At 30.2% G+C, this 144,179-nt stretch overlaps 6 protein-coding genes and 2 long non-coding RNA genes across 58 annotated transcripts in view; 3 read left to right on the forward strand and 5 right to left on the reverse strand.

Annotated features, from left to right (window-relative positions):
• The first annotated feature begins 21,760 nt into the window (after positions 1 to 21,760).
• Positions 21,761 to 30,820, forward strand: LOC148235894 (putative inorganic phosphate cotransporter). Its single transcript, XM_088184714.1, has 11 exons — positions 21,761 to 22,090; positions 24,838 to 24,974; positions 27,164 to 27,343; positions 27,734 to 27,872; positions 29,316 to 29,536; positions 29,622 to 29,771; positions 29,859 to 29,991; positions 30,068 to 30,192; positions 30,269 to 30,388; positions 30,464 to 30,599; positions 30,668 to 30,820. The coding sequence occupies exons 1-11, from the start codon at positions 22,036 to 22,038 to the stop codon at positions 30,739 to 30,741; spliced, it is 1,470 nt and encodes a 489-aa protein (XP_088040840.1). The 5' UTR covers positions 21,761 to 22,035; the 3' UTR covers positions 30,742 to 30,820.
• Positions 30,821 to 35,738: 4,918 nt separating this feature from the next.
• Positions 35,739 to 51,868, forward strand: LOC148235895 (putative inorganic phosphate cotransporter). Its single transcript, XM_088184664.1, has 11 exons — positions 35,739 to 36,133; positions 46,707 to 46,843; positions 47,098 to 47,277; positions 47,347 to 47,485; positions 48,983 to 49,203; positions 49,268 to 49,417; positions 50,447 to 50,579; positions 51,008 to 51,129; positions 51,205 to 51,324; positions 51,405 to 51,552; positions 51,627 to 51,868. The coding sequence occupies exons 1-11, from the start codon at positions 36,061 to 36,063 to the stop codon at positions 51,671 to 51,673; spliced, it is 1,470 nt and encodes a 489-aa protein (XP_088040790.1). The 5' UTR covers positions 35,739 to 36,060; the 3' UTR covers positions 51,674 to 51,868.
• A 4,452-nt stretch (positions 51,869 to 56,320) lies between these two features.
• Positions 56,321 to 59,867, reverse strand: LOC148235896 (GPI alpha-1,4-mannosyltransferase I, stabilizing subunit-like). The gene is made up of 5 exons (XM_088184450.1): positions 59,584 to 59,867; positions 59,363 to 59,510; positions 59,142 to 59,296; positions 56,825 to 56,975; positions 56,321 to 56,755 (listed from the first exon to the last, which is right to left on the reverse strand). Exons 1-5 carry the CDS (start codon positions 59,709 to 59,711, stop codon positions 56,570 to 56,572), a joined length of 768 nt encoding a protein of 255 aa, XP_088040576.1. The 5' UTR covers positions 59,712 to 59,867; the 3' UTR covers positions 56,321 to 56,569.
• Positions 59,868 to 61,841: 1,974 nt separating this feature from the next.
• Positions 61,842 to 66,561, forward strand: LOC148235897 (uncharacterized). 2 transcript variants are annotated; one of them, XR_015809342.1, is made up of 3 exons: positions 61,842 to 62,774; positions 62,835 to 63,039; positions 66,061 to 66,561. It is a non-coding gene; the product is annotated as an uncharacterized LOC148235897 (long non-coding RNA). The 2 variants fall into 2 exon arrangements; XR_015809341.1 differs by lacking the exon at positions 66,061 to 66,561 and having other exon boundaries at positions 62,835 to 63,869.
• Positions 61,846 to 68,115, reverse strand: LOC148235898 (uncharacterized). The gene is made up of 2 exons (XR_015809343.1): positions 67,396 to 68,115; positions 61,846 to 63,946 (listed from the first exon to the last, which is right to left on the reverse strand). It is a non-coding gene; the product is annotated as an uncharacterized LOC148235898 (long non-coding RNA).
• Positions 68,116 to 68,361: 246 nt separating this feature from the next.
• Mhc (myosin heavy chain) lies at positions 68,362 to 88,942 on the reverse strand. 50 transcript variants are annotated; one of them, XM_088184504.1, is made up of 27 exons: positions 88,904 to 88,942; positions 88,548 to 88,813; positions 87,670 to 87,813; positions 86,320 to 86,504; positions 86,046 to 86,241; positions 85,909 to 85,972; positions 85,745 to 85,843; positions 84,093 to 84,196; positions 83,510 to 83,647; positions 83,165 to 83,434; positions 82,063 to 82,233; positions 80,487 to 80,666; positions 80,261 to 80,417; positions 79,541 to 79,593; positions 78,738 to 78,825; positions 78,547 to 78,664; positions 77,838 to 77,955; positions 76,859 to 76,995; positions 76,660 to 76,786; positions 73,885 to 74,094; positions 72,433 to 73,319; positions 71,965 to 72,043; positions 71,317 to 71,562; positions 70,320 to 71,249; positions 69,344 to 70,249; positions 69,220 to 69,261; positions 68,362 to 68,940 (listed from the first exon to the last, which is right to left on the reverse strand). In XM_088184504.1, exons 2-26 carry the CDS (start codon positions 88,752 to 88,754, stop codon positions 69,232 to 69,234), a joined length of 5,844 nt encoding a protein of 1,947 aa, XP_088040630.1. In that variant the 5' UTR covers positions 88,755 to 88,813; positions 88,904 to 88,942; the 3' UTR covers positions 68,362 to 68,940; positions 69,220 to 69,231. The 50 variants fall into 50 exon arrangements, with proteins under 50 accessions (XP_088040630.1, XP_088040617.1, XP_088040627.1 ...); XM_088184491.1 differs by having other exon boundaries at positions 69,338 to 70,249; XM_088184501.1 differs by lacking the exon at positions 71,965 to 72,043 and adding an exon at positions 72,279 to 72,357.
• Positions 88,943 to 136,405: 47,463 nt separating this feature from the next.
• On the reverse strand, positions 136,406 to 140,936 carry LOC148235900 (uncharacterized). The gene is made up of 4 exons (XM_088184839.1): positions 140,836 to 140,936; positions 136,785 to 140,658; positions 136,654 to 136,703; positions 136,406 to 136,580 (listed from the first exon to the last, which is right to left on the reverse strand). The coding sequence occupies exons 2-4, from the start codon at positions 140,616 to 140,618 to the stop codon at positions 136,571 to 136,573; spliced, it is 3,894 nt and encodes a 1,297-aa protein (XP_088040965.1). The 5' UTR covers positions 140,619 to 140,658; positions 140,836 to 140,936; the 3' UTR covers positions 136,406 to 136,570.
• A 2,611-nt stretch (positions 140,937 to 143,547) lies between these two features.
• Positions 143,548 to 144,179, reverse strand: part of ppk17 (amiloride-sensitive sodium channel pickpocket 17) — a 2,699-nt gene continuing 2,067 nt past the window's right edge. The window contains exons 8-9 of the mRNA XM_088184841.1: positions 144,065 to 144,160; positions 143,548 to 143,997 (exon numbers count right to left, since the gene is read on the reverse strand). Coding sequence (XP_088040967.1) covers positions 143,794 to 143,997; positions 144,065 to 144,160 — 300 coding nt within the window. The 3' untranslated portion in view covers positions 143,548 to 143,793. The remainder of the gene's footprint in view (positions 143,998 to 144,064; positions 144,161 to 144,179) is intronic.

Here is a 144,179-nt window from a genome sequence, read left to right on the forward strand (position 1 = left end):
TCTAAGCCGTAACTTCCGGACGCGCGTAACTTAAAATGAAACATTCTCCGTTTAATTCTTTATTCTGTAAATCGTATCGCTTTGTATGAACTGTGTGTAATAAATATTATACGTAAACAGAGGAAATATATTTAATTATAATAATAAATAAAAATTGAATTTGCTCCGATTCATTTTCGAGAAGCCGGTAATGCATTCCATTGTTTCGACCAATGAAAAACAAGCGTTCAAATATAAAACAAGATGGCCGACATCAACATGACAACAGCCTTAAATAATTATTATTTATAAATAAAATTTTGATATGCGACAATAATTTTCATTAATTCGTCATGTGCGTTGTTAGGTTTGAGTGAATATAAATAATCAGATTGCAAATTAACTAGTATATCTTGAATGTCTCTTTTTATTCCGATTTTATATATGATATTTAGAGTGGTGAAGTGATTCATTTAAGGTTTCTTTAATCAATTCTCTCCCTTGTGCCATTAGATTGCTTTATTTATTACCATTGAAAATATCTTTTGTTGCATAATTAATGCAGATTTTAGTTTTTGCAACTACTTTTCCTAATTATAAAATTAATAGAAAGGTTAGATTAAAATTTTATCATTGTGAAAGGACGCGTGCTAGACCATAGATTTTACCATTTGCTTATCATATGTACCGTTTCCCTTTGAAGGTATGAACACATTTTGTGTGTCAATAAAAAGCGATGCAATTGGCTCACAAACATCCTCATCTGCGACACTTGGTAGCAGAGGAGAGAGTCGCAGAAGGAAGACGCCGTGGAGAGACTCTACAGAGTCACGGATTATCACAAAAAGGCATCTCGACAACTCCCAGCTGCTTGACCGAAATAATACTACACAGCCGACAATAATACAACTCGACACGTAAGTGCACAATCTGAATATGAAGATGACTTTAAGGAATTTTCATTATTTTTTAAATAGTTATTTTGTGCTGTTTATGTGTAATGACTTTGGCACGGGTTTTGAAAATCGAAATTTCGGTGATTTGGATTGATCGAAATTCTCTTTGATGAGTCATATTTAATTATCTTTGTCGGATCACCGCGCAAGTGAAATTTTCTACCTGTATAAGATATATGGCCGTCATAAATCTTTTAATTAATCTGTGATAATTCACCGTCTGAAACCCTAAAATTTAGAAGCCTCTGGTTGTATAATATAAAAAATATAATTTTTTTTACTTATTTTTAAGCAAACATATATTTTAAATTTAATTAGTAATCATAAAGTCATTTTAAATTTAATTTTTGATATATCTTAATTTGATTTTTTCTGTGAATAATATGTAAAATGACTTGACAAAATCCAGATAAAAACTAGTGGGGTAATTTAAGCAACCACACTCCATACATATTCTGATGATTTGTTTTTAACATGAACTTTATAGGATTTTGTTACTTAATAGAAAATAAATGATCTCAGCATGTATTGTAGATTAATTATATGTTAAAAATATATTATATACAATATATTAATATAAATAAAAATTAGTCATACCACTTCAGGTTTAATATATTTACACAACTAAATAAAATAAATGTCAACTCTTATGTTTTACTTGCATGCTATACAACCGGTATTATAATATTTTTATTTTATTTCATTTTTTTAGTCGATTAACTCAATTTATTGTACTATGAATATTCTGAGCTTGGACTTACACCTATTAAAACACTTCTTAATTAATTTTTCAATGTAGTTTTAGAACACTTCTTAATTTTTTTATCATAGTCAGCATTTATTGAGTCTGGAAACAAGTATTTTAATTTCTACGTCTCGTGCCTATTTTTTTCCAATATCGCTAAAAAAATAGAGCAACTTTTTATAAAAGCTTCAATTTTCTTTAATACATTAATTACGGATTTATTCCGGCCTTGCAAATTTACATTTTGTTGTTAAAATATGCTTGATAAAAAATAAATCATCATTTATCAACAAGAGGTATGGAATAAATTTGTTGTTTTCTATTTAGTTTCAAAAGAAGTCAAGACATATTTTTAGTGCAGTTTTACAGTTTTATATTTTTAAAACTAGAAAATCCTGCCTAATTTTGCAAAGAGAAGACAATTATTTACAAATAAAAGTCGTTAAAAAAAGTCCAAAATTAATAATGAAATTATGTTAAAAGTCCTAAAATGCGGGACTGTTGCTTCTAAAAATATTTTTGCGTCATGCAAGTCTAAACCGAATAAATAAAGGATAATATAGAAAAGAAAATACTGGTTATTAAATCGTGTTCTATATTAGTAATGCAGATGTATTCTTTTTATTATATTACCATTTATTTGTACAGAATTTTTCTACAATATTATACAAAATGTGTTACATTGTGATTCCAATCTGTGAGTTTGAAGCTAATTTATTTAATTATATAAATAAAATAATGAGTTTTGTAACATTTCTGATTCTGAGAATAAAAACAGCAGTTATGAAATATCTAGATTAGAGTTATAAAAAGCTATAATTTTATTTTTGACTGTATTTATTTAAGATAATATGTTTCATGGAGAACATTCGCTCGATATATTGTAGTAGTAGTAGTAGTAGTAGCGATCAATTGCTTCCGTATTTTATTAAATATTAATAAATATATATGATGTTACAGGATAAATATCAGCGCATATAATGATAGCCAATGAAAGAATTTCAAGGCAAAAAATGGAAGAATGTCAAGAGTCAATCTATCTATATTGTTTTCCTTTAATAAATATAATCAGCATTTGAAAGTAATTAAAGTACTACATTTATAGCATATTTATTAATGTGAATTGGATTATTTTAAGATTTTGGTTGTTACATTAAAATTATCTTAGCGAGAAACTTCATCATATATTAATAATCTCGAAATGAATTTCGTTTTTTAATGATACAAAAAATTTTTTTATTTTTATTTAAATGATTTAAAAAACAATTTTCTTCTTTTACCTCTTTGGAATCATTGATTTTTAATATTCTGATAGCCTTCTATTTATACCGTTTAAATTTTGAGATTTTTTTCCGTCTAAAAAGTGCTGCATAGATTGAAATAAACGATAGTCGGAAGGAGCAGGAATATGGTGGATCAAGTAAAACCTTCCAGCCAAGTTCCTTGGTTTTATCGAATCAATTTTACGATATGGGGACGCGCATTGTCGTGTTGTAAAACGATTCTACTTCTGTTGACAAGTATTTTTATTTCCTCGTATAAATTATACAGCTGATATTTTTTTTTAGTATTGTTTGTTAGTTTTGTTTGGCAAATTTAAGAGTTTCGTAATGCATAAGACCTTTGCAATCCCACAATACTTTTTTACAGTGAGTTTGGGCTTCTATGTAATTTTTTATACATGCACTTTGAATAACCACTGTCTTTTATGACTATTTTTATCGTACAACACACTTTTCTTATATCCGGTTGTCAAATGATCGAAAAATGGCGATTCAGCTACAAGATTTACAAGCTCTTGGAATATGCGGCTTCGTGGCGACTGGTTTTCTTCGCTTAATTCACGTGGAATCAATACACCTCGTCTGCAAGCTTTTCCAATCTTCTAAATGTGAGCATTCACTGTTGAATCAGACTGGTTTAATGCCACGTCTAGCTGATGGATAGTTTGAATAGAATTTGCTTCCATTTCTGAGTTTCTCACATTCAGGACTATTCTTTATATCGTGTTTTTCAATTTTTTTTACATTTACGAACATCTAATGAATCACTAACTACTCCACAAATGTTTTTTAGTGGCAATAAAAAAATTTAAAATAAATTTTTAATTGGTAAAAAATCTGCTGTCGTTAATTTTGAGGTCCAATTTTTTTTAATATCACAATGTGGAGTTCAGCTGTACACCAATATATATTATAAGTAATAATAGCCAACGTACGATTGACTTATAAAACTTAAATTAAAAAACATTTATTTTTGGAGTAACAATATAATCAAAATGATTTGACGAAATTTAAAATTTAAGTTTCGCAAATAATACATTTTTAATTGATAAGTTGTCTTTCTTACTTTTATCAAAAAATTAATGCAGATTTTCTTACACAATGGATAAATAAATTCATAGTTGTTATTTGCATTTTAATTCTACAAATTGTTTATAATGCGTTGAGCACCATTATTGTGTGAGAATTGCTAAGTGATTTTTAAGTGAAATATACATAATAATGATTGGAGCATTGTATTTGTTTTGGATGGTTTTGGCAAGTACTACTAAACACCTGTTTTGCTACAAATAGTACCCAAAATTAAAAGTAATGTGATAATTAAATTTTATTGTCAAAGGTATGTGCACACTTATTTGCACTTTTAAAGCACAATTAAATTCCATAAGGTAAATATGATTTAAAAGTTGGTATTTCTCTGAATTCAATAATTTCCATTTATTATAAGTTTTCAATTGTGTCAAAGTCAAATCGATTTGTAATTTTAAATTGCTTGCTTTACGATACTTCGAACCAAACTTTCAGTTTTATTTTGATTGAGATTTTAAAACTACATATTGAAAAAGCAAATTAAATTAATTTAATGTATTTTAGAATGGATATAATATTTATTTAATTAAAAAAATGTATATACAATCCTTTTCTTTCACTGATACTGTTTTTTTTAATAAATAAACACTTATCAAGTAAGACAGTATTCCATGGTTTCTCAAAACACAATGAAAGTTTCATAAAATTAGATTCATTGTCATATATTTGATAATAGGAAGAGCAAATTTTAAAAGATTTTGCTGTGCGATCGATTGGCAATATATATATTATATTTATTCTACATCAACAATGTATAATAATTAAATGCCATATCGAAAGTTATTAAAAAATATCACTCAATATACACAATGCTCGAGTCGGCGTAGGTTAAGAACATCCTCAAGGCAATCAAGAACCACACTACAACTTCCAGCTTTTTATCTCGCGATTATTGGTCCATTGGGTGATGTTTCCGAGTTTATAAACAAACATATTTAAAATTAGTCATTTGAAATTTTAAAAATATTAAAATATCATACCTTTTGCGCTAATCATATTATCTGGAAAATAGTGACAAACCACAATCGTGGGTTTATTCTAATTCGATGCCAGCGCACGCAATATATTTATAACACGTGCCTTATGAGATTTTCCTTTACAGTTTATTTATAGAACTTCATTCTTATACTGTTACGATATTGTGAATAATTTCGCAAGTTAGCCACTTCGGAAATACCCCGATCTGTGGAGCTCGAACCTCAGACCTGTCTGGTGCGAAACGTTACAACTTTGACGTCACGAGACGCGCAGGTGAACAACGTCACGTTTGACTTTCTTTCGCTTCGATATTGAACTGTAAAAAATATTTAAAATAATAGAGAACTATTGTGAATACTTTGAGAAGGATACCAGTACCCTACGTGACTTTTGTCAGAGGCAAAGTAACACAAAGACAACGAAGGCCGTAATACCTTCAAGAGAATCGCGCAATTGAGGCAAAGTTCTTTCTAGTTGATTTTTATCGCAAACTATTACAATGAGTTCAAGCCATGCTAAAATCAAGATTGGTTATGTATTGTGAAATGTTCATTTAGGCAGTATACTGTTTTTTTTTCTTTAAAAAAACAAGATGTTTTATGATAAAAACAATAATTATAATTTACTGCTTATCAGATTTTCATTTCAGCGTAGAATCTAATTTTGAAGATATAACATGATGTTGAATTGCAGATGAATCAACGGATAATAAAATAATAAACTGTTGGGTTATGCAATTGTATTATTAATTCATTAGAGACATTTACAAAATAAAAATAAAAGTCTAAAGTTTTCAATAGACTAGTATTTTGGTAACCGATCAAAAATACACATTAATCACAAAGTTCATTGATCATTAAAACCCAATCTAAACGGTTTTTTCTTAATTTTTTTAATGAGTTTCTCAGTGATACTAGTGACCATTCCCTCCATCCTTCACATATACGAAATATAGCAAAAAAATTAACGACTAATAATTTTTTTAATAAAAAGTATTTTTTTAATATTTTTTTTTAATAACAATATAACATTTTTCAAAGTAGTTTTTATTATGTATAATGTAGTTATACAATCATTTTGTCCAAGTCACAAAATATATGTGGATTGGGCAAAGCAAAAAGGTTTTTCTAACATTTTATTCTGTTCAACGAACAAATTCTGTGAATTTCGGTCAAAATAGATACATCGAAAACATTTTTTTTGTTGAGAACAAGCGTCTCATTGTCTCGTATTTTGAAACAAAATAAAGACGCATAAAAATTATGGATTTTGGAGCGGCACTAGTCACTCAGGTATATTGAGAGAAAAAACGACTACCTGTGTTACTCACGAATACTAAGATTTTTTCAAATTTTTCATTAGAGATGGTAAAAACGACTTTTGAGAAGCAACCACAACAGTTTAGTTCATAGAGGGCCACTTATGAGACATGCAAATGCTTCTAGAGGCATTATTCTGTGAGAAATTATATGAAAGGCTTGACAATTTCTTACTGAAGGACAGATTATAGAAGGCAGATACAACATATTTATTGCAGACTAATATATCTCGAACCCGCTACCTTTTTGGTCAAGCTGAAGTCCTTTGCATTCAACACCGCCGCCCGATACTGACACCTAATTTACATCAGTATATTTGTTTAACATGTATCGAACAGATATATAAGTCACACAACTCGAAGTCAAAACTCGAAACTTTCTCCAACATTTCCACCACTTCACAGTTGAGTGCTTCGAATCCGCCCAAATATGCGCCCTTACATTAAATAGAGAAAATTCAAAATTAAATTACAAAAAATAGTTTTTATCCTAATTATTTATTTATATATTTTTTCTTTGATTTTATTCCAAATATATTAAAAACTGTCGGACGACATTATTATTAAATTACTCACAATATAAGTTTATTTTCATTTTTAATAATATTACTAAATAACTATGATCATAAAATATAAGACATTTCCAGGTCCATTATTTATATTTTTCAATTAAAATGTCTTTATTATTTCATTTGTAATAAACATATTATTGCTTTGAAAGGCTACAATAAAAACTATTGACCCTCAAATTTGAGAAAAGTGACGTCATACACAAGATTGTACTATAGAAATAAATTTTATTCGATATTATACATAAACAATATAATGAGGTTATGTATGTGAGATATGTGAATATGCGTGTGGTATTTATAAGTCTAGTACGTACGCTACTTTCTGCTAGATTCTCAAAAGATGAGATTTTTTAATAAGATAATCGACCATAGATTGAGGTACTTACTTGCTTTAACGCATTTATTTAGGGAACATCTAGACAGCATCTATCACAAAACTCTAAAATCATCTTAATGATATTGGCTCAACGTAATTGGTTCAAACCTCATATATACTAATGTTTATATCACTGAGTAGGTTTTCCTAGATTTTCATAATCTCACGAATAAACATCATGATTTTTTTATATCGATTATTTATCATTATAAATAATATAAATAAAATCGACTAGATTGTGCAAAGTAACACCTGCTGAATATTAGTATTTAATTAATAAAATATATGTCACTGATTTACAAGCTTTGATTTCAGTCTGGTGTCTCGCTACTTACTTAGTAGTACTTATTAGTAGTTGTTGATTATATTTGTTGTAACGCAATATGTTGCAACGGAAGATTTATTGTTGCTACGGAAGATATACAATAAATACATTTAATGTAACTATGTTCTAAATTAGATTAAATAAGCTTCTAAATCAAATCACTTGTAGGTTAGGTTATCTTTCCGGTGATAGTATATATAATATAAAATTTGTGTATTGCCTTCCATGGTCAGAATTTCGGAATACGTGATGTCATTTCATAAACATAAAGTTAACCTTATATATATCACATAATGATGTAGATATTTAGCTTATTGCAATACATGTTTTTAAATAAACATATTTATCTGAATTGAAACAATAATAAAGATTTTAAAATAGTATTAATAGTATATATATGTATTTAAGTAAAATAGTTTGATAAACAGTGGTTTAGCATGAATTTACGATTAAAAGTAGAATGTTTATGTACGTTCACTTGAGCTTAAAAATATATGTATAATACATACATTACTGTCTAGACTTTTTTAATAACTAGACATATAATAATATCACTACAACTTTGAGGATTTTTTTGATTTATGATTTAAATCTACAAATTTTTAGAGAAATAATTGTGTAGAAGTTTATAAGCTGAGATGACGTATAAGGTTGCCAAAGTTGTAGTATGTCAAAAATTTCACATAATAACTATTAATTACAGATAAAAAACAATAATCGAAATTATACATTTCCAAGAAGGTTTCGAAACTATCTGAAAAAAATGGCAATATATAATAATATTTTCCTTGAATTATTATTCAATTTTTTCATGCATTTATCTAAAGATTTGTTTTAAGATATCGTTACGAAAGTAATTGCAGTCGATTAGTATACTATATAATATATTGAATTATATTTATAAAAGAAAAATGTCATATAAAAAGTTTATTACTCACACGGATATATTTTAGGATATACTAAAACGGATACGTTGTTTTTGTGACCATGGAAAGTAACAAATAAAGATTAAACGCCAATTTGTCTAGAACAGGTGAGTCGTGAAACAATGCCTACAATTAGAAAAGAATTTATTAAAAGTCCTTCGATTTTTCACGATCGAAAATACAACTCGAATTTCCTATACATAGATCGGAAACTTGTGATTTAAGCTTGATTAATAAAAACGTTTATTTATGTGTTAAAAGATGATTCGCACTGCTAAACAGGAAATGTTTTGAAGTTCAGAGATTGTATCACGGAAAAATCCCAAACCGCAGAAATCACTTCATGTAAGATTTAGATTTTTTTATATGACGCTATATAAATTCTCGTTTAAGATATCAGTAACTGTTGATTTGACACCGTGTAATTAAATATATACTAAAAACATAATTTTGAATATTTCTTCTTAGAACTTATCTTGTATCCACAAAAGTCTTCGACCATTGAATATAAACAATAACAAGAGTATAAAACCATACACTCAAAATGATTAGTTGTAATTATATTGCTATCTAAGTAAATACATGTTATTGTTTATGTTAATAACTGACGGGAAATACTTCAAAGTACTTTATATCAAAGTACAATAATTTCCAAAAATTTTAAATACTCCCAGAAGGTCAATTTATGTATATACATATATCTCGGTTCATTAATCGCGGAAGGTTTACAAGTACGATAAATTAGCATAAAACGGAAGAAAATTATTACATTTATTGATTGCTTTAATTTTGAAAGTAGCTTAAGAAAAAAAAATACACAACAAGGCCCTAAACAGAACCTTCGCACGCTAAATGTTGTGAAACAGTTTAATGCCCTTCAAGGTCCAAAACTTGAACGATCTAATTATTACGTACACAAAATATAATATATATTAAAAAAATGGTTATGAACTTCTGGAAGCTGCTTCCGATTTGAAAGTTGAAAAAAATAAATTTCAAGGGTTTTCCCGTTCGGGTTCACCTACCTGCCGGACTCTTTCCTCAATCATCAAAAAATGCAGTATAAGATCGTTTCAAAATCACAAGGCAACACATGTGTTAGAAAGCTTGTAAATATTAAATTAAACAATACATTACAATAATCGGGGATTTCCCAGATAACCTAAGATTATGGGTAAATAAAGCTTATCGAAATACATTGTGCAAAGAACGTGTTTATCTATTGTTATATTTAATTACGAAAACCTAGAATCTCTATGCAAATGAATTACGAGTAAGATGACTCAAAATTTATTTGCCGGTTAATCTAACTATTGTAAGACATACTTTGATTCTTAGTGAATGAAAATGTATTCTTGCTATTGAAGAGTTTTTGCAATATCGTGAATTTCTCAATAAAAGATTCAATATTTTTCGTGCGTATTATAAAAGTTTTTAATTGATAGTATTCTTAAGAAAAATCTCAAACTAATTCCTAGTAAACCACTCGTGATTTTGCAAGAGTTTATGTGTTCTTTACCTGTTGAACTACGTCAGAGCTAAATTGCAATTTAAAAATACAATAAGTACCATAGTAATGTTCTAAAAGGGAATACCTGAACGGAATTTTCAATGTAAATGAGTGAGGAAAAGCGATTTTCACGTAGTAAAACGTTTGTAACATTATCTCTTTAAAAATTGCGTAATACGTAATAACATGTATTAATTTGCATTATGATACTTAATACATATTTACGATAACATAAAATTATAGACGCATCTATTTCAATACATTACGCACAATATTCGCTATGACGCAATTATCTTGTCCATATACCGTAATTTTTCTGGAAATTTTATCGTCATACTGTAATGTTGATATAATTTAAAATTTCATTATCATGATGTGAATAATTATAAGATTATTTAAACACCGCTCTGGTGAATACCCTTGCATTACTAAAGATCTACAAGGAAAGTAAATTCAATCGCATTGTTTTCTGAGTTGAGTAAGATTTATTATTTACATAAGAAGTCAAAAGTTTTCGTAAAATTGTGTATCATATTATGATGGGCTATGTAAAGAAAAGTTAAACATTTAGTTCAAATGCAATCGGTTTATTTGCACGTGCGTAAATTGCACTGTTTGATCGATGTCGTACATGTTATGAATATCTTATGAACTTACACATTTGCCAAATGTGTTTCTCAATTTTGTATATAAACATAGATCTGACTAATGTACATTAATGGTAAGAATTCAGTGTGGGGTGATCTGAGTGATCATTCGTAATAATATGGATGAATTAGATAATAGAATGTAAAGGATAGAACCACACAAAAGCCCTCGTTACGTCTAGAAAAAAGGGTTCACATACGCAATTATTCTCCGATGCATTGAATTATATTTTAATAATATGCATATTTATTAATATTTCTTTGCTACGAAACGGTCACGGGAAACAATATATCACCTGAAGACCTTATCTGTCTCCCCCCCCCCCTTCAATGAAATCAATAAAATCGTGCCGTCGCAGTAGAAACGCTCGGTTATCTACTGTTCACAATAAGATTTTTATTACACACGTGGGAAGCAAATAAAGAATATCTAAACTGAATTTTGACCAACATGAGAGCGCAAAAAACAATTATCACTTCTCAAAAGTCAAAAATCCACGTCAAAAGCAATAAAATCGTGCCGTCGCCGTCGCAATGGGAACGCTCGTAACCGAGCCTTCGTTGCATATTGTAATTTGTGATGTCTTTTATTATTTGCATTACTATTACTGTAACTCACTAACGGTATTTTCAAAAGTTTGTTCCGTGACTTTTTAATATCGACACATATAGAATCCCAACTCTCTGCTTCCATGTAGCAACAGTCCCTTAAATTAATCAAATTGTAAAAATTGATTCTTCATTATTTTTGAAGATCTGTTTTTGATATTAGCGCATTAATGTTTCTATTACTCCCTGATCCATTGGTTGTATTACAGACGTGACATTTGGTCAACATTTTTTTATCGAAAACATTTCGTTAATCTTTTTTAAATCGCATAAAAATAATACGCCTTTTATCTATAAAATTTTGATTTTTTTACTTCTGGAATGAACTGTTCGTACCAGCGTTTTAAAATTAAAAAAATATTAAATTTAATTCGGATAATCGAGGTTTTACTGTGCAATATATATTGATATCGTCGAAATAATAAGTGTTGTTTCACTTGGCAAGTAGTTCATTTCCTTCAAACTTTTTTTTACTGCAATGGTTTCGTTAATAGAGGGCAGCGCGGGACACAAAATAATTAGAGAGGCGGATTTTGACTCGCTAAGTAAGTTATTTTAATTTATCCAAGCTTGTATGAGGGACCATATGAAATGGTTGACACTAGCTCACTTAAGACAGAGAGAAAAGAGGCGCTCAAAGACTTCTACTTTTACTACTACTTATTTTAGACTAGACTGCCTTATAAAATTGGAGCGCATTAACCACTGACGCCCGGTACTGACAACTGAATTTTCACATATATTTATATAAATATTATTATTTTAAATAAATAACAAAATCACACAACTCAGCTGCAAAACACGATGAATTGAAAAATTGGTATAAGATGCTATTGTAGCATAATAACACAATATATTATAAGTTTTATTCAATAAATATATATTTATGTATAATATTATGTAAGTCTCTTTGATATTTTCGTCATAATTATATAATAAAAATGTCTTTGATATGATATAATTATTCGTAAAGAGGAATTTACAATCTAACACTTATTGCTACGCTGTTATAACGTTATAGATCTATCTTATGGTATTCCCGATGTTGAAGTAGTAAATAAATTAATTACTATGCTAAACACTGATAAATAAACAGTTTTATTATCATTTGAGAAGAAATATTTGTATAATATGGAATAAAGGTATGCGTTTTACAATATAATGCGTATCTAAGATCAATTAATATATTATGCAAAAATCTACGATGTATTATTTGTAATAATCTCATAAATATGTATTCTTGTATTATGTATGAGCCACTTTGATGATATTGTATTTGTAGACTCATACATTTTAATAATGTTATATTGCAAAAATAATCAATAATAATAGGCTTAAAGCATATTATTTTAGAGTAGTAGGTTTCGAAGAATAAAAGACACTTACCATCACATTGTTTGCTGCAACATTATAGATATGTATGTTTTTTTAAGGTTATGGTAGTAGTGTATATTATTCATATAATTTGGCAAAAATAAATTAATTTTTACATTTTTATAAACACTATAACAAAATAGTATACAATACTTTATTAAGCATTTCATACACTACAAAATAAAATATCAGAAAACAATGTGATTATTCAATTTAATTCTCTTATAAATACATATGATCCAATAGCAAAAAAATAGTGTATGTGCACTACTATGTTTTATAATTGATTGTAAATTTTTGATACACAAATAAATCATTTCTTATAGTATTTTAAAATAATATCTCAGTGAGCAAAGTAACTGAACTAGACTGCATAGCAAATTTATGTGTCGTTTGCATTCGCATGTAAATAAAATAATACACATGCTGTGTAACCTTCGAGCGCGAGAATATCAATAAAATGGATGCGATTAAAATTTAGAATGGATGGAAGAACTATCCAAGGATCCTTGACTTATTTATGGGAAAATTGGCCAGATCGCACATTGTATGTGTGTTTGTTCAGTTGCAATATTATGGTATGATGGTGCGTGATGTGCGAGTTCTTTGTCTCGGACGCTAATTACCATACAGTTTACCTGCCGTTGATATTACGTGATAAAGCCACCGGGCAATGTCATCGTCTGCCGAGACGATTGTTCTCTAGGCAGGATAGTATTATAAAAATCATAAATAATCAATTAACTCGTGGTTTGACGCCTCTGGCTGCGTGAGCGTCGAAAATTTCGCGCTTATCGTGTAATATTGCATCTAGACACGACAAACAGGTTTTTTATAACATGGTCTAAGCCCTAGAATTAAATCAATTTTATAATAAAACATGCAATCAGATTTGACTTTGCAAACTTGGTTTGAAAGACAGATACCTGGGAAATCAATTTTGAGGTATGGTCGTTTTTATTTTTATTTTTATGGGTGTATCTTAGTTTTGTAAACTGCTAAATATTGGTCTATTATGAAACAAAAAACTCACACAAAATTAAATTTTGTAGAATGTATATATTTTATTATTTATTTTTTCATATATAAATATGAAAAAAAAAATAAAAAAAAATTGTTGAAGGTAAATATGGAATAAATATGAAAATAAATATAAATATGAAAAAATAAATAATAAATATGAAAAAATATATGAAATAATCTATTTAATTATTATTTATGGATCGTACAAGAAATTGTGGAAGGTAAGTCGTACAATCCCAAGCAGTTTTTGACATATACATTTATAAGAAAATAAACCAAACTCATCATTAAATATCGCCTATTTGCTCTAACATAATAATGTTGAATATTGAATTAAAATAATATAAATAATAATTAATAACAATTAATAATTAAAAATAATAATAATAATATCCTCAATTTCCCAACAACGACGGCGGTACACAAGAACGCCAGGAACGCATAGATTGTATTGTGGTAAAAAGTACAGATCTAGATACAATAAATAGCACTGTGCTATATAAATTTTATATGCTACAATGATCGTCTGTCGTTTGTATCGGTAAATAGAAGCATACCTACCAATAGTATAGATAGGAACAGTTTTCTGGTCCCACAGAAAACACTAAAAACACTAAAGTTTTTATGTTATCTACCAAATGGCACTGACACAACAATCTACAATCCGTTTGTTGCTGCTGAAAAAACGATCCGTATTATACAATTAAAAAAACGCATTTAGTTTTATATGCGGATTTCAATTGAGGTGCTTTTAATAAGTACCTCTGCGATTTATGCGACTCAAGAGAAAATTTGCTTCTGAATCCACAAGCTTAAATAAATAAGTTTACTATCTATTAGGGTTCGAATGAAACTAAATGAGGTGTCGTGAGTAAATCAGTAAATTTTTCACTATATTGAAATGGGTCAAGAACCTATCCCTGGAGACACAAGAGAAACGCCTTTATTTTTAAAATACTTAATAAGAGAAAAACAGATGATAATAATTATTATTATTTAAACATACTAGTGGTAAATTCTTGGTAAGTCAGTAAATGACACTTTTTTATATGATATTTACTAGTATTAACTGTATTATTAACTCATTAGGTTAGTTGTATTTAGCTAGATCTATTTCAATTACTGTTATATTTGTTATATTAACATTTTACGTTGTCAAACGACGACGATAGTTGGCGTGCATAAGTTTCGCCGATCATTAAGAGCACGTTTTATTTAACATAAAAGCAATTTTATATAATTTTACCTCTAAGTTATTTTTCTTTATAGCTCACTTCATTTATAATAAATGTATTCACAGAAAATCCTTTAATTATGCACTAAAACAGCATAATTAATGTAACGAAGTTGAAATTACATGTTGGATGACTAACCAGAATTAATACATATGCCAATACTCAATTATTTTTTCGCCAAAAACAGTAACCATCTCTAATCAAATAAATTTAAAGCATTACTATTTAAAGAGGGTCTAGCTAAATTACACGAATAACCAAAATGGAAAACTGACTTTCTCTGGATATTGACGGTGTCAATTCAGTATAAGCTCCACTGGTGACAAGCTCAAGGATGAACTTTCGTGTCTCACGTATTGTGAAATGAAAAGTAATTTTATTAAAGAATCCAATAACAATCCAATTTACATCAATCATTTGTGATAAAAACGATTCATATTATAAATTATATATGATTTATAAAATAAAAATGTATTTTATTATAAAAATTAAATTTCCTAAATTCTGTAATAAAAAAAGTTTTTGTTTATTAAAACACTGTACTGCTTTATATATCTGTTACGTCTCTTGTTATTCGATCAATATATTTCTGGTAGCAGGATTAAATAATTTGGATTTTTCATTTATTAGATTTTTGGCGAAACATTATTTTCGAGTTTATTTTGTTATTTATGATTAATTAAAATCTCTCTAAATATTATGGTTAAGGTATATTTATAAAATCTTAACATAATCATTCATACATAAAAATAATTATTAGACAAAAACTTATTCATGGAAAATTATGTGAAAAGAGAAGTTGATTATGAAAGGATGTTAGAGTAACATCGCAAATCATGATTAATTGTTATTTATCTTATTTTAAAATAAAAACTTATGTAAAATCATTAGCATAATATTATTATGAATTAATGTTTATTCAATCACTAATATTAAAGTCATTCATTCAACTATAGTTACTAATAAATTGCCCTAATTTTAATTGTGTAATATATATTTAAGTATTGTCTTTTAATGGTGTCATATAAATATTATATTTAAAAATTTAACAATAAGAGGAAAATATATGATAAAAATATAAAATAAATATCAACAAAAAGTTGCAAGATACTTAATCTAATTTTAATTAATTCTGTATATATTCTAAGAAGTAATAAATTTACTAAGTTTCACCATTACAGAGGTTTGAGGTCAAATGTTTATATTGTTTTGGGTTAAAAATGTATATTAATAAATAAAAATGAAACGATGTGCTATGTCATATATTAATTTATAGCTGCTATTATTTTTCAGTTACTATCAATTATTTTATGCTTAAATTTACATTTTAACTAATTGCTTTAATTGCTATTTAATGTATTATATGTAATTACAAATGATACACACGTGGATTTGCATAAAAATTTTCTTCGCAAATAAATATTAATTAATTCCAGAACGATTAACTATATGAATGAGTACATTATAATAAGAATAATATATGATAATTGATTTAATCTATAATATATATTTATTGTACATATATTAAGTATTTAAAAGGAATGCAATCACAGAAAATTTATATAAAATATGACGTACAGTGATGTTTTTCAAATTAATAATATGATTATTTATTTTAATTAATAATCGTGATGAAAGGTTATCAAGTTATTTTCACATTATTTTTGTTAAGCTCTAACTAAAAGTATTTTTTTTTAATAAACAAGGTAAAATGTCAGTTTTTTAATATATATATATTTTCTTTATTAATTTAACTAAAAGGATTTTAAAATTAATTAATTAAAATCACAATGCAGTACTAGTTTTATTAAGTATTTATTATTTACTTAATTATTTAATAGCAGTACGTATCAACTATGTATTTATACGAAAAAAGGCATTTAAAAAATAATAAACATGAAGGTGTAATGATTCCAACTGCTTAGCCATAGTTCCGTAAAAAACAATTAAACACCGATTAGAAACTGAGACCTTTTTTATGTCCGAGGTTGTCAAAATGCTGATTTAATGTTGATATCCTAGATTCATTTTGTTTCTGATAATTACTTCTTACAAACAATAATACAAAACTATACTGTTTTAAATAAATTAGTAATTTAAACTAAATATAAGGCTACAATTCTATTTATAATGATTGTTAGTGTCTTATCTGATTAACAATGATCTATAAAACATAAATACTCGAGATTAAGCTATTATTAGTTATCCAAGTTGTTGATGCTATAATATACATATAGTATGTATATTTAAAAGGATAATGTGGGAGTGTATTTACCAGATTTGCTTTAATAATATTTAATTAGCAAGGAAAATATGATATGAAAACAAATCGATTTATTATTAATGAAGATGTGTGATTTGCACGTTTCTTCTAATTGCTTGAACACATTGAATAATTTATCATAGATACTATTTATCTAACGATAAAAAAATTGCATAATGTAAAGGATAAGGACGTTTATAGGTTAAGAAAATATTGATTTTGTTTGTAATAATAACATGTCGAGAATAATTTAATATATTTACGAATAGAATAGTTCTATACAAGATTATTTATTCATTACTTTTATAAACAACATAAAAATTTAAATTTTTTAGGGAGTACAGGTAAGTTGTTAAATATAATAAAACTAAATATATAATAATATAAAATATGAAATTGATAACTTATTATTTTAACTTTTAAGAATATATAAAATAAGGTTAAAATAAATACTTAGTGTTCTAGTTTATATCATATCTAAGAGATATAAATTACTGATTGGTATAACATCAGAACTCAAACCATCTTAACAGTTTGGGTTTTCCTAGTTTTTACCGATCCTTGAGCTATACAATTATTTAAATTTTTTTATTGTCATGCTTCTCGCTGTATCACCTTTTTTAAAAATACATTCAATAAAATTTATCTAGATAAATTTCAAATTAAAAAAAAATATGATCTTCTGGTAGATTTATGTTTAAAAACTAATTTTAGGATAAACAAAACTTATTTAGCAAATTAAAAAAATAACCATGTATTAAGCAATTTATTTATTAACTAATTCTCGTCAAAATGTATTACGTTAAGCACCAAATGTTAATTATAATATTAAAATAGAAAATTAAATAGGATTACTTTCAAATTATTTAAAATATTATATAATTTTTTCCAGCTCCTCATAACTATCGCCAAAAACATCATTGTATTTGGCAAGCTCATTGAAAAGCTGAATGAGTTGTGAATGTGAAGTTCTCTTAAGCATCCTGGCCGCAACAGGTAAGAATAAGGAACGCGATCGCGACTCTAGGGCACTCTAAATATCGTCACATTTTGTGTCTTGCTTCACACATTCATAAAAAAATGCAATTTTTAGGAAGTATCTAAAAATTCCGTATTTCTAAATAAATTCTAAAACAACGATAAATCTAGAAAAATATTGTAATTATCGGACGGTAACCTTGAAACGAGCTTTCACTTAAGGAGAAGATTTTTGACAGCGGAGTTAAAAAACACTAAGATTAGTTTTACGTTATCTCTCATTCATCAAAGCTTTCTCAAATTACTATCAAAAGTATGTTACACTACGTCTTATAAGCAATCAAGACAGAAATCACTCATCACCAAACATAACTGACTGAAAAGTCGCACTATTAGGTCATCAATCTCGAAAGCCCAATATCTTTGAGTATAGTTTTTTCTCATTATTATGGTTTCAAAGAAAATATTTACAATACTTTAAAAAAATATTTTCTACTTTTATAATATTATTACCAATCTTACGTTACACTGGCAATTATATTTAAGCTCTTAAAACAAAGTTTAAGTAACCATTAAATTTATTGCATCTATATTTGCATTTGTACAATGTCTGGGACATATTGAGCCTCTCATTTTTATTGCATAAAAACTTCATGGAACAATAAAAAATTAATGAAGAGATGATGTGCTTGTTTATTGTACATTTTTCCCATCACTAATACTAATGTTTCGACCTTCGATGTTATGGTCATCTCATTTGACGCAAAATTTTTAGCTGCATCATTTTAATTTTAAACTTGCGATATAATCGAATCTATTTTTTTAGATTATTATTAAATAATTTAACATCTTTTCTTCACCTTAATCTTAAATTAAATTAATTCAAATAAGAGACAGTTTGTCAGTTAGTTGTTTATGAATCAATAAATTTAGAATATGGTTAAGTGTTTTTTTTTAATTTGGGGCGTTCTTACTAACATTAAGACCGTTATCTTTGAAGCAATTAATGTGATTTCGAAAATATTGTATAATGCATTTCCTTAATGTAAGATCTAATAGTTCAAGAACTACGAGCTTTGGTTTTACATGACCATGACAAAAACAAATTAAAAGTGAAATGTATTTATAATATATACTTTAAAATAAATAGCAAATGCTTAAATGTCTCAGCAATTTTTAATGTAATGCCTTCTTTATAAATATTTTCTACGCACTACATAATGTTGTTTTGAATACAATGAAATAATAAAACTAAGCACAAGAATTGTTGGAAGATCGATGCTTATCCTTTAAATGATATATGATTAAAAAAAATGTTTATAAATATTGAAAAAATGTATTTTTAATAATACTGTTCTAAATGATGTCGAATACAATTGTTTAATGGGCTGCAGGTTAAACAACCCTATGTTTTTTTCTAAGTCGGTGAACATTGTACGTAATCGTAGTATCGTCAGCATATAAATAGTTATTATCTTTTAATGAAACATTTGTACAGAGGAGTTCTCAACTACTAATAAAAAAATGATGATGTCGGGTCCACCTTTTTTATTGCCGCTGTTAAAAAAAAATCGTTATTTTTCAGAAGATATTCAATAAATGGTTTCCATTTACAGTATTAAAGCATTTGTAATCAGTTATAGTATTAAAACACTTGTAATCATTATTACGTTTTCCTAGATTTACAGTATTAAAGCACAAGTTTTCCTAGATTTTTCTTATGTTACGAATGAATAATGTATTAAATAATTAAAAATAAAAAGGTACCAAGTCGTGCATAGTGATTTATTAACTATACCCTTAAGTTACTTATTTAATAGTTGTTGATTGTTTTTATCCTGATATAGTGCATTGATCTAACGCTTGTCATGTTGCAACGAAAGATTTGCAATTAAATAAATAAATAACAAGTGACGAATCACGGGAGTATAATTATGATTTCGACCCAAAAGTCCATTCGACAGAAGCGCCAAGATTAAAAAAGCACGTGTAGTTCGATCAAATGTCAAAGATCTTTTTACTATTTTTTTTATATTAAACAATAACAGTATATTCCTACCATCAGATCGTACAATCTGCAATAATGATTTACGATTTTTGCGTTGAAAATTTAAGAACTGCATTTATAATCAGATTTGCTTGAGAATCGGCCGATTGCAAAAATATATGAGAGCTTTTTATAAAGTATTTTAAAGGATTGCCAATACCACTTTAGATAAAATGTGCTTGTAAGAAGTTATTTTAAAAATAGTGTGTGATCATGTACATACTAATATATTTTATTAAATGATAAATATTTTACCATTCTTCAAGTTTTTTTTTATTTTAATTACTATGAATAATATAATTACCATTCTTAAATATAGCTAAAAAAATATTGCAATAGGAAAAAACAATGAAGATATTATATATAAGGTATATTCAATAATATACTGTGTTATTATAATTACTATATATATTTTTTATTTATCAAAAGAAAAACGAAAAGTAAAAATGGGAATTCTTATTTATTAGTTTTAAAACTTTCATTAGGTTAGGTTTGGGTTTGAACAGCAAATAGACGTTTCGCAACTGTCAAATTGAGTTTCATAGACATTTTAGCGCAGCATATTAGCCCCAATCAGTTTTATTATATTTTCGCTAGTAGAAATATATATCTACTGGTGAAAATATATTAAGACTTAACTAGTGAAAATATAATTTTACAAAAAATACATCGGGTGTAAATAAATATTGATAAGTATGTAAATATATGTATTAATATTACATATAGAAACATTGAAATGATATCATTATAATAGCACCTACTAGATAATTTATATTTTCACCGCTAAAAATATATATTTACTAGTGAAAATGTATTCCAATATGATTTTACTAAAATGACATATTTTCGAGATAGATTCAAGACTGTTTTTTCTAGATTTTCTTTTAGGAATAAGCTCATGAAACATTAATCAAATTACCTATAATACATACAATAATGTTTTTATAAGATTTTATTAGTTTTACTGTTATTTAGTCCATTATTGCGGCTATATTGTGCTTTAATTTATTTTAATATTTATTAATTTCTTTGGTATTATTATAAAAAAATTGATTTGAAGCATATTCTTCTATATTATGAAGTATTTGTAAAATTCATTTGCTTTGCTTTTAAGCTCAATTGGTTAATTGTCTTAAATCAACAAAACTGGCAGATCATTAGACTTTGATTCAACATTGAATCTATGATAAATTCCATGACGTCCTTGAGACATACTTTTTTGATGGATTTATATCACAGCTCGATCATTTCAAAATCCATCATCTACGGCTCGGTTCCAATCGTCGGATCTTTTCAGAGCGCTCTACCGAAAACCGGTTCTCCGGCGATAGCAGTTCGGAGCAGCCGCAAGATGATGAATCACTATGATTTTCCGTGTTTCCTCCGGGGCTGGCCGGGGTATCGTCCGTATCGGTTTTGCGTCAATCGGTCCCCTATATGTACACCCACCGAGTGTGCCACCGAGGACAGTCACTCCAAGGTGCCACGATCGGTGAGACGACTCGCGCTCGTGAAGTGCCAAACGGTCACAACATCTCGGACAGTACACTAGTCGACACTACAAGCAGTACACGACAAAAATAATACTATCAAACATTAACTAAGTGAAAAAGAATCTGTGAAAAAGCAGTGATTACGCAAAACTTTGCGTATGAACCTATAAATAAAATTGTGACAATCATACATCTTTTGCTGTTGTCAAATAAAATTAATTTGTAATAATCAGTGTTCATGTGTGTGATCATATGATCATAATAATAATCATTTAATATTTTTTTGTAATAATATCAAATATTGTAAAAATGCATCCTAAAAAGAGGGACTGCGAGTACAATGTGATCGGTGCTGGTATGCAAGGTAATTTATTATCGTATTATAACACTATATATAAAACTGCTGCTTTTGTAATGATTTATCGATTGTCAAATACGACTGTGACATAATTTCAGAGTGTGTAAATGTGCGTTTGCTTATATTTCCGAATTGAGATTAACAAATTATAGAAATCGCTTATGCACATGTAGTTTAAAAGTTAAGCTTATAAACATCAGTTACGTTTAATTGAGGGTTTATCTTTAAATATTTTTTTAATTATCTCATATAGTACTTCAAAAGAATTACAGATACATCTACCAAATTATTTTAGCAATGTAACCACATGTGTTATAAAATTAAATATCTTATAAGCATTCGAGTTTCTTAGTATAATATATGCAGTTGAGAAATGCATGTTATTGTTAAAATACCGAATTACAGTTTTAAAGGTAGATAAGTATAAAAATTGATTTTTGTACCACTAATTATTAATTTTTTACAAAATATCAATTTAAAAATTGATATTTTGTAACCTTCAAAATTATGTTAATACCTATCAAAACTTAGGTCAATAGAACCACAAAGACATTAGAGGTATTTAAAAAAAAACCACAAGAGCATAAATACCTTGATTTTTGGACCATTTATTATTGAATAAATTGTTTAAGTGCCTTTTTACCTACATGTATTTATGATTATTGCACTTAATAATTAACTTCTTTTACATACTGCAATGTCATTTTGAAATTAAGCAATTTACCTTTTTTTTAACGATTCACATCAATGGAAGAATGTTTTTATGAATACGTGGTGAGATAATGCAGCATATGTAGCACAAAATTTTATAGTGAAACTTTTGCGATTGCAAGAGGTCAATATTGTTTATAAAAAAATTTAACAACAACGTCATATAAATAGCAATCATATACATTATAAAATATGATAAACTTACTATCAAAATCTATATATTTTTTTTATAAAAAAAAGCAATAGGAAATTAGATTTAATTTGTTTTTAATTTAATGTTTCTTATTTTAATTTCACATACCAACAATGCTTTATAACTATAATTAACATTATAAATAATTGCAAATTCCAATAAATGCCTTTACTAAGGGAGATGAACTACGAAGGTTAACCTGTTCGCATTCACCCGGAAGATTAACATTGTATGATCACATAGCTTCATCCCCGATGACTCGTTTAAAAAGTTGTTTTGATCTAAATGTACACATGCATATAACTTATCAATTTATTGATAAAATTACAAAGAAAATAAACAATTTGCATAGATTATATGAAACAGAACGACCGGTTATGACAATGGTTTTATTACATATACTACTTTTTTGCTGTATACAAAAACTATTGTGGTTTCGTTCATTCATCACATTCCAACAGCAAATGTTTATGTTGTAATATTAACTCATCAAATATGTTTTAATATATTATAATAAATCTAAGGTGTGTAATTAAGATAAACATAGTAGCAATACTTATAATGCATTTTCATATCATCTTATCATTCAAAACTAATTACTGAATTAATTAAAAACTAGTTTAAGATTACTATTAAATGTTAAACTTCAAGTTTATATCAATAACATATTTATATTAATTGTAGAATAATTTAAAAATTACAATTATAACAAAATACTTAATTTTCAATCAGATTCATCTGTATATAAATATATACCTGATAATTTGTGACCATGGCTGTAGCATCGCAGACGAAATATATAAATATAATAAGCGAAAATCGCGATGAATCCCGAGATTCCAAAAATATAACGCGTGTTTTAACATAGTATGAAAAATATTAGTACCTTAATAAAAATATATTTATAGATCTATTAAATTTATTGTTGAATTATTTAATATATACAAATTGTATTAATCATCATACTCTCTTAATTTGTTTTGTTAATTAATCGGTCGATTACTGAATCACGTTTAACCGCATTCTGTTAAAATTTGCTGCAATAAATTAACAATAACGTCGTTTCATAACGCGTTTTCGTCTCATTATGAAACAAGCCTCGTTTTATACGGTTTTGAACTTGAAATTTACAAAGGCCGAGCACAAAGAAAGTTGCTCAACAAGTCGCTCGAGTCGAGGTAGTTGACTGATAGTATTACAATTTTTTTTATATATACTCACATCAATCTATCAAAACGCACTGATAACGATTGTGCAATTCAACTAAAATAGCAATAAAATATTCACATACACATTACAAAATTAGATTCTGAATAAAACCGTTAAATAACAATTGCTTATCAGAATCCAATCATGAGATTTGCATTATTTATTTTTTCTATGCGGGTTTTGCATTTAAATCGTTTGTTCAATCTTAACCAATTAACGTCATGTTTTAAATCTTATAGTTGTGCACTCGAGAAGAATTGCATAAAGAAAATGTTGAGAAACAATCGATTGTCTTGCGATTTAATCAGGTTTTTATTTTTAGCACAATTTAAATGTTTGCCTAGCACGTTGATGTTTATCTTTAAACAAGTAGTAGAATGTATGATACTACAACGTTGAATCATCGTACTAATATATTTACTTTTACATGTATTAAAATAATATTATCATTCTTAATGAATGGACATACCGATAACTCACAAGCCTAGTATTTATATTGTGTAAATTAGAATGTAAATCTACATTATCAATATTTATTTAGAATATTTATTTTTAGACATTCGCGTTTCTACTGAGAGATGACTTAATAATATCTCCCTTAAATATATAGCAATGTTCTAAAATGTATATTATTTTACAGATCTTGGACTTGGAACCAGACACGTCCAAGCATTTCTACTCTTCATCGGTCTCGCTATAAGTGAAGCTTCTGGTGTAGCTTTGAGCGTTGGAATAGTAGCTATGACTGATATTTACAACACAAATGCAAACGTAGAGGTAAGCACAATATCACACTGTCTCATTAAAAACTAATCTAGTTACAACTCGTGCAAGGAAGAACAACTCCACATTAGTCTATATACATATTCTAATAAGTAACACGGATGTGTGGAGCTCATATGCTATTAATTGAAGATCAAATCGTGATTATTGTATAAATAAATCATTATGGTACATGCTTCATAAGGTTGCCACAGTTTTTTTTATTTAAGGTCAATGTAAAAAGCAAGGAAATTTCTGATATCAAATCCTTGAATGTATCGATATGCATTGAATGATTTATAACCGCATTCTAATTGGCTATTGAAAAATATGAAATTTCTTAATAGTTATATAATTATTGAGCGTGTGTACATAACAAGATAGTTTGCGGTTTATTTTAAATGGCGGTTTGCTTCATTATAAATATATCGATAGCATACGAGTTGCAAAACTGCGTTTAATTTGAAAGGTTAACTCGTCATCATCTCGCATTCTTCCGGCTATTAAATCAATTTATTATATTTTAATATAATATAATTTGCTGCGTCAAATACACGTTTTTATAATGATTATCCTTAGAAGTGTTTTATAATAAAAATATTACATAAAAATTATCTTAAATAAAATACATATATTTTTTCTATATTTATTGCCCATGGAAACTTTATTTATAATATATAATTTAATTGAAATATGTATTAACCATTTGAATATGCTTCGCTTCAATATACAATTTAAATATATTATTATATTTTGCCATATATATATGTAGACATCAGTGAACTCAGGGATTTACAAACGCGTATTTTAATTTTACCAAAATACACATTTCATAATACAGTAGCATATTAATTGCTACTCTTTAGTTACAAAAAAATATCTGAAGTTGCTTAAAGTTATTGATTGATATCTAAAATACCCTATTTGGACCCCAGTGTTTTTGAAAATCAACGTGTTTGAGATTCAAATTATTTATATAAATGATAATTTTGATCAATTATTACAGATTAGGTTTTCCTAGATTTTCATAATCTCACGCATGAATGATGATAATGAATCTTTAAAATGTATTGCATAAGTTATACATATATAGCACTGATTTACACTACTTATTTAGTATCTCTTTCGTTGTAACGCCTAATATGTTGCTAATATTCAACTAAAAAATAATATAATCAACTGTCCAAAAAGTGTTAAATATTAAAAAATAACAGCAATATATAATCTACCAAAAACAAGTTAGCACTGTGCATTTTTTGTTTTTGTGTTATATGTGTACATGTTGATAAATAATAATTAGCTATAACTACATTTACGTATGTATAATTATAGAGTATGGTACATTATTGCTCATATTAAATTTAATTATTTATAGCGACTGTGAAAGTTTAGCTTTCTCTCTTATGATTTTTAAGTAAATAAATGATTAGGCGATGAACATTTTTTTTTTTGGAACTCCGTGATATACGACTGCATATATAAATTTTACTGCGTTGGGAAAACCCTGTACACTTAATACACATTAGGTAATTATTTTCACATTATTGTAGTGACATAAATAGAGATTGTGGAAACACAGCTTTCCATAATGTATATTACATTAAGAGATGAACATCATTTTTTGACAAACACCGGTTTTAATAAATGCTTATATAAATTTTACTGCGTTGAATAATTTACGATTTAGCTAAATTTAGTTTCTCTATCATATGTAAATCAATATTTTGACTGAATAAATAGTTCCAAATATGTAATAAATCCATTGAAAAGAGAAAAATGCAACTGTTTAAAACATTTGAAGGTGTTGAAGAGTGAATAAATAGCAGCAAGATTTGATATATTTTGTTAAAAATGCAAAAATACAGAATTTTTTGCTATAACAAAATACAATACGTATTGATTTAATCATTCATACTTATATGTAATGGATTTGTATTAATAATGCTAACTTTATATATATATACATTATTTTATTGCTTTAAAACTTTCTTACCATTACAATTTTGTCACTCACTGATGGAAAATATTAAAAGAAAAAGTAAGTGGGGTGCAAAATATAATAAACATCAGCTCGTAAACCTGTTTATTCAAGAAAATATCATGAGATCTTCCATTCAAAAACTCACACTGGTTCATGCCACAAATATTATGAATATCGCTGTTAACGAATACATTTCATTTTTAACGTGTTTTTTTAATTACAGATATACCAATGGGACAAACAAATCCAAGACATAACCCTAAGCTCCGTACTATGGGGCTTCACGTTGATGCAGCTTCCAGCTGGTCAACTGGCCCACGCCTACGGAGGCAAGACTCTTCTCGTAATGGCCACTATAGTCAGCGGGCTGGCGTCGACCCTCACACCTTGGGCAGCTCATGTCGTAAGTTTATCTAATTTTCATCTTTAGCGTGATACGGGCGACCTTACTAAACAACAAATTTTGATAGCTATTAAGATAAATCTTAATGATTATTCATATACACATACATTCCATCTATAAAACAAACTTCCTGAGTCGTTGAACTGGAAGTGATTTGATATCGACCTTACGATAACAAAGGGCAACACCTTTCAAACCCTAAAACTTTCAAGGAAACTGTAAAGTACATATTTGTTTTGAAATACTTGTTATAAATAAATATTTCTGTTTATACTATTCTAGATCAAGTACCTTGACCCTTATACAATGATACATGATATAATAAACCTAGAGACATTTAAAACACTATTTATATGCAATGAATATTTTAATAATAATATTTATTCATAGGGAGGATGGCAAGCAGTCTGTGCGTTCAGAGTAGTACAAGGACTATCACAAGGAGCGTTCTTACCTGCTCTTCACACTTCACTTGGAAAATGGGCTCCGGTCAATGAACGTGGTAGATTTGGAGCTTATGTATACGGAGGTAGATATATTATTTTAATATTAGATTAAAGAAGCGTGGCGAATTCTAAAAATATTTCTGAAAAATCTGAATATGCAATTAAGCAATAATATTAACATTTCAAATTGGCAATAGATGTCACTAAAAATCTATACCTGGTATATAAATATAATACAACAAAAAATATTAAAATTTAGTTATATACTCTTTTATTTAGTAGTTACTTAAAAAAAATATAGTTAGAACCAAATTTTTATATAGAAGTAACTGTAATATTAATTTATATTCAATAATATTATTTAAAAAACACAAATAAATTAGTGAATAAAATTTATTACAATTGGTTTAAGAGTTGGCTAAAAAATAAAATAATGAAAAATCATATCTGAATTAGGTTAAATACTTATTTTATAAAATATGAAGCGTTAAGGTAGTATTGTCTATTAATTACATTTGCGATTAACTTATTTTTGTGTTTCTTATAAAATAAATAAATAGTTTTATGTCATTGTCTAATTTTATTTAATTAATAATGGTTTGAAAGTTGGCTAGAACATAAATAAACATAAGGCATATCTGAATTAGGTTCAATACTAAAATATACTGAATGAATAAAATATGTAATAAAATAAAATATTTTCAGATGAAATAAGACGTATGTGAACTAAAAAATAAAATAATTAGACATTCAATTTAGCCAATTTTAAAAACAATAATAAAATATTTATTCTTTCACTTGCTATATTATTATTTGAGTTATTATAAGTAATAAATATAAATGTGAATAATAAAAGTCAAAAAATATTGTCAGCAGATCAATAAATAAATTAATATTAATCAATAAATTGTATTTCTCATTGATAAATGTAAGAAAATATCAAGAAACATCTGTATATAAATATTTATAGAATAATTTACAAATAATCTAAAATAAATCAATATTAAATATAGATTGATAATCTCATACTATAAATATTATCTAAAATTTTCTGAGAATAATCATTTAAACATTTCGCTTTTATAATTAGTATTGCAGAAATTTTAATTTTATGCAAAATCCTCATAAGTTTGTCTTTAAAAATTAAATATTTTTTTTTTTAAATATTGTGACAAAGTTACATTAGAGTTTCTCAAGTAAATAAATATGTATATATAATTGTCCGTTTTTGATATAAATATTTTATTAATTACTAATTATATTTTATAGCGTTTCGAAGCTAAAAAGATTATCCAAAATGCAGATATTTATTTAGTATTATGATTTTTGAGGTTTTTCGGCTTTTATTAAATAACACGAATCAGTTGTAAAACTATTTATGTATTTAATGAAACTTCCTGATACTTCCCTCTTTAAGGAACAACAAAAAAAATTATATTATTTTAATAAATTACTTATCGAATATGCAAGATTACAAATTTAATTGAAAAAGAGATCGCTCAATAATTATTATTATTAATTTTCAGGTGCTCAATTCGGAACCATGATATCGATGGTATCGGGCGGCTTCTTAGCAAACAGTGCAATGGGATGGCCTGCAATTTTCTATACTTTAGGTTTAGTTAGTATAATCTACGCAGCCTTCTTACAATTGTTCTTAGCCGATAGTCCAGCTCAACACAAATCGATCTCGATCGAAGAAAAACTATACATTCAGACGTCTTTAGGTCAAATTGAAACTAGAGAGGTATTAAAAAAATATAAATTAAAGTACATTATAAACACAATCAAATAAATATACACAAATAAAATAAATCTTATCTAATTTTCAGTCTGCAAGAGTACCGTGGAAAGCTATATTGACTTGCATGCCAGTTTGGGCTATTATCTTCACACACGTTGGATTCTTCTGGGGATATGTTACAAATTTAGCTGAAATTCCATCTTACATAAACAAAGTATTCGGAGCTGATATTCAACAGGTATATATATTATCAATACATATTCAAGTTTTAACTTGGATTTAATAGTTAGTCAAGTTACAAACCTAATATTACTGTTTTTTTTAGAATGGAATACTTTCAGCTATACCATATTTAGCTATGTGGATTATGGGATTCGTATTCAGTTATGTATCAGACTTGTTAATCAATAAAGAAATTATTAATGTTACGACTGCTAGAAAGTTGGCTAATACAATTGGTATGTATATTTATTAATTAAATTTATGTGACACATTGAATGAATATTAAAATTTATATCATTGTTTATTTTATAGGAACGTGGTTTCCAGCTCTTGGTTTCGTTATATTATCTTACATTCCCAGTACTAATTTGCCACTTGCTGTTACACTCTTAGTGTTTATAAATTCTTCTTTAGCCGGAACATTTGTCGGATTTAGTGTAAGTGTGATATATACAATAATATATATAAATATTGAATTGAATAATCATAAACCTAATTTATTTAATTAAACAGGTTAACATGATCGATCTTGCTCCAAATTTCGCTGGTACTTTGATGAGTATAAGTTGTTTCTTTGCTAACATGATTGTTATAACAACGCCGATTTTAGCCGGTTACATCTTAAGTGATGATGTAAGTATTATATATGTAATAAATCTTTACATTGTAATCAAGTGTTAATTATAAATCGTTTATTTCTGATTTCAGACTGATCCATCTCAATGGAAAATTGTATTCATGATAGCTGCTGGAATTTTATTCTTCACAAATTTGTTCTTCATCGTATTCGGATCCGCAGAATTAAAACCATGGAATGAACCAGAATATCTGAGGAGAAGAAATGGTGAATAATTTGCTTTATTACATATTTATTTGAAGTGGAATTGTTTATTGATTGATTGATTATTTTAGCTGATGAGCATTCAGTAGAACAATGTGAAAATGCTGCAGTCGGAGTAGAAGATGACGATGAAGAAAGTCCGTGAAGATTATCAAATACTTAATGGAAACAATTTGTGATATATCGACAATTAAACGATTCCAAATAACAGTATTATTGTTAAATGTAGATAGATTATTATTTGGAAGAATGTTTATTGCAAGGCTGTGTTATTAAATTATTAATTTATACGTTATTATAATGTAGGTAGTTATTGAATAGAAAGTCATATTAGTCGAATCAACGAATAGATTTGAACTTTGGATGTAATATTGTTATGTTCTAATATAAACAATCATTGTGATTTGTAAATATTCCTTTTGTATACATAAATGCAGTTATTCTTAAATATTTTTTTATATAAAATTAATGTTTAATTATCAAATTAATAATTAATTATTCAATTAATATACAGTTTATATTTCCTAATTAATTGCTGATATTTTAGACATTTAATAAAGTATATAGTAAGAATAAATCGTGTATAATAAATATGTAAATTGTGTAATATAAAATATATAAAGAATCTGTGATAAACAGTCTTACTAATATATTGAAAACAAATTTAAATTTAGGAATAAATAGAAAATTCACATTTTTAAAAGAAAGTATATCTTGATCAATCTAAACATTTTTCTTTAACACTGATATAATAACTGATAACCCAAATATTGATTACTATAAGTACCAGATTATAAAATTACAAATTACATCATTTTGTAGACATAATAAAGTAAAATTGGAAATAAATAGAGACTATTTTTAGGAAAATACTCATTAATAAAGTTTTTATAGTTCCTATATAGGAATATCTAAAAAAAATATTTTATATTCATAAAATAATATTTATATTGACTGGTTCAATTTTAACCATAATATGTAATTGTACTTACTATTTTACTTTAAATATGATTGAATAACAAATATACGATTTTATTGTATGTTTAATAATTTTTCAATAATAATATTTTATTTAAATATGATTCTTTAATGAACTATTGAGAAATTAAAATTTTTTGGACCCAGATAATCAATAATAATATGTCATTTGATAAACATATTGAGTGGCAATACAATTTTTCTAATTTGTCACAATTCAATAATCTTAAATCAGATAAAATTACTCTGTAGACAATAAGATTGTCTACTTGAGTGAAGAGTGTTTTGATTAACGAATAAGATCTTATAAACACGATATGAATGTTTTCTTAATAAATACACAAATACAGTTTTGTTCTCTCTGACGCATATAGAGCTAACTATATTAACATTTTTATAAATATCTTAAAAATTCATAATAATGATTTTTATATCAAATCTATATTCAACTCAATCATTTTTTATGTTCAATCAAAGATTTTTTTAATCTCCCTAGAACACATATGTAAAATATAATATTACAATAAATTGTATTTCAATTGATGTGATAAAAGTGACTTATCATTATAACAGAGTCAGGGTTAAGAGATACTTAAGATATTTTTTTTAATAATCTTTTGAATGAAATACGTACATTTTTAAATTTTATGGCAGTTGTGATTCGTGATACAGATTCGATTAATGTATGATATTGTCATATATTACTTTGGTCATGGTGTTGTTTATAAAACAAAATATACACGAAAACAAATGTAGAGACATAAAATGATTTTATGATATTATTCAATAAATATATTACATTATCTACTGTATCCAAGAGCACTGAATGTCATCGACCTAATCATGTCATGGAAAATTTAGACTAATTATTATAACATTTGTAATGTCTTTACAGGATGTTTAAATACACCTGTTTTTTAATAGTATCTGGAAAACTAATAAAGTTGTGGATATGCAAAAATACTTAATAAAAAATATTAACTGTATTTAACATTATTAAAAAATCCATCTGTAAAATTGAGTTCTTAATAAATATTTTTTTAATGATGCATTTTTTAATATAATTATTAATATCAAAATTATTATAATATAACATATTTATTAAATTAATTTATTTTCTTTTAATCAAATAATGCAAAATATAAGCTTATTTTTATTCAAAGAGTCGATTTTTATGTATAATTGCATTCAGATTTAACTTGTATCACATTTTTTTCGAATAAAAACTCGTTTTACCACTTGAATACGACTAAAGTCTATTGTTTTAAAACACTTATTAGAAACTATTGACGAATACCGTTTTATAGACATTTGTGCGGATGTGCATAACCACTCTTTGTTTGTTTTGCCGGCAAAAACTACGATTCCTTTTAAATTAGAGGAACAGGAGAACAGTAATAAGTAGAATGTACTATTTGGTATAGTATTCGTCTTACTTAGCAACTTTGTCTTTATCTTCTTTATGGTCGCAAAACGTTGCCCTTTCAATATATTTTTGATCTGTGAGAGCAATAAAAAGTCGTAGAAAGCCACATTTTGTTAATACGGATTATTTTGCCTCGGCATCAGGACAAGTCACTTTATCTCATCTTTTCTAGAGAGCATTATTCACTTCATATGCCGTTAAAAATGTCGGTCATATACGACCTTCTTAGAACCGCTATTACCACTCATAAGTCCATCATTTGAACATAGTATTTTAAGGTTTGGGAATTCTAGGGGGGGATGACTTCGTAGCCAGTGAGACTCAGGGTGTATATGTTTATATGTTGCGAAAGACGATAAATGGCGAGATGTTTTCTCCGAGCGGTGGTGGAGAAGCTGGCGGAGAGATGATGTCAGTGGACGATCCGTAGAATTCTAATTGGTGTGGCAACGACAATATATTCTCCAAGCGGTGGTGGAGAAGCTGGCAGTGAGATGTGTGAGTCCATAATCGTATGTTGTCCGCGGACAGCGGGCTTCTGCTAGTTTCTTCGAGTGTCTTCGCAGGCGTGCTGGTGACTGCCTTCTCCTCGTCCAGACTTAAGTATCTAGGGTTTCAAAGCTTGCTGACCAATTGCAATTATGCAGCGATCATCCAGCCAATCGCTGCAGTCGCTTCTTAAAACGGCGAAATAGGTATACACCTATAGAAAAGACGTTCGCTTGATGGGCATTGTCCAAGGCCATATTGCATTGCAACTGGAATCTTGTGGATCCGATGATTTATTATATCCATGACCGTTTTGCAACAAAGAAATATTCTCTCAATCACGGAAAATATTTTATGTAAGAACAAAACTCGTGCTATTTATGCGATTTTTTCTGGTCGTAACGAGCGCGTTTGTGTGTAGTAAATTCTTTACGCTATTGTCTTGTTTCCTTGTTGATGGATAATCATTTTGGTCACCGTCAATTCACACAAGTTTTGAGTATAAGACCCTTTCAAACGTAGGTGTGTATGGTTGTTACAGTATCCTCCATTTTTTTTTATTTTGTATTATTATAAATAAATAAATTCAAAACAAAAATCTAAAATCATTTATTAAAATGAGACGTGAGAACTAAACGTCTTGCGCGTTAAAAGCGCCATAAAGCAATCCGTCAATTTTTATAATTTAAATAAGTTTTGCCATTGTTGTGTATTTTGTAACTACCGATAATAAGTTTTGAGGGATTAAAGAAAGTAAATAAACAATATATTAGAAATGCCTATACAAATATGAGTTTCATTGTCTTTCTTATGAGTGTCGATCAAAAATTTGAAGGGACTAAGCAAAGCATATATTTAACGGCCCGTTCAAATAACGCGCTTGTTCAAAATATTTAATGGTCGCGCAATACAAAAGATAAACAAATAATATTACACCCCAATAGTCGTTGCAGCATCAAGTTGGCTAACATTAAACATGTGCATAAAAATGGATAGCCAGAGTCATTTTTATTCAAGACTCGCCCACACCTATTTCTTATTACTTCTAACAAATTCAGCAGGAACTTTAATCTGACTCTCTGACTTAGACAAACGAGAATTAATATGATTTTTAATTAAGTGGGGCCGTTGACTATCTACAGACGGAGAAGATAGAAAAGGCAGCCGCTTCCCTATTCACGTCAAATCGCTTCGGAGACGATTGTATACATACACCTAATTATGCATATTTGACATATATAAATTATAAACTAAATAATCCCTGACACAAATGTAGATCAAGACGGCGTCGTCAATACTTATTGCTTTTTGGTGTAAAACACAAACTACGCATCTAATATAGTTGACAATCGACAAACGCTGAGGTGCGGAAGTGAAAAAAATTGAGCTTAACCGAGATTATAAAAAATAAATAATGATTTGAGTGAATATTAAAAATTTAATTTATTTTAATTTTAATAAATTTTATTTCAAGTGTAATGACCTTTTACTCCTCAAGTCAAATGATAGTTATATTCAGCCTTATATTTAAGTTAACAATTAGTATATCACAAAGTTGCTTTAATTGAAAAGTAAATGTTTGCACATATAAATATTTTTAATATTTACCAAACGCAACTTTTAAAATCAACTTTCTCAAGTGTTATTAACATCTTTCATAAAAATGACCTAAATAGGTCTAAATATATTTTAAATTATCACACTTTTCACGTTATAATTATTCTATTAGATACATATATATGTATATATAGTGCGATTCAATGACACATTTCATTTGATAAACAGATCAAAATTTTCCATATACCACATACATTTTTTTATTCACTCTGACTAATGTAATCAGTTTCGTTTAATTTTGTAATATTTTTAAGAAAGTCTATTTGTTTTAGACCAAAATTTTCTTCAACAAAATCTATATTACTAGATAGTTATTTTTATCTACCTGTATACATGTTTTTAATACAAATTTAGCAATGTTATTATTATAGCCAATAGCATGCGTAAACATGCACAGACACGTTTATAGCTTCACCCACTAAAATTACATAATCTTCTATCTCTCCTTGGAATTTTCTTCACATGTGCGTCTAGCAAATTAACCCTTAATTTTCTCAAATCACAGACTATACATAACCATATAATTTTATCTCTCGCTAGCGATCCAAAACCATTACAATCCTCAGATAGATTGACTGCACTGTGTCGATGTACCGACTCTATATATTACACTGTGAGGACATATGCCCGCCACTATAGGACCGATCGGTCGATAGAGCGGACGTCTATCTGACCATAATAGCTATATTTTATTAGACATGTATATGTCAAAATATTGTCTTAAAGCATATACATATATGTAGTGAATTTCCATAATCAAAAATCTAAGTTTAACGTTTAATTTAACCGCACGAATATAAACTTATGTTAGAGCAATGCAGCTATAATTACGACTTGTGTGCAAGCTCTCTTCTAGTCGGATGTGTGTATTATTTTTATTCTTCACGTGTTAAAGCGACCATTGTTCTGAATACTTTAACATAGAAACAATCAAGTGGATTAAGAAAAGACAACATGACTGTGAAAACTACAGAAGGCATTGAGACCATCGAGGCCAAAATGAAGGCTGACGAAGTGCCAAAATATGGTGAGTTTAAATTTTGATTGCTTATCGGTTAGTCATTAATACGCATTTGCATTTTTGATGTTGAATTATATATATACATAGTATAATATAAGGTATTAAATATTCCGGCTGAATAAATAATTCGGTGAAAGATACTCTGCACTTAGTATTTATAAAAACAATTTTAAAAAGTTAGTGAGATTCTAGGAAAATGTAATAATTTTTACTCAAACTCTATGAATAATTTATTACTATTCAATCTAAGAAAGAAATTATTTAATAGCAATATATCAGCTAGTTAATTCAGTGTTTTATTTCCTTAAGCAGAGCTATCAGTTAATAGACATCAGAAGTTAAATGACAATATTTTATTCATTAACTACAATTTTTAATTAAAAAAGCATATATTTTTTATCTTCAAATAACGTTAATCTTTCTTCAAAAAAATATTTTAATACTGTATATTTTATTGTTTTAAGTTATCATCCTTTATTAAAAATATCTTATCATTATTTTAATATGGAAATTTTCTAATAAAAATTATAAAATTTCATTAATAATTAACTTTTCTTACAAGGCTACAAAACCTTGATAAAATTTAGAATAAATAATAGATTTGACATAATTTATTTAATTATAATTATACCATATCTTTTTGTAAACATGTTCCGGTTCAATTTTATTGCCAGCTTTTTGGATATCACAGCTTTTAACTGGTTTAAAGAAGCCCAAGCAATATATAAATGTTTAATCGTGTCTGCTATTGATGCCACATTATTTGCATTAACATAAATATCCGATATATGTCAATCAATTTATTATTTTTGTTATTAGAAAATTGTAGATAATATATCGTGTACTCAAAAATATAACATATAAAAACATGGTAAATACTAGAACATTTTAAATATTAGTTCATCTTTAATATGATTTAAAACAATTATTTTTTTACGAGATACCAATACGTAGAATATTAATAAAGTAAAATACGCACTTCTCTAAAATATGCAATGGCTATCTATCAAGGAATTTTGTTCCGCAAAATAATTATCACTACCTAATAATTATTAACGTATACATCTTAACTTGAATGTTTAGATAAGAAATAACTTAGGTTAAAATCGTGAAATATTTTTTTAAGTAATTATGTTGTAATGAATTTCACACGATTTGTCAAACTTATTAAATTATCATATATGTACATTATTTCGCATTTTATACTAAAATTGCAATCTATATATTTTGATTTTCATCGATAAGATTATCCAATAACCAGTTGAGTTTAATAGCATCTTTATTTCATAATCTATAGCAAATTATTATGATAATTTTAATAACAATAACCAAAAAACCAAAGTTGCATTTATATATTAATATCAAATTATGAAAGATATTGGTTAATTAATAAAAATATTTTTATATCATAGTATTTTCACTATATTAATATTTTTAATTATAATGTACATTAAATATAATATATGTATGTAACTATCATAAAATGCAGATCGACAGCACTAATCAGTATTTGTGTATCTTATCGCATTTATGTATGATGTAATTTTTTCAACATCGGTCGTTTATATTATTTAAGTCAGACTCTTATTTGCGACTCAAATATTTAAAGTAAAGAAAATAAAGGTAGATTTTCTGAATCGTTTTCCTAATTTGCTCCGAATAATTATAGTTTAACTGCCAGTTATTAACGACACTGGTAGTGGAATTTTACATTAAGTTAATCTAAACAAAAAAACATAAAAATACATTTAAGAGTTTGTAACGAATATATTATATATAATTTTAATTAAATATATAAATTTAATTAACTGAAACTATCTAAATTTAAGATGAATAGAGAAAAAATATAAATGAAACTGCCTAAAGACATATAATGTCTCGCAGTGAGAGCTGCCGGTTTTCCATATCAATAGCCGAGCAGGTGTGAAATCTCTCTTAGTAACTTAAGAGATTTGTGGATATCAATATAAGTCCCAATAGAACAACTGTTGCTCTTTTCGATCATATTCATAATACCTTGGTGAAATTTGGATTTACAGAAAAATTAATTGATCATACTTATGACGGAGCTGCTGGGGAGCACAATGGAGTACAACAAATTTCGAGATATTTGTCCTAGCTCCATATTTGTAATAATTTGAAAAAAAACTTTTTCAAAGTTTTCATTTCTTAATCACTTGACTCAATTTTTGTTTATTTAAAAAAAAAATAATTAAACGAATTATTTACATTTTTTTTAATCGTTAAAGATTATTGTATTAACTTAACTTATCAATAAAAGTTGAACTAAATATATTTTATTGACTTGAAATAATCTTTAATACAGAATTGTGTAATACATAGTATATCAAAATTTCAGTTTAATCAGCATTAATTTTCAGTTTATATAGCTTATTCTAACTTATCATATTCAGTACTAATCGATATGATAGTGATATTACGTAATACTGTGATAATCTCAATTGTGTGTAATTTAATGCATCTGGGGCGTCCTTCAATACCGTTCATACTAATGTAATATTTATGACAAATTTGAGGTAAAGCATGATAGGCAGTTAAGTGGTTGTCTATATTTTTTCTTGATTTTTTTATCACTTCAATGAATGATTGTTTAAATCGTGTATTATTTTAATAAGTTTATTAGTATTTTTTTGGATAATTACTTAACTATTCGACACTTTGACATATCGATAACAATAGATTCATCTTTCTCATAAAAAACTGATAAATTTGCGGTGGGAATCGCATTCTTTTTAATGTGTCGCATCGGAAACAATCAAATTCACATTTAATCTAGATTGTAAATCAATCTAAATCAAATGCCAATTAAATCACCAATAATTCTTGTATCTGAATTTTAAAATGTAGATAAACATTTTATAAAGGCATAGTATTAAGAGTATGTTTGATTAAAATTTAATGTGTTATGTACAATTTCCATGGCAAACATTATGGAAAATTTTGATTATTTTTGATATGTGTCTAGTAAGCCTGGGTTGAAAGATATTTTAATAACTATCTAAAGCACGTATCCTTGCATAAAAAATAGAATGTATTTTACCTTCGATTGAGAATATTTCATATTCATATAAATTATCATATTCTAGAATCGACAACTTATTAAGTTAATATTCGCACGCCTCATTTGTAGGCGTGTATTATACAATATAAAATAATTAAATGTGTATAAACATATTATATAAACAATTAAGATTATAACTTTTAGTTAAATTTAGTATCAGAAAAAAAAAATGTTTTGACCTCGCTCATTGGGACTCATAATAATGATATCATAAAAACCACCCATAAAATATATTCTTAAATTGACACTATTTCTTGATTGATATTTTTTTATATTTTTTACTGTTTTGCTTAGTAACTTAGTATACTACATAATACATATGTATACATAGAAAATTTTTTGATAGTTATGTGACAAAGTGTACTTTTTATAAATGTCTATTACTAGAAATGTTCATACAGAAAATATATTAAATTTAGATGATATTTCAAAAGCGTTTTATTTTGCAATTGACATATCTTTAGAACAAGCTCATACTTTTTCAACGAATTCATCTCTGATTTTAATGCGCTTGGTGAGGCTCCTTCTCAGGCATCAACAGTTAAAATTCTCGCACCCGCTCTCTTTTTCGGCACCCAAGAGGCGCAGAAATTCAGTTAGCGCTGTTAAGGACCGGGAGGAGGAATCGGCTGGACGAACGATTTGTACACTTTTGTATTGGCTCTGACCGTCACTCTCTCTCTCTCTCTCCGAGTTCAAGATCAAGTGCTGTCTCTTTACGCATTTCTTTATGACACATTCCTTAAGGTAACAAGTACACCATCGATTCGGAAAACCAGCGATAAAACATATGACGCATTTCCCTGTGACAAAGTTAACAAGTACAGTACTGTTTTCGGTATCGAGTATACTATAGATTCATTGCTTCGTTCAAACGAATGATACTGATAAATTGCTTCATTATAAACAAACGTTCATATAACTCGATTTTAGGAGATTAACAAATTACGTCGCAGCATAGCAATTGCGTCTCAATCTTATTGAATTATATAATATTAGGAATACATATATTATAAATCAGAGTATATTACACCGCTATTAAGCATATACTTCAATTAATGTTTGTAAATCTATAAATCATAGTGTGTTACATTAAGCAAAACATATTCACATATGTAAAGCATGTGTCTATTGAAATAATATAAGTATTTAGCGAAAAATTGATTAGATACACATTGAAACATAATACTGCAACTTTCAATGAGTTATAAGTATATTTTTAGCATAACTAGAAATGAACAAATAAGATCACGTTCTAAACTTACGTAAAATTCTATTGAATAGCAACAGTACATTTTAGCAATAGCAGCTTTTACGGATGTTATGTAAAAATAAGCATATTTTCGCAAATTTGCTATTGTCGCGACAGTCGTTCCCCTGGCTAGATTTGTTTACAAATTTCACACCGAAAACGTTTAGAACCTTTCAATTGTTCCTAAATAGTGTGCGTTACAGAAAATATATTTATGACCGAAAAATACGCAACTAACCAGTTTTTTTCGGATAATTAATTTTTATTTTGCTCATTGGATGAAAATTGTATCCGTTTGGTAATTTAAGGCTTAAACCGCGAAGTTTAATATTACCTTTTTGTACTGCCTATATGAAGAACGAAAATTGAAGTAGATATTATTGTGTTAATGTTATTATTATTTAATGAGATGTGCTATTTATTTAGCTTTGACACTTATCAAGGTTACACGGGTATATAATAATCCAAAATATAACATAATATATATAAAAAATACAGTAACATTATATAATAGTATATTATTATATAATATTAGCTCTGTATACATGATTGCTGAATATTTTCATTTAATACATAAATTATAAATATATCGAAATATACGATTGTAACACAGTGTAGTGAGAAATGTTTAGTGATACATACGCGCTTATAATATCGCGCTACAAGCTCGTAAAGAGGCACCTTTATTAAAATAGTTTTAAACATACATACATAAATTACAATTTACGTTAAATAATTAATGAGTTGCAATATTTCAAATTTTTAGAAGTAACAGTAAATATTTGAGATAAATTTACTATGGATATTGGGGAGATAATAGTACAAAGCTAGTAAATATTAAAGCGATTTTTTACTTGGTTGCAAATATTGCAGTTAACTATGTAATAATTATTTGAACAGACTAATAAAAATAGCTCTTTGATCGAAAAGAAGGAGGGCTGAAACCCAGATCCGTTGCCAATTCCAATTCAAGATTTTTTCATGTCATTTAGAGTATCTATATATTTTTAATCCCCATAAACCACATTAAATGGGCTTCTTATTGTTAATCCTGAATGAATTATAGAATAAGTAGCTTACATAAAATATATATAATGGTTAAAAGATCTAGAGTCCAGCCTTTTAACCATTAAACATACTTGATTTAAGCTACATTTTGAATGAATATATTTAATTACATATATTCATTCAAAATGGCTTGCACTTAGGGCAACACTTACTAAAAAAAAATGGACTTCAAAGGGTTAATCATAATAATTTATTTTACAAAATCCTGTTATTGTAATAAATTTATTTTTTATTGATATACAATTGCTGTTTCATTAGTCTATGTACATATGTATGTGAGCACACACACTTCATATTTTGTACATTTGGCAGTAATTAAATTTATTAACAATTATTTGCTTATTAAAATAAAAAAATACACGTGCTAGAATAATAATAATATATATTTACAATAAATCGAGCTATCTTATCTCTGATACAAAATATTCTTAAACTATTTTACTATATTTCAGACTACATGTATATTTTTATTAAAGATAGTTATTTATGAATCAAGTTAAAATTTACATTTTTTGCAAATGATTCGATCTTGGCGTTTTTTATTACCTTAAATTTTATATAACCTAAATAAATTTATTAGCCCTTGAATATGTTTTATACGTCACATTTTTATAAATTTAAGAAAAAATAAGAGATCTTTTAGTGTTAAAAAACTCATTGCCAACTTTATTAACTTAATCAAAAATATGTTATTGTTGTAAATGTTGATTATTAAAAGTTTTGTAGTGGCAAATAAATATGTTTTGTATGTAAGAAGAAAAAAATATTCTTTAGCTTTCCACGCATCTATCCCATATAAAGAAATCAATATATATTGACCTATGCGTATTGAAAACATATAATCAGTTGATGAAAGCGCTCGTGTATAAATTATTATTTTCCACAGTGCATCGATTAAATGTTATTGATAAGAAAAAAGTTCATATACGTATGTTTGTCTTAATGGGTTATCAAGAATCCATTGATAAATAAAACTTCAACAACACGAGAAGATTTCCAAATATCACTCGATATTTGAGAACATCCAATTATTTTCTTTCGCTTTGAATCAATCCAATTAAATTTAATTTAATATTATATTGCAATCATCTATCAAATTTAATACGTCATAAAAAAGAGGAAATTGACGATAATATTATTAACGATTATTGTTTCGATTGTATTTATTAAATTCCGATGCTCAAACACGCAAATGTAATTATTATAAACCGTAATAAAAATGTTAGGCACGTTTATTGTCGGTCAATGGTTATATGTTCTCTGGAGGTCAGTGTCAACAATCAGTTATTCATGACTATAGTTGAGTACGACAGCATACACGTATTTTGATTTAACGTAGATGTTTCCGTAGCCTTAATCAGTTAATTTTATTTTACCTATGCATCTCAATAATTTAAGTTATATTTCATGTATTATATTTATTTTACTGTTTAAAATGCCAGTAATTTAATTATCAATATATAATTTTTAATTAAAGTAGACATTAAAAATAAATAATATCAAACGTCCGTTAACGATGTTTCAAGTCAGTCGTGTTACATGATTCACGTTAAAAATACATAAATATTACAATGGATTCAGTATATGGTAATTTGTATTAATTATTTTTTTAAATTGTATAACACAATATTAAGTATGTACCTACATTACTATTCGTACATAATGTAGTTTTTTTGCAAATTGCTTTTGAACTGGATAAAACTGGTTATGATTAACTCATTTTTTATTCGCATCAAATTTTTTACGGTGAACCTTGTATTAATGCATTGAATGATTTGACATTCGCAAAATAATCCTTCGCATAGCTAAAAACATACTTTCAATATCAACCAGATATATGAATTTAATATATGTGATGATCTTACAAATTAGTATACACTTATTAGCATAATTAACATTTTAAAATCAACGAAGAGTTAACGTAACTGAAAATAAACAATTGGGCTTAGGTAAATACTTTACAGCTTACCTAACCAATAATTCAGTTATGATAAACCAATTATATCAAATATAGTATGTTGAGTGACATTTTTAAGCTTAAATTTGATATAAGAATCAGCTAAATTCACGTATAGCACATGAAGTTAGTCGCAAGTTAAATAATACAAGACCGTTTGATCCCGTGGTGCATTTTTTTAATGCAATTTTTAGAAAATGTTGCGTCTTATTAGGTTTCGCAACTATTATTTTTAAGAACTACAATTTTAATTTTAATAAAATCAAGTACATGTTAATCATAGACTGCTATTTATTAGTCAATACTATTTTAGCCTTTAACGTACATAACAAAAAAAGTGTGAGTGGGGTACAAATTAACCAGGCGCGTACGATGAGATACATTCCGTTTCACTAGCTCGCATGTTAAGTGACGAGAGTGAATGAGAGATACGGGACTGCGTTACTTCTGCGGCACTTCTCACTCACTCTCGTCACTTAACACGTGAGCGAACGAAAGGGAATGTGTCGCATCGAACGCGCTTGAAATTAACACCATTAAAATTTTCGTACTATTAAAATATATTAGTCCACATATTGTTCTTAACGACTTATATAAAAATTATATTTTTAACTTTAAACAAATTAAATCAAAACAATTTTTTATTAGAATGTAACATTAATTGATAATATATGTCAATATTTTTTTAACGATATTTGCCATTTATAAGAATATTTATGTTACGAATAATATTTCAATATTATTTTGAAAAATTCATATTTAATAGAATTTTAGATATTTTATCACAATATTTTTCTGCATAAGTAGTTAAAAAACCCTGTAATGACAATTAGCAATCGATAAAATGATTGTATCCGCTATAATATATTCGCGCGTTGGGTGTCGAAAAAAAAAGTAGGCGTGAGACTTTGATCACGTTAGTTTTGTAACTCAAACACAAACTCGCCAAATACATTGGGTCTATGCTAAAACATAAATAAAGCAATATAATAATCTTTTATAAATATTTTTCGTACTTGAGTATCTTTACTATTCGAATGTACAGTAATATACTGAATGTTTACATAAAATGCAAAAATAATATTATCTCGCGTCATAAGCTGGTAAAAATATAATATTTCAAATTTTCTGTTTTTGTTTAGAATATATATATGAGAATATATTTATAATAAAATACAACCTTTTTTCTAAGATATATTTACGTTTATTGAATTATGTATATTTTCCATAGACCTAAAAAGTAACGATGTACAAAATACTGCAACTAAAAAAATATTGAATAATTATGACCGGCAATACACATACCTATTTATATAAGAGGTTTGTATAATTAAGGGATATTTATGTTTTGAGCAGGGTCTTAAAGACTACGCAAATAAATATGTTACCTGATTAAAGCCTAGATAATAAACATATACACACATATAAGATTTAACAAGTAACATAAAATAAATAACTATAATATATGAAGGGCTCACATTTTTTCTAACGGCTCACAATATGTCACTTTTATAGAAAGATACATTTAAACATAAATGCAGCGTGCTAATTTTATCTTTACAGTATTTTTCCTATGCACAGTTTTACCAATTATATACATAGTATATAACAAGTTTTACGATTGTGACGTAACTAGTATAATATTAAATATTTATTAGGTACATTGAATACACCTTTACACTTGCCATCTTAGAAAGCTTGTAATTTATACTAATTATATTAAATTTACGTTGATACTTAACTAGCAATATTTTTTAAGTAACATAAAATGATCAGATAAGAGTTAATTTATAAAATAGTATAATTTGTATAAACATATATATGAACATATATCTAATAAATATTATTAATTACACTGATTGCTGGCAAAAACAGATTATGTTTTTTATTATCATTTCGTGTATTATTTTATATTTTTATTACACCTATAAAACGGGCAAAAGTCAAACAGGAAAAGAGAAAATACGACACTGTCTGTTGTATTTTTGAGCCTCCTATATACGCTTCGTGATATTTCGTAAATAAATAAAAAAAAACTGTATGTATGTACAATTTTTAATTTAATAGTAAAAAACACATTAGTATACAAATGCAATTTTCATCAAGGTTATTTCTAATATTATTACTTCATAATATAATATCGACGTAATTTGCAAAAATTGTTTGGATTCTAAAATTGAAAGGGTAAAAAAGTTTATTGTATATACATTCAAGGTTATATATGAGAGTAGTTAAATGGACATCTTTAAAATGAAATAAAAATTCAAAACACTGCTCTACTGCCATGAGGAGTGATTCGACAGTACAAAAGTGACACGTAACCTCAAGAAACAGCAGTAGCTTAAAATAACCGCCGCACTTGGAACATACACCAAAATCCAATTTTTTTTGCAGTTTAAGAAAGTGACTGTCAAGAAGATTACATATTAGCTAACTACAAAATTAAAATTCAAACTTATTGTTTCCTGACAGGAACCAGCAACATTGTTGTGAAGAAAAAGTGCTGCTTGATATGAATTTTAATTTGCTACCTATATTTATGCGATACTATCGTACCGAAACTGCGCAAAAATTACAATGACACTTTTTTATGTCAAGCAATATTACTGGTATGGCATACGCAGATATCATCAATAATTAGCTTTATTTACCAATGAAACCACAATGGTTTAGCATATAAAGAGCCACCCGAAAAAAATAATCTTGCTTCTTTATAAGAACTGGTGTGGGTTTAACAGTACTATTTTTAACAGTACTCTCATTAGAACTCAGAGTACCACTCAATTCAACTCAGGATTCAACCAGCGTCACGAGTTGACCATGAGAAACTTCACAAAAGTTTCCCTAAGAGGACTACTACTTTACATTGATCATATCGTACTTTTGAGTACACGTATTCCCACCTCTCCTGTATTTTATTGCCTCTTTGGATCGCTCAAAGAGGCAATAAAAGAAAAGCGGTTCAGTTCCAAAGAAGATGTGCAGCAGGTGGTGCACAAGATTTTTTTTCTAGGGGTTTCTATATATAGAAAATATGTTATTTGTACCTTCTTAGTTTAATAAATAACAATATAAAAAATATTAAGCATTTCAACTGACTTACACTACAATTTTAATATTTTTAATATTAATATATATTTAATGCTATGTTATTTACTTAAAATTATACTTATATTGAGCTTTGTTTTTTTGTATTTTAATTTAGTATTTTTAATTTCAGATGGAGTAATAGGAATACGGCATTTACAAATACTCCTTATATTCTTAGGATTAGTCGTAGCTTATGGAATTCGAGTTAGTTTAAGTGTAGGAATCGTAGCGATGACCACACACAATTCATCAACAGCAGACGTCCCAGTGAGAAAATTATATATTATTCAATACCTATACTCTGTCCAATATTTACAGTCAGTATAAAGTGATCTTCTTTATCAATATTCATAAATAAGAAAGAGTTTACATTAATTTCATCAGCTTTGAAAGTCAGATTATTATCAGAAAATTATTTATTAATATTATTTGCCCAATGAATTACTGACTGTTTATAACAGAAAAGATATAAACAACGATAAAAAGTGCTTATATTATTAATACTATTTTTATCTCTCAAGGTATTCGACTGGAGTAAATCAACACAAGACACAATTTTGAGTTCATTCTTCTGGGGGTACATTATATCACAAATTCCAGCTGGAGTCATAGCTGAACGGTTTGGAGGAAAACTACTGTTGCTCGTATCATTGTTAGCAAATGCCATATTGTGTTTGCTTATACCAATAGCTGCCATTCAGGTAATTATACGATACAATAAAAAAATCTCATTGTATAGTAGTTCCATAATATTGAATTATAAATTATAGGGTGGCTGGGGTGCTGTATGTGCATGTCGTGTATTGCAAGGTTTCTTCCAAGGATCTTTCTATCCTTCGACTCATGCGTTACTCGGAAAATGGGCAATTCCTGCAGAAAGAGGAAGATTTGTTACATTTGTATATGCAGGTAAATAAGTTATAATTTATATTTATAAGTGTGACATCTAGAATCAATATCTATAACCTTGGCCATAATACAATACATGAATAACCTTTAAAATATTGTCTATTGACTAATTGTAAAAGGATCGCACTCTTATTGTTAATTCCGGAAAAAGTGAACGTCCTATTCATTTGCATGTTTTGTTTTGTACACACTGTCCAAAATTTGCTTAAACTGTTCAGTAAATATAATAGTATACAACAAGAACTAGAATATAACAAATGGAAACTGTTTAAAATTATACCATTCACTGAAAGAGCTACAAATCTCTACATAAATCTCTACGAAATAGGTTGGGGAACACCGAGACTGGACACTTGAAGATTAGATGAATGTTATTTGGTATTTTAGCTAATTATAAAATAACACTATTTATATAATTCAATAATATGGATGAAAGGCATTCATTTCTTTCTATGTAGTTTTTGCGACCTACAAAATGTAGTGATTTTTTTCTGTATGGCCCCATCCTTATGCCTTGTTAGTCAAAATCTTCTTTGTGATTTTTCTTTCAAAAATTACCAGCACGAACACCAAGGAATGGTTGAGAATACTTTACAGGCAAACATATAGAATTATAATGTTTTTGCAATTTGTGCTGTTACCTTTTAAGTATAGATATTATTACTATGCTATTGTGGGAATCAATTTAACCCTCTTTATTTTGATGATTTATTTATGAATTATCATATTTTTCAATAGCTTTGCAAATAAAACAAGCTTTACCTCATTAAGTGTAAGGTCTACTAAATTTTATTTTGCTATATAGTACACTACTATTTGTTTAGTCCTATTAAAAGTATTAAAAAACATGTTTACCTTTCCATTAGCATATCAATATGCTATTCCCAATTTCATTCATACATTTGTGCTATGTATGCAATATGATAAGTCAGTAAAGAATATTTGCCGGTTGTAGACAATATTTTTTTATAAAGATAATCTGCCCGCTCTAGCTGAGAATATAAGAAAGATTTCCTAGAAGCTCAGAGACCTTGGAAGATACTGTTCGAAGAACGTGGGACATTGAGTCACCGATTCACATGCATTTGTGAATAGTAAATATATCAAGATCTTTTTTAAAAGTATATAATAAATAGATCTTGAACCTATAAGAAGAAACCTCTTTCGTCTATCGACAATTCTGCATGCAATCATCAGATTTCAACCAATCCTTGCCATACTTGAGTTTGCATAAAAGTGGTTGACGGTTTTAAATTGGTCTGCAAAGTCATTATTACAAATGCTCTATTGTATAATAGATTAAATGTGGTATATTTTAAAAGTTTCTCAATGCAATTATAAACTGTTTAAATCTCATGCATATATATAAAATAAAATAAGATTACTATTTAACAATCAAAAATGATTAAAAATGAAGTAAATGTGGTCTGATAATGAATTATTATAAAGAATTATATTATATTTTCTATACTAATTTTATATTATGTATTTATTAAGGTGCTCAATTCGGAACGGTTGTGGCTCTTCCATTGGCCGGACAACTCGGCGGAGGCTCTTGGGGATGGCCGTCAATATTCTACATCATGGGTGGTGCTGCTATTGTATGGGCTATATTGTGGTTAGTATTGGGTGCTAATTCACCAGCCACAGCGCGATTCATAAGTGAAGAAGAAAAACTTTTCATACAATGCGCTCTCGGACACGAAGGCGAAAAGAAGGTATTGATTCATAACCACACCTCACCACAAAATGAATAAAATGATAATTAATATGTATTTATAGGTTTACCAGACTCCATGGAGAGCAATCTTCACAAGTTTACCATTCTACGCTTTGATAGTGGTGCACTGTGGACAAAATTGGGGATTCTGGATGCTTTTAACTGAGATGCCTTCGTACATGGGCTCTGTTTTAGGTGTCGATATTAAAAGTGTGAGTTAATTACCTATAGCAAATACAGACAGCTGTTTGAATAGTGGCGCTCTTTTTGTTCTTAAACGTGTAAAACTAATACAGTATAATGATCATATATGTATATGCAAAGCTTTGCGTAGAAATAAGCTATTTTAGATCCTATTGATCCTCCAGAAGTTTTGTAAAGTTATGATTACTCATTCACTTATTGTTCTTTTCAATGATTATAACGCATTTTATTTTAATATGTGTTAGTAATTTAATATATTTTAATATATACACTAAGCTCTAAATTAGCGAATAAGGATAATGTTGTAATAATTCCATGCGCGGTAAGCGGAATGCAGTCTTGCACTATCATGCTACAGTATGCGCTGAGAGAATATCTTTCATGGTCACATCTTGGCCAAAGATTGTCACAGTAGTATATTTAATAGATTGATACTGTATTTAAAAGATAATATATAAGAACTATCCTTTCACAGTTCCAAAATAACGAGATTAAAAACATCCCAATGGAAATCATGGCATAATTTTTATACAGAGCTTTTTTTTGGTTGTTATCTTTCTTCAATTGATTTTTTGATTATGGATTGAAGTAAGGAACGCGGGTTTTATTAGTAGGTTGGTTATTATATACATCCAGCAAATACACATGTAGTTGCTGGATGTATATAAAGTCCTTCTTTAAGAATATACTGATTGTTCTTTGTTATTTTACTGCGTTCCATGATTCCAAATTATCACAACTTTACAGAAGAGTATATAGCAACCGTCTGAATCAAACCAAATTACCAATATTCCTAATCAATAGGTATGATTAAATAGCAGAACAAAGTTTCTAAAACATCACTTCTTGTATGTAGGCAAAAGTAATAGTCACATTAAAAATAAGTTGTGTATAATAAAATGTAGTTTTATTTAGTCTTTTAAAATGTTTATATTTTTAGTATAAATATTCTAATATATTTTAAGGATGCGCCAGTTCCATAGAGAAAATAGTACTGTTGACATATATTTTTTTATAATGTATTTTATGTTCAACAGAATGGAATGCTCTCAGCTCTCCCGTATTTGGTTATGTGGCTGTTGAGCTTTGTCTTCAGTTTTGGTTCAGATTACATCATCAATAATCAGATTTTATCTATTACCGTGGCAAGAAAGGTTGCAAATACAATAGGTATGTTTTAACATATTTTGATTAATATAATAAGGCGCCAGATTTGTGTATAACGCATGAAATTAGTTACAGATACAATCAGCATATAGATGTATATAAAAATTAGGTTAGTGTTTAATCTAAGCAAATAATGCATTACCAATAAATAATAAAAATAAAATGCTATAATTTTTTGTATCAATTTGTGTATAGAAAATTCCTCTTTTTCTACTTTAAAAATCCTTAATTATAATTTATTATAATTAATAATAGATTTATAAACACATGTTATTGAAATCAAAAACCTTTTACAAGATTTGGGTATAATTTTAGACACAAACCTAAACCCAATTTTTTAAACATAAAATTGACATCTAAAAACAAGATATTATAAGAAAAAATTTAAAATGTTTGTGGTAATTAATACCTTATAAATTCATTTTTTAAAGGTCATTGGGGTCCAGCAATTGCTTTGATCGGTCTGTCGTATGTGCCAAACGATTTAGTAACTGCCGTCGGATTATTAACGCTTACAGTCGGAATTAATGCTGGTCATTACGTCGGTTTTCAGGTGAGATACATAAAATAAATTATATAAATAGCTATAAATATCGATATATCATTTTAATTATATATGATTTTTCAGGTTAACCACATTGATTTGGCTCCCAACTTTGGTGGAGTGCTAATGGGTATAACGAACGGCATTGCAAACATTCTGTCGATAGTCGCTCCACTTTCTGTCGGTATGATGCTGCCGGAAGGTGTAAGTTATATACAAAACATGACTAGTGAATAATTATATTTAACTTGAATTATATTAATGTACATAAATTATGATTTTAGAAAGAAGATGAAGCAGAGGCATGGCGACCAATATTCTTTTTGTCATCTGCCATTTACTTTTTATGCAATCTGTTTTGGTTATTATTCGGAAAGTGCGTAGTTCAACCGTGGAACGATCCTGAATATAATAAGAAGAAAGATGACGTCGGTGAGTGAACAAACATTATAAAACATTTTTAACTACCATTGAATATGAATAATAACTTATTATTTTACTCACAGAGGACACGAGTGATAAAACAGAAGAGGAAGGGCCATCTAGATTTTAATAATTTATATTATATATTAATTCGAAAGTGATCAAATAAGTGTATTATGTTATATATCAGTTTATAAAGCATGTAATCACATTCCTTTAACGATAATTTCTCAATGGTGAAACATAGATTAAATTAAACCTGAAACATGTGCTTTATAAATTCTAGTTGTATTTGTATATATAAATATATTTAATTAAAAATGAATTTTATATTATATTTACTACCTCATGCTTGTAAATGATATAAGCATTCTTTGAAATATTGACAGTTATTTATTTTAAGATCTTTCATTAAAATAATCTTTATTTTTGTAAATATAATTTAAACCAAAGATTGATATTTTAAATTATTAATGAACTTAAAAAACAGAAATTATAAATTTAGTATTTATAAGTAAATTATCAAAAGTATTTTTAATGTTGTATGAATGATAGATGTATATAAAACATTTCGTACTAGGTGTAAATAAAATTATGACATTTATTATTTATATGTGTAAATGTTTTTGTATCGAAAATATTTAAAGAATAATCAAATAAAATTTATATTTCTGAAAAATTAAATTTAATAATCATAATGATTATGGATAGTTTTTCCTGTTTAAATATAAATTAAATTGACATTGAGTGAATCAATTTCACGTTTTGGACATTTTTTTAAGTTTACATAAATATACCTTAAATAAAAACTGTATCTTTATATTTATATATTAAATAATATAATGTAAATTTAAAATAAGTGAAATATAATATACAATTATTGCAAGTGAAAAATCTATTAGTTAAAATATATGTTCATTGCTTTGCAATTACAATATACTCAATTAATCTATTAACTTTTAAATAGTTTAAGAAACTAAAACATATTTTTAAGCAAGTTGTTGTTTTACATATATGCTATGCATAAGTTTGTGAATTTTATTTGCTTTTGATTTCATTCTTTTAACGATTTTTGAATATTAGTACTAATTTTCTTAAGAGTCATTACATTGTTATATTAAAATCCTCGTTGGTCTTATTTTTTAATTTTAAAAACTCTTTTTATTTGCAATCTGTCTCTAGCAAGGACAATAAGCAGGCTTTATGTTAAAATGAATTGGCTCGTGGAAGGAGAAGCTCACTAGCTATATCCCGTAACCAACTAGCTACCAAAGCTAGTGTTCTAGTTTGCAAATATTGTTGCAAGATTCATTTGTTGTGCAAGTTTCAATCTGACAATCAAAAAAATCTGACACATTTTTATTAATATGAAAGTTAAAATAAATAACAATGAATAAAAAATTCACAAGAATTGTTATTTGCTAAATGTTTGGAAACTGATACGAAAGGTGTAACGTTATTTACTGAATTAAGAAGATTTTTCGATGTAAAAGCTATACCATTGACTAATATCATCTCCGTTGCTACTGATGGTGCTCCAGCAATGGTAGGACGACACCGAGGCTTTCTGGCATACTTAAAACAAGCTATACCGAATGTATTATCGGTACATTGTGTCATTCATCGACATTATTTGGTCGCAAAAAACCTTGTGAACGTTTGCATGAATCACTACATTATGTCATTAGTGCAGTTATTAGTGACTATTTGCTCAACTTTGTTTGAAAAATGATGATGACTTATGACTATAATCGTTTACTACTTAGCACAGAAGTACGTTGGTTATCTAAAAGTGCATGTTTGGATTGCTTCTATTCGCTCTTTGATTCAGTATTGGAATTCCTTGGGAGTAAAGACAATGATTTGCGTCACAATTTAAATATCTCAAAAAATGACATAGCTAATATGACTAATTTATTTGCCAGATTTAACGAGACTAATTTGAAGCTATAAGGTGACACATTAAATTTAATCAAAACTAAAAGTGTAAGATCTGCGTTTGTTGCAAAACTTTTGCTGTACAAACAAAACTTGGGAAGAGGAGAATATTCTCAGTTTCCAAATCTTTCAAAATTGCAAAATAGAGATGAAGATTTGTTTGCTTATTGTCAACACTTAACGGCGCTTCATTCGGACCTTAACCAAAGATTTGAAGACATTCTTCACTTGGATATTACCGACTGGGTGTTGAACCCTTCTGCAAGTAGTCAAACTTAGAGCACAAATACAGATGAATACATACTAAAACAGGAAAAACTTATTGAATTATCCACAAATTAGAAGTTGAAACCAATGTTTAAACAAGGATACGACAACGTTCTGGTTACAAAAACAGATCCCAATTTTATATCCAGCATTATGGGTTATTGTACAGAAGCTGTTGATTGCTTTTCCGTCTTCCTATTTAGTAGAAGGTGGATTCAGTGCCGTTATGAGCTTCATCACAAAAAAAAAGAAACCGACTAGAAATTAGTACTTGTGGGGATTTGCGGTAGCTACTCACAAACATTGAGCCGGACATAAATACACTCAGAACATCCTATTAGGTACATCTAAGTCATTTAATTTTTTTTGTATTTTAAAACAAAAGTTATAATTTTAATAAATACTTGTTCAACAAAATGTTTTGTTTATATTTTATTTTTATGTCACCATTTACCATTCAAGATGTCAAAGTTAAATTTGTAATTTTTCTATTATACATTTATGTAGTTATTCACCCAGGGTCCGTGGGCAAGTTTTGAGTATGAAAAGGGGTTGTAGGCTGTAGGCCAAAAGAGTTTGGGAGAGACGATATACCTACTGATGGCGGCAACTTTGGCACAAATAAATAAAGGATCATAAAATCACTTAAAGAACAAATTTTAACACGATTGTGATACATTTGAATTATCTTTCAATTGACAACAGCGGAGAGTCGAGGACTGCCTAAAAAACATGCATATTTCCATTGATATTGTAAACCATATTTTACATTGTAAATGAAGAATGACAGAAGAAATATCAATTTTATCTGATTGGCTTTGAATTTTATTGAAGTTGAGATGGCATATGAGCTCGACTTGGAATATTGTCGAAGAAAAGTTAAATTTATATAGTTTTTAAAGTAAATTCTAAATTTAAATATACCTTGTTCTCTTCATACATATTCAATAATGATAATAACTTTAATTTTAGTGTAATTAAAATTATATTTTTTATTATGCATTAATATATGTATTATCATATATGATTTACGTATCTAGAGTCGATACTTATATTATCTAAGTGCATCTTCAATTTATATTACTTTTTCTATTGTAAAGTGATGTAATAGAAATCTTTTACACGAGTTATAAAGTAATAAAACTTTTTAAACATTTAGACGTTGGCGGCAACGCGATCTCTGCTCAGATCTGTCATCTGTTCGAGAATTTTAGCAGCACACACGATCGGATCACCACTCACCAGCTACCGTCGGACAAATCCACCCGTATGCGGCCAGCACGCAATTTGTCGCCATTTTGGGTGGTTCAATGACCCCACTGTCACACATAATTAGTTTTTAATTAATAACTTAAATAATACTTTTCATTCAATTAATTAGGAATTAAAAAATATTTAAGATTCTCCTTCGACTCTCATTTAATTAAAGATTATTTAAAAAATGTCACTTACCAGAAACAAGCGCCTCGAGTTTTTGTACATGGTAGACAAATAGCAAACGGTTTGCTAATTAACTCTCACTAATCTTAATTATACACGGCTTAATTTTAACACACACACACACACACTAAAATTTATTATAAACGCTAATTTTAATTATACACATCTGAAATTTATTTTAATTTAGAGCACAAAATACTAATATTTATTTTTTTAATGATTGACATTCTTTGCACATGTCAATTATTTATTTAGTTTAAAATCTATTGAAATCACTTTTTAAAAGGATATTATTATAAAAATATGTACAAAAACACTTATTCGAGAAAAATGTAACGAAACACAGTTTACGCGACCGTTAACAACAAATGACGAAAAACTACTGCTTTTTTAAATATTTCAAAATGCATCCAGACAAGTCATGCTTCATCGATAATAAACCATATGGATTAAAAACGCAAAATGTCGTGCATCTCCGATTACGAAAAAAAAATTTTTTATCAAAGGTTGACAATTTGTCTATTTTTAAAATATCTATCTCTTGTTCCAATTATTTTAATGCAAGCTCGTTTGTTTATTTTTAGAATATTCGATTCGATTTATTTTAATAAGAGGTCAACCGATGTCATAATAGCCGAAGGTCACCTTTGTAATAATGTTGACCTTCTAAAAGTATTGTTGCCGGGGAGTAAATATTGAGATGCGCATGCGCCGGCCCCGCGTCATCAGCAAGACTCCTGTGCAGATTGGTAGAGGGGGCGGGGGGTGCAACACTATCGCTCTTCAGTAATAAACACTTTTCATTTCGCAAGGCTCTGCAACGGCCTTACATAAGCCCACGTAACAGTATAATGTCGATGATTTCAAGTTTATTTATATGAAAAATATTATTTTATATGTGCCAAATTTACGATATTTTCAAATGACGTTCTTCCGTTGAAAATAATATATTTTTATCACATATCCATAATATCTGAATGTTTATTGCCATATCTTGAAGAACCTTAAAAAAAAACATAACATAATACATATTTTTGATAATGAAATCCCATATGTGGCGTGGCGTATGCGGTGGGTAGCGTATTTAAATAATAAATATTTTTTAATTTATTTTTGTTATATTCTATTCAATTGAAATATAATAAAATCAGAAATGTATTATATAAACATGGTTACATTACATTTAAGGTTTAAAAATGTTGTATTACAAATAAAATAAATACTTATTTTCATATACAAAATTCTAAACAAATATTATTAATTATTAATAAATAAATTAAGCTCTTACTAAGTATAAAAAAATTAAAATGTTCATTTATTATTATTAGTCTTTTAGTCACTTTGGAATGCAAATCACAAAACATTTAAAAAAACTATACACCTAATTTTTCTTTTTATATCGATTTTGTATCACAATCGTCGATTTATGGTCCACCAAATTAACCTTACATAATAATATGACGACGTAAATACACCCGAAGAAACACACAACGACTGTGATCAACGCGACAAAAGTGAAATCGTTTAAGTTTCCAACAGGCACCTTCAAATCCAATTTAGACGAGAGCTAAAATATATTAAATAAAATATATAATAAACATAAAAAACCAGCAATTAAATATGAAAAAATACGTACTGGATCATTGGTTATATTGTGCCATGAACAACTATGAGGTGAACATTCTGAACATGGTGCGATAATCGTAACTCCTGGATTACACATTCTGAACACGTTGTTTGGACATCTGAGCAATACCCAAGGTTGATTGATTTTCACTCTCTCATAGCTGAAATATTTGTTTAAATTACAGTTACAAGTTATTAATACTAGATTTCAACCTTATTTTACTATATTTTTTGACTTGCAACATGAAAAACTATAACATACTATATGAAACCTTTATAGTTCTAATAAATGAAAATTATTTTTTGTAATATTAATTTGTTAAAATACACCTGAAAATAAATGGATATGCTATATGTTATTTTACAGACATTTTTGTATTTATAACTGATGGTTAGAGAAAAGCATTTTTCATAAAGATAAGTTGCTCCTCAAGCGCCATTGGAAAAATATTAACAATTTTCAAGATTTGTGGAAGACTTGAAACGCTTTGTAAATAAATTTATATTATTTTTTTTATTTCATCTTTATATATATACAGCAGTGGCGGTCCGTCCATATATTTAGCAAATACAGTGCATGCCTAAAGATTTCTTAAAAATAGCTATTGTATTATAATTATTAACTCAGTTGTTAAAGTGTTGTGAGTTGATTATTTTTTGTTTGAACGGTTCAAATACGAAATATGCATTCGTTTACTCGGGTACACGCATGCGCACTAGTGTCCAGACACCCCAACCTAGTACTGTATCACTATTTCACTGTGTATCCAAGCCACGCATTAGACAATTGCGCTTAAGTGCAGCGGCTCGTGCTTTCATCTGTTTTATTATTTCCTCATCTCGCGTTCCCTTTCAATATTAAATAGCTGAAAATATCTTCTGTAAGCATGAAATTATTTATCTAAGTTAATTTAGTCATTATAAATCCTTCATTTGAAATTATAGACAAAATTGGAATATTCTCTATTCTCTCGTGTCATATCGTTTATATCAACATCCCTGTTTTGGTAAGGTTAATTCACTTCATTTTTTACACAAGAAAATCAATTTTACATACATTTATTTAGATTTTAGTTAGGCCGCAATGGAATTAATATGCAATTGTCTTATAGAACAATTATTTAAAAGAAGTTTTGCTTCTTTAACTGACATGGAAAAAGAATCATTCATTAAGTCATCGAAACCCGAGCCAATATTAAACATCACCTCTAAAGTCAAAGCTGGTATAAGAAAATTTAACAAGCAAATATACTCCAAACATAATTGAATTTGTGGGTGTGTAAAAATATCAAAATTATTTTGTTGGCCATGTTTGCTTTTTTCGACTGACAAAAATGTATAGAATAGAGATGGATATTCTGATATAAACAATCTTAGGAACTCATGCAAACGGCATGAACTTTCGCAATATCATTTAGTATCATCAGTACAATTTAGATCGGTCGACATTGAGCTCTCATTACAACGAACAAAAAACTTTTCAACGAAGAAGTGTCGAAAAATAGATACATAATAAAAAATCTAATCGATGTAGTTTGCTTCCTTGCTAAGCAGGAATTGGCTTTTTGGGGTGGACGTGAAAATGTCAATTCTGAAAACAGGGGCAACAATAAATATTTTTATTTTCATCACAAAATTATCAGATAAACAAAACAACATAATATTCAGTAATCCAAACTTGGAAAAATTTGATAATTTCTGCCAATTTAAAGGATATTCTACCGCAAACACTTAACTTAATTAATTTAATACAAACAATTCCTATGACTAGCGCTGCGGTAGAAAGATCCTTTTCTACGATCAACACTATATTAAGAAATAGTCATTCTGAAAATAGGCTAAGTTTTTTAACATTAATTTCCATTGAAAAAAAATATTTTTTTTATGATTGAATAATAAATTAATTATGCAAAAAAGAACGAAGAATAAATCTCATATATAAAAAATAAAAATATATATAATAAATTAACTTATTAACGTATATCTTAGTAGTAATAAATAAATGTATGTTTTAATACTTTTTATTATTAATGTAATATATTATGTTATTACATTGGAACCTAAAAATTGTGTTGTCTCATTTTTTTCATTAATGCATGCCTTGTACTAAAAGTCACGGACCGCCGCTGATCTACAGCATGTTTCTGTCGTACTTACGTGTATGTTATTCATTGTCTAATCTAATATAAAATTTAACTTCTTCCATATTTATTCCATGATTGAGTTATCCGTTAATTGTAATTTTCTATTCATTATCGTACTTTTATATTTACTATCTAATTTTTATATTTTATGAATTACAAATACTAGTAAATAAAATAACATACCTTCCGTTCGCTTTCGCCTTATGATATCTCAAGTGAATAGGTAAGCGAATATTAACATGAGCTGATTGAATCGGCGCGTACATGTGAACAAGTGTATTTCTGGACATGTGTTTGGGTTTTTCAACGTCTACATCACCTAGAGCGCACGCATGCACCTAAATAATAATACATTATACACATATCGTTCGAGCTATATAAAAAAAAGCAAAAATATACGATACTTTTTGAAATCTTTTCAATTCTCTCAGTTCATTGGGATCTACGTAGGCTCCGGGGGGTAATGTTTGCTTTAAGCACAATGTACAGACACCCGGTGTCCAAATGTCGCGACCCCCCTGCTCGCTTAAAGTTACAGTGTACACAATTTCTCTGCGACAAACAAATAAACAAAGTTTTATTAATAAAAAAATATTTATATTATTAGTTCAGTACAAGATCTAACCTATGAAAACCTTCATTTAAAGCCTGTTGGTAAACTGCGGCTTCAATATTGTCACAATTAGATTCTGCGATATTTTTATATGGATAAAAAAATGAGTAAATTGCAAGCATAATATAGTAATAGCGCATTTTTATTCATTAGATGCTATTCAATTGTCAGATTATACACGGCAAGTGTCAGTTGCTGATCAGTGTGACCAGCTGCAAAAAATATTTTGACGTTTGATATCGAAGAAAATGTATTTTTGAAAATTTAATTCTATTGTATTTTTAATTAATAATAAAAGCACAATTTTAGGAAATATTTATTATTCATTATAATTTTTTTAGAAAAAATATTTTATATTTGCTTTTTGTTAAGATTTGCATATGTTGAGAATAAACATACACAAAAAATATAATGACCTTTTTTATTTTAAAAACAAGGTTTGTGTTTCGTTTTTATGTTTTGCCGAAATAAATCTAAGTGAGCAAGTAATATAACCCCTTGTACGAATTGCACTAAAATACTACAATCTATGTCTTGGCTAAAGGTGTATTATTACCCTTTTACCGCGGGTGGCTTCTATAGACGTCATCAAGAAAATCGCCGGTAATCGTTAGGCACCTAAAGGTGCCATAAAGCTTTGAGCCTAATAATATGTTTTTTTAGTATAATTTAAGACTGCAAATCATTTGAATTTGTTGACTAATAATATTTTTTTAAATATGGCATTTATAGGTAATTTGGCGCCTTAGGCAAAATCTAAATTTCAGCCCCCATTCCCCCGAAATAATACTTGAAAAAATTATTACATGAGCTTAAAAATATAAGTCAAATTAAAGTAATTAAATATTATGTTTGACACGATACTCTTTTTGGTGATTGTGGGTATTTAAGAATTTGTACTTTTTATTTCGTCGCGATTTTTATGCGTAAAATAAGCTTAAAAGTACACAAGAGGGTGTAGCAAAAAAACTAATCTTCTTGGTAAAACTCACAATGAGAAATGTCAAATGTCAAGTGAGAGTACAAAATTAACTACCAAAACCTTTGCGACCGCTCAACTTTGCGATGCTCCGGCGAGCAATTTGTTCAACATTGCCCTCGAAAAAGTAATCCGAGATGCCAAACTGGATATAACCGGCCGTGTGTATAATAAATCGATACAAATATATGGCGTTATATATGAGAGTAACGAGTGGCGTGTACGAAACATTCGGGAGCTCTACAATCTCTTTCAAGAAGAGAGTATCTCCACCTTCATCTGAGTTGGAAGATTCCAGGAAGGAAGCTGGAAGAAAAATATTATTGTAACCGGTGAATGTTCGGTTTAAATGAAGTTTAAAAAATGAGATAACGAACCTAACCTAACCGGCGAACGGTTGATGATGTTCGATTTATATAAAGTTAAAAAATATGGACCGGTATATATGAAGTCGTTTAATAGCGAACATCATATATGTAGGATCGCCGACGATGTTCTCCTCTCCATACTGTTAATCTTTCAACAGCCCGACTTCGCGGCTTCCACCTTCTTGAATTCGCATCAAATAGAAATAATATAATAATATATACATGTTTTTATTGTTTTAAGGTGAATCGCTTAGGTCAATGCAGCAAACAGTATCAGATTATATTCTTTAACAATATTGTTTGATACTTTTAAGCAAATATTGCGACTTTATTTGGTATCACCGAGCCCCACAAGATCTAGCGCCCCAGGTGATCGCCTGTACTGCCTGCCCCTCGGGCCAGCCCTGAACAAATTTCGAAATGGTGCACAATAATATCAACCGCGATGAAAGGGTTAAGACATATTGAAATGTACTTGCTTTCCATAGGGTTTTTGAACGTCAAATATCAATAGATTGAAATTAATGTGAATGTATGAGAGGGGAGTGGTTCCTGCGTTTCTAAGTAATCATAAAACTAAATAATCTACGAAAAAATAGGTAATCATTAAAGATGCTGTTTAATATACCTTAGACGTTTAAGATATTATAAATCCCTTTACAATTAAAATATTTAAATTATTTAAATGTTGTAATTGTACCGAAATCAAGCTAAAAAAGCTATAATAATTTTTGTATCTAAAAAAGTGAATTTTTTGCTTTTTAAATTATTTTTTCAAATGATAAACATTTTGTAACTATTTTTAAAATCAGGTAGAAAATAAATACATCTTGAAATAGCCACTATTTTAAAACAAAATTATAGTTTGATATGACATTCTAGGCGCCTATTTATATATTTATTTAATCATTATGGCCAAAACTAGGTGACACTGATGTGACGGTGGCGTATGGCGGCAAGTTCTTTGACAGATCTCGATAGGAAGATGCCGATCCCTCATAAACCAAACTTCAATGAAATACTACTACAGCGGCTTAATCTGTGTGTAATTTCCACCTGTCACCATCCATCCGCTAAAACATTATCAACTAGAAAAATATCTTAAAATATCCCGCTACAATAAATACTTTAATGTGATCTATTACTGGAACAGTGCAAATAACGTAGGAAAGCGCTCTCTTAAAACAACCTACTGTTACGAGAACAGACTTGAAAATCTAGCTAAAACCGTATTCTCAAGCAGGAAGCAAAACATAAATCCCACCGGTATTAGTTTTGTGCAAATTTTCGGATGTATATGGGTACATATAAACAGAGCTCTTGCAGAATCTCTGAATTCCTCAGCAGCAGCTTAAAGAAGTACTTTGCCAAGTACACTCGTTAAGGCAACTCAAGAGAATCATATCCAAGCATATATAATATTTCAGGGATTTTATTGGAAATTAAAATTATATTTCCTTATGTACAAATGTCTGTGAATTTTTTTCAATTAAAAATAACTATGCTCAAAAAAACTATGCACTATGTGATTATATAAAGGGCCTTCCACACGCACAGTTAAGTCTTGCCTGCGTAAACTGGTTTACCGCACAGTCCTGAAACTGCGGTCTTTGCAATGTCAAAGATTTGGTTTGTGCAAACCAGACCTGCACGGTATTGTTTGTGCAAACATTGTGGCTCGATTGTGTCATGTGTTAGTTCTTATCGTATTATTATCATGTCCTACTCCAAACAATTTTTAACGAAATTTATCGAGCTCTATGAATTGTTACTGGGCATATAGAAGGTCAGAAGTAGAGTATTTGGACCGAAATAAGAAAAACAACACATATCAAATGATTAACAAGTTTAAACAGGTAAGGATTTTATATACATTTATTTCAAATGATTTTTTTGATACGTGTATTGTTTTACAGGAGGAACCTAAAACAAACAAAGATACGGCCACGAAAAAAATGAACTCGCTGCGCCATTCTTACCTCAAAGAAAAAAAAGGTAGCCTATTCTGAAAAGTCGGGTGCCGGCACTGAAGATGTGTATTTTCCTATGCTGTGGTAGTTTTTGGTTGACCAAGAATCTCCTCGACTACCAACTTCAAACTTTGACGGAATATATTATCAGGTACCTATGAAAAAAAAAACACTTTATACTGCAAAAGTTTATTCAGCTAAAAATAATTAATAATTATATAATATTACACATTCCATTCTGCCAGGAAACATCCTAATTGGTTAAAATAATGTAAAAACTTTTCTGTCATCAGTTTATTATTCGTTGAAATGACTATAACGTCCTTTATCTAAATCAGTTAGATCATTATCAGTTGTCAGTAAGCCCAATGATAATGACTCTTTTATGGTATCTTCATAATCCAAGCTCCCAGTCGTGTGTAATTATCTGAATATTTTCTCCTTAAAAAGGACAAAGCACACAAATTGCCAAAACAACACAATTTATACTTTCAAGCTTCAGGTTTATGCTTTCATTCAAAATAGTGATACCAATATGCCAAATGCATTTTCGACCAGGAGCCTAGCTCTTGATAGACAATAATTATAAATTTTACGTTCATTAGTAAGCTCTCTTCATAGAAATGGCTTCAAAAAATTAGCTTCTTCTCCTATAAAAGCATAGTTAAGAATCCTTCTAGATTTATTTACTTGACTTGAGTCAGGAATATGCAAAGATTTATGGGGTGTTTACGTTTATTCTCTTTCAAAAAATGTTAAAAACAATAGCATAAAAAATGTACATACTAGCATTAATTGTTTAATCGTATTTTATGAAGACTGATCCAGTAAATTGTGACTGATTGACTCTAAGAGTCAAATTAAAAGACTTAGTACTTATTATATGAGTAGGTAGGTTGACATAAAAAAACTGATTAACGACATAATAGAACTGATTTAAAAAGTACACACACACTCACACAATAAAAAGGAAAAGAAAAACTACCTGTAAAACATATATGCTGTATTTTAGTTTATTTTGAATAGAAATAAACTAAATTTCGGAATCAGTGTGTTATCTGTGGAGAATTGTTATATAATTATAAATATTTTTATACTTTACGAATTAAAATGAAAATTCTTAAGCAATTAATAAAATGTTTTGTTACTACAGTACACATTTTTTAAAAGCTAGTACTGTTTGGTTAAGAGTAGCCAAGACACTATTACAGAAAAATCGATATTACCAGCAGCTAAAGATATGTATGTATATGATTTGCCAAAAATACAACTATTGACTTCGTAAAAATTCCTTTAAAAATGTATGTTGTAAGCAGAGGTATTTATGTAATGCCAGATTCTATTGAATATATACTTAACTGATACTTCAAACTAATGATTAATAAAATTCATGCTATTCGAGATAAATTAAAAAAATATCGGGGAATAATATTTTGTTGAATCTTTTTATGTAAATTATTCAATTCCATACTGTAATTTATATTTTTATGTCAGAAAATGATATGCATTGCCGTTTTTATCGACAGAGCTCGAGCTTTAACTGAAAAACATTGCGGCGTCTAATCTAAAATAAATATAGACGCTCCTGAAACTAATTTTACTCATCGCAATATATATCGTGAATCTTTGGTAACAAAATCAAAACTCTAAATATCTTAAACTGTTTTAAATCTATTTGTAATGGATATAATAATAATATTAATATAATATATCATATAACACAATAATATAAAAATATAATATATAATATAATAATAATTTTATTAAAAATCAATAATGTTGTTACATTTTGTGAAGGTTATCAAGAGATTAGCATCTCGATTACTTTAAATAGAAGCATAGATTTTTAATATCTTTTTTAATAAATCGGAAATGCAATTTTTTGTGATTCGTACAAATAATACTTTCGAAAGGTTGAATAAATTAAATTTAAGACTAATAACCAACAAAAAGAATAATATAAATATATAATCAAAAATAAATATAGACGCTCCTATAACTATTGTATTTTTACTCACTGCAATATTTATTATGAATCTTTCATAACAAAATCAAAGTTCGAAATATCTGTAATGGTTGTAAAAAATTTTAAATAAAATAAAATACTTCATCGTAATCAAATAATGAATGTTGCTATTGCATGTTATTAAATCAATGATAGAAAAGCAATACCTAGGCAAAGCAATTAAGATTTGTCCTGTGTTTCTTGAGTAAGTAATTTTGTTTTATGTTGGTCAGTAATTTAATTAAACTGTCAATAATTGTATTAAATGATCAATAACTTAAAAAAAAATTGTCACTTGTTAATCGGTGTGTACTTAATAATTGCTTTGTTTATTTATGTTATATGATTAGTTACTATTTTTATCAAATGTTAGTATTTTAAATGCGTTGCTAGACATGAAACGAAATATCTTCGTGAAAATAGAATATAAGATATATTTATATATATGATCTTTCGAATAGTATTGAAGGTATATATTATAGTGATATTTTTTGCAATGTCGTTATGACAGGTTAATAATCAAAATTCAATCTGTACTTATTGTTAAAATGTTACTGCTGATCATTTATAAGCATTAACAATATTTCTGGTCATTTCATTGCTTCTTGAACAAATTGATCATTAAAGTTTTTGCTCCAAGATAATATTTTATATGCTACTAAAATCTGCCACCCCTGAAAAACGTTTTACAATTTAAAATACTTCTTGATAAAAATAATCACAAGGAAAATTAAATTATATTTTTCTCAACCTATAAATTTAGCAAGAAAAAAAATCATAGGAGTTTTATGTTTCTAATAAATAAACTGGAATATGCGAAAACCAATATAAAGCTAAAGTAAAGAACAAGATCTAACAGTGAATCAATAATTGAAATAATTTGGTCAGAATTAGACTAAATATAAAAAAATATTGTTTATTGAATATATTTTTAATTATTTATTTCATGTTATTAAATAGTATTTTGCATTTATTAAAATTATTATAATTTCTTTCTTTATCCTAAACTGAAGTTCAATGACAATGAAATGGTATAAAAACCCTGAAATATTGTGCTACAAATAATTTTCTAGTCAACGAAAAAATACTGTACAATGAAAAAGGAAATGTAAATCAAATACTAATTACTATGTATGTAAAAGTTTATATGTCACTGTTCACATATAGAAATGCAGACTTCAGAGATAATCTAAAATATGCTTTGTTGGCTACCACCGAAGGAGCACATTAAGAACTATGTCATTAGTCAATAGCTAAGTTATCTGATGCCATTATGTTATTCATAGAGTTAGAATGGAAGACATTTCCGGAGAAAGTTATTTCAGCTCAGAACGTCAGACATACTTTTGTATATAATAATTAAATATTCATTTTCCTGTATAAATATCTTGAAGTGTATAATTAATATTTTTGTTTTAGTGACCATGTTATGAAATCAGAATAAAAATGGCCGTCGTTTGCATTAACCCTTTGAACGCGGAAGTTTAAACACTTTTCTATCAAAAGCCTTTTTGGAAATCTGTATAATTAACTTATATTTGAGTGTTCATTTCGATTCATAAATAAGTGTTGTGTAGAGTTTCCAATTATTTTTTATTTTCAATAATTCGAATATCATATATAAAGTATGTATTCGAATATATTCGTAATAAAGAATCGAAAAATACAGTAACCAGAATTATTATTAGAACGAGCAATAAAAAGTATCAAGATTACTTTTTATTTCAAAAATAATATAAAATAAAGTGTGTTGAACTTTAAATCAGTGTGAAGTTTGATTTTAAGTTGGAATACTAAGCAAATATCACCATAATAAATTACTTCAGATAAACTTCAAAAAAGATTAAAAAAAAACATATTCATTGAGAAAGTCCATAGCTGCACAATTTTAACTCGGAAATATGAGTAATTTTTTAAGTATTTTTTTCTTTATTATATTGTTTTTTGGCTAGTATTTGTTATGGCTATGGATAATATAAACAACATAAAGATAAGAAGATAAATTTCGAAAAAACAAAAAAGGACCATATTGCGCTATAGGTAATGCAGCTGTACATCGGATAGGAAAATATACTACAAATATTAATGAATACCTTACGAATAGTTAGACCGTATATTCGGTATTTGAATATTCAGATTAAAGCATAGATTCTCAAACTTAATCGACTCATTGCCCATTTGTCAACGACAAAAAATTTCATCGTCCACTTTTCAACGACAAAAGTTTTCATTTTTCACATTTGGTAAACTCTATTTATATCTCATTTAATAATAAATTGTAAAAATAGCAGTGCCTATATCTTTTTTTAAATTTAATTAAAATATTTTTGTAGCTTGTGCAATTTTAGAATTTCAAATAGTAAGTTTTAAAATAAAACAACTAGCATATTTATATTAAATATTTGCTATTTATAAAGGTAAGAATTATATTTTAAGCAAAATACATTCACTTTATTATAAATATAAAATGCTTAATACTTTTACAATAAACTTTTTACCCACCTCCATCGCCCACCAAGTTCCACGGAGCTTTGTCCATCGTCCACCGATTATTGCTCACTTTGTGAACCTATGGATTAAAGCTATTGCTGTGCTGCTCTTGCCATGGTGCTGCGTCATAAAAGCCTTGAATATCAAGTTCAATTATTGATAACTTAAGGCGATTGCTTGGTTGGACCAGATCGGACGTTCAAAGTAAAAGCGGCAGATTTTTGGACTACTAAGTTTTCATTTGAGTCGATTTGGCATAAGCTCTGCTTGAAAGTGAGTTCAAGTATATTCCAAGTCAAAAGCGAAGTAGTAGTTCAAGTGGAAATTTGAAAGTCAAGTTCCGAATTAAAGGGAATAAATATGGTAGTGTTCTGGGTATAAACCATCGAAGAAAGGAGAGAAATACAATCTTCCTAGTTTTTGATCCTTTACCTAGAATTAACTTATTTGACTCTCTGGGTGTCTTAACGGCTTATTTTATCTGGAATACTGCAATTCATTATCGGATAGTTCAGCTGAGCTTGTTTTTTGCATACAATGTTGAATGTGGTGTGATTTGGTTTGGTAAATTTTCCATTGATTTTTTCGGTGAGGTACAATTTATAGTAAATATAATCACAAGACTTCAAATATGCGCACAGTTTATGTGCATTTTACGAGGAGTGCTGTTTTATTACATTCGCCCATGTAAAAATTCATCAAAGTATTTTTATTTTGATGTTCGTGCAATACTTGTGCCAGTTTGTCGAATTTGTTTGATCTCAACATTTATTATTTGTTTAACACCTCAACGTTTGATCGAAAGTTTATTTTGAGAATTTCGCTTCAGCTATGTGTTTATTCTAAAGCATTCTGTAAACGTAGCAAAATGTTTATTTATTTCTAAACGTTTCTTTCATTGTGGTTTGCAATGTTTACTTGATGTTTAGTTTCAAAAATAGGATTGTGTGGGACGGGTGCGATAATCAAAGATAAAAATGTGATAACGATATCAACATGTTTATTGATGCGTGAAAGAAGCCATGTATACACAATGTAAGTCACACATACTTAAGTAGTGTCAAGAAATGCCCTCGAAAAGAAAGTATCAAAGAGAGGTTAAAAAGATGGTGGGTCGTGTCTCGAATCTGTGCTCCCACTTCGATCCTAATCTCTTTAAGGGCATCCCTTTACATATATTACACCTGTCATCTGTCACGTTTTCGTGTATGATAAATATATTTAAGATTCAACAAAAAATAATTATAAAATAATAAACTGTATATAAATTATAATAATAAAGATTTAAATTAAACGTTCGACAAGATCTGTAATGCAGGCATTCTTCAATTAATATTCACATACTTAGAGACATAATTATCATTACAGGCTCGTTTTTTCGTGCTTATTCTGTACAAAGCCTTATTTTTCTTGTTGTTTTTTTTTTCAAATAAAATTTACACAATATTTAAAAAAAATGAAAAAATTGATGTCTTAGAAGTCCATTTCAGGATTCAAGTCGAACCTTGGTGGAAATGCCATGCCATCCAGCTGGGGACGCGTTGATGGTCGGGGAGGCTGTAAGCAAAAAAAATATTTAGAACCCATCTCCGAACAACTCGAAAAATAAATCATAAAAGTCACTCTTAAACATTTGTATATTCATGCATTAAATATACAAATGGAAAATAAATATATAAAGTTAATCTTCATTTGGTAACGCCGGACAGATTATTTACAAAATAGCTCCTGAAGAACATGAGGAATAGAAATAAATAGGAAACTCGCGAATTTTATGAATAAGCACTGCTCTTTGTACTTTTTCCTATAAGTCAAAATCCCAAGCATTAAACTTACAACGTAAAACGGTTACTCCATTGTGAGGACTCCGCGCTTGGGCTACATAATAGAAAAACAGAATATTTTTTTACTTTATATAGCCAGACATAATATCATTTTAATCCAAGTAAGTTACCCTTACCGCCGGGCTAGCTCCTCTGGCGACGGATCCTGCACGTCCCTTCGCACGGAACTTGCTGATGGCTTGTTCGGCAAGGTCGGCCCTCTCCTCGGCTTCCTCGAGCTCTTGCTGCGCCTTGCGGAACTTGGCAAGGTTGAGAGCTGCGATCTCCTCGGCCTCCTCGATCTGCCTCTTGTAGGTCTTGATCTTCTGCTGGAGTTTGTCTACTAAGTCCTGCATGCGTTCGTGGTTCTTGCGGTCCTCGTCGGCTTGGAAGCTAAGCTCCTTAATGCGGCGTTCTGATTTGCGGAGGTTCTTCTGGGCGTCGGCGTGTCTTCTCTGTTCTCCGTCCAATTCGTTTTCGAGTTCCCTAACGCGTTGTTCCAACTTCTGGATGGCCTTCTTGCCTCCCTTGAGGGCGTTGGCTTCGGCCTCGTCTAACCTAACTTGGAGTTCCTTAATTTGGGTTTCTAATGCCTTGCGCAATTTCTCTTGTGTTTGCGCGTGGTCTTGCTCTGCTCTGAGTTCATCGGCTAACCGTGCGGCGTCGACCATAGCCTTCTTGGCCTTCTCTTCGGAGTTCTTGGCTTCGTTCAAGAGCTCGTCCAAGTCTGAGTGGAGGGTCTGGAGTTCGGCTTCGAGTTTCCTCTTAGCGGCGGATACTGAGGCGTTTTGGGCGGACAGCTCGTTCAATTGCTCGTGAGCATCTCCCAATTCCTGTTCGGCTTGGCGACGGCCGCGGTCGGCTTGTTCCAACAATGTGCGGGATTCTTCCAATTCATTCTGGAGAGCATTGGCACGGCGTTCAGAGATTCCGAGTTGTTCCCTGGCATCGTCGCGAGCTCGCTGTTCTTCTTCCAAAGCGGTCTGAACATCCTTGAGTTGTTGTTGATAACGCTTGATGTTCTTCTGTGCTTCAGCGTTGGCCTATAATAAAAATAAATATTAGCCAAAACATATATAAATAAAATATTATACTTTTTAAATATGCCTATACCTTGTTAGCGTGGTCCAAAGCGATTTCAAGCTCGTTGATGTCAGCCTCCAACTTCTTCTTCATGCGCAAGGCCTCAGCCTTACCCTTAGCTTCAGCTTCGAGGGAAGCTTGCATGGAGTCCAAGGCGCGTTGGTGGTTCTTGCGGGTGTTTTCGAATTCCTCCTCCTTCTCTTGGATTCTGCGGTCGATCTCTTGGCGAACTTGGGAAAGTTCGAGTTGAGAACGAAGAACCTTGTTCTCTTCCTGTTCCAAAGCGGATTCGGCTTCCTCGAGGGCGGCTTGGAGCTCGTCCTTCTCGGCTTCCAGGCGCTTCCTGGCCTTCTCGATCTCGTGGATGTTGCGACCTCCTTCTCCGATTTGGTCGAGCAAGTCCTTGACTTCATCAGCCAAGTTCTTGTTCTCGCGGCGGACGGATTCGAGTTGTTCCTGGCCTTCTTCGTAAGCTCCCTTGAGTCTGAAGAGCTCAGTGGAGTAGTTGCGGCATTCCTTCTGGCTGGCGTCAAGCTCGGCGGCAAGATCGTCAACCTTGAGTTTCCATTCGCTGATGATCTTGTCGAACGCCTTCTGTTTCTTCTCGGCGGCGTTGGCGATGGCGGTGGCGCGGTCAACCTCCAATTGCAAGTCCTCGACTTCGGTGGCAAGACGTTGCTTGGTCTTTTCGAGGGCAACGCACTTCTGGTTGAGGGATTCGATGGCTTCTTCGGCTTCGGCCAAGCGGGCTTGGAGCTTGCGCTTAGCTTCTTCGAGTTCTTCGGAGCGGGCAACACCTTCGGATTCGTATTTGGACCTCCAGATTTGAGCTTCAGCGTTAGCCTTGCTGAGTTGGCGTTGGATGTCAGCCTTGCCTTCAGCTTCTTCTTCGACTTGTTCGCGGATGTTGTCCAAGTCGTGTTCCAAGTTGCGGAATTTGCCAAGGAGTGTAGCGCGTTCCTGCAATTAATTTATATTATTATAATGTTATTTTTTTTTATTGAATTTCAGAATGAATGATACATACCCTGCCTTCCTCATCGGCCAACCTCTTGGTATCTTCCAATTGGGTGGTGAGGGAGATCTTGATCTTGGACAATTGCGAAACCTGGGATTCAGCTTCTTCGAGTTGACGGAGCAAGTCAGAGTTTTCAATGGAAAGCTTCTTCTTGGCGGCGTCAAAGTCGTTGAGGGTGCGGTTGGTTTCGTCCAATTTGCCTTGGCATTCATTGTATTGGTGTTGAAGTTGCTTAGCGATCTTTTCTTGGGCAGCCTTGATAAAAATATTATGTGAGTAAAGAAACAAACAGTGGGAATGTATATTGAACATTGGTTAAAGATTGGAATATTAAATTATTTAGTATGGATTTAGGCAATTGGTGTTGTTATATTCACATTCTTGACATTACTTGGGTGAATTAGCAGAATAACTTTTTAAAATGTTTTGCAAGGAGTTTTGGATTTTAGACGAGATAACACAAAGCAGATAGTAGAAGTTTGGTTCACATTATAGGAGTGAGAATCAATGAGAGTTATGATGATTTTGTAATGAACTGTGACTAGTAGTGATATATCGCCATATTGTTGTTGCAGCTATATTCAGATAAGTGCCTAAAAGCTGAAGAAGAGGCCGCGTTGGTTAGGCTGCTTAATTTTTTGGTTTAGACATGTGTACCTTCTCGTTAGAAAGATGATCAATGCCAGCACGAAGGTCGTTCACTTCACCAAAGTATTGAGCGCGTTCCTTTTCAGCCCTAAAGGACAGATGAAGTATACAATTAAGTGTTTCATGTTTGTGTTGTGTGTTTCTGTTCCGGCGTGGTGACGACGCGATTACAAAATGTCGGGACTCTTTGATCACTAGGGAGGAATTTTATTGACAGTTTACAAATCACAGAGGCTAATCTCATATTGTAAACGTTGGACGTGCAACAAACATTAAAAGGAAAAGGGTTCACTGACGCTGCCAAGGGCAGGTCATCAGTTTACCTTCTCACGAGCCAATTGATCAACAGCGGCACGGGTGTTGTTCAATTCATTGTGGCAACTGGCGCGATCGTGTTCAGCCCTAAATTTAAATATGGTTTAAATTTAAAACGTTCCTAACTCCCCGGCGGGATCGAAGACGTGCGTTCATACTCACTTGGCCTTGAGCTTGTTCAGTTGGTCGACTTGTTCTCCCATTTCGGCGACGGCGTCGTTGTGCTTCTTGCGGAGGTTAGCGAGGGTTCCTTCATGTTGGATGTTGGATTCTTCCAAGTCGCGACGGAGCTTGCTGAGTTCAGCTTCGCGTTTCTTGTTGAGTTCGATCTGGGCAGAGGTGGCACCACCGGCTTCCTCGAGGCGTTCGCCCAACTCTTCAAGTTCGCGAGCCAAATCAGCGCGTTGCTTCTCGGCCTTAGCGCGAGCCTGGCGTTCGGATTCGACTTCCTCTTCGAGTTCTTCGATGCGGGCCTGCAATTCCTTGATCTGTTTCTGGAGCTTGGAGACAAGAGATTGCTCGTCTTCCAACTTGGCGGTGAGGGAAGAGATTTCCTTGTCCTTGCGCTGGATGGTCTGGTCCAATTCCTTCTTGTTCCTCTCGAGGTCGGCGACGGCTTCCTGAGTGAGTTTCAGGTCTCCTTCTACCTTCCTCTTGGACTTCTCAACATCTCCGCGGATCTTCTTCTCGCGTTCCAAGGAATCTTCCAACTCGTCAAGGGTCTGTTCGAGCTTGGCCTTAACCTTGTTGAGGTGGTTCACCTTATCCTCGGAAGCCTGGAGCTCTTCGGAATTCTTCTGGTTAGATTCTCCCTGGAGCTTCTTCTCCTTGTTCAACTTGTTGATGAGCTCATCCTGGTGGGCGATCTCGTCGTTCAAGTTGCGGATTTGGTGATCTTTGGTGGCCTTGTCTTGCTCGGACTTCTGGACGGAGAGTTCGAGGTCCTCGATGTCCTTCTTGAGTCCAGAGATCTCTTGCTCGAGCTTCTTCTTGCCTTGGAAGAGTTGGTTGCGGGCATCCTCCTCTTGGGTGAGACGCTCTTGGGTGTCCTGCGCGAAAAAATACAAATTAATTAAGTCGACAGATGAGCATCGAGCGTTTATTAATTGGCTTCCTTATTTTGGTCAGCGAGTTTGCGATTGGCTAACTCGCACTCATTCCTGAGCCGCCCCTTCATAAACACGTTACGTGTTGAAATAGCCCATCTATAAACATCTCACACCTTGCTGGAGCGATATGTAACACTCTGCATTTTTGGCTCTGTGAATCGCATCAAAAAATATACCTCTTGGAGGAGTGCCAACGTTTAGGCACTCTTCATATTTTCGCATGACACGCGCCGATTTATATCCGCGATAGTTTAAGCGGTATTTTCGCCTACTTTGTTTATAGATACTTTTCAAAATTATGAGTTGCTCGAGGTATGGCTGACGTTACAATTTTGACGCGAGGAATCTACGATTTATAACTGCGAAAATACTTGGGCGGAGATTAATTGCCTTTCATAAAAAGACGCGCGAGTCAATGATATTTTGTGGATTCAAATATAGATAAATATGAATAAATCTACAGTAATATTTTTAGGGTGAATGCATAAAAAAAAGTTATACTTACACGGAGTTGGGAGTCCAAGTCGTTCCTCTGGGCTTGCAACTTAGAGGTCTTCTCCTGGAACTCGGAAAGAGATCCCTTCTCTCCCTCGAGGGAAGACAAAAGGTCGGTCTTCTCCTGGAGCAACTTGGCGTTGAGAACCTCCAATTCCTTGCGGAGCTTCTCTTCGCGCTCGAACGCCTCCTGGGCCTTGGTCGCCTTCTCCTCCAATTTCTGGAAAGATTCCGGGCTCTCGTTTAATTCCAACGTTGTTTGTAACTCCATTTCCATATCCATGTTAATTGTATTGTCGAAACGATTCAAGTTTTATTAGATCGATGTGTATTGCAACCGAGGATATTCGTTTCGATCGAAATGCAGTAAGGCTGAAGGCCCGCGAACTGGTCGATGGTGCCGCGAGGACCGAGAGGCGAACACTGGACCAGTCCAGTGGGCCAATCTGAGTCCGGGTCCGATCCGAGTCCACCCACGGCCGCCCCCGCTGGAGCCGCCAGGGTTGCACTGAAAATTCTTCAGCGATGCCGTGTTGGAAGGAGAGCTATTAAAAAGCCCACACGGCCGAACCGAGTCGGCCCTGGAGTGCGATAAAAATACCCGGTGAAAATTAATTTAAACACCGACGAGTGAAATCTTACCGGTGAGATAAATTGGAGATTTATATCGGATAAGCTGCGCCACTCGGAAAACTTCCAGAAGCGCAGGTCAGAAATAAACCGGACAGGTAAGCGCTTGGACGTATGACTAAATGCGGATCGCACGAGCACCTGAGTGATTGGCTCAGCTTGGCAACCGGATCTGACGATTTCAGAAATAAGTACCGGCCATATTCAGGCAATTTACCGACATAGTCCAATAGAGAAATTCTCGAGCTACATATTATAGATATTGAGCACTAACAGAAAAATATTACATCAAAAAGCAGATGATGCAGAAATAAGTACCAGATATATTTACACTACTTTTTGATACAGCAAATTAAATTGCTCTGGACATATCTTTAATTTTTATATTTTATGTAAAAAATACGGAAAAATACTGCATTTCTCAGGAAATTATTTAAAAATAATTCCAGGGTATATTCATGTAATTTTACCAAATATTCTAACAGAAAAAAAATCTAAATAAATAAAATTTTCCAGATAATTCACATATTATACTCATAAAAGTAATATCAACAACAAAAAATAACGAAAGGACTGCAATCATAGATGCAAAAATAAGTATCGTAAATGTTCGATATAAAAATGTAGATTCATATCTACTAGAAATAATATGTGTTATAAATAAAAATTACGGGAAAATATAACAACCATATAAAGATGATACAAAATTAAGTACGAATGTCATTCATGCATTTTTTTTTAGATTTTAATAGTACCATATACTATGAAGATTTTTTTTTATATTAATATATGATGAAGAAGATGCTCTAGAAGTACAAACTGTATATTTAAATAGTTTTAAATACCAATGAAAATCATCTGCAATGAACACGTTGATTAAAAAATACTCAAGATATTAATATCAACTGGAAAGATTACATACAGTATATAAAAAATACTGCATCATTTTGAGCACAATTAAGTACCGGCCATGTTTATTAAAAATATTGATGTAAATAAAAATATAGCGTATCTTAAGTACCATATAGTTCTATATGCTATGAAAATGAATTCTTAAACTGCTGCATCACTAATAAAATGGTCGAGAAATAAGTATACCACATATTTATAAAAATAACTGATATGTAATAAGGGTACTAGCATTCCATATTCTTTAAATAAAATTTCTACTAAAAAATATGTCGATTCAAACACGCTTATGCTATTAATATCAACTGAAGAGATTTCATATTTTATGAAATAAATACTGTCATATTTATGTTGTTTATCGAAATGATCCAATATATTTATATCTACTGTGCTATATATAAAAAATACGGGAAAATACAGCATCCCTAAAAATATGACGCACTCAATTTAAATGATATGCTATTAAAATAAATTATCGAACTACTGCATCACTAAGAAGATGGTCCAGAAGTAAGTACCACACATATTTAAAAAAAAACTAGCCGCTACGACAGACATTCCATATTCTATGAATAAAATTACAACTAAAAAGTGTTTCTAACCCAATGCACACGAATATGTTGATTCAAATATGCTTATGATATTAATATCAACTGAAGAGATTCCATATTTTATGAAATAAATACTGTCATATTCTATCAGATATGTGCTATAAATAAAAAAATACAGCAACCCTAAAAAGATGACGCACTCTATTTAAATAGTATCACAGAAGTTTAATATGCTATTAAAATAAATCTTAAAGAAGTAAGTAGTATCTGGAATATAATAAAGATACTGGATGCTTCGATAGACATTCCATATTCTATGAATAAAATTCTAACCCAATATGTTGATTAAAATACGCTTATGATATTAATATCAACTGAAAAGATTCTATATTTTATCAAAATGGTATAATATAATTATTTCTACCAGAAATATTGGATGCGCTATAAATAAAATAATACGGGAAAATACAGCATCCCTAAAAAGATGACGCACTATATTTAAATAGTACCAGAGAGGTTTCATATGCTATCAAAATAAATACTGCATCACTGAGAAGATGGTCCAGAAGTAAATACCGCCCATACTACTATTCTATAAATAAAATCTACATTTCTAAGAGGCTGGTGCATACTTCTAAATCATATCTTATGAAGATGTTAATTAAAATTAATTTAAAATCTTGAGGATTACTCACCGCGATCTCGTCCTCAATGCGGGAAACGTTAAGCAGAGGCTTAACCTTCTGCCACAACTTCCACCATGGCCAAGTGCGGAGTTGAAGGTATTTGCGCAAGTTGCGTTGTACCACTTGCAAAGCCAACCTATGTATAATTAGTAAACGGTTGAATTAAAATGCTCCAAATCTGAAAAAAAGTCCATAGAGTAATCTTAACCTCTGGTCTTGCAGCTTCTTGAACTCCTTACGGGACAAGTAACCTCGGACCCAAGATTGGAGCCATGAGACGATTTTGGATAGACGATCGTCACGCAACTCTTCCATCTGACCCAAGACACCAGCGCGGAAGAACACCTGTTGCCATACATTCAACACGTCAGTTGACTCAGCGTAGCCAATTTTAGCCGCAGTATCACATTTCATGCATATATCACCATTTTATATAAAAATCTGATTAATGACGCATGCTCAAACATGTTACATTTTTTTCATCTTTTGGATTTGAATGCGGGTTAGTGTTATGTTATCGCGCTGAGGTAGTCGATGATTTCTACCTTTGTTTTTCCCATTCTGAAGGACTCGGTGTCTAAACCAGTATGTTCCAAAATTTTCTCGGTGGCTTTGTGGTCCGATATAGGCTCTTTCAAAAGGTGGATGCACAGAATTTTGTATCTGCGTTTTGTCCAATTAAGTATAAGGAAATCATTAGTAACAGTTATATATTATCTCATAATACGGTACAGAATTAAAATATGTTTTAATAGGGTCGAAATACATATTTGCGCATTCCATACTGAACGTGTGTACATATAGAAAATACATATACATATTTAATCAAACGGGACGGACAAGGTTCTTCCAGTCAATTGGAGAATGTCTGCTACTTGTTAAAGTAATTATAGTTATCACAAAATCGGTTTTAATACAATAAAATATAAAAAAATGATGATGACTTAAAAACCGAGTTTGTAATTGGTGCATTGTGATTATATATTATTTAAATATACACATATATACTTTGTAAGTCTTTTGACAAAGTTGTTTTGGATTAATCGATCCCTGTTGAAGACATCTGCATCCAGGGCGTCGATAATTAATATTTAATATTCAAAAAACAGAATTAGGTATATAGATTAAATGCGAGAACACAGTTTGCTGTTTTTTTTTGTTGCTGTTTTGGATTTCGTATAACATGCCTTGGTGTGACCCAAACGGTACGATTCGGCATCCAATGCAGTGGCATCCAAGATGATCTCGGCAATTTTCTTAGGGTCGGTTTCCTTGGCGACGGCTTGAGGAGCCAATATCTTGTATCTACGCAAAGGTAAGGAGCAAAAGGAAAATCAAAGTTTGTGTACATGTATAAAAACTGCCATTAGTTCTTTACACGACGATTTTCCTATGTATCTACTAATATGATACAATTTTGGATGGGTGCTTTGTCTGGAATATTCAACCATGCCAATTGACAATACAAAAAGGGTGTACATATATAAATAATAACTACTAATGAACTACGTATGTGAAACATACATATATAGGGGTAAAACCGATGAATCAATAACTACACGATTCACTATAATAATGACTACTGTGCAACCACAGTTTTTTTTATCAAAATTACAAAAAAAAAGACTTCTTCCATTCCTAAAAACTGGGTTCTATAGCCCTTGCCTTTGTGTGACCGATACGGTAGCTCTCAGGATCCAACTCGACGGATTCTAAACATTTGGCTGCTGCTGTTTTAGGATCTTTTTCAGTAGTCATGATGGCGGGCGCGAGAATCATGTAACTGTTTGTTCATAATATATTATTTCGACTTTAAGTGACAGTTGAGACTATGTAAGGCCTTTGAATAAATTTAGATTTAATATAAGTATTTCAAATGATTTTTTTAAATCTTACCGGAGCTTGAAGTCAGGGTAGACCATCCTGTTGGGGAAGCCCTTCCTGCAAATACGGATACCTTCAAGTACACCGTTACATGTCAGCTGGTGCATGACAAGATGAGAGTCGATGAGACCTGAAAAATATAAGTGCATAAGTATTTCATGTTATACGAATCATATAAAACACTAATATTGAACAATACTAACCAGGCTGTTTCAATTCGTTGGGGATGATGCAACGTACGAAATGAGGTTGAGTAGATCTCAAAGTAGCCATCAAGTTGTTCAATTGTTCCTAAAGGAATTCAATAATGTGTTATTTATTTGTATGATACGTTTTTTGATCATCTATATTTCAACATTGAATTAGTCATAAAAATCACACAACACTTTATATCTATATTATACAAATCACACCTTTTCCATTGGCAAATATTATTTTATATTGTAGATTATTTGCTATTGAAAAATCGTGTTCTACTTACTGGTTTTGAGGATGAAAATATGTATATTAAAACTCATGATCTGTTTAATTAAAATGTTTCGGTTACGTGGATGGGTGTTTCTACTACGGCTTTACAACCGAGTTAGGATTTAAACCATTATAATGGCAAGTGCTCCTTTCGCCTCAATTCTTACATATTTCTTCTACATGCTTTTTAACAATATTGTTACAACAAAACAAACAAAAATACATTATTATTATTAACGAGCAATGTGTCTTGTATTGAATCTTCTCATGAACACATTCTCGATCCATTGATACACATGCTATGTATGAAATTTTAAAAAATTCTACTCCTAGAAGAATTTTCAGCATGGTTTCAAAATATATAATTACACATAATGTGATGTTATTAGTACAATACAATACAATACAGCTGAAATATGATTATATTCATGATTTCACAACTATTTCGCAGTGTTTCAAGTGTCTTCAAAAAACTACTGGTGGTGTTTAAATTGATCAAAATATTAATACAATCCCTATCTTGTATCGAAAAACGAACCTTGTAAGCTGAAGATACAGTAGCGAAACCGCCACCCTTCTTACCACGTCCACCTGTACAGATTAAAATCACACATAATGCCATGTAAAATGCGCTGCTTCACCTCCTTTACTTTACCATTAGTCGTTTTGATGGATCGGATGGATTTACACCCAATTGCGATTGTGTTAATGAGCGAATGATTTGAAAATTATACATCGATATAAACGATTGACATGTTTGTAGATAGAGTGAGAGACAAAAGCGGTTAAGACCACATGCTATTTTTTGTTGTTGTTGTTGATTAAAATCGTCTGTGAAAAGCAAAGCGAGGGCTTTCCGATCGTTGCTTCCTAAAAATCAGGACCTTGAGACAGGTTAAAATCGGCCAATCGATAAGAAGGCGAAATTTACTTTGTAAAGGGACGAGACGGTCTGGAAGGCGGAACCCTTGGCTCGTTTAGCGCCTGCACCTAGGTTATCGGAGGTTTATAGGTTAATAATAATCGAAATACCTTTGTGACAGTTAATATGATCGCATCATCCTGATGCGATCCAAAACAACAAATAGGAACACATTAAGTAAAAATTCAAGTTGTCCAAACTAGTATGACTTTTCAAGAATTTTCATTGGAAATTTTCGTACGTATGTATTAAAATTAGTGAATAGATGAGATGAATGTCGATATGCTTAATAATATATCATTGTATTTCATATAGATATTGAAACGAGTATCGCACCCTTGCCACCAGCATCGGGGGCACCGCCGGACTGTCCTGGATGATCAGCGAAGATCTCGCACAACAGTTTGTTGGATCCCTTCTTGAACTGGTCGACGACAGTGTCGTTCAAGGGATCCTTGTTCTTCTCAAGCCATCCAGTGATGTTGTAACCGACCTGTTTGTATCAAATCGTGAGTATTTATCGCATAAAAATAACGATAAGGTGTTATTATATTAAACTTACGTTGCCGGCATAATGGCCGATGGCGAAGTTAGCGGCTTGGCAACCGGGCTTTGGTGGTTTGGGCTTCAAGAATGGGGGAGACTTGCCCAAATGGTTGTTGTTCAACTTCTCCTCAAAGGTCCTGTCGGTGGCTTTGGGGAACATAGACTCTTCCTCAAGGATGGAGAGGATACCCATGGGCTAAAGTGAAAAATACAGTCATTAGCTAATACATCCCCTGGGTCGCCAATTTTGATTTTAAGCAGTACTTCAAACATATTTATAAATATAAAAATATGCTACTTTACTCAATTTTGTATCTAAAAATATCTAAAATACGGTTTAATCTACCACACATAGCTAATTTGCGTATTATTACAAGACTCACCTTTGCACGCCATCGAGATCAATTTTTTTTGCATAGCTAGCTATCATGCCATTTTTATTAATCAGGCACAGTCGATTGGTTTTTCTACTTTGTGATAATCTAATTTAATTTTTTTATCTATTAAGATCTACAGTTTATCTGAAATATTATGTTGCTCTATTTTCAATCGATCCTTTTCTACTCTATACCTTTTCTATTAGATCGATCGTCGGTTGAAGGTCCATACCAAAGTCTATAAACTTCCATATAATCCCTTCCCTTTCGTACTCTTCTTGCTCTAGCACGAACATGTAATGATTGAAATACTGTTGCAGTTTTTCGTTCGTGAAATTGACGCATAGTTGATTAAAACCGTTCGACTGGCACAGAACACAGAAAAGACAGACACAACATAAAATTGAGTGACAAAAAAACAACACAATAACAAAAAAAGAGATTACAACACAGTGAAGGAAACGTTGAGGTGAGGAATAGATTTGCGTAGTTTGTTACCGCAGCTGTTGGTAGATAAATAGTAATAATAAAACAAAAACACACACACAAAGTCATCAGAGATCTATGAGATCTTTGAACCAGTTTCCGGATGGCATTCCCGTTTTTCGGTTTTGGCTGCCAACTACCTTTTCAATTAGATCAATGCACGTTTGGAGATCCATTCCGAAATCAATGAACGTCCATTCGATGCCTTCACGATGGTACTCCTCCTGTTCCAATACGAACATGTGATGGTTGAAGAACTGTTGCAACTTCTCATTGGTGAAGTTAATGCAGAGTTGCTCGAAACCGTTGTACTGCAGGAAGTATGGCACAAAGGGACAAAAACAGTTAGTATTGAAAAAAAAACAACATTTTAAAAACATATATCGGGTAAAATTGTATTAATATAGCAGCTAGCGATGCTTCGCGCTGCTCAATTTGGGTGTTATTGTAAGGTTCGGAATCATCCATATACCGTCGAGTATATGTTGTTATGATTCATAAGAATCATATAGACAATCACATAGGTTTACACACACGTCTGCCGACTCATATTGGCAGATTTTTAATATCTTATCATCTAAGTATTAAACGAAGTATATGAAGATATTAAAAAAAAACGATAACGACATTTTCGACACAATGACAAATGCAGACACCACATGGACTCGGACTGCTGACGTCACTTCATGGCATTCCTTCTTCGGACATCACATTCGATGACCAATTTACCTTTTCGATCAAGTCAATGCAAGCCAACAAGTCCATTCCGAAATCAATGAAAGCCCAGTTAATGCCTTCCTTCTTGTATTCTTCCTGTTCAAGTACGAACATGTGATGGTTGAAGAACTGCTGGAGCTTCTCATTAGTGAAGTTGATGCACAATTGTTCGAAGCCGTTGTACTATACATAATAGAAGTGCAAACATTTTAAGTTTTCACTGACTCTTCTTCATTTATGTTAGGTTAAATCCGTTGTTGTTAAATACATATGATGCGGCACTTTCGTGTGCTTGTAGCATGATTAAATCTAAATAAACCTCGTATCATGGTTTATAATTTCACGCCACGATCAAATAATTCATTATCTGATTAGACGCTAATGTTATTGAATTTGTGTATTGTTATTTTGGTGGGTTTTGGTTTCTTTTGAATTACCCTTTTGCAGTTATGTTGCGTGATGATCTCCTCGAGCAGCGTTGTATCTATATCTGGTGTAATATTTTTTTACAGTAAGCATACGTTTACTAAAAGAGAAAACTTCCGAAAGCTACAAAAAGATCAAATCGGCAGGCATCGCTGATAGGCCGAGGTCTCCTGTACCTTTTCGATCAAGTCAATGCAAGCCAATAAGTCCATTCCAAAATCAATGAAGGCCCATGTGATGCCTTCCCTAGTGTACTCTTCTTGTTCCAGTACGAACATGTGATGATTGAAAAATTGTTGCAACTTCTCATTTGTGAAGTTAATGCAAAGCTGCTCGAATCCGTTGTACTAAAAATGTTAATAAGTAATATTAAATGTTAACCCCCCTTGATTTGAGTGTGTGTGTAAAGACCTTATGGATGCAATTGGCGTTATTACAAAATAACATTCCAATCGATCATATCTGTATGTATTATAAAGATTATTAAAGTGTGTTTGATTGAAGTTATTACAAATAACTTTTCAATCGACGTCACAATTGAGTTAATAATCATATAAGTTAACTAGATCTGAAAATTAATATGTTATCCTTAAAATATATGCTTGAATATGGACCATCAAATATGATGGAGCATGATCCATTGATTATACTTCATTTTGGTACAAGTGCATCATGTTTAGATACTTACGTCGAAAATTTCGAAACCAGCAATATCCAATACACCGATGAAGTGCTGCCTCTTCTGCTTGGTGTCTAGGGTTTCGTTACACTTCTTGACGAGCCACTTGAACAGCCTGTCGAACACACCCTTGCAGAGAGCACCGACAGAGTTGGCTACCTGGTCCTTGTTACGACCCTGGGTGACGAACTCGTTACCGACCTTGATGCGGGGCTTCAACAAGTTCTTGTACAAGTCTTGGCAGTCAACGCCCAAGAGCTTGGCGACGCGCTCACCTTCCTATCGCCCCAAAGAGAACAAATTTATAATCTGCATCAAACGCTTCTTGGACTCTCTCTGGAGCATGCAAAGTACCTCAGTGCCGTCGGCTTCAGCCTGTTCTTCACGACCCCTCTGCTTGAACTTCATACCACCCATGTGCATGACAGTAGCGGTGATTTTGTAGACGTCATTCTTCTCCTCTTGGGTGAAACCCAAGATGTCGAAGGCTTGCTATATTATCAAAGAAAAAAACAATTTTATACACTGCCTTTAGAGAGAGATTAAATAACTTAATTTATGCAAAAACAAATATTAATATTAGTAAACTTACCGCTCAAAGATTCGTTCACACACAATCGAATCTTTAGATTAGTAAGAGCATAGTGCTGAGTTAGCGCATTATGCATTTTTTTTGTACAAATTAATGGATGAGTATATACTATATGAAATATTAATTTTATAGAAGGTAGAGAACGTTATGTTTATATAGATCTACTTCTGGATATGATTTTTCTGTTGTCTACAGGTTTCTGTAAAAAATTCCCCTCCGATCACTTTCATTGTGTCGAGAGATTCAAAAGGACGTCACGCTAATCCCATATCTTGAGAGTCCAGCAACACCATTCCATATGGATGTTGGCAAACAAGGGACTCTTTTATAAATAATTTAACTTACATCTGTGAGCTGACATTCTTCGCTGTCATCCATACTTGGGATTGTGATCTTACCCTGAGATACGTTGTAGTAGTCATAGATGTTGTCAGACAAAAAGCACATAGCTATTCGTCAAAAGATAAAATAAAATAAAAACAGATTAAAATTTGCTGCATTAAACCTTTTTTTCATCCCCCTTCCCTATTTTAAAAAAAACATCCTTTTGATGATTTGAGTGTGCAGTTGAAAAATAAAACCGAGAGTGCAGTTGTTACTCGGTGCTAAGGAATAGCTGTGTTGTTTTTTGGTGTTTCTTTTGGTGAGACGTGGAAGCTAAGCAACGGCTAGGAGCGTGCGGGTCGCCTTCGGTATTTATGATAGTTTGTGCTCTTTTTTTTGATTAAAATTTAATTTAATTAAAATCCTATATAAAAATTTATAGGGTCATTTTTTTTAATTTGGGAAAGGGCGCACCGACGCGCTCCCTATAGCAAACATTTCACCACTTACGTCCGTGTTATCAAATTCTAGTCCATCGTTGACTTCTGGAATTCTAGTTTTACCCTGGCTTATTAGCGGGTAGTCACTGATACGGTTGGTCAATAAAGTTATCTCTGCGAAACAATTGACAAGAGTGTCACAAACTTAGGCAAACACCGAAGTCGTCCCAACGGCCCAATCGCATATACGACATATGATTAGCAATTAGTAATGTGCTGATAAATAACTAGATATGTTAAATGCATGGGTTAGACATCAATGTTTTTTTAGTGCGGCTCGTCATCAAAACCCGCACTTACATCAGTGATCAACATTTCCTCGTGATCATCGACACTGGGAATGGTGGTTTTTCCTTGCGCAACAATGTGGTAGTCGTGGATGTTGTCGGATAACATGACCAGTGCTATGGAAATCCATAATACGCAAAAGGTTAAAAATGGAAAAGGACACTATGGGTTCTAATGGGGGTATAAATGTATATAACACGCATTTTTGATAATGATATATATGAGAAGCGCGCCGATTGTTCCAAAGTACACATTCCACAATCAACGATGATGTAAAACCGAACAAAAAAAAAGTAAAACCAATACACAAATTTTGACAATGTCCAAACGTCAAATTTATCTACGATTTCAAAAAAAAAAACTGGTTGGGTTCTGTAAGCTTTCCCAATGGACGGTAGTTGCATAACCGCCTTTTGTGACCTCTTACAAGAAGATCACACTTACATCAGTTAACTGTCCTTCCTCTCCGTCGTCCATGCTAGGAATTGTGGTTTTTCCTTGGGATACGATGTAATAGTCGTATATGTTGTCGGTCAACATACACATGGCTATAATATCAGAGAAAAACAAAATCAAACATAACATTCACCATGGAAATGTAAGACTCCTTTTTGATAAAAAGATAATTTAAAAACGTGCTAAATGAATCAAATAATAAATGGGTGTGTAAAAATATGAATTCAAGAAGGTACATTGTCTCAAATATGCCTTCGGGACTCATCAACAGGTACTTCATGCTCAGGGTGTTTGTCTATATATATATACATATACAAAATCAGGACACCTTAATGTGTGGTGTGTGCGTATGACTACTAGATATAAATTAATTCAAATATTATCCCCAATATTTCATTTGTAGTGGATTGCGATTTTTGCGATACGTACGTTTAAGTCCTTCTACGGATCCAGACATGATCTGGTAGAAGATGTGGTAAGAACGCTCAAGAGTCTGTTGAGAGATGACACGAGCTTTCTCGAGCAGGTCTGGAATAAATAATACATAGCAAATTAATCTTGATTCATTCAAATATGATTTGAGATGAACTTACAGGTTTCAATATCGGCACCGGCCAATTTTCCTGATGGTCCGAAGTGGATACGGATGAATTTACCCTAGAGTGTTTAATATGATCAGTATAGATACTTTCAAGTGTTTTAAGTTGCATGGTTTAGATATAATACTTACGAAACGAGAAGAGTTATCGTTACGGACGGTCTTAGCGTTACCGAAGGCTTCAAGAACGGGGTTAGTTTGTACGACTTGATCTTCAAGATTGCTCTTCTTTACGGCGGGATCTTCCTTCTTTGTCGAGGCACCGACGGTGGCGAAGTAGGCAATTACCTTCTTCGTGTTCTCAGTCTTACCAGCACCAGACTCTCCGCTGTTGATTTAGAAGCATTTTCGTTAGATTTTGCAACAGAATTTGAGCGTTTCTTAGGCAAAAGATTTTGTATCTTACGTAATCAACATAGACTGGTTCTCGTGGTTAGTCAACATGTTGACGTAGGCTCCGTCAGAGATGGCGAAAATGTGGGGAGGTACTTCAGAACGCCTCTTGCCTCTGTACAACTTAGCGCAACGGTTGGTGTACACGGGGAACCTCTTGTAGGGGTTGATGGCAACGCAGAAAAGGCCGGAATAGGTCTAAATCGTAAAACGAATACAAAAATTATATATTGTCAAGATTGTATTTTTTAGGGATTTGATACGAGCAGAGTGCAGAAATTTCTGCACTCAGATTCAAACATACATATATTCCATTCTATCTTGATTTTTTACTATTTTAATAAAACAGTCAAGAATATATGTTTGCATGAATTTAATACAATTTAAGGCAACAATCACATGTGTTTTTTTAATATATTTTATTAAAAATATTGCACTCGTGTGATTGATTCCTCATGCATAAAATACAGAAAGTAAAAAACAAAAAGAAGAGTAAAACACATTTTTTAAGCAAACATATCTGATTTTTAATAAATCACAAATGCTTGCCTTAAAAAATATATGATAAAATAAATACTACATAATAAAAATATATATTATACACATCATATCAGTTTTATTAAGAGATTATTTTTTAATGGTTGAAATCTCTTTTTAAAACTAAGAATCAACGTGTTTTTACTATATTTTTATGTATGTATTGTGAAACACATGAACAAAACAAATTCGGCAGTCTGTGCCAATTTGTCATCACAATAAGAAAATGAGCGTGATTTTTTACTAAATAAGCTACATAAGACATAGAAATAGTAATAAACATATTTAAAAAAAAAACACTGATCGGGGGTATTGTAATATACTTTTCCCGCTAGGACAACCTGAAAAAATCTGAAAAAAATACACCATTCGATCCATCAGTTGTTCTCATAAATTATGTACTTAATTATAGCAATGAGAACTCGTGATTTTAACAACAAAAAATGAAAACAAATCGATCGGTATATGAATTAAAAAAAAACACAAAAACAGCGAAGACAGCGCCTGTCGTCTGGCGATGTTCATGTTCAAGTCCTGGAGACCTTTCATGGCCGCGTTAATAGCGTGGTTAAAAGCAGCGAAGCGTTTTCTCGGAACAGTTCAGGTTTAATTAGTTGGTTGATTGACGTTTTAGTGACGTTATTGAGTTATGCTGATTCTAAATTTGCACTATAGATCTATCGGAACATAGTCCGATAGATCCGATAGATAGATTCAAATATGGATGATTTTTTTTATGGATTTTGGATAGGAAGATGGAGGTGTTTGCAGCCAAGTGCCAAATCTCAAGCTTCCGAAGCGCTGCGGCCCTTAGCGCCAGACTTACGTAGATCAGCTTATGGTAGTAACGTTGTTTCAAGTTGTGCAAGACGGAAGCGTCGTTCAGGTAGGTCAAGTTGGACATGTCCTCGCATTTTTCGTACTTGGGGGGGTTGACTTGGGCGACCAGTTCTTTTTTGAAATCCTTGCTCTAGATCGGAAGAAACACGATTGTTTTAGTTAGGCCTGAATCGGAATCCAACTTACATAGATTAGTTTGGAGTAGTAACGCTGCTTCAGATTGTAGAGCACGGCCGCTTCGTTAAGATATGTCATGTCGGCCATATCTTCGATCTTCTCGAATTTCGGAGGGTTGACCTGACCCAATAGCTCCTTCTTGATGTTCTTTTCCTGCTCACACACAGCATAGATACCGTTTATACCAGATAAAACAATTCCGCAATCAATCATTCTTCTATAAAATATTTGAGCCATACAAGACTACTACACTAAAATAATTAAATAAAATTCATGTAGTTAATAATATCAAATTAAAAACATACACATTTTTTTATTAAATAAACTATTTAAAAAAAAATTAAATTTATATAAATATATATTTATTCTAAGAGCTATATTTGATTATATCATATATACTGCAGAATCTAATTAGATTTTAATTGATCAAACGATTTTCATCCATGAATTATAATTATATAATAGTCACTAATTCAAGATATTTTAGACACGATAATTAAAACCATTTTTTTTTATTTAAGGTATAATTAATTGATCTATACTATTGATTTCCCCTTATAACGTACCCCAATAGATGCATACTTCCCCTTTCAGAGCAATAGGTCTTTTTTTTTTAATAAGTGTCTATTCTCACAATTTTGAAGCTCTGCGTTATTGAGTCTGTGTGTGTTTTTGTCTCATATTTACCTCGCCACCAGGAAGAGATACAGTCACCAAGTCACCCTTGGTGGCCTTGATCTCACCCTGGAGGTATCCCTCCTTCTCGTCAGGAACCCAGCAAGCCTTTTTGCCATCGTAAGGCTTGCTCTGGTCGATTCTCTTCTGTTCGAGCGACACAAACAGGTAGGGGGTTGGATCGGGGTCTTCCCCTTCCTGTTTCACTACTTTCGGCATGTTGACTGAGTGGACGAAAGTGCTGGGCTATCGAGACACGAGACAGCCCTGGTGCCTTCCTGTTGATTTCAGATTGATATTAAATTCAGATTTATAAATAATAGATGTATATAAAAGATGTTAGTTAGAGTTCGTTATCGTTATCGTACGATAAGAGGTCGTCACTGTCCGGACGCCTAGCGCGCACTACAATAGAGTCCGATTCGACTCTAGCTCGAGAACTATTTGCGTCCCAGAAACCCGACCAGAGTCGGGAAGCTTGCCAAAAAGTCGCGCAGATCGGAAACCCTATACGCTAACCGGATTCCGAACACCCCAACGTCGGGCAAAAGGCGTTACTCAACAAATCCGCAAATAACAATGAAAATGCGTTAACAACCCCCTCCCCACCCCTACCCCGCGTGACGCGCGATCGTGTGACGCGGGGCTAAGAACGTACGAACGTACGCCGCGCCCCGGTTTATTTCCAGTGCGGTTATTTCGGTCGGCTCCGTTGCTTGACCATAACGGACGATGAAGTCCGGAAGGAGTTATGCAACCGCGTGTATATATATATATATATATATATATATTTATATATAATATAACATATATATGTGAGATATAATATGTAGATAATGTTAGATGCACACTCTTGAGTCTTTCGTTTGTCACAAATGATAGATCGATGATGATCGAATAGCACCATGAATGTATGAATCACTATTATCACGTCCAAATGTCCGACGTCACAGATTATTGATTTTTTATTATATTATATTGTTGCACACTGATTGATGTATTAATCGATTGGTTGTACACACACGCGGCGGAGGTATTTGTTTTTTTGTTTAAATAATTGTTAGTCGAGCGTCGTGACAGCTTACTTACGTTCGAAAGCCGTTCTGATCGGCGCGGCGCCATGGCGTCCTTTTTATATACTCGGGAACGTGATCCCGCAGTGAGGAGGGGCTGTTAGTAGCCAATGGCCGAGCCGGACGCTGTACCACGACGGCTCCCTTTTTAGGCGGAGATCGCTCGTACGACGCGACACCCGAGAGCCGAGACGCGGGCGTCGGGCGGCCCCCATGGGCGATGGTGCGCCACCGCTGGGAAACTCCATCATTTCCGCGAGATGGATACTCGTGCTCGACACTTTTTCATACTTCAAGATATTGAGTACACCTGACCCACGACCTTCGCGCTCATGGTCCTAGTCATTCATTAAGATGGTCATTTTTTTAGAACATCGTTTCATGAATGATGTCGGACGTAAAGATATACGTATGGCTCGACGTATATTTTTTCTCACCTGGCATCATACAAGGTGTACTATAAACATTTTCCGACATCTAAACTTCCAGAACATGTCGCACGAGTCATTGCCATTTTTACCGAAATTCATATTGTAGGTTTATTTGAAAACAGAAGTTGCCAATAATCAACTGCAAAGATTAACTTAAATGCGAAGCGATACATCCTAAGTTGATTAACTGTTTGAAGTAATCTTAACTGGACTAAATCAGCAGCTCGTAACATATTTTAAACATATATCCACTTATATCTAAAATATTGATTGATAATAAAGGTGACCCAACTTTTTTTAAAAAAAATCTAAGATTTTTTCGATTTGTTTTTGTTAATCGAACAGTTTGTAATTCAATAATTGATTATGCGACAAGAATAAAGTTGTAAGTCTGAATTGAGATTTTTATTGAATAACGATATATGAGTGATTCTACAATTTCAACCAATTTCTTCAAAATATTAAAAAATATCTACCGGCAAATGAAAAATTATTCAATATAAAAAAATTAACGTTTTTAATTTATAATTCCTTGTTTTCTAAAAAAATACATTATAAAATATTTTTTGTCATTTTTTTAAAAGACCACTATTATATTTAATTTTAAAATTATGTATTAGTAGATAAATTTTCGACAAACGTTATAAATGATCCATAGGTACTTGCTGTCATACAGTGGAACAACGTTACAACATCATAATTTACGTTATTCCACAATTGAAAATGTTCATTCTTGACAAAATCCAATATCGTGTTATATAGATACTAGTTAAGTATGAAAAAACTTTCAGGTCAATAAATTGTGAATTACAGGCGGCCCTCGACTCTCGCACAATTCGCTATTTCGCACATTTTAAAAAAAATACAATTTTTTTATTATAAATATGAGTGAAAAACCGAAAAACTTCAGTGTTGATACGAACAAAAACAAATCAAGGACTCATAAACTTCACACAATTCGAGACAAAGATAGAAATTATTAGACGTTCTGATAGCGGTGAATCTTTTGCTTCAATCGGACGTTCGTATGATACAAACAGGTCTACGATATGTTCAAATATGCAAAATAAAAATATAATTAAGGAATACCTTCAAAATTGTGAAAATTAAAGATATATTTCCACAATCTTTAATGATATGTTTCCAAAAAATAACATGAATGAAATGGAAAAATCTTTGTCATCATGGATCGATGACCAACATCAAAAAGATGTCACTCTGAGTGTTTCAATTATTCAAGCAAAAGCTCTTAGTTTGCACAAAGATTGGAAGGATAGATTAAAAAAAGATTTTAGCACGGTTTTTCAAACAAGTAACGGTTGATTTTACAATTTTAAAATGAGGTATTCTTTTCATAATATTAAATTTACTGGAGAATCGGCTGATGCGGATAAAGATGCTGCAAAAGAATTTATTTCCTAATTATCCAAAATTATTGAAGACGAAGAATATTTCTCTAGCCAAATATTTCATGTAGATGAGACAGGTTTATTTTGGAAAACTCTTTAACAATGAAAAATATGAATGAAGCCTTCACGCATCTTTACAAATTTTTAAATATTATGGAAGATTGTGATCCCAATGGAGAACGCATATCTCAAGTGCGGAGGGCGATCAATAAAGACATAGCATGTTATAAAATACTATATGAAGAAAAGAAAAAGAATAGTGAAAAACAGTTAACTTTTGATTTCAAAGGAAACACCCGCAAACGCCTTTTAAAACATCTTATATTTACTTAACAAATAAATATTTTAAAATACATAAAATTTCAAATTTTTTTACTTCCCTCTACTTTCGTACATTCAACATTCGCACACATTTTCAGGAACCAATTATATGCGAAAGTTGAGGGCCGCCTGTATAGTATTTTAAAAATCCAAAAATGAATGTGTGTAAATTAATTTTTCACCTCCTGTACCGTTGACTATTTAAGTATTTAAGACTTACATCTTCACTTATTGTTGCATATTCAATTATTAAAAATATTATTAATTAAATGACCGCTTCTGGACCTTTTTCAGCAGTCGATCCTTTCGATGACTTTTTCGTACATCTCGGTTTAACTTGGCGGATGTTGGTTTTTATGTGCTTAAACTTTTCAGGTTTAGCGACAAATTCCCGGGGACCGTTCTTCTTGAGGGGCACAACTCTAGAAAAAATAAAATCCGCTTTTATTTTGTTTCGAAAATTTTTTATTTTTTATTATTTATATTACCGACAAACGGCATTCATTATATTTGCCAAAAGTCACTCGTATATTTGCTGTATATTTACATTCTCGTAAATACATCCATGATCCATAAGTGTGCAAAATAATAAATCAATCACTGATGAGTAATTCGCACAGCATTCTATAAGTAGGCCTGCCGATAGGGGAGAGGGAGAGGTGACAAATTCCCGGGACCCGACTCACAAAAAAATCATAGCAAATATATTTATAAAAAAAAAGTAAAGACCGACCTCAAATAATGAATCTAAAATTTTACGAAAAATGTAATGTCCACTTCTGCCTTCCATTTTATTATCATTTGTGAATCTTGATCCATTGTTCTTTCCGGACAACAGCTAATGTTCTCCATCTGTATAGATAATGACAGTTACATGATGGATTTCCAATAGGTTCATCGTTGGGTAGCTACCGATCAATTTGTTTGTTTTAAAACAGTTCCGCGGTCATCACCTACACCGCGCTCTGACAAAAATTTGTCAATTTGTCAATTCAAAAATATACCTTTGCGAAAATGTGCCAATGGTGGCACAGAGATCTCAAATATGCTACTGTTGCAGTTCCGCGGAATTGCAAGTAATAGATCAGCGGTTATGCAGTATCACCGACGATATGTTCGTATTTTAATTAACGAAAAATAAATTAAATTATATTATACTAAACTAATAATGCCTTTTGTTTGTTATTATAAACAACAGTTGAATTTATAGTTGCTAGGAGATCTGTTATCCATTTTTGTTTTATCCGAAAATTCAAAGCTCGGGATTGTGAGTGAGAAAATGTTGTTCCATATTAGTATCAAATTGCAAGCCCTCGTGAATCAAAGCAGCTGTAAGTTGATTCATTTTGCCTGTATTTATATAACTCATAACTTCAATTAGTTCCTCATCATCTAAAGGTTTTTCAAGCAATAATTCATCGAAATCCGCACTTTGCAGGGCCGCCGAGAGCGAACCCGGACCCTGGAAAAACAATGATTCCGAGCCTCACGACAAAAATGGTATGTTATATATTTTTTAACATCGTAATATAATTTTTTGATAAAATAATAATGGGTACGAATTGCCCCATTTTCTGTGTTTAAATTAAGACTTTTTATCAGCCCTCTTATATTATAACTGCATAGTTATTCTTCCGTTTATTTTTCCCTGAGAGATGAGTTGGCTTAGTTTGTATTTTAGAATTTTCATTAGGTTAGGTTTGGGTTTAAACAGCAAATGGACGTTTCGCAACTGTCACATTGAGTTTCAGAGACATTTTAGAGCAGCATATTAGCACCTATCAGTTAAATTATATTTTTTCAAGTAGTAATATATATCTACTGGTGAAAATATATTTGGTCTTAACAAGGGAAAATATATCTTTACCAAAAAATACACATTCGCTGTATTAACATGGTTTTTAAATTTAGGAAAGCATTTACGATATTATTTTTTCTTAATTTTTCGATCCACCATGTAAAAAAAAAGTTGGGTGTATGTACAAAGGTTATAATTTTTAATTTTTGCACTAATCATGGAATATTTTTATTAACTATTTTATTTTATTTGTGTTTGCAACACATTTTTACGTTGGAAACACTGCTCAACTGATACCTCGTGGTCAGTTTGTCAGTAATTAAGAAAATAATGTTTAAATTGTTAAAACTTTCTATCTTAACTTTTTAGATAACACTGCAACATTAACAATAGTATAACCAAAAAAAAAACATTTTCAACTTAATGGTTTCATATTTCATATTAAAAGGTATTCACTGTATAAATATAAATATTACTTAAATACTTGCAATCACTTCCAATATTTTTTGCAGGAATATTTTCACCCACATAATTGATTATTATGAGAACTTTCTTTCACCCTTTCTATTATAATTCTCTCTTTTATTTTAATTTATTTTGCAGTTTTTTTGATTTATTATTTATATTAATTAAAGAACTTTCTATTATAAAATGTAAGGTGCTAAAAAATCACAACCAAATTACTCAAATGACGATCTCCAATATTTTTACAAATTTAAAATGCATCTGGTCATAGATTATTTATACATGTTGCACATTTTTATAATAAATTAGTATCCCTTCGATATTTATGAAAGCAAAATTTTGTTTATGTAACAGAAAATTAGAGAATATCTGTTCTGTGTATGCACGTGATGCGTTTGCTCTTGTGTTTTTGCGGCGTTTTTTTAATATGAGGTACTCTCCTCCTCTGTAAAAAATGGCTCGCTAAGTGTCGACAGTTTTTATTCTTCATTTCATCTAGATCAATTTCAGTATTTCTAAATTTAAATATGTATTACAAAAAAACATCAGCATTACCTATTGTTTTTGTCTCATAAATGTTCCTAATTTATAAAGTATTTTTCTAGTAGAAATATTTTTTTCGTCCAATTGTAAGAACTGCTTTCTGCATTTAAACATCATTGTAAAATATATTTACTACAAAACTTAATTTTGTGTACGGAAAATCAGTCGATAATTTTAGCTATTTTGTTAATTTTTACTTATGCTTATAGTAATTCATAATAAATAAATTGGTCCGATATTTTTTATATATTTTTTATTTACATTGTTTCTTGAATATTATTTTTGCTTTAAGATGTTAATTAAACAACTTAAATGTCGAATATAAAAAATCGTTAAGCTTAAGATAATTATTCTTTTTGCACATACATTAAAATATGGTATGTATAGGAAAATCTCATCATTATACTAAATCCGTATTTTTTAATATGTCTTATATATGTTATTCAACAAAATAATCTCATGTATATCACCTCTAAAAAATCTCTTTAATAAATTAGTGTAAAATATAGATTGTACTCATTCATCAGAAAATTATGAAAAAGGTCATTATTATTTAATCATAGCACAGTTTTGTGCATATCGCCATTTTGCCTTTAATATGTTCATCAATCTTTTGCCTAAAACTTTATATTTTTATTTATTTTTTCTGGTTCTAACATGTAATTTCGCTTTTAAACTCTGCTTTTGACTTTGTTTTACAGAAAAAATATAAATATGACAAAAAATATCTATACACTTATTATTATCAAAAATACATTTTCTGTATAGTTTTTTGTTACCCTTATATATATTTTAATATATTTCTAAACATTAATTATTAGAAAGATATAATATCTTAATAAACATTCAAAGTCTCACTCTCTAGTTGACTCTTGTAAAGTGTTAGCACGGTTTATTACTGTACTGCGATTGACGCGCATAGTTATACGTTTTCACCTTTCATATTCTCTCATTCTATTTTTTTAAATATAATCTACGTTAAGAACTTCATTAATCATTGTCTAGAAAACTATTTAATGAAAACATATATCTGTTACTCAAATATTTTGACATCATTTAAGGAGCGATTTTATAATTTTTTTTAAACAAGCTCACGTTTGCTTCAATTTTTTTTTTTTTTGCACAAACAGATTTACTGTAAGCTACTTACAGATTTTTTCAATCACCTCTTAAGAGCTGTCTTGAACTTTAAACACTTTACGACATTTATAAACAGTGCAAAATTACATTTCTATGAACTTGTATAAGCGAAAACGTTTTCGCATTCTATAACAAATGTTGTAAGCATAAATACATACGTATGTGCTTTATCTCAGGTGTTTTTGCTAGATTTTTTAATAACCTAACGCATATATACTCATATTAAATATTGACACGTGTACGTCAAAATCGTATCAACCATAAATCTGTACGATATGTTCTATGACACGAGATTTCAGCCAAAAGCAATAAAAAATAATTCAAACGGGAAAATTCTCTAAACGTTTTAACACCTCGTTATATATAATCTAACTGTGTGAAAGCTTGCATGCTTGAATTACTTTACATTTGACTATTAAAATATGTATACAGAATTATATGTTATATTTTGTATTATATATACATATATACAAAGTTGTTTAGGCAACATTTTTTTTAATAATAAATAACATAAACTTGATATTATAAAGTTCATATGTACATACATATAAGAACATAAGAGAATTTATTATCAATTATTAAAAAAAAAATATTTAGAAAATTTAAATGGAAAAAATGTGTCATTAATTTGGAACCCATCCAAAGAAGCAAACTATTGTATTTTGAACATATAATGAGAAACAACAAATACATAATTTAACTAGTACAACTAAAATACATATTATATGTATATATGTATCTACAATATATGTAGATCGATTTAAATGTTTTTTATTTATTTTTAAATAATATATAAAAAATACAAATTAAAAAAAGTTTTATTGACATAAATATATGCAAAACATTCGTAGCATAAAAATAGAAAAAATGTGTTGTTAATGTGTCAACACTTTTTAGATCAAATACGTAATTCTTGGAAAATGTATCGATTCATATCGTGTTGATATTAGGAAAATACAACTATGTATTCATCTTATGTTAACTGTTATGTTTATTATGGGGCACTGTGTTTATTATAATCCCATTTTTTGTATTAAATCTGATTTATACCAAGCTTTTTTTCAAAATATTTTTTATATTTTAGAAACTCAAAACAATAAGATTTATTTACATTAACATCTTAAAAGCTTTAATAACATATTTATATATATTATAAAAACATATGTTATTATATATTAACTTAAATATGAATGGACTTTGTCTTTCAATTGACTGGTTTTAATTTAGATTAAAAAAACGTGGTTCATGAAAATTATATTATTCTAGAGACATTGCTAAATAAGTTTTTGCGTCAATGCATTTTTTTATAAATAAAAAGCATTGACGCAAACTTTTCATATCAACATCATTAAAACTAACTACATATGATTTTTTATTTTTTCAATCTAAAAAATGAACAATGTTTCATTAGCATATCATACACAATACTTACAAGTTCTAACATATGTAATTCATGTAATTAAAATAATTATTTTGACTTATATCTAAATAATTTTAAATACTACTCTGGACAAATCTCCTGTTGGTTTCAATTTTCACCAAAGAGGCAACTTACGATGTAACTGTGCAATTGCATGCTATGCTCAAAAAGAGTGCATTTTATCATTAGTATTCTAAGGTATGATAAGCTTATTTTCAAATGTTTCCAAATAGTTTAGATTTAATCTACGATTAGCAACTAAAGTAAATAAACTACAACTCTGTGATTTTGACTGCTATGAGACTTTCTAGGTATATATGTTCATTTATTTAGACCTATACAGGATGCTAAGGCATAACAGGCATGTGTTTTGTTTTTTGTTCGTTAAATCTTATGTCTATTTTTTTGACTGATGCCTCTGTGCCTGTTTTAACCTTGCTACAATATCTATGTCATCTGCATAGGCAAGGATTTGTACAGATTTAATATATAAATATAGTATATACAGCTGTTGTGTCGACTTTGGCATCTCTGGTTACTTTTTCCAATGCAATGTTAAACAGTGCATCACCCTGTCGTACACCATTAGACGCATGCAAGGGTACTATCACTTGACATTCGATATTTTTCATCGCGAGTTTTACCATGGAAATACGCTTCTTTAAAACGCTTATTCCTCTATGACTGAAAATAATACACCTCTATTAATCTAGTCAAATGCATCTTTTTAAAATCAATGAATATTTGCGACTCGATCTTGAATTCCAATGTTGAAAATTTTCTATAATTTATCGAATTAAGAAAATTTTGATTTTCTCGATCTTCCTGTTCTTAATCCACATTGGTATTTCCTTACTATTTTTCGCCATATAGTTGAGTGCATCTCGCTATAATAGGTTTTCATTTGGATCACATCCAGCTATAAATGTAAATATTTCGACTCATTTCGTACATTAAAGTAGTTGGTTGTCAACTGCTAAAATACGATTGTATTAGTTTAGTGTGCGTGTTTTTTGGATAAAAAGTGAAAGCTGTGATGTATGCTGATCCATATAGTAAAAAAATATAATTTTACTGATAAAAACAATACTTTTATATTATATTATGGATATTCATTATTAAACTTATAAATTAACTTTTTTATTCGTAATATAAGTAGCATACAGTGCTAAGATGACTTTAAGTTTATATCGACAATAAGTATTTTATTCTAGTTTCGTTAAGAAACACGCAATATGACGAGCCCATCATATGGTGGGCTCTAATGTTCATAATATGGTGGGCTTTGCGTTGAAAAGGTTAAGGAATTTCCATAATATTTTCAGGCGATCACTTTTAACTTGAAATTTATAAGTCACCTAAAAAAATACGAAGAGTTGACACAAATAATATTTGTATTTTTTTAAGATTTATTTAAAAGTTTTCTGACAGCTCAAACCCGGGTATGATTCTTCTGCATATTTTTTATTTGTTATTAAAAACTTTAAAGTTTGATTCGTTGAGCAGTAAAAATATTTCTTATAGATTCTCTTTTTATTGTAGAAGGATTGTATAAATTTATTAGCGAGAGGAATGAAAATAGTATTTCAACTTCATTCATTATTTTTAAGCAAAAATCTAATAGATTTTTGACATTTATACGGTAATAATCTTCACTGGTGTTATTGGTGTAATTCATCCTTTATTCACTGTCTTCAGTTATTGCTCTGTTACTCTACTAAGATGCCATCTACATTGCTATAACATTTACAGAAACATACATATTTTAAAATTATTTATGGCTTTTTCGAAAGCGTCTAATGCTATAATAAGAGCAATGTAATGTTGACGCCACATTTATTTTTAGTAAAAGAATGCATCCAATATTAAAAGCTCCTTAAGTTTGTTTTAGCATTAGAGAGCTTTGATACATTTTGTTATCGGTTGTGTGGATGAAAAAAAACACGATTTGACTGACTTCCGAATGATGATGACTGGATCTTTGTACGCTGCACTTATCATGGTCCAAAATCTAGATGAAAATATACTTGTGTTAAACGTGATCTAAGCTCAGATATGAGCACAATGACCCAGAAGAAGAAAATGTAGATCACATTGAATTAAAAATTGTTTGAGCCAAATCTCGCATTAGTATAATGTTCCACATTGCAATCTTCCGGCGGAAGTGGCCGCCGAGAGCAGCCAATGGACCCGATGTTTACTTTCATCAGAATCGCAAGTGACGCGTTCACGGCGACTTATTAATTTATATATACACCGTTAGGCGGAACTTGACTTTGGGCAGGTGGTTGCCAGCTCATCAGGTACGTGGGATTACATCAGTGAGATATCACCCCGCGATCTGACATCAAAGTGGCTGCCAGCCTATAATGCTGTCGCATGATATATTATTTTAAACTGGAACGGGCATGAGAATATGGACATATTCTCGAAGCCGAACGCTGGAGATGGAAAATTTTCATCTGGGATTACGTCACGATAGGTCGTTGATGTGCGTGTTGAATGAAAGATTGCTAGTTACTATATTTAAATACGTTTATTATTATTTATGAGGAATATCAACGTCTAATAATCGCACATCATAGTGAAATGTGTATAAAGATAAAATACGACAATCAATCTAATATTGAATAAAAGTGCTATTAGAAATTTGCTATATAAAATTGTAGTAATCAACATTATAGTCCACTTAATTAGTTATTATTAGATATCTTGCATTATAAGTTTATTTTATGAATAAGTTATAATCGATATAAATAGCTTGCAATTTTTGAAGTTGAAAAGTATCGTACAAGAGTTATATTAAATTTATTTATTTTATTTATTAAACTCAATCAACAAGTCTAAGCAAATAGCTCGACAACAGACGAAAATTATTGTCATATATTTTATTATTCAAAAGCTATTATTACAGATTAAAATCAATATGCATAATCTAGCTCAATTTTATTTTAATTATTCATCACAATATTCTTCCGTGATTTTAAGAAAATAAATCGAAAATATAATATTATTTTTTTCACTCCTTACAATCTCTCAGACCTAATAGAAAATGAAAGGCACTAGAGTCTATATGAGATTCGAACGCAGACCTTTTTGGTATTAATCAACGCTGCATACTAGATCTAAAATGCTGGTCTTTAACCTTTAGCGTAATTTTTTTTTCGTTTTGAATCAACTGCGGTCCAATTTATTTAATCATAAAAATTAAGCTTCTTACATATTATTTGTATTTCATTTTTTTTGGGTAAATCCGTTCCAAATGTTGGGACCATTACCTGAAAAAAAATCCACGCAAGAATGCAATGACAAAAAAATAATGTTTAGCTCTATCCTTGTAAATAGTATTTAGTTAATTGTTCACTATTGTAATTTACACAACATGAATGGTTCTTAAGATATTTTTAAGCGCACGGAGTTTTTTGTTGTTTTTTTAATACTTAAATATATTAAACACTAAATATATGTATGTATGTACATATATTTAGTGTTATATATATATGGGAATAGTACTTATTTGATAAGCTACATCTAGTCCACAGCGTGACGATTTTTTTGTCCTTTGATGCAAATACTATAATATTATTATCCATTTTTTTATATGTAACAACTTCTCTCTTGCATATTTTTTATTGCTTATGCTAGACCTAATTGTACTAATTAAATATAATTTTTGGAAAAGTGAATTGTTAGCAAATTCGAGTTTTATATATTGGCAGCACTGTAAATCAGACAGCTGTCAATAACCACGCGTGTTAAAAATTCATCTTTTTTCAGGGTGAAAAAGGTTACCCAGTCAGTCAATTTTGATTTTCATAAATATTCATAATTTTTTTTATTAAATGACATGTATTTTTCTCATCAAGTTCAAGTTTATTCCTTGTTTAGAAGCCACGTTAAAAGCAATAGAATCACTTACCTACCATTTATAAGAACTAAGAATCGAATAAAGCATATCTAAACCGAATTTTGCCCAATAGGAGAGCGTAAAAAACAATTATCCCTTCTCAGAAGTCAAAAATCCACGTCAAAAGCAACAAAATCGTGCCGGCGCCGGCGCTGGCACGATTTTATTGCTTTTGACGTGAATTTTTGACTTCTGAGAAGTGATAATTGTTTTTGCGTCCTCCTATTGACCAAAATTCGATTTGAATATACTTTAACCAATACTTTCATATAAGTAGTCCGTAATAATATCGATAAGAATAGCTATCATATTTTTAAAACATAGTGATACGCGACATCTGACTGTACTTCTTCAGATGATTTGGTTTAGTTTGCAGTTTGGATTACTGAAAAATACAGAAGTAGTCATCTAATTGATAATATTATTATTATTATTCATAATTAATAAAATAAATCAAATGTTCGATTAATAATCTGAATATAACTTTAAATGTTTGTAAGCTTTAGAGATGGATATATCTTTAAATTAGATATCCTTCAGCTCTTTTTATAACGCAACATATGTAAAGGCGGGTTCATGCACAGGTTTTAATAGGGGTCTAGGAATGACAAAAAATTGCTTACTAATCTTTGACACTCAAACTTACCTTTTTTTGCGCAAAACTATGCATACTTTTTCCGAAGATGGAAAGTATTTAAATTACGGTTTTAACCGGCCGGCGGCTTTATCTTTGCTTTGGTGATCTAAGAACGTGCTCCGATAAGATAAAATACGTATGGGAATCGTCAGAAAGCCAAACGATTTAGGGCTATTTTTATTCTTAGATAATTCAAAAAGCTATTCTTTACATCGTTTTTGTAAAGTAGCAACAGCTGTTATTGACAATTGTCTTACGATTATTATTAACAGCTGAAGGAGTCTTGAAATTACTGTATTACATCAACTTTTCATTCATCAAAAAATCTTGAAAATTTTCATTTCTCGATAAATTAAAATCATTGAGAAATTAGAATACCTAAATTATATTCTTAGTAGATATTTAATGATCATTAATTAACGGCAAAAGTAGACTGTTTGAAATTTTCAAGATTTAAAAGCTTCTAAATCTTGAAAGTTTCCTTACTATAGAAAATACAGAGAAACTAGATTTTCACATAATATTTGTCTCAAGATGTTACTAAGAAATGATCTAAGTTTGAAAATTAAAATTAAATTAAAACTTATATTTATGAAAAACCACAAATATTTTTTATATTTGAAGTTAGTTAGTAAGCAGTCATTTTGAACCGTTAATAAAAATACTAGTATTGTATAGCAAATACCCGAATATTTTATATAGCAGCATAGATATGTATAACTTAAGTTGTTTTTCTACTGAAAATTAAAGTCAGAATAGCTTTTTATTTATATACATAGTATTAAAGTATTTATGAAAGACTTAAAAAATGTAAGGTTTATATGCAGATACTTTAATTTAAATTAATTTTACTATAACATTTTTTTAAATATTTATAATATGTAATAACTAAATTTTAAAATATTCTTTGCTCTCAATAAATAACATTGTACAGCAATTTTGAATATTTTTCCATATGACGATCAAAGTGGAAGCGGTTGCTTTTTCTGCACTTTTAAAGTATGATTTATGTCTATTAAATTTAAAGTAAAAAAAATATTTTAATGAGGCAGCATTTAGCGAAATATGATTAAATTTTTTTATATTATTTGATTATATTACAGCTGTTTTGAGTTGCATAAATCTGGCACCAATGAGACTCTTCTGGTGTACGTATATTATATTTCATAAATCCGGCAACAATATAATTTGTATGTGCTTGGTTAAAGGTTATTTATAAAAACACGCACATTCTAACTTCACAATATATCCCATTTTAAATTAAATTGCTTTTGCCAAAGAGATATTATTATTTTACATTAATTTTATCCAAACTTCTAAAATACCGTTTTTTTTTGTAAATTCTATGAGCTCTTTTAACAAATCATTTACGATCGAAATATAATGCAACTACTATTATAATTTGCTACAAATATAACAATAAAATCATGCAATCTTATGAATCGATTTATAACATATTTAAATAAATTTAGTTTAGGCTGTTTTTAATATTATATTTTAATAAATAATAAATATATTATTAAATTATTTAAAAAAATAGGTTATAAAAATTTAAATTTTACTTGTATATAGATCATATTATTTGTGTCAAAGCATAATTTTTTATGGAATTGTCATATGCATTTATTATCAAATGATTTTTGTAGATATTTTAAGATCAAATTGCCTTAAGATATAGATGATAAATAACACAATAATAAAATATCAATGTAAAATATCTTAACTGAATGTGTTACGCTTCATCATATTACATCGTTTTCTAAACTAAAAACGGAAATATTTGTATACCTATGACTTTGGCGGTACTAATAGAACTAATATAACCCGGGAATAATAGAAAACCTCAACAGCTTAACTTGCTTATTTTTCACAGAAATAAACGTACCACGTGTGATGTGCCTAGCTATTAAAACAATGTTTAAAACATCCCACAGACATATTTACACATTCTTGATCGATGCACGGCCGAGAAAATTGATATGGAGAGAGGAGAAAGAGCAAAAAATCGCAACGATTCAGTTTCAGTGTCGTGTAGAATTTAAATTGTTTTGAAACAATGCCAGGAAAAACTGTTATATACGGGATTGAAGAGATTCAACACACAAGCAATGCGAGGCGTTTCTAAAAACGAATGCAATACTCTTACGTAACTCGCGTATTAGTCACAATGTTTTCTTTGATCGCTAATGAAACATAAAACATTACTTTTGATAAATCGTTTTTTACTTCACAAGACTAAAATTATATCACCTAAATTAAAAAAATTAACAATTATAACTTCTGATTAATCTCCTGATTTTCTAATATAAATAACAATATATTGTATTATTTTTCTGTCGGATTGATTTATCATTTTATGTTTCTCTGTCTCTCAATTACTGGTTCTTTTTATTTTATTATTCTGAGTTATGTTCTTTGATATCAGTTGTTTAACTACTGCTCTCTGACTTTTTCTTAATATTCACATCCTCGGTTCTTCTTTTTAACGTTTTCTCTCTTTATTGTACCTATATTTACGTATTATATAAGATAATGCATAAACATAGCGGTATAATACCGGGATAATTTTTTCTAGCTGCAACCTAGATTACTTACACGTTACCTGCTTTTGTTTATACTACTCCAACAATCAATTTATACATTAAGTTAAAAAAAATACCGTCAGCATCATCTATTAAATATTTAAAAAATCTGATCCTAAGACATTTTTGTGATCACAAGACTATTCACATATTCTATATTTATTACCAAAAAAATGTAAATTTATGTATTTGTATTTATAACTTCTTATCTACAACTTTTAAAAATAAAATAATGTTTAATGATTGTTTAAAATATTTTTGAGGATCTTACTTTAAAAAATATAAATATTGTATTTTGTGATTTAATTAGTCCATCCTTCCGTATACTAATAAATATACTCAAATTAGTTATCATAAATTAAAAAAATAGACACGACGACTAAGATCAAAAGCTAGTCGTCCATAAAATTAGTTACACTAAAAGAACTCTTTAATGAAACTGCAAAAAGCTCTTTTATTCGATTCGAACACTTACTTACTCTCATGTTTTATTAGACTAATATATATTTTCCTACATTAAGTTAAGGTGAAGAATAATCTTGATATATTTTCTATGACTATGTTAACTGTATATTATAATATGTTTATGAATGCTATACATACATAATTCAAAGCAAATTCGTACTTGAATAATACATAAAACTAAAGGGATGTTGTGTTTCAAGACTGATAAAATATTTATCTATCGCATCTTTCACCAGTATAATTATATTAAATTAATATGTGGCTTATTATAAGCTATAACATACATATATACCAAACTTTTTATTGTATTATTAAATTTTTTAATTGTTTGTGTATGATAATTGTCAGTTACTTCAACAATATACGAATCTTAAGCTCTTAAGGTTATTTTTATAGTTACTATTGCTTCGCAGTTTAATTCATATAACTAGCACATCGATGACCTTTAATGTTAATTCATTCTTATGTAAGAACAAAAATTGTGTGGTTTTCTCCTGTTCTTTTTATATATAAAAACCTTCATCGATTCATTTACGTACATTTTATTTTCTGACAGAGTCGAGCTAAATAGACATTTTTTAATGTTGCTTTCAGAGACAATTTATCTTGAGACGCTTTTATATCTTTACTTACTATTTTGAAGATTTTCTTATGTTGATAGAAAATAAGTATTATTCAGTAATTTATCATTATTATTATTATATTATTAATTAGGTTTATTTCTATTTGTTTTTATTAATTTTTAATCTAACCCAAAATTACCTGATCCATAAATATTTTAAATGCTCCAATCTTTAAATATAAAATAGAGAATGAATATTGGATATTAATTTATAAAACTATCAATTTATTTACTCGCGAATCAAACATGTTTTGTATTTGCCATATCAATTATTATAATTAACATAATTAAAATGATTACACTGTGACCATTTAGCGACTCATTTGATTTGATCAACCGCACTCGGATGGCGGAATGCGTGTTCAAAAAGAATAAATTATTTTGGCCACGAACGATTCCCCGTGCACGCAATATCGAAGACCATTCTGAAAATATTTCTTGTCCGCAGCCGCACGATGCAGATGAAAATAGAAACGCGCGCGTTTAAAAATACGCACGTCGAGCTTTTCGTAAGTTCCGAGTGCGAAAGCTCGAGAGCGAGGGTTGGGCGTCTGAATTTCCTAGCGCGTCGATATCATCCCCGTTATGGTAAAGAAAAGCCATTTATGCTATGAGGATTTATATTATATTTATCTTTAAGTATTGTTAAAAATCAACACATATGTCTTGTATGTGAAGTTTAGAATGAATGTCAGATATATCCATTCATTAGGTTCTCTAGATTATAGATAACGTATCGAATAGGTTTAAGCTTTCGAGGAATTCTTTAAATAAAAAAGGATATACCGAATTATTTTTAGCAAACCTTTTAGTAAATCATACGTTAGTTTTTATATTTTTTTACGTTTATATATGAATAAATTATTAGCAAATGATCAAATACAAATACATAAATCTAATAGTTCAAAATTTCAGGCATTTTATTTTTAGAAAACCATTTCATATTAATATTTTTTTAATTAGATATGTATGCGTCAGTATAAATAGTTAAGAGACGATAAGATTTTTAGTTGAAAAAAATATTTTATTTTATATTTTATTACAAGTCTAATCATCATGACTTAGCAGGATTTCCTAATGAGTCATAATTTTAAAATTAAACATTTTAAAAATAAATTAAAAATTCCATCATGAAGCATAAATCACATTTTTTTTTGGTATTATTGATAAGGATAGCTTTCATATTTTTAAAACATAGTGTAAAATCAAGCAAGATGTTACGTATGTCTGTATTTCTTACGCTTATTTTTCTCTGAGAAATGAGTTAGCCTAGTTTTTATTTTGGATTTAAAAAATGAAAGTTAGAACTTTCTGGTTTAAACAGCAAATGAATGATTCGCATCTGTTAAATTTAGTATCAGACATTTTTGAGCAGCATCAGTTAAAATATATTTTCACTAGTAGAAATATACATATACTGTTGAAAATATATTTAGACTTCCCTAGTGAAAATATATCTTCACTGAAAAATACATATTTATTGTAAAATTTATATATCGCACATAAATAAATAATGATAAGTATATATATATTTGAAATCATATAATTTTACTAGCACCTGCCAGATAAATTATATTTTCACTGGTAAATATATAAATTTATTTATTTACCGGTGAAAAAAATATTTCGATATGATTTCACTGAAATGATATTTTAAAATATATTTTTGGGATAGATTTAAATGTTTTTCTTTATTTATTTTGAGAGATAACCCGATAATTTCTTGTTTAATAGAATCATGAACAACATTTCAGATTTTTCTAATGTGGTTAGTTAGTAAATTTAATTCAATTTCATTATAATTCATAGTATTTCATTAAATGACATGTTTATTTCTAGCAAAATTCAAGGGAACGCAAACGCCCCATCTGCCCCTCCAAATTATGTGCCTTGCCAATCAATGCTCCCATTCTCAAAACTTGAACATCATAATTTCAGGAGTTCTTCAACATGACTCATTAAGTTCGTACTAAATTCAACTAAGAAGACGGTGACCCAACTTTTCAGACGCAGCCGCTTCTCTCTTCGCATCTCCTGGTCCAGCTTCACATCTGGAATCCAGAGTTGCACACTCAGTAACTTAAATTGTATCATGCCACAAAAATGACTAATTAATGCATTTTTCGGGCAAAATTCAAGGGGTAAATTTTATCACCTCATCCTCTCCCTAAGAACGTCCCTCATAATTACTAGTGTTTTACAAAATAGCCTTAAACCAAGAGTTGATTTATTTTTTTAGCAACTGTATAGATAAAATATTTTATATTTCAATATTTGCATCACGAATTGATTATAAATGTAATATTTATTTGCAAACAAATTTTAACACAAACGGAGCTGCATGAAAAAAGTTCACTCTGTGAAAATACATTTGAAGGCAATGTTCCACTCCTTTAATTTCTTTTTGTATGTACATATATCTGAAATATATACATCTCAAACAACTAGTCTAGCGTGGATTTGCTTTTAGTTTTTTTATAAATATATTCTTGATATGAGTTGGACCACTCAATGAGAAAGTGCCCTAGGAATTTGTCCCCCTCCCCCCTTCCTCCCTTATTGGCAGGCTTGGTCAAAAACATAAGCTAGCAATTATACATTTCAGATTTTTATGTGAATTATAGTACATTTTTTGTGTAACGTTATATTTTTCTTGACATTAAACTATCTTTAACCATTTAGCGCGCAAATTAATTCTTTTAAAATTAAGGGTTGAAAAATAACTTTTTAAAACTCTTATTATATATAAAAAGTAATTTTGATAAAAAAAAAATTTTGGAAATTTCGAAATTTTTGTCGGTTGATATATTGACCATTGACCACTTAGGGTCATATCTTAAGAATATATTTATTATATAATATATGATTAAATAGTGGCACAAAAATATTATTTATTGTTTGAAATATATTACATATACACATATAAAAAAATAATTCTTTGAGATTGTTGTAATGTTTTAATTTGATTTTTGATTTTATCGTTTTTTGGCCGATAGCGACAACTTCATTTCATATGGTCGATATATCAACCGAAGAGCTTCCTCGACAACGTATTTTGATGCTAAGGATGATTTTATTATGGATAGGTATTGAATTATAGACCGTAATGTCGTCGGTCGATATATCGACCGATTTTGGCCTTTGCTCGCTTAAGGGTTTAAGGGACTTAACTTGTCTAAAGCACTCAATATTTAAACTACTAATCATGGAAAGAATCAATACCAAAATGATTTTATTTATTTTTTTTCCAAATTTGTAACGTATTTTTATTTATATTGTAACAAATAATACAATTGTTAGCATGAAAATGTTTAAAAATGTTTTTTTTTTAAATTAATTATCATATTGCTATAAAAGTTTCATTATAAAATATATAAATAGTACTGCCGTATAAATTACATTTTTCTATAATTTCTATAAGATATTACTATGGAATAGTATTTAGAAAACACGTATACAATTAATTTATTAAAATTGATTATACAATTTAGAAAACCCAAACTTTTAACCTTACACGCAGGCTTATACTTTAACTAAAAATAAGATTTGCCCAGATTTGTATTCTTATACTCAATGTGTATCTTTTGAGGTATACGATTCTAGTGAGAGTTTAGAGGCGACCAACAGAAAACCTTCAAACGAGATTAAAACCAACACACACCAGGACATTGCAACGATCGCTTTCGCACGGCGAAACCTTGTCGTTTTCCCCACCGCGTTTATTTCCATCGTTTCTATTATTCGATATAACGATTGCAAGATCCCTGCCAAAACACCGCCGAAGAATTTGAGATTGTTTCCAGAGCCAAATGTCGCATCAATTCCTAACAACTCAGACAATTCTAGCACACAGTTACCCATTGGATAAAGATCAGTTTTGCGTACGTCTGAAAATCTGGTCGTTTGTCGGGATCTATTGTGGCGTAGCCTGGCAACCGAGTTAACTACTGTACTCTAGTATCGAATCCCATTTGTAATTATTCGCGTTGCAGTCTTGGCAAGGCCTGCCGATGAACCTAAATATACTAAATGGTTACCTTTCGCGCACGTTTCAATCGCCGGTGCAGCTGACTCATTAAAGAGGTGGAAATGCACCTCTGAAATTCTGTCGCTGATGCTGCTTCATGTGCTCATTAAATTGTCCGTAATTGAGGCGTCTTTCGAGTGGGTGCATTTAATCAAGTTTATTTTGAATGACTTTATTAATATCACGTCGTCGCTTTAATTATTACCACACTTACATATATTATTTACTAGTAAATGTCTACTTCTTTACACATTCGAACGCAAATATGACATTTAAAATTGATATCACCCAAAACGATTAATCGCTACTTTCATAAGAAATATTATTCAAAATTTTACAACATAATATAAAATTAACGAATCATAAAAATCTTATTTATGTGGCTTAAATAGTCAATTGAAATACGTTATTCATATAATTTGGCATAAGTTAAAATTTTATCATTTTTTAATAAAAATTAATCTATATATTCCACTTGAATACACACATAATTAACGAGTCTTATCTCACATGATGAGATTGAATAGTTGAGTCTAACGCAATCATTTCTTGACAGTCTTCATCAAGTCCAGATAGAAATCAACTTCATAAATCAGTTTTATAGTATCACATATGTGGATTGTTATATGTATTATTATTAGTAATCTTGGCTACCATAAAAGCTAAGCTTTAAATTAATGAATAATTTGGTAGCGGAGCTAAAAAATAACTCAATTATTTATTTATATTCGTCTAAGCTTATTCAAAGGATTAACGTAAATAATCTTTTCACATCTAAATCAATAAATTTAGAAGATAATCTAATGAGATGGAATCATTATTTCACTAAAGATATGAACTGACTCTTAAACTCGGTCGACGAAGATTCTCAGACCGTCGACCACTCGACTCTCAAGTCTCGTCAATTCAACTCTCAACGCAAAACTTTTTTTTTGAACTTCTGTATGGATTAAGCGTGTATTTTTCTAGCACATTTCCATGTGCTTAAAAAAGTCAAGTAAATTTTTCGTCTAGCTAGTAGTCATCTATTTTATAATGGTTTTTCGAGAAAGCTTAGAAAAATAGAAGCGAAATGTTAGATCAGAGCTAATCGTGTCAGTGTTTATCCATTATTTTGTAAAAGATGGCCGTCCGATTAACACAAAAAATAATTCAAACTAGTTTTTTTCTAGACGTGACTATGGCTTTTTGTATATAAATTTATGGCTTTCTGGAATGCATGGTTCTTATGCAATTTATTAGTATTCTGAAATATCGATTTCTAATAGATTATTTAGTTGTCTAAATCTATATATCTATAAAGAAATAATAAATAATAAATTTAATATTGCTTTTATGATTATTTAAAGTTAGCAAAAATACGATACACCTTCTATATGCTTTTTCCAACGTAATATAATATTTTTTGGCATGGCCGCCTATCTTAAAAGGCGAGTTGTGGAGGACCATAATCAATTTACTGAGCAACTGACGTGAATATCCTTGCTAATTTATTTTGCATCCTGTGTGAGATTTTAGGAGAAAAAAACATTGACTTACCTAGGGTCACTAGTGAATAGTTATTTAGAGCTCCTGATAAATATATTGTCAGAACCATCCATATGCTTTGTCAACTTACTGTATGATCCACTAGGAACAGTTAAATAAAGTTAGAAAATAAGCTCCTTATTAACTAAACAATGATGAATGACGTGAATGATAAATCATAAATAAAATTCGCAGTACAGGTACAAACATCATCAGCTATCTTTCTCAATAAAAATAAGATAGCTTTCAAGAATAAGTCATTAAGTAGAGCAGTTATTTTGAGAGTAAAATTCTTCCCTATTAAGCCTTTGTTAGATTAGGAATTTAATATTAAAATATTTATTCTTCTCCAAAAACCTTATACTTCTCTTTGTGATAATAACGTAAAATACAATATAAAATCTTGTAAAGTCCAGTTACATTAAATTCGACTTACTGCAATTTTATATATTGTATAACATTGTGATATCTTGATCTAATAAGCTTAGAAAAAAATACATTAGTAAGTTTTTTAGTTAAACTTCAGACAATTATAAAGCAAAAAATAATAAAAATTTGGCTAATGCGGAAAAAAAAAATAATGGTAATAAAAATATTTACAACAGTTCAGGCAAACTAGTCTTACAAAATTTGAAAGATTTATCTCTTTAAAAAAAGTGATTTGAACTTGTTAAACTTGTTATGTTTTTTGGAGATATTTTTCATGAAAGAGAGTTATTAAAATATTTTTATGTGATAAATAACAGCCTTGAAATATTTTTTTTAATGTTGATTATACTTGATACTATAATTAACAGTAAAGCAGTATAACTTAACAACCATTTTTTAATAAAACAATCTAAGTGTCTTGCAGCTAATAACTAACGATTTTCTTGTGAATTTGCCTAGCTCTAGTTAAAACATAAGATGCAGTCATTTTCTATGTAACTGGAATAATAATATATTTATTTTAATTACAAAATTTTTTAGACTACCTATACATATTTATGTATGTGAGATATTTTAGCAATTAAACATTAACAGATATACCCCAACTTAATTGAAAAAAGAAATTGCTTTCCCTAAAGTTCATAGCTTTATATTTTTAGCATTTTGGTTTATTTTTAGCATTTTGGTTTATTAAATTTGAGCTTATTAATATATGAATTAAAAACATTTAAATGATTTATATTTCTACTTAAGCGATCAAAAAGTATTTTTATTTCCTATATTTTTACTAATCCGCGAGTGAAAAAGGGTTAAAAACCACTGTTCTAAAATTCAAAAATGTAAATTACCAAATAAAATAAAACTCTTACTTCCATTTTCTTTATCATTTTCACTGCTATTTACATTGATATTAATGTATTGAATCAGCAGTTTTTAAAGTACATTATATAAAAAAAAAGGAAAAGATATTGCTTCATTAACTATAAATGTTGCGATATAATTTTGTGAGAGTTGAAATATGTATATTAATTATATTATAACTTAATTTTATTTTACGTCACAAAAATTGGCTCAATATAATTCATTATAATTTATCTTTTATTGAAGAATATTATCTATTTAAATTTTACTCATTAATATTTTCATCATTGATGGATCTTGACACATGATTTTTTACGATTTTTCCAAGCTTAATATACTTTACTGAAATTAAGCAGTAGCTCAAAATTTATGATTCACCTCGTATATTATAAATATTACATACAGTAAAATAACATTGCCCGAAGAACGCGATTTTTATTTTAGAGCGAAACGCTTTAACGAACAAAATAAATATGGAGAATCATTTCCACAGTTATTTGTGTTGAAAAACTGCCAGAAAAAAAGATTGGAGAATTTTTCATCATAACATTCGCGAGTGATTCATATAGATAAATAATCGCGGTAGATGAATTTTTATTATGAGTTCACCTCTAAGGTTTTTAAATTATCAATACACTTCGCTTTAACAATAAAAAATACGTTTTTTATTAAACGATATAAATTTAATTTAACTGGCAAATTATCAAGTTTAATAAAAATAAATTAAATAATATAAAACACTGCTTGATAAATGTTCTTTTTGAATGTAAATGGCATTTTTGTCATGCAAATTGTGACTGATTTCTAGCATTCGTCAGTTAAAAATGACCTAAATGAAAAATGGTTCACGTGAGTTTTGAGTATATATAATATTATTTTATTAATTATTTAATTATTCTATTTTTATACGAATCAGATAACACAGACAATCGGTTATAGATAGTCACATTATTAATACACGCTGTACAGCGTGTGCAAAATATTTGGCTACATGCTTTACATGCTCGTATGACGACACAATTCGCCATTCATAAAACAAAAAATAGTCGTTGATCTATTTTTAACGACTAAATATAGATTAACTTATTGGAAAAACATGACTGTCAATGTTTCACTTTTCTTTGATTATCCAATAATATTTTCTTAAACTTCATTCTTATTTTTATATAAATTTATTGACATGGTATAATATATAATTAAAATCATTAAGAATATTATTAAAAAAAAAACGCGAGCACCTATCTATAATATTCTTCGCGTCACCTGTTTTCAGTCATATTTTTAGATTCCCGATCCGTGTTAGTCATTCAAGATTACTACACTCATACACAAAACGTGTATTTTGGATATTTTACTACTATATATAAAATAAAATGAGCTGTTAATGTGCCATAAACTCTAAAGAAAATATAAATAAATTATTTATAATAAATAATAAAAAAAAGAAAGACAGCTTTATAAAGGTTTGCATGAATCACACTTTTTTTGCATCGTATAACCGCAATGCTACATGATTCTTTCAGTTCTTTGTATTTTAGTTTTATGACATTCCTTCAGTATATTTCCATTCCAAATTTAAGCGGTTTTCAAACTTGACCCGATTACGAATGAAACAACGTTTGTCCTCGTTCCACGTTTGCTTGTATCGCATTCATCTGATATATTAGATTTCCAGAACTTTTTTGACTATTTGTTAAAAAAGTAACAATAATAATAATTAAATTCACAAAAATTGTTTTATTTTAAAACCTTTTCTTGTGTCAAAATATTTATTTGTAAATATTTGCAGATTAATTTTTAAAGCTATAAAAAATACTAAATTAAAATTAGATTCCTGTATCTTTTATCAGTTAAATATTATTTTAATAAGAAGCCTAATAAACAGACAAATTAATATAACCTTATTTGATTTCAAAGTATTTGTACAATAAAAAGCATTTTTTTTTATGCGAATGATAGATATTAAACGTGTGTATAAAATTGTTTGTTTAATTATGTTCCAATTTTAAACTTAAACATATGTTTATGGAATACGAAAAAACTCTTTAAACCCTTCTACATAAGCTTCAATATTGGTTCAGATTGAAGTATCTCTACATCGTCCAAGTAAAGCGCTACCATTAACTTGCTTTCACTAAAAGGAGATGATTTTAGATGTAATGCTTAACCATAATAGAAATTCGCTCTCAATTTATCATTTTCAAATGACAATTAAAAATTTGTGTCAATCGGTCACATCACCATTTACTGGTAACCAACGACGACTACGGTACCTATTCTCAGACATAAACCACAAACAATTACTCGAACACCACAGCAAAGGCTGCGGTGTTCAAGTAATTAATTTCTTTTTCACTGTAACGTATTGGGAGTGCGCCCAATGCGTTACAGTAAATAAATCAATATCAATTGATAAAGTCAATCAAACATAATGATTTGCTTCTCAGAATCAATCTGATGAATAATACTTATTTGTATTTATAATATTAATTATACATTATTATGTGTAATGTTTTGTTAAAATTCTGAGACCGTACTTTTATTGAAGCATAAACCATGAAGCATTCATTACTAATTGAATCATCGACGACCACTACGAATACTCTCAAACATCACTACTCAATACAGACATCTACAGTTTTCTGTACACGTCTTTGATAAAGTATATATATATGTTATACAATAAACTGTCCGACTTTTTCAGCATCTAACTGACTGAAAAAGTCACACGAATTCTGAAAACAAAAATATAGCTTAGAATCTTTTGTAAGCGTAATATGATCTTAAAAGTTCGTGCGTCAATTAATGTATTTTTTTATGAAAGAGATGATGTTAGTTGCAGTACGTTAATTTTACTCATTTACAATATCATGAAAAATAAGCTTTCATTTATCTAGTCGTATTGATAAATAGAATGAATTACCACAGTACAAGCTTACCCTTAAAAGTGATAGTTAGTCTATTACGGTACTTATAGATTTGTATCAACCAAAATTCCAAAATGGAAGACGATTTGACGTTAAGGCACTGTTTTTATTCTCCTAATTGCATTGTTATCTTATTTTTGTTTTAAGATTCAACGTCATTCGGGTAATGTGAAAGTAATTAATTCCAAAGATGCTTCTCTTAATGATAGTTTTTGTTGATATGAAGCAATGTATCAAAAGAGTATCCAAAACACTTGTATGTGCTGTCAAATAAAACAGTTTTTTTCTAAAAAATCTTATATGGTTAGATGTTGAAGAATACGATATAGAACAGAGCTCTTAAAGCGTAAGTAAGTCGGGGATCGCATTGAAATTAAAAAAATGTTCTCAGGTTGCAATTTATTTTTTTAATGCAATAATTACCTATATCATATTTGCGTTAACACAGGCAGTTCGAGAGTTTCATTATTATTCATAATTGAGAAAGAGATGGTTTGGGTTTACACCTTTACTATTAGCTCTAAAACGTTCGATATATTTATCATTACTTCTGTTTATATTTTGAACTAAAATCATAACTATATTTTTTTATATTTATCAATTAATCAGAGTAATAAAAACATATATCCGTATCCTGTGCTTTAGAGCTAATAATAAGGGCGTAAACTTAAACTTTTTCTCAATTATGAATAATAAAGAAATGGATAGTTCTCGAACTGACTGTGTTAACGCAAATAAGGTATATGTTAAGTTTATTCGAAAATATTACCATTAGTAGTGTCTACAATTTTTTTCAAAATTGACTGAAAATATATTATACAAATAAAAACTTTCTGAAAATAACTAAAACATTTTTTATTGAAATTAAATAAAATTCACAAATTGCACGTTTTTTTCTCCAACATTCTTTTTTAAATTTTTTTCTCGAACGTTTTATTAAAATTATTGCAAATATACCAAAGAATTAATTTAAATTTAGTTTTAATCAGACTTCTGTGGTAATTAGGCTTCGTTTACTAAAGTAAATATATCTTTTTAGCAAATTGTGGTTGCCAATCTTAATAAATTTAACAGGTTCTTCTCTGTCAATATTATTGTTGAAAAAGTGCTTTCGCAAAGATACGTGCATTGAGCATGTTTTTAATCCAAAGTTTCTCAATCTTAGATAATACTTTGCTGACAATAACTTTAAAAATCTTCTCCATTTTCGCTCATTTTTGAGTAAAAGCGATCAGCTTGCAAATTGCATAATTCCAGCTGAAGATCAAATAAAGTTCATTATTTCATTAATGAAAATTTAAATTTTGTTAAAAAAAAACTAATCAGAATGATGAAATCTCAAATATCGAAATGTCTGATTTGAAACTTTAAATAACGATGCAAAAAAAAGTTCAGTAGAGATGATTGACAGTTATAATTTTGCCGACATAGTGGATTGGCCCGAAAATTTACAAAAATTCGAAATAGAAAAGATAGCTTTCAAAGGATGAATCCGAGCCAATATTTACAATTATCCGAAAGATGTAGAGTCATAACCAAATGCATCTTCAAAGAAAAACAGTTAATGGGGGATTGATAGATAGATCGTAACTAAAAACCAATGTGATTGAAATTTAATTGAGAAGGGAAATGCTCTTATGTGATTTAATTTTATGTTGCAATGTCACATGTGAGTCTTAGGTACTCACTTATAACTTTTACTAAATGAATTTAAAACTCACCCTCATAAATTAAGAATTCATTTAATTGTCTGTATACAATCATATTTTATAGGTAATAATTATTATAAATAGAGAAGTTTTCTCAACATTTCGGCAATAATTTTAAGATAGCTATTGGAAAAGCTAAATATAACTTTAGCGCAATATTTACGTCGCAGGCAACTCTGCGACGTAGATACTATACTTAATCTCAATCCTAACGTTAAAAAGACACCTCTTTAAAAAGTCTGATAGAAATTCACGCGTGAAAACCGAATAAATTGGTGCCTAATTGGTTTCCGCTATATCAACTGCAAGTGAAAATCCCCAGTGGAGCGCCGCCAAGTGAACCCGCCGGAGAGGAATAAGCCATCGATCATTGTCGAGGCATGTTGATTTATCTGAAGTCGTCAAAAACGGCCCGGCCGACATCAAAAAGGATAATCTACCATTTGATCCATTAAATTTATATAAATCCTGGGGCCAGCCATTAAAATATCCGTCAACGAGTCAACGAGCGCATTGATCCGCCGCGCTGATCGTTACATATTTTGGAAAATGTGTGTCACACCACTTTCGGACGCGAGATCACCAGATACTCAATCGTTTCACCTACCCAGTACGTCGTGGCTTTAAATAGTTATATGTTTTCACGAGTTATTTGAAACAGTGTGGGGAACGACCTCTGACTATTATTTTCATTTCATCTTTTTCCCCTGTAAGATAATAATAAGAATTGTATCTTTGTGACCTGAATTTATATACATATGTATATTGAAATATCTATAGAATTCTATAATAAGATTTAAATCCATAAATAAAAGTATAGACAACACAATTGACTATTTAAATTAGGTAATATTTTATATATTCTTAAAAATATTATTAAGTAGAGATCAGATACGATCTCAAATTCAGCTATATGTATGAAAATATTCTCTTTTATGAGGCGTTTAAAATATTAAGGGACAACTCATTTTTCAATTCACAATAATGTTTATCAAACATTCAAGAGTAAGATATTAGAAAAACAATTCCAGAATATGTCTCTAAATTTTACTGAGTAATTTTTCATTTTTTAAATTCCAATTGGTGGCTTATATTCATAATATTTCGATAGCTCTTTTTTCACATCGTCTGCATTTTGTCGTCAGTCGGAAGAAACAAGGTCGAGAATAAGGTGTATGATAGCGTTCAACTCCCATTTTTCATCTCCGGGTATCAAATGATCAGCTTCAATATCTTACAGATTTTTTTAAACGATCTTTATGATATTTACGGATATTTAATGAATCACCTACCACAGTTGCAGATTGTTTTTAAGAAATTCATAAAACATGTAATTTGGTTTGAATTGTTCACTTGGTAAAAATTATGGCATCGTAAATTTTCTAGCACATTTTTTTAGTATCAGAATATAGAGTCCAGATGTGCACCAAGTTGACTCAACGGCCAAAGCACGACTGACGTAAATTAAAAAAAAACGCATTAACTTAAAAATATTGATTCTTGCTACTTTCAGATTTAATAATATAATCATTCTTAAATATTTGTTCTTTTATTCTTTATTTATTGACCGTAAAATGTACGAGAAAGTTGAAAGGAAATGTCAAAAAACATATATTGACATATATCTCTGTCTCTTTTCTTACTACCTGCTCAGAAAGCAGCAATAAATTTAATCATTTTTGCTCACTAAATGTTTTTTTTTAATTTACAAGCTATATAAAAATATGTGTATAAATTAAGTTCCAATAAAAAAATATAAATTCTCCATTAATTAGAATTTCTAAATTTGCATTTTTCTTGAGAAAAATACTAATCGTGACACCCAGGCATTTAAAAAAAAAAAAGTAAATGGAATATATGCTCTTGATTTGATAATATTATTAGCAGTCGCAGTGTTGTCAGCTCCTGCTAAATTATTTGCAATAATTATTCATAAATATCTCTATAATCACTTTTGGCAAGTTTTGTTAGACCATCAGCACGGGTTTCGTCCTGCCCGTTCCACTGTTACTAACCTTCTGTCGTTCACCAAAACGGTGACAACTTCTCTCGATGCGAGAATTCAAGTAGACGACGTGTATACAGATTTTGAGAAAGCCTTTGACAAAGTTTGTCATGGGTTATTATTGAAAAAATTGTCTCGGTTGATCGGATAATTTAGCTCGGTTATTCTCGAGTTATTTAAGCAATCGTAGACAGTTTGTAACCTATGGGGGCCGATTGTCGAAAAAATATTTTACCCTTTCGGGGGTTCTTCAAGGATCCAATCTGGTCCCTCTGCTTTTTGTGTTATTTATTAATGACATCAATACAGCAATTACAAATTCAAGTTTTCTTCTGTACGCAGATGATTTAAAATTATATAAATGCATTCGATCTGTTATGGACTCCTTCTCTCTACAAAGTGATTTAGACTCTCAATGGAGATGGCTTCCGTTAACCGTGTGCCCTTTAGTGTCGGAAAGTGCCATACTGTGTCATTTTCTCGATCTCATTCGCCATCAGTTTATTTCTACCATCTCGGTGGTAACATTTTGACTAAAGAAACTTCCACTAAATATCTCGGAATCACTTTCGAGAGCAAATGGAGGTTCTCTCTACACATACACGACGTCTGTGATAAATCTTCCAAGATGCTCGGCTTTGTTATGAGGAATGCCTTTCACTTTGACGATCTGTCAGTTATTCGCATCCTCTATGACACTTTAGTTCGTAGCATTCTTGAATCGGGATCAATAATTTGGAATCCCCGAATAGCCAAATATTCCCTTTTAGTGGAAAAAATTCAAAAACGGTATTTAGGATACCTTTACAAAAGAACATTTGGTTATTATCCGTACAGCGCCTTTCTTTTAGGAGCGTTGGGTTACGATTCGCTGATCTCTCGCAGAAAGTTGTAAGTCGCTAAGCATTTTTTCAAACTACTAAAAGATGCTGTCGACAATCCAGCTATTTGGGTTCCGGAACATTTTCGAGAATCACGATCGCGTCCTCTTTTGATGACCGTTAAGGCTAGGACGTCCGCACTTGCCGACTCGCCTATAGCTGTGGCCATCCAGTTCCATAATACGCTGGCATTACATATTGACCTGTTTAATGTTAGCTACGAGGAACTGATCCAGTTTGTATCATTTAATTTCGATATTTTATAACTTTTTGTTATGTTTATTATTTTTAAGTATTGTTCTATTTATGTATATATACGGTTTTTTTTTGTTTTGTAAATTTAAAAATTTTTTTTTTTGGTCATCGTGGCGCATTGGGGTCTTAATTTAATCTAAAATAAATAAATAATACATATATTAATCGATCTGTTCTTAATATATATTATTCTTCACTTTGAAATAAATTGTGTCCTCCTAATGCTATATGCATTAGAAAAACGCAATTTATTTCAATAATTGTATCTGGTGGTCCATCATTATAAATAAATTTCTAATGCGACTCTTTATGCAAATGAATTGCCCAGGCCTACTTTATAAAGTAGTTTAATGGTGCTAATGTTTAAATGGTATAAAAACAGAATATGTATTGTGAGAAAATTATTGTTATTCTTAAAATACAGCTGAATTGTTATGTAATGAATTTTAAATTGTAGGAACATATATTTTAACCATTTCTAAGCAATAAATTGATTATATATTTTATGAAAAATAAATTTAACTATTTTATTTTGCTACCATAAAAGTAGAAGAAAATATGATGTTTAACTTACAGATAATAAATTTAAAACTGTATTATCTTAATGTACTTGATATGCGACCAAAATAAATATTTTTTTTATTTTTGCATGTGTGATATAAATATAATATCTACATATATGTTACGTTTCATACAATAAACTTTTAGAAACACCAGATTAGCACGCCTATATTTATTTTGGATCGTACGGCGGCTCAACAGAGTTTAATAGGTTCATTTTCTTAAACGCCCATTACTGTTCCTCATTCCATTGTCTTGAGATTATGTCTATATTAAACCTTACATTAATTTTAATAAAAACAGATTCATTACCACTTAACAAGTTTTTAAGATAAGAGACTGATCTTTGTCAATCATCACAGTTTATACATACATATGTATATTTTTTATAACATGGTAAATTAAATTAATTTATTTTTTAATAAAAAAAACGATGCAAGTTTTCTGAATTACTTTTACAATGTCACATGAGAGGTAACTGCACTGCTAGTGTCTGATTTGCCAATGGTGGGTTATTGTCGGGGCGATAAGTTTGGCCGAGCATAGGTATTCTCCGGAGCGTTCTATTTGCGGCTCCTCTATTCCGGGGGACAATCAGCAGCTGGGTGATTCGGACCCACTTCATATTGCATTTTTTGACACTGCCTATTATGTCATTAGGGTTATCTAAATAACGAAAATCGATTAAGCAAAAACACATTTTTAAAATAATATTTATTGTTCGTGGAAAAATTAGGCTACTTTTATATTTGCTGTGAATTTTTTTCCACATAAATATTTACAAAATATTTTAGTGGAAAAATACGTGGCTTAAATGTCAACTGATCTGGCACACTTATACTTTTTTAACCGACGACATAAATTTAAGAAATTCGGATCAATACTTTTGCTCCTTATGTTGACCAATTTTGGTTGCTTTATTATGCTATTACCTATTTTATAAACTGTTAGTCTTATGTTGTAACATGACATCAATTTTCATTTCTCTATAAATAAGAATTCTCTAGAAATTTGATCGAATGAAAAAATGTATGTAATACTGTAAAGTAATGCAGATACACTATTACGTATTATTCTTAAAATAACACATTTCCATCTAAAGCAAAATCAAACATCCTAGTTCTTTTTTTGTTAAAAAAGTTTTATCTCGTTTTGAGTTGATGCTGGTTTAATCAACATCAAAGCTTCAAATAGGCACTGTCAACCATCTTGTCCGTCGCTTCAAAAGTTTTGAATTCTTTCTCCATTATTCTCTGTAAGGCAAACAATAATTTCTTTCTCTAATTGTTGCGCCAATGATAAATTTTCAATTTCTTCAATGGACTCTAATGATTTTATGTCCTTAGAATTCATTGAGCCATTAAATAATCTGCGAAAGATTTCTAATCCCATTTTACATATTTTTGTTTTTGAAGAATATCTAATTTTTTTGACTTGTGAAAGATTCTGGATTTTGCAAATATTTAATTAATGACATCAGTGTCTGGTTTCTTCGATTATAAAATTTTTCTTTAATTGCCCGTTGAAATTTTGTCTTAGCATAAAATTGATATTTTCCAATTGTTTTAAAAAAAATTAAGACACTTTCAGCTGGCAATAATCGTGACACAATTGTCAACAATAGCTGTTGCTACTCTACAAAAAAAAATATAATAAAAACCGTTGATTCTCATACGTAATTTATTATAATCGGAGCGGGTTCTTAGATCACCAAAGCTAAGATAAAGCCACCGGCCGGTTAGAGTAAAATTGCATATGCATATTTTCAAACATCTGGCATTAACACCTTAGGAAAGGTTTCTTATCTGAGTGTTTTCTTTTATTACATCTTTACTTATGCTTCGTTAAAAAAATGACAGTGGATGTAAACCTTTTAAAAATATTCGTACACATTTAATTTTATATAATAAAAAATGCTTTATAAAACTTCTTGTGAAATTCTTAAGAAAAAACACTAGGTGTTTTTTTTAATTAATCTTTCAATTACTATGCAGCTGCGCCTAAATCTTATTAATATATTGTTTTATTATATAGTAAAATTAAATTTTGCTATAATTTGTTGTAGCTTTTAAACTACTTTTTAGAGATATTCCCATAAAAATATTTACTTTCAGAAACGCGTTTTTTCATTAGTATATAGGAACTTATTATTTAAAAAACATATGTAAATATTAAATTTAACAATTATTTTAGAACGGACATGCATGACATAACCTCAAATATTCGTGTCATATTTTTACGGTGATTTAATGTAAATAATAAAGCAGAATATTTTTTATAATACCAAAACATGTACAAACCTAGTGAATGTATATTAACCGTTAAAATATATTTTTACTAGCATACAAGTGAAATCATATCGGAATATAAAATTTCGCTGACAGGTGCTAATGAAATTATATTCTGCTTTAAGCTGTCATTTGATAGGCGTGAAACGTCTAAAAGCAAAGTTAGTGTTTGTCTTCAATTGACAATTTAAAAAAAATAGTTATGGGGCGAGACACAAAAAAATATTACAAAAAAAATGTTTAGGCAGGGATGTAATTTGCAAAATGCTTTAATTTTGTTTTATTGTCTAGAATTGTACTCTAAATGAAATACTGTTTATTGCTGTTTTAGTATATTTTTTATATATTCATAAAAGAGGGAGTACGAATCATATCCGTATTTATATTCTAGTTAATTTCAGCTAAGAGCTTTGGAATACAATTCATTGCATTCTCGACGAATCGTATATTTAATAAAACACTTTCTTAAGTTGTTAATGGGTGGTGTTGGTGTCGATTTTTATCTACAAGTTGTATAGTACCCTTAGAGTCACGATTGCATCCCTTCTTCTTCCCCGTTGCGACCAACAAACTTCTCAACGAGCTTGCCAGACAAGCTGATATGTAGTATATACACATGTATGTGTATAATATTTTTGAACTACTTTTTGTTAGGTTAAACTTATTTATATTAGTTTATCTATAAAAATATATTTCTTAATGGATCATCCTCTATATGTTTTTCCTTGTGTTATTTTTAATGGCTACAAATTAATGATCGTTTTTATAGTCGTGGTAAACTATAATTGATATTAAATATATATTTGTATGAACGCAAACGATCACTAGCGAACAACGTGGAAATGGGTTAGACAGATTCAACAATTCTATTCTTGACGCGAACGAATAAAAATAGCGTCGTGAAAAATTCGCGAAGGTAAATTAAAAACTACAGAATCTTAAGAGCGTTGCACACGAGACAATCGGTTAGGGCAATCGAATTTGGGTTAATTTTATCATATAAAGGTTTTAAATCATCTTGCTTAACTTCCATAGCAACAGAAATAAAATGGTTCATTATTATACCTAAAAAATAATTACATCCACTGTAAATTATTATATGATAATATTGACATTGATATTGAACTTATTTTGACGATAAATCATATTTAATTTTATCGATAACATAAAACGAAACGCAATAGAAAATTTAGCGGTAATTTTCCTTTAAGTAAATTACTAATTACATTATTTAAAATAAGGTCGAATACTCTAATTAAAGTTGTTTTGAAAATATATATCATATATGCTTATAAGGTTAAATGGACTAATTACGATATATTACCGACAAACAAGCTAATTAAAATTCCATGACACAATATAAATGAAATTGATAACCTGTTTTTTAAACTAGATTGCTCCAGATTTTTCCTATTATTTAAAATTATTTTACTTAATTATATTAATTAGATTAATTATGTTATTTATTATACTAGTTAAATTACCGCAATTATTATTTTATAAAATAAATATTAAACGATTATTATTTTTTAAAATCATTTTTTAGTACAACAATGTGCAATTAGGGTCTTAGGGTCTTGGTTAATTCGTTGTAGCTCTGTTTCTTGTGAGGCTTAACTCAAATAAGTCAAAAGCGAAGTGGTAGTACAAGTGATAATTCCAGATAAAGGTTCTGTAAGGAGTGAAACATTTCTTCTAATTCACGATCTATTGACCAATGCAAATGATTTGGTACATGCACATAAATAATCTTTATTTTAACAATAAAATACATAATAATATAAGATTGAGAAATAGTAATGTAAAAGTCAAACAATTTTATTTAAAATAAAATGACTGATTTTTCTTGTTTTATAAATGATTTTTTATTGTTTTAATTGCCATTGTTTTGCAGCAATTAATGATTATTTCTCATCATGGAGTATCTGATTCAAACTTTTAAAATGTATTTAGAGACTTCGAGATTATATTATTTTATCCCTGAATTCATAGGTTTCGTAAATCGTCTAGGATCCTGTGATCCTGGAATTGGATTTCCTAGTTTTTTCAGTATTAAACAAACCGATTGATTAGGGAGTGAAAAGCGTCGTCCATAAAACGCTGGATTGATAATCCAGAAGCCGCGAGATCGAGTTTCGGTATACTCAAATTATTATTCTTAAAAATGCGACTCGAATTTTTTATTCATAAAAAATAATAAATTAGATGGCACTAATTTAAATACTTTGTGTTAATTAAGCGCTCACTTGTAGCGATACCGGTAAAAATGTATTTTGTAATAATTTTACTAAAAGACGCCGGAAAATAATAATAATTTATTTTCGTATTACATGTACATGTATTGTAACACACTATTGTGGGCGAGCATTGTTTTTATCATAGCGCTGGCGGAGAAGCTGGCGGAGGGGTGGTCCTCTGAGATCTAGCGATGTTTCTCTCTCTGTGACACGTTCCTTTTGTTTTCCGGCGATGTATGTTCTTCTCTGACTGGGCTCCGTTAATCTCTCTCTGATGAATCATAATCATAAAACGATCATTCAGCCAATTGTGCACTCGTTTATTCGACCAACGAAATATGTCCACGCCTCTATAAAGTGACATTTAATGGACATTATTCGAAGGTCAAATATGCAACGGGCTAAATTATGACGGTTCATTTTTGTCGTACGATAGTGTGTTTTTTCCGCAACCGTTTCGCAACAAAGAAATGTCATTTCTCTACATCTGCATTATCTTTTTTCCCCCCTGTACATAACGAGGGCTATTGTGGTGGTCTATTTACTTATAGTCTTTTGCTACGTTCATTCTTATAATTACAGTGGATATGGTGATTATGTGCGCGAATTTCAAGAATAACTACCACAACTTCGATTTCATTAAGATTCATATTATTTCATTATATTAAATACATTTTTATGGCCATATTCAATGGGGGCAAATGTCCCCACCTGCCACGTCTATATAAAATACGTTTATTATATAATACAAAATCTGACTTTCTTAACTTAATGCATGTCTTTAATATAGCAGCTTATTTTGCCCCCCTCCCATTCCCTCAATTACACTACATACCCTTAATATATTTGAGGTATAAAAAATTTTGCAAAACAATTTTCAAGTTTGATGAAATAAATTAATGGTAATAGCACATGCACGACTCAAACAAACAATGGTAATCATATGGTGCTTCTTCGACTTTAAATGATTTTAAGAGCTTGATCAAATTTTTGGGCAGGGCAAAAATATTTTTAATTATATTTATAAGGTATTTTATGACCGGTCAGGTACTAAAATCAGAATATGTTAAGCTTTTGTTTATTGTTTTCACGCATTTAACTTAATTATATATATTTTAGTGCCGCACTACACGAAAATGCCGCCCCCAAGCAAATGCCGCCCGGGACGGTCCAATACTGAACCCTTAAAATAACAATTTTATACTTAGTACAAATTGTCACTCCTCAATCCATCTTTCAAAATGTGTATACATTTTTATGACATCCTTTTAATCGAGCCAAAATTAACATTTGGCCACATACGAACAATCAACAAGTGTTCATATTCTTGAAGACGCGCGTTTACTCCAACGGCAAACAATCTGATACAAAGCTGAAAGTCCCAGACGCCGAGAAGTGAGGTCGTCTCGACGTCCACTCGGGAATACCCGAAATAGAGCGCGAAAACAAACACCTAGGTCCCAGAGCCGGGAAAACGAGACTCCAAACGATTGTGGACCCCAGAACGCCATTGAATAAGGCGCAGCCGAAACGTGCCAAGAGCAACCGTCACAAAAATCCGCGATAATTATACACAGTATTCGAGAAACAGCGGTTAAACGGAACGACGCTTTTAACTCGTTTTTTTCATATCTCGACGCTCGATGTATGAATGAAGCACGTATAGAGAGTGTTGTGATTGTGACAGCGAAAGTTTTAATCAGAATGTCTCTGATTTTATGATCAGTGTTTGGACGCGTGAATGTGTGAGTGTTAAAAAATAAGGTAAACTAAAAGAGGGTAGTCATGGATATTTCATTATCTATCTACATTAGAATTGAAAATGAAATTGAAGCCGTAATGATTTTTTTATGTAATGAATATCTTAATATGACTCCATAAGGAGTCATAAAAATATATGAATCAATTACGTTGATTCTATAATAATGTTCTTATATATAAATATATCAATGATTAACTATTGGGTGAAAATTAATTATAAATGATACTTTAAATAGTTACTCCTTTATCACCAAAAGCAACACTGCAATATTTAAATAGCTCCACCAGAAAGATAGATATAAAATATGTATATAAATAGAAAATAGAAAACAATCAGATAAATCTTAAAAATTCAATGATTTTATCTATGATACGATTAGGTACTTAGAAGTATATATTGATTATAACTTAAATTTGATTGTTTAATTGACAGTATATTCAGATGCATATTGTATAATAAAATAAAAATATTTATAACCCAATGACCTAAATAAATTTAAAATATTCTGAAAACTTACTTTTAAGAAATGGGTTAAAAAAATTTAAATACCACAAAACAAAGCGATAAGATGTATTTTGAATACAGATATAATGTGTAAAATGTATAGAAAGATGTATACGTAAATTTCTTTGTATTTATTATATTCAAATTAGATAAGGAATTATGATTGGAATTTTCTATAAAATACTTAATATGTTTAAATTAATAATAAAATATTGATTTATAAAATTACTAAAATTCAGTTTTAGATCACAAAAAATTATAATGATTTAATTTATTAATTTACACGTAGATTAAATATAATATTATATGCACAAGTAAATACCTAGAAAATGATAATGCTTTTATTTATTAAATTACACGGGGATTTAAAATTAGATTCTATTGTATGGCTTAAAATATTAAGATACTAAGTTCGATTACCTGTAGCAGATTAAATAATGATTGAAAAGACACTAAATAAATAAATAATAGTTTCCAGAGACATCTTTGAAATTTAGACTTATTATCTGTATTAATAATACTCATATTAATATCCATAACACAATAATTGAACCTACACGAATGACCTAAATTATATAATACAATATATTACTACAAATATTATATAATATTTTATTATATCAACTGCCATTAAAAATAAGATAACGGTTATTTTAAAAGTAATCTTTAACTTATACATTACATGTCTTATTTGACCTAAATAAATTACTATTTCAATTTAATTTGATATTTCACATTTGAATGGACGCTAATATTTCATTTTTAAATAAGGTAAAATAACACAACTAGTTTTTTATTTCAATAGGTATGTTTTAACTTGCATAAGTATACAAATAACATTCGTTTTGGAAAGTAATTTTTTTTAATGGGTAGTAATTACAAAAGTTAAGGTCATGCTCTTTGTGTGTCACGTACACACAAAAATATCATACTGTAGCGAAATATTTTTATCTAAAAAATGTTCGTAATGAGTTCATAAGTTAAGACTATATATCATTAAGGTACTTAAAAAATATTTAATCAAAATAATGTCACAGAATTGGGCTAAAAATATTTATATTTATTATACATAAAATATTTTATGATAAAAACTTAACTGAAACATTTTATTATTTAATATTATATAATAGTGTAGTAAGCATATTTTGATGCGTAGTTTCATTATTGTTAATATTTTTATTATGCGTATGAGAAATGAACAAAGGGTCTCGAAATGAAACGTGAAAATTATTTCAAGGACGGTTAACTAGATAGATACGATTCTGTTATAAATTTAGTTATACTTAAAAATACTTCAGAATACCACTCTTCTCTACGTCTAAAGTTTTCAACTCATCTATAACAACTTCTAAGCAAATTTATAATATATCCACATCGTTAGTTTGTAAGAGTCTTTTTTTATTATGTTATTAGTCATTGAACTTATGGTTTTTATTTTTTTAATCATATTAATAATGAACAGATTTTTCAGTAGTGTTTATAGAATATCTGTCGAACATAATATTTATAAATTAATGTGATTTAATAAATATACATATAAATAAAACATTGTTCATGGACAAAAATATTAATAATAAACTTGGTTTTTTTATAAGAAAATGTACTAAAAAAAAAATTTAATTTAATTAAAATATCTTTCGATTACTTGACTTGAAACTGACCTGATTATTATTTATTTTGGAAATACTGCAATTTTTTAGCTAAACTTGATGGTTAAGTCGATCTTTTTGGAATAACGTTTGTGGTATCGTTCTGCGTTGCGTATTTCTGCTATTATAGCTTAATACGTTATTTTGAATGAATGCTAAAAAACCTCACTTAGTGCAGTTAAGCCGTATGTCTTCTCTCAGCAATTATGATTTTTTCCCGGGTGGCACTCTATAAGCGAAACCATTGTGGCGTCTTTATCGACAAGTACAATACATTATTCGTGTGTTTAAAACGGTTATACACTAGAAGTTTTAGTCATGGTGATTAATGTTTATGGTTCTCGAAAGTCTGCCTTCGTTTGAACGGCTCTTTTACATGTCCATGTTTGTAAGCTCTCTTATGGTATATGTTTAAGAATAATTTTCCTAATGGACCCAATCCCAGTAGCAGTACTTTTTATAAGACATTTCGAATGCTACAAATTTTGCTTAACAAAACATTAGTGAAATTGGAGTTTCAAAACACACAAGAATTGCACAATTTCCACGCAGACTTACATAAGTTATCAATTACAATAATATAAATATACTTTAAATCCCTTTTTTATACGCTTTCAAACACTTCTAAATAAAAAATAGTCTGACATCAAAAAAGCATTGTACGTATCCTTTGTAATTATCAGACGGTCGCCCACAAATGTTAGAGGTGAAGTTAAGCAATAACGCGATTGCTTACAAATTTTCCTTCGTACAAGCTTCCTAGCAGGACCGGTAAAAATATGTAATAATCACTTAGTATATGTCGTATAAAATGTCCAGATAGTCTTATGAAAAATAGGTACAATTTTTCTAGTAATTTATTTAGTTATTTGTGTTTATTTTTCACGTGCTCGCTCCATCGCAACTTCTTGTCCAATGCCATGTTTTTGTTCTTCGTTGTATTAACACACTGAGTTGATCGTTATCAGTAAAGGATCGATTCTTGTCCCTTTGTATATTGATACATTATGTTATCAACTGTTACTATGGTAATATTTTGACTTATATTGCAGGCTTGACCATAATAATACGGCACCCAAATAAATTTGTTATATCTTAAAAATATAGATGAAACATCGATCGAGGTTGTTTAAATTGTTTATTTTAGGCTTATTTTTAATATTTAGTAGGCCCACCTTTAGCTTTAACTACATCTGCAACCCTTTTTGCTATAATGTCAACTAATGACTGTGGACGAAGACAATTTTCTCTCATCGCAATTTTGGATTTGGTGTTGGGCAAACTTTCCTTTTATTTTTCCCATAAATGCTCTATAGGATTTGGGTCTGGTAACTATGCAGGCCATTCTAAAAACGTCAAACTCTTTTACGCACACCAATCCCATTCGCATTATAGTAGCTTGGTTATATTTTCCCATATGAATCCATTAAAGTGAATTCTACAATTGAAATATAAATGTTACTATTCATACTACCCTCGCAAGTGTACATGTTTCCATACACCTGCTGCTGCCATACAACTCCAGATTATAACGCTTCCGCCGCAATATTTGACTTTGAGTACTACGCAATCAGCTATTCGACGCACGTGTACTACACCAAGGGTCCCAAAAAATTGAAAAAATGTTTATAAAAAGTAAGATTATTTTAAAAAATTATTGCTTTAAACTTTTTTAATATTTTATTACTTTAAAATTAGCTGAAAATTGGATTCATCGGACCAAATGATATTCGTCCAATCTTCGCCCACTCTAATCTTCAAGTTTTATTTATTTCTGAAAGCCACAGTTTGTGTCGGGCTTTACAACCTCTGAGTCCCACATAGTTGATACTTTTTCTCACCATCTGCAAAGCAGACATTTTTAGATGATTTTTAAGGTACTCGCGAACCAAGATTTGATCTTCCTGGGTAATCTTTTATTTTCTTCCAGTTTTTGGCTGTAATTTGTAAGAACCACATTAGTTGTACCGCTTCAAATTATTTTGGACAGTGTGTGGTGAACATTTAATATGTTTTCTAATTTCCGATATATTCAGTCAATAATATGAAATAAAATTATATTCGCTATTTTGGCTACTTTATCATTTTTTTAATGTTTATTTGATATTTAAAATAAATTATAACGAGAAATAAAGGTTGAAATCACGCAACTGAACATATATTTCGGTCAGACTATGCACTTGTAAAGAGTGACACACCATTTTAAGTGGTGCCCCATAATTATGGCCAAGTCTGTATATTATGAAGAACACAACTTTAATGTTAATGTTGTTCCATTATTAAATTTTTGATTATATTATTTAGCTTTAACTTCAAAAAAATGCAAATTATCGCAATAAAATATCAATGATATTTTTTTATTAAACATCTTCAGTAAAAGTTTTTCATATAAAGAAATAATACATACCAATTTAAAATCCAACTTTTACCTGATTTAACTAGATTTTTCCTTCTGCTGAATATACCTGGCACCTCGTAAAAAATATAGTTACACAACCACATACATCAATCTATAAAAATCATTCAATCGTTAGAGTCGTTTAATCTTATTTCACATATAGACGACCTATTTTTCCAATATTTTTATAAGCCCAATGTGTCTGAAGTGAGTGTGAGAAAAATCGAACTAGGCAGAGCTTTCAGCGGAGAGAATACGTGCTACCAATCGTGGTTCTGGTGAGCATGTGAATAAATCCTCCAGGAAGTGTTGTGGGAATGTGCCAGACCATAATAAGAAGTGGTGTGGTCCCCCTACTCTTCCTCGGGCCGGACCGAATATAACGCAACAGTACAATAAATATCTCCGCACAATTCCGAGCGGATCACAAACTTTGTTCTTACTCATCGGCCTGATGGCTGCTTTTTATAAACCCGTCATTATGACGTGCCCGGCTGGCGAGCTTCCCGAACCTCGGTTCACGTGCGAACAGGATCCAACAGTTGTAATGTCGGTTATGATTCAGTTAATTGAAATTTGTTTAAATAGTCAAAAAGCATAAGTTATCCTTCATACTGAAATTTTACTTAAATAAGAAACAACTATCCTTGATTTGCCCTTGAACATTTAACTGACTAAGAAATCTAGGTAAACTATCTTTGAAATATGATGCCTAACTACAACCTCCATAAATCCATTAATATAACAGTTAGTAATCATATTCGTCTTAAACACTGAGCTATCAAGATCGGTTGCGATGGTCAGGGTCTGAAGATAGGATCACAAAGTCAAACGCGTAGATGAAATCTATTCCTATGCATATCCTGTTTACTTTTCAGTTATAGGAGGATCGACAGTCTTTTGAAGATATTTTTATAGCATTGTATTGATTTTACATCTCATCTTGACATATAAAAAGCAACTTTTATAACACATATTGTCCATAATGTTTTATTTATTTGAAAAAAATAAATAAACTTTTGTTTTATAAATATATCAGTAATAAACAAAAGAACTTGCACATATTTTATTAATTTATATCACAAATTCCCAAAATAAGCGTTACCTGCAAAGTTAAAAGAATATGGATTTTTATGAGTAATTTTCACTAGAAGGGAAATGAGTGTGCAATAAGAAAATGCTTAAAAATCTGTACATTCGTGTGATACATCGATAATATATAATTACATTTCATGTTTTAATTGATTCTATGATCTCTCTAAATCAGTTATATAGCTCATTTGCTTTCATAGCTTATTTAATTGTATAGCAAATTTATTAAATATAATTCACAGCTACAAGGAGATAAAAAAAAACGCAATTTAGGACGTTTATCGTGCTTCACTACGTCTGTATAAAACTATTTTTATTACTTGAACATGGATTTAATGCATGCTTCTGACTAAAAAGTAGAGCTGAAATAATTACTCGTGAATATTTAAGGCTGCTGTTGACTTAAATAATACTAATTAATAACAATTTAATTTTATATAAATAGTGTGAGAAAAGCTTGTATGTTCATAAATTTAGTGTAGGTTTAAAATAACTTTCAATGCCAATTCCTAACTTTAAATTTAAACACAAATGTACATAAATACTTTATGAAATATTTATCTATTCGAAGCTTTCACATTTAAGGTATTATGAGCCTTTTACACACTTTCAAAGGACTTTGATTTCTGGATACTTAATATAAACGAATGTTGAAAAAGTGCATCTGTAAATATTATATTGAGCCAAACAGTTCAGAAAGCTATAATTTAATAATAAAAAAAACATGATTTGTAACATAAAAAATATGATACTGTAACTATTATTACAAAATAATAAATTTTACATTATTGACTACTTTTTAATAAGCGATTATTATGTATAATCGTAATTAGTCGAAATTCTACGCTTTCGCTCATTTTAAAAAATATGCTTTGTTGATTAACTATCGATAGAAAGTTTGATCAAAACTTATATAACCGCATGTCACCACTAAACAATGTATTGTACTAATCAAAACGCGCAGTGAATAAACAATAGTTATTCATTTGCGTTAAATTACAGTGAAGGCACCATAATATATTCGTCTAAAGATCATAAGGACATTTATCGGGGCGTGACTGAGGAATCTTACGACCTATTCGTACAAGCTACTCACAGGGAACGCATAAAAGGATTTGCAAGAATTCATCAGTCACCAACATCAGCTCTTCAAGGACTCTTTTAAAACCAACTATGAACATATTAAACTCTATTAAACCTACCATGCAGTAGACAAAATTAATTTTGTTTCGAAAGGAAAGCTTAAAACAAAAACTTTGACAGCTCAATATTATATTATCATATGCACGATTCAAAAAACTTGCCAAAAACACATTTCTTCTATGATGTATTTATGACACACAGAGAGCACTCGTTTATGGCGATCTTATTATTGAAACTCGCGTTAATTACTCTGACCATGATTATTTATCAATAAGGATAAATTAAACAATAGTGCGATTACACAAAGGCTCTTGTTATGACTAGAAATAAAGTGTTCCCCCACAAATAACATGCAATGATTCTCCGGTGCATTGAATGATAATTTCTTTGTTACGAAGCGGTCACGGGAAACAATATATCATTGGAAGACATATAACTCCGTAACATTCCCGTTACACAATTCATCTTCAAAGATATCCATCAAGCAGATGTCACTTTTTATAGTCATATACTTATTTCCTTGTTCTAAGAAGCAAGTGCAACGATTGACTGAATGATCGCTGATTGGTCGGCAAGTTTTGCAGCCCTAAAAACTTAAGCCTGGACTCCAATGAGGAGTGGGCAGTCACTCTGCAGTAACTTGGTAGTTCCAAGACTCAAAAGACTTTAAGACGACAAATTGTCATGAACGGTCGCACCAGAGAGGGAGCAACTCTACCAAAGCACCACAATATAGAGGGAGCAACTCTACCAAAGCTCCACAATAGAGAGGGAGCAACCTCCGCCAAACCGTCGCTGCCTTACCAACCAGAAATCTAAGGATCTCCCACTACATCATCCCCGCGCAAGCTTCTCCACCACTGTTCAGAGAAAACATCTCGGTATTCATAGTCTGTCGCAATATGTAATATAATCTAATAAAATTCTCACTAATTTCCACCTGCATCTTACTAGTTGCGAAGTCACACACCTCTTAGGGTTATAAAACCTTACACAGTAATATAATGATTTTTGAAAACCTTACGTGTTACATAACTATTAAATGATATACATATGTATATAAAATATCTCCTATTACTTACATATATATTATGACATCAACAACGATTTTTGATAACATTTGTCAAATAGTAGCAAAAGAAGACATGACCACACAAAAATCGATTCTGTGAAAATTGAGCAGTAAAATTGTTTTATATTACGATAAAGATATTTCAGGAATTTTATTTTGCTGTATAAAATATAAAACTGTTCTGTGAGCAAATTCAATCAATAAACACTTATATAACTATCACAGACCTTTGTATTTAAAGTGATCTATTAATTTTAAATGGCTGAAAAACTCGTTAAGTTACTCGACGATTGATTCATTATTGAAGTCCGAAAAAATATATTTCAGTAGACAATACTCGATTTAAATATAATATAATGATAATGCATATATAAATAACGTTAAAAATCTTTGAGCACACTAATTTTACATAACATACGAATCGCGTTGCTCACAGGATCCATAAATTACATTTTAGTCAAAACATTCTCTCGGAAATTAAAAATATAACATATAATATAAAAATACATCTGTTTATGCATTATAAGCTTAAGAATACGTAGTTATCTTTTCATGCTGTGGTGATATTAATAAATTAAACGTTACTACAATTAAATAAAAGTTGACAAAAACAGCAACTGTGTAAAACTATTAGGCTAGAAGTTATTTAAAGAAAATATTGGGCAAATTATATCATTACAACTATTACAATGTTTTAGTACTAGTTTTGATGGCTGTGTGTATTTGAGTAACTGTATATTTTATTTACGTTAAAAATTTATTCTTTAATCTTCATAGATCTACTATGAATAATTCATAATTAATTTGTAACTAAGATTTGTTTATAACACATGGAAATATTCATCAACAATACTAGGATAATAAATAATTCAAGAATAAACCTCGCTGCTGTAATATTCTATAATTATGATATTGTATCATAAAGTATATTTCACTCATCCTTTCGTTTACAACGTGCACTATTTCAAATGATGATAAACACTAAAGCTCAACTATTTATAATTTAATTTAATTTATTACAATTGCAATAATCTCTATTACATAAATTTCAAAACATTTTATAAGTTTGTATCAATGTTAAGAATTTCCTTCGCGCGACTAAAACCGAATGATTGATTTATTGGAATAAATTTACCGCAAAAAGACCGCAAGATTTCTCACATATAAATTTATAAAACTCATATTTCCGAAAAGATTTATGATTGTCAATTAGACGCGATGTGAAATAATTTCACGCTCTTTGCCTGGTAAATTCGTTAATTATAAAGTGTTCAGAATCATCTGTCCAACAGATGACACTCGCAAATGTAAATACACCATATTTGAACAATTATATAAGTTGGCGATAGACCAAGACCGATTTGCGCTACTGATTAATTATGCATTAATAACATTACTACATGTAAGGGTACCCGAAATAGAGTCAACCAAAATAAACCAAATTTTCTAGACTTGCATTACTTGGACGTCGTTGATCTTGGAACAAAATAAGTTAATTAAATTCCTAAATGTGACGAAGTCAGAAATTTTGGGGCATATACATGTGTGCCGAAAAACAAGAAAATTGGGTTATATTTCGGTCAGAAAGCAGATGCTGTGCATTCTGGTGCATTTATGACTCAGTAGCTACACAAATAGTCGTTCATCTTTTCCATTACCAACCCATGTACACACTTTGGAATTCTCTTAAAAATACGATTTAAGATTTCCTTTATAATAAAATACATAAATGATATATTGGATGCCAATTTTATTTTATAAAAAAAAAATTACAAAATTAAAATACATATGGTTATAGAAAACTGTAGAGATTAATAATAATAAATAGGTAACAATTCTTATCATTTAAAAAAAAAACAGCTGATCTTTGAAAATAATCAGATTATTTAAGAGCCTTAGCAGGATCTGAAACAAAAAATAAAAATAATTATAATAATAATCATTAACATATATAAAATAAATGTGTGAATGTTCTTACAATGTCAAAAAACTGCTATTGACTGGATAAGAATAAAAATCTCCACAGTACTGTAATAAAAAAATAATGATTAGACATTGTTAACAAGAATTCAAATAAGCAAACTGATCATTATTAACATGTATATGTACCTGTGTAAATCGATTTTCAGATTGGTAAAAATCTTGTAAGCGAATAAAAACGCTAAATAATTTGGCCAAAATGTCCTTTTTCAAGAATGTTGCGAGGAAATCACTTTTCAAGAAGTCGGTTTTTAAGAAATCAGTTAAGAAATCACTCTTGAGGAAGGTGGTTAGGAAGTCATTTTGCAAAAAATCGCTCTTCAAGAAATTAGCGAGGAAATCTGTCTGTAAGAAGTCAGCTAAATAGTCGCTTTTCAGGAAGGTAGCGAGGAAATCGCTCTTCAGGAAAGTAGCGAGGAAATCATTCTTTAAGAAGGTAGCCAAGAAATCGCTTTGCAAAAATTCAGCGAAGAAATCGGTTTGCAGGAAATCAGCGAAAAAGTCGCTCTTGAGGAAGGTGGTTAGGAAGTCATTTTGCAAGAAATCGCTCTTCAAGAAATTGGCGAGAAAATCTGTCTGCAAAAAGTCAGCCAAATAGTCGCTCTTCAAGAAGGTAGCGAGGAAATCGCTCTTCAGGAATGTAGCGAGGAAGTCACTCTTCAAGAATGTAGCCAAGAAATCGCTTTGCAAAAAGTCAGCGAAGAAGTCGGTTTGCAAGAAGTCAGCGAAGAAGTCGCTCTTGAGGAAGGTGGTTAGGAAGTCATTTTGCAAGAAATCGCTCTTTAAGAAGTTGGCGAGGAAATCTGTCTGCAAAAAGTCAGCCAAATAGTCGCTTTTCAAGAAGGTAGCGAGGAAATCGCTCTTCAGGAATGTTGCGAGGAAGTCATTCTTCAAGAATGTAGCCAAGAAATCGCTTTGCAAAATGTCTGCTAAGAAATCGGTTTGCAAGAAATCAGCGAAGAAGTCGCTCTTGAGGAAGGTGGTTAGGAAGTCATTTTGCAAGAAATCGCTCTTCAAAAAGTGAGCGAGGAAATCGGTCTGCAAAAAGTCGGCTAAATAGTCGCTCTTCAAGAAGGTAGCGAAGAAATCGCTCTTCAAGAATGTAGCGAGGAAGTCACTCTTCAAGAATGTAGCCAAGAAATCGCTTTGCAAGAAGTCAGCGAAGAAGTCGCTCTTGAGGAAGGTAGCGAGGAAATCGCTCTTCAGGAATGTAGCGAGGAAGTCACTTTTCAAGAATGTAGCCAAGAAATCACTTTGCAAAAAGTCAGCGAAGAAGTCGGTTTGCAAGAAGTCAGCGAAGAAGTCGCTCTTGAGGAAGGTAGCGAGGAAATCTCTCTTCAGGAATGTAGCGAGGAAGTCAGTTTTCAAGAATGTAGCCAAGAAATCGCTTTGCAAAAAGTCAGCGAAGAAGTCGGTTTGCAAGAAGTCAGCGAAGAAATCGCTCTTGAGGAAGGTGGTTAGGAAGTCATTTTGCAAGAAATCGCTCTTCAAGAAGTTGGCGAGGAAATCGGTCTGCAAAAATTCGGCTAAATAGTCGCTCTTGAGGAAGGTAGCGAGGAAATCGCTCTTCAGGAATGTAGCGAGGAAGTCACTCTTCAAGAATGTAGCCAAGAAATCGCTTTGCAAAAAGTCAGCGAAGAAGTCGGTTTGCAAGAAGTCAGCGAAGAAGTCGCTCTTGAGGAAGGTGGTTAGGAAGTCGTTTTGCAAGAAATCACTCTTTAAGAAGTTGGCGAGGAAGTCGGTCTGCAAAAAGTCAGCCAAATAGTCGCTTTTCAAGAAGGTAGCGAGGAAATCGCTCTTTAGGAATGTAGCGAGGAAGTCACTCTTCAAGAATGTAGCCAAGAAATCGCTGTGCAAAAAGTCAGCGAAGAAGTCGGTTTGCAAGAAGTCAGCGAAGAAGTCGCTCTTGAGGAAAGTGGTTAGGAAGTAATTTTGCAAGAAATCGCTCTTCAAGAAGTTGGCGAGGAAATCGGTCTGCAAAAAGTCGGCTAAATAGTCGCTCTTGAGGAAGGTAGCGAGGAAATCGCTCTTCAGGAATGTAGCGAGGAAGTCACTCTTCAAGAATGTAGCCAAGAAATCGCTTTGCAAAAAGTCAGCGAAGAAGTCGGTTTGTAAGAAGTCAGCGAAGAAGTCGCTTTTGAGGAAGGTGGTTAGGAAGTCGTTTTGCAAGAAATCGCTCTTCAAGAAGTTGGCGAGGAAATCGGTCTTCAAAAAGTCATTTAAATAGTCGCTCTTGAGGAAGGTAGCGAGGAAATCGCTCTTAAGGAATGTAGCGAGGAAGTCACTCTTCAAGAATGTAGCCAAGAAATCGCTTTGCAAAAAGTCAGCGAAGAAGTCGGTTTGCAAGAAGTCAGCGAAGAAGTCGCTCTTGAGGAAGGTGGTTAGGAAGTCATTTTGCAAGAAATCACTCTTTAAGAAGTTGGCGAGGAAGTCGGTCTGCAAAAAGTCAGCCAAATAGTCGCTTTTCAAGAAGGTAGCGAGGAAATCGCTCTTTAGGAATGTAGCGAGGAAGTCACTCTTCAAGAATGTAGCCAAGAAATCGCTTTGCAAAAAGTCAGCGAAGAAGTCGGTTTGCAAGAAGTCAGCGAAGAAGTCGCTTTTGAGGAAGGTGGTTAGGAAGTCATTTTGCAAGAAATCGCTCTTCAAGAAGTTGGCGAGGAAATCGGTCTGCAAAAAGTCGGCTAAATAGTCGCTCTTTAGGAAGGTAGCGAGGAAATCGCTCTTAAGGAATGTAGCGAGGAAGTCACTCTTCAAGAATGTAGCCAAGAAATCGCTTTGCAAAAAGTCAGCGAAAAAGTCGGTTTGCAAGAAGTCAGCGAAGAAGTCGCTCTTGAGGAAGGTGGTTAGGAAGTCGTTTTGCAAGAAATCGCTCTTCAAGAAGTTGGCGAGGAATTCGGTTTGCAAAAAGTCGGCTAAATAGTCGCTCTTGAGGAAGGTAGCGAGGAAATCGCTCTTCAGGAATGTAGCGAGGAAGTCACTCTTCAAGAATGTAGCCATGAAATCGCTTTGCAAAAAGTCAGCGAAGAAGTCGGTTTGCAAGAAGTCAGCGAAGAAGTCACTTTTGAGGAAGGTGGTTAGGAAGTCGTTTTTCAAGAAATCGCTCTTCAAGAAGTTGGCGAGGAATTCGGTTTGCAAAAAATCGGCTAAATAGTCGCTCTTGAGGAAGGTAGCAAGGAAATCGCTCTTCAGGAATGTTGCGAGGAAGTTATTCTTCAAGAATACTGTAGCCAAGAAATCGCTTTGCAAAAATTCAGCGAAGAAATCGGTTTGCAGGAAATCAGCAAAGAAGTCGCTCTTGAGGAAAGTGGTGAGGTAGTCATGTTGCAAGAAGTCTTCTTTCAGGAACGTAGCCAAGAAGTCACTCTTCAAGAAATCTGCGAGGAAGTCCGTTTGTAAGAAGTCAGCTAAGAAGTCGCTCTTGAAGAAGGCAGCGAGAAAATCACTCTTCAGGAATGTTGCTAGGTAGTCGTTCTTCAAGTATGTACTCAAGAAGTCGCTCTGCAAAAAGTTGGCGAAGAAATCTGTTTGCAGGAATTCGGCGAAAAAGTCACTTTTGAGGAAGTTGGTGAGGAAGTCCTGTTGTAAGAAGTCATTCTTCAAAAACGTAGCCAAGAAGTCGCTCTTCAAAAAATCTGTAAGGAAGTCCGTTTGTAAGAAGTCAACCAAGACGTCACTCTTGAGGAATGTGGTAAGGAAGTCACTCTTCAAGAAATCAGCGCTGAAGAATTTTGACAAGAACAGGAAAGCTTCACTGCCACTGTCATTTTTCAAGAAGTCTGCGAAGAAATCGCTCTTCAAGAAGTCAGCAAGGCAATCGCTCTTCAGGAATGTAGCCAAGAAATCGCTTTTCAGAAAGTCCGCTTTCAATAAATCAGCCGATTCCGCCTTGTTCTTGAAGAACTTTGCCAAGAAATCATTCTTCAAGAAGTCTTTCAGGAACGGTTTGTTCTCGATGCTCATCATTTTGCTGTGGTTTTTGTTTTTTGGAAAACTGAAAATTGTCCTGAAATAAATAAATAATTAGTATAGAAACAAATAATATATAAAGTATATATTGTATTAATCAATCAAGTATATTTTAAATTAATATATAATTTTCATAATAGTTAATATACAAATGTATATAAACTATTGTGAAAATAATATTTAATATTATATGCTTAATGAACAAGTTGCTCACCGTTAAGCACTGCTACTGAAGCAAGTATGATCAAACTTACAAATGTCAGCCGTATTTATACAAGACTACTATCCCTTATCAAGGAGAGGGTCTCACCAATCAACTATCAGCTTTTGAGGAAAATAAACATAACAAATCCGGTTTCGATCTTAAGTTATGTGTACATTTTTTATATTTCATAGATAACGTTAACGATAAATAAACGATGGTAATTTCCCAGCGTATCGCGTATAATTTATTATTATTAATTCTACGCTTTTTAATATTGTTGTTGTTGTTGATATAATATTTACATATAAATATTCTCCGAATTCAAACCAAATTTCCAAAGAGGTAAATATGTATAATATATTATTATAAAAAAAAACTAGATATGTATGATAATCCAACTTAAACCTGGATATTATTAAAACAATATGTATGTAAATAAAAATATTTATTGAAATATTTCCATGGTTATTAGTTATTAATGACGCATTCACTTGTTTCCATTGTTTTATTAATTATATATTGAAAAACTAATACCGTCGAATTATCCTGAAAGAGAAAAAAACAGCACGTAAGATACATTCATAATTCATTAAATAAACTTTATGGAATTACATTTCAATGCATTCGTTTAATAATAAATAAATGTGGCATCAAAATAATATATAAATTAGAAATAGCTAAATTAGAATTTATTAATGAAGCTTCTGGTTTTAGTAGCTTCAATATTAATAGTATAATAGAAGCTACTGTAGTGTGTAACAACACCACCCCCATGATCTTCAAATATGTTGACTCAGTCGCAGCCTTTGCCATCGGTTCTCCTCAGGGCGGAGCCCTTTGTTCACTTACCCGAGAGTTCACTTACACTCAAGGGTTTGGGTTTTAACCTCAAAATTGTTCCTTCGCTCTTCCACACTATAAACGGTGACTTCGACTGGCGCCAATAATTGTGGGAGACCATACGATAATGACCAATGAAACACATTACAATGCTTAATCAATGCAAGGTTAAAAGTTTTGTTCATATGCATGCGTTTGTGTTTCTAGCTATATGAATGGCCATTAATAGATATTTTATTTGTGACTTTACCTTTTTTAAATAATCTTTTATATTATAGTTACTCTTACACTGTATATTATAATAGCATTTATTTCAAAGTTTGTTCATTTCTACTCAAAAAATCTTAGTAAAATATATATCATGTAATGACGGAATAGCGTAGTCCGTAACGTTTCAGACTAGTAACTCTGAGGTTGCAGGTTCGAGCACCGGCAGCGGCACTTGAATTTTTATTTATGAAAAATGCGCTAATATTAAAAAACTATTTTTAGTAAGAGACATATATTGGTTATAAATTATATTACACATAATAATTTACAATTATTAATATAGATGTCACTGATTCTCAGACTTTTAGTCTGGTGGTTAATACTTACTTGTAGGTATTCATTATATTGTATAATATCTGATTGATTTGTAGTTGGTACAGATTTTCACTATTGTAACGCATTAGGCTTATGCCCGTCAGGTTACAACGGAAGATTAAAAAAAAAAATAAAGCACCTTTTCACTTCCTGGACCAAATCTTTATATTAAATTATAGAGTTTATAATTTAAACGATTTTTTTTTTTAATTAATATAATAAAATACAAAGGTTTATATGAATGTTTTTTTACATTGCGTCTTTTATACTATTAACTTACAAAAATTTCAATCGCTTTGACATCGAGAAACATCATAATAGATTACTCTTTCTAAAGAATAGCCCTTAATCTATGGTTGTAAATATTATATAACAAGATTGGCTCTCTCTCGAACTTTTAATGATCAAAATTACCCTTTTGAATTTTGTGTTAGATCATAGTTCTAGGCAATGCTAGTATCAAAATAATCTACTCCCAAGAACATTGTAATAGTGAAAACTTGTCAACAACAACAATATAAAACTATTAAATAGATATCTAAACAGGATATATATTTCATTTTACACAAATAAAATTACCCACTCGCAAAATATTATAGTTAGTGACCTTTTCCTTGACATGAGCATTTTTTTTATATTAATGAAAATATTTCATCTATATTTTAGCACATACATGTTTATATTTCTGATAAGTCAGCTATTTCATCTATTATATTTAACTATTATTAAAGTAAACTAACTTCATATTTATCATGACCTATATTTATTTATTTATCGAAAAAATATTTTAGCAGTGAAGTTACTTATTTACGCTTTTCTTAATATAAGATTATTTGTTTTAAGTTAATATTACGCTTTAATATATTAATCATTGCTATTTTGCATGTGAAAATCTCGTGAGAGTGACGCAAATTTTCCATTTAATTTTGCTAACATTACCTGATTTCTATTTTTTTTAACCTCTCACATTTCTAATTAAATACACGTTTCATCAAAACATGATCTGGAATATACTGCTTATTATTATTGATTAATTTATTATTTATAATTACTCAGCATCACCAGATCACTGAGTTAATTGCTACTGATATTGAATTACAGTTAAGCATGGTCATCATTAAAACTACACGGGTAAATTAGTGTTTTGAATAACATTTAAAATTACTCATTGCTTTTACAAGTTTTATTATTACTTTTATAGATTTTTTTGTGTGTTGTAGATTAAATCATTATTTGAGCTTTAAATAAAAATACATATTTCATTAATAAAACTATATTTAGTGTTAAAAGATTAAACATTAAAAACATATAACTCCTCTATTTAAGAGTGCTAGGTAGTATATCCTAAATATTTATGTAGTACAGATATATTTCATTAAATACTGTATAGGGTAAGTCCCGAATACATTACGAAATATAGAATATTTATTTGTATTATATATTATAACCTCAATGAACTGCTTGAGGAAAATTATATATAATTATAATATATCTATCATTTATTGGATTTGACTCGATTTTGTTTTAAATACTTCATTTTAATTATATATACAACTTCTTTTCTACGCATTTATTCTCATTATAATCAAAACCTTCGTTATAAATACTATCGATGGCTGTCTTATTAATCTCGTCGTTTTTATTCTTAGCAGAACTGCTTGTAGACAAAAACGGTTTAATGAGAACCTCAAATATGTCCTCCAATATAATGATCACTCCTAAGACTGACAATCCTAAAAGAAAACCCTAAAAAAATTTAAAAAAAAATAATACACTCAATATAAGATATTAAAAATAATATACTGTATCTCACCAGACTACCACCAAAATCCGCAAGAAATAAAGACCAATCATAGCTGTGTGATTCTTCATATACTGATACTAATTTATTGTTGAAGTATATATATAACTATAAAAATAAAGATTCA

The sequence above is a fragment of the Plectrocnemia conspersa genome, unplaced genomic scaffold (assembly GCF_051122295.1).
Source record: "Plectrocnemia conspersa isolate PC_06_02 unplaced genomic scaffold, ASM5112229v1 ptg000004l, whole genome shotgun sequence".
NCBI lineage: Eukaryota > Metazoa > Arthropoda > Insecta > Trichoptera > Polycentropodidae > Plectrocnemia > Plectrocnemia conspersa.

What these genes read in the sequence shown, in the direction of transcription:
- LOC148235894 (XM_088184714.1), top strand. Translation starts at nt 22,036, where the DNA reads ATGCATCCTAAAAAGAGGGACTGCGAGTACAATGTGATCGGTGCTGGT. An exon ending in CACCTTGGGCAGCTCATGTC is followed by an intron (nt 27,344 to 27,733) that starts GTAAGTTTATCT and finishes ATTTATTCATAG; the next exon opens with GGAGGATGGCAAGCAGTCTG. An exon ending in AAAGTTGGCTAATACAATTG is followed by an intron (nt 29,992 to 30,067) that starts GTATGTATATTT and finishes TTTATTTTATAG; the next exon opens with GAACGTGGTTTCCAGCTCTT.
- LOC148235895 (XM_088184664.1), top strand. Translation starts at nt 36,061, where the DNA reads ATGACTGTGAAAACTACAGAAGGCATTGAGACCATCGAGGCCAAAATG. An exon ending in TGTTACATTTGTATATGCAG is followed by an intron (nt 47,486 to 48,982) that starts GTAAATAAGTTA and finishes GTATTTATTAAG; the next exon opens with GTGCTCAATTCGGAACGGTT. An exon ending in TAGGTGTCGATATTAAAAGT is followed by an intron (nt 49,418 to 50,446) that starts GTGAGTTAATTA and finishes TATGTTCAACAG; the next exon opens with AATGGAATGCTCTCAGCTCT.
- LOC148235896 (XM_088184450.1), bottom strand. Translation starts at nt 59,711, where the DNA reads ATGCGCTATTACTATATTATGCTTGCAATTTACTCATTTTTTTATCCA. An exon ending in AATTGAAAAGATTTCAAAAA is followed by an intron (nt 59,297 to 59,362) that starts GTATCGTATATT and finishes ATTATTATTTAG; the next exon opens with GTGCATGCGTGCGCTCTAGG. An exon ending in AAGGCGAAAGCGAACGGAAG is followed by an intron (nt 56,976 to 59,141) that starts GTATGTTATTTT and finishes CAAATATTTCAG; the next exon opens with CTATGAGAGAGTGAAAATCA.
- Mhc (XM_088184455.1), bottom strand. Translation starts at nt 88,754, where the DNA reads ATGCCGAAAGTAGTGAAACAGGAAGGGGAAGACCCCGATCCAACCCCC. An exon ending in ACTACCATAAGCTGATCTAC is followed by an intron (nt 86,505 to 87,669) that starts GTAAGTCTGGCG and finishes TTTACGATTTAG; the next exon opens with ACCTATTCCGGCCTTTTCTG. An exon ending in CTGAACAAGCTCAAGGCCAA is followed by an intron (nt 72,044 to 72,432) that starts GTGAGTATGAAC and finishes TCTGTCCTTTAG; the next exon opens with GGCTGAAAAGGAACGCGCTC.
- LOC148235900 (XM_088184839.1), bottom strand. Translation starts at nt 140,618, where the DNA reads ATGATGAGCATCGAGAACAAACCGTTCCTGAAAGACTTCTTGAAGAAT. An exon ending in CTGAAAATCGATTTACACAG is followed by an intron (nt 136,704 to 136,784) that starts GTACATATACAT and finishes TTTTTATTACAG; the next exon opens with TACTGTGGAGATTTTTATTC.